This window comes from Squalius cephalus, assembly GCF_949319135.1.
Source record: "Squalius cephalus genome assembly, chromosome: 17".
NCBI classification, from domain to species: Eukaryota; Metazoa; Chordata; class Actinopteri; order Cypriniformes; family Leuciscidae; genus Squalius; species Squalius cephalus.
In genome coordinates, this window is record NC_137138.1 from 34,514,692 (window position 1) to 34,631,740 (window position 117,049).

General features: G+C 39.3%; 3 protein-coding genes across 3 annotated transcripts; all 3 read left to right on the plus strand.

Annotated features, from left to right (window-relative positions):
• Positions 1-31,601: 31,601 nt before the first annotated feature.
• On the plus strand, positions 31,602-45,427 carry LOC307144715 (GTPase IMAP family member 9-like). The gene is made up of 3 exons (XM_079847279.1): positions 31,602-31,669; positions 31,746-31,802; positions 44,499-45,427. The coding sequence occupies exons 1-3, from the start codon at positions 31,657-31,659 to the stop codon at positions 45,332-45,334; spliced, it is 906 nt and encodes a 301-aa protein (XP_079703405.1). The 5' UTR covers positions 31,602-31,656; the 3' UTR covers positions 45,335-45,427.
• An 11,353-nt stretch (positions 45,428-56,780) lies between these two features.
• On the plus strand, positions 56,781-82,297 carry vdac1 (voltage-dependent anion channel 1). Its single transcript, XM_079847178.1, has 9 exons — positions 56,781-56,882; positions 57,856-57,925; positions 66,860-66,909; positions 70,697-70,849; positions 70,936-70,988; positions 72,678-72,905; positions 73,916-74,066; positions 74,559-74,616; positions 81,446-82,297. The coding sequence occupies exons 2-9, from the start codon at positions 57,859-57,861 to the stop codon at positions 81,535-81,537; spliced, it is 852 nt and encodes a 283-aa protein (XP_079703304.1). The 5' UTR covers positions 56,781-56,882; positions 57,856-57,858; the 3' UTR covers positions 81,538-82,297.
• Positions 82,298-85,027: 2,730 nt separating this feature from the next.
• On the plus strand, positions 85,028-98,306 carry cUnh5orf15 (chromosome Un C5orf15 homolog). Its single transcript, XM_079847177.1, has 3 exons — positions 85,028-85,175; positions 90,714-91,345; positions 95,947-98,306. Exons 1-3 carry the CDS (start codon positions 85,049-85,051, stop codon positions 96,076-96,078), a joined length of 891 nt encoding a protein of 296 aa, XP_079703303.1. The 5' UTR covers positions 85,028-85,048; the 3' UTR covers positions 96,079-98,306.
• Positions 98,307-117,049: the final 18,743 nt, after the last annotated feature.

Genomic DNA, 117,049 nt, shown 5'->3' on the forward strand with positions numbered 1-117,049 from the left:
CATGCGGCTAAAATGGTTCTTGAACAAGCACTCATTACAAATTTTGCCATATGCCGGACACTTCCTTGGCTCATGTACATAACCATATCTCGTGCACTCTCTGACACGAATCAATAGAGGACGCAAGATGCAAGTAAAAGTTTTATTTGGAAATAAACAGGAATGTCAGGTCAGGACAATACACAAACACAGTGGCAGCAGAGTGGCGCACGGACCTTGATGGGCTACCCGGTGGTGGTGAATGAGTGACAGGCAATAGATCTGTGGAGTACCAGAGGCGAGAAACAATCCAGGCGGGAAACGCTGAACATGGAGACAATAATCATCCAGGCAGAAAACGTTGAACACGGAGACAATAATCCAGGCGGGACATTGAACACGGAGAACACAAGACAGGACAGGAACGGGAAACAACACCGGTAGACTCCGGTACTTGAGTGGGATCAGCTGGTGCTGATGATCAAGCGGTAATCAGAGGACACACGCACACGCACACGCACAATTACATGAGACGAGGAAGAGACAGTGAATTCATGAACCGTGACAGTACCCCCTCCTAGGAACGCCTCCTGGCATTCCCAGACGCCCTTACCTGTTGATTGTAATCATCGATAAGGGAATGATCCATGATGTCTCTAGCAGGTACCCAACTTCTCTTCTCAGGACCGTAACCTTCCCAATCCACCAGGTGCTGGAATCCGTGTCCCCTCCGTCTTGAGTCCAGAATACGATTGATCGAATATGTAGGTTCCCCATCTACGAGTCGCGGCGGGTGGGGGGGAACCGGGGCAGGCGGATTAATGTGGGAATGAAACACTGGATTTAATTTAGATACATGAAAGACGGAATGAATTCTCCTGTACGCGAGAGGAAGTTTGAGTCGGACTGCCACCGGACTATGGATCTTGGTGACAGTGAACGGGCCGATGAATTTGGGAGCTAGCTTGTTAGAGACAGAGCGGAGTGGAATGTTCTTGGTTGAAAGCCACACTTTTTGACCAACGACGTATACGGGAGGCTTCAATCGGTGGCGATCGGCCTTAGCCTAGGTGCGCGCCCCCACCTGGAGCAGAGTCTCACGGGCTTTGGTCCATGTGCGGTGACACCTCTGGACAAAGGCGTGGGCGGAGGGAACCGCGACTTCAGATTCAAGACTAGGCAAAAAAATGGTGGCTGGTAACCTAGGCTACACTCAAACAGAGATAGGCCCGTAGATGACACTGGTAACGAGTTGTGAGCGTACTCAACCATTGAGAGCTGCTGACTCCAGGCGGAAGGATTCTTGGATACCAAACATTGCAACACTCTTTCCAAATCTTGGTTGGCTCTCTCGGTTTGGCCATTGCTTTGGGGATGAAATCCTGAAGACAGACTGACACTCGCTCCCAGTAATTTACAAAATTCTTGCCAAAATTTGGACAAAAACTGGGGCCCCCTGTCGGAGACCATGTCCATCGGGAGGCCATGTAAACGAAAAACGTGATCCACAACAGTCACCGCTGTCTCCGTGGCGGAGGGTAATTTAGGCAAGGGGATAAAATGAGCCGCCATAGTAGAACCGGTCCACTATGGTCAAAATGACCATCTTGCCCTGGGAGGGCAGTGATAAAATCTAGCGCTATGTGGAGCCAGGGTCTCGAAGAGACAGACAGCGGTTGGAGTAACCCATCTGGGTGTCGATTGGAAGTCTTACCAGTGGCACAAACCGAGCAAGCCAAGACAAAACGGCGTTACCCCTTCTAAGGCCGTCTTGACCTTCGATTCAACCTCCCATGTGAGTGTGGAGACGAATAAGGTCTCGGGTAAAATGCACTCGGGAGTGGACAGGCGTTCGGTATGGTCAAAAATGCGCGATAAAGAATCGGGTTTGATGTTTTTGGAACCTGGTCGTTACGAGAGAGAAAAATCAAAACAACCGAAAAAAAGTGCCCACCGAACCTGCCTGGAGTTGAGTCTTTTGGCGGTTCTGATATGTGACCGATCACGGAAAGTAGGGACACAAGTCGGTTCTGGGGCATTTTGAGTTATTCACAGATTCTGAAAGTGTAGTCTCCAAGCTTTCCAACGATGTGTAACACATGTAAATCTGATAATATTTGGAGAAGTTGTGGCCATTTGAAGGTAGGCACTCAAAAAAGCTCAAAGGGAAGAAAACGGCCTCTAAAGATTGTGCAGTTCTCACCTCTCTCTCCTGCTGGGAGTGACAATAGGGCTCTTTTACATATCATTTAGACAAGCCATACCCCCCTGTAAAGCTGTAAAGCACAGGGGGGAGCAAAAAGGCCAGGAAAATGTGCCATCAAAGAAAAAAAAAAAAAGTTTGCAAACAGGTAATATATAAATAAATTTCTCTTAGCATCTACCGATAAAACTGTATAGGCAACTCTTATGTACACTGAATAAAAAATAAGATAAACTCTAGACAATGTTCAAATCAAAAACAGGATGTGCTATGTGATATAGGCTATATATATATATATATATATATATATATATATATATATATATATATATATATATAGGCTATATATATATACAGTATGAGTATAAATCCAAGTATGAATCAGAATCAGAATAGATTTTATTGCCATTGTCAATGAAAGGTTTCACAGACTAGGAATTTTCTTCGGTGTACTCGTGCAACATGAAACAAACTTTTGGAAATAGGCATAGGCGTAATTTGCTGGTGGGACGGATGGGACATGTTCCCACCACTTTTTAAAACATCTCGCGGCACGAATGTACCAATTCTACAAATAAATAAAACATCTCCAGTTAACTGGCAGAGCATTCATTTCGTTCGTTTTTTAAATAAGAGACTAGCGCTGAAATGTGTTTTTTAAATCAAGTGATCAAAAGTGCTCGTTGCCGCTGCGATCAGCACACACCGCACTGTCTTCACTCGGACACGCGCTTCAATCCGTTGCGTTGCGGATACTCTCTATTCGTTCTGGTGAAATCACAAAACATAATGCAAACGTTTGCGTGTCCCTGCTTGATATACAACCACTGATGAACATAATCGTTTTGATGAGAGAAAAAAACTATACGAGAAAAAAAACCTATAGGAGGGCGGATTTGAATCAAGAACCTCTGACACAGCTGGCGAAAGCTCTACCACTGGACCATTAAGATATACGTTGGTTAAATAGGCGGATCTATGTATTGGCACTGACAACATGTATTAGGCTACATCTCATTAAACGACAAATTAAACCCCATGTAACCTACTATTTAAATCGATTGCTGGACATTGTAATGTTATTGGCGTCCATCTTCATTGAATTTTGAAATCAGATAGAGCCGGCCGGAGCGCTGCATAATAGCCTAAGTAGCCACGCTGTTCCCTTGGAGGGCGGGGGCAATAACAAAAGAAACAAAAGCCGGCTTATTCAGTATGGAAATACACACCGACAATGACACGCCCCTACTGTGTGCTAGAATCTCCGAAAAACAAGCCGATTTCAACCTCAAAATGTATGCTTTTAAATATACCAACACTGCTATCTCAAACATGGAGAGGCTTCTTCGTGATCTCAACTAACAGATTCTGCAAAAAAACGAAAATCACCAATTTAAAAAAAAAAAAAAAACGCTTCTTTCTCATTTTGCTCGAAAGTTGTGCTGCCGACTTGTGTCCCTGGTTTCCGTGATCGGTCACATATATTCCAGGTTCTTGTGATCGGTCCAAACGATAAAAGGTACCCCTGACCTTTCTAACCAATGGCGCCATTCTTCCAACACTAACCTGACTGCCAACAACTCTATGTTACCAATGTCATAGTTACTTTCGGCAGGTGATAAACGATGGAACAAAAACGCGCAAGGATGCATCTTGTCGTCTGTGGAAGAACGTTGGGAAAGTACTGTGCCTACCCCCACCTCTGACGCGTCGACCTCCACCACATACTGACGTGATGGATCAGGGGCTATCAAGATGGGATCTGAAACAAAGTAGCCTTTCAGTTTGGTGAATACAGCCTCTGCTGTGTCTGACCAACTGAACGTAGTTCTGAGGGAGGTCAAGGCAGTCAAAGGAGTGGCTAGTTGGCTGAAATTGTGAATGAAACGTCGATAGAAGTTGGCGAACCCCAGAAACCGCTATAGGGCCTTACGGGAATCCGGACTTGGCCAATCTACCACAGCCTTAACCTTGTCAGGATCCATACGTACTCTCTTAGACGAGATGATGTAACCTAGAAAAGGAACAGACTGTGCGTGAAAAGCGCATTTCTCGGCCTTGACAAAAAGCCCATTCTCTAGCAATCTTTGAAGCACTCGTCGGACGTGCTGCACGTGTTCCTGGAGAGAAGATGAAAAAATCAATATGTCGTCCAGGTAGACATAAATGAACTGATCAACCATATCTCGCAACACGTCATTGACGAGTTGATTCCATTCATCCCCCTTCCTTATGCAAACCAAATGATAGGCATTACATAAATCCAATTTTGTGAAGACCGATGCTCCCAGCAACCTCTCGAAGGCTGAAGATATCAACGGCAAAGGATTAGTATTCTTTACCGTGATGTTGTTCAACCCCCGGTAATCAATACAAGGTCGCAGAGAGCCATCCTTCTTCCCCACAAAAAAGAACCCTGCCCCTGCTGGAGAAGAGGAAGGACGGATGAACCCCGTTGCTAGAGAATCAGAAATATATTTCTCCATGGCCTCCCTTTCTGGAGCAGAAAGCGAATATAACTTGCCTTCAGGCGGAGACTTACATGGCAGTAAATCTATGGCACAGTCATAGGGACGATGCAGAGGAAGAGAAGCAGCTCTGGGGTTGTGTTGAGTTAACCAGGGGTGACCAAGAACAACGGGTGCAAGTGGAGAGTCCATGAGTAGAAATGACAATGTTTCAGTATGATTGCCTGATGTGGTGAGTGTGATGGGTCAGGTGGTGAGCCGAAATGTTGGGGAGTTCTTGACAATTGAGAGTGTTGACAGATATTTTGTGAGTGAGTGATGTGATCAGAATATGAAGTCTGTGAGCAAGCTTAAGGTCCATGAAATTACCCTCCGCTCCAGAATCCAATAGGGCTTGACAGTCGTGCGTCTGGGTAGCCCATCTCAGTCTTACCGGGAGGAGCGTGGACGATGAGGTCTTCTCGGCGGAGATCCCATCCGATAGGAGCCTCATTGTTACTACCGGGCTTTGACCTTTTACTGGGCAGGCGTGTAGGAAGTGGCCCGCTCCCCCACAGTAGAGGCAGAATCCCTGGGATCTCCACCTCTCCTTCTCCTCCCGGGAAAGCCAAGCTCTACCCATCTGCATGGGCTCGTGCTCGAAGACGGGGCTGACCGTGTCCCCGCCACTGGTTCGTGGGCCCTCAGTGCCCCCAGGTGGTCTGTTCGGAAGTACGCGTCATTCCATCCAGGTCAACCGAGCATCCACCTTCAGAGCCAGCTCGATCAGGCCATTCAAACTCGTTGGGAGGTCCAGGACGTATATCTTGTTTTGGACACGGTCAGCCAGCCCACGCAGGAATACGTCCCACTGCGCCTCGTGTGGCGCAGCGGGACCTCTCAGATGTTGGAGTTGTTGGGTGAGCTCGGACACCTGTGCCAATAGAGTGTGCACCACCCGACCCGTGTTTGTGAGACTCTATTCTTGTGCATCCATTCGTGTAATACTGCGGGAGATGAATTCATCCAGGGTGACCGTTGATTCACTTGCTGCATCCATGAGTGGTCAGATCGTTCTGTCACGAATCAGTAGAGGACACAAGATGCAAGTAAAAGGTTTACTTGGATAATAACACAATTCCCATACATCACAGTACAATCACTGTAACACGCAAACCTTTCCTGGTGGCCTATATAGACGGTGGGCTAAGTCCGTCTATCTCGTTTAGTTTTTGATTTAATAGTTACCCAGCAGCTGTCTGGCTCATTTTTTAAATTCGTCTGTATGAATAATTCACAAAAAGATTACAGATTGTTTCCAATGCCAATTGTTGCACATTAAAGTATAAAAATAGATTTAATTTCGCTAGCTGATCACAAACGTTGGCCGGAGTGAGATCCAATCAAAGCTTGTGTTGTTACCTTGTTGAATTGATTTGGCCAATCACGTTATTCGTTGAACCGGCGTCATTCTGAAGTCTACAACCCAACCCAACGTCAAGGTAAGATTTGTTTTTACAATGATTATACACCCCTATATCTTAATGCTTTTCATATAAGTTGTATTTAAAGACTGCAAGCTATACTTCGCCGTGAATATATGCGTTGTCGGAACGGAAGTGTTCTGAAGGAATGATTTAAGCCTCGAAGATCTAAAATCGGATGCAGTCCCCCATTTTTTAATTTTGGGAACCAGGAAATATTGACTGCAGTAGCCCGACTCTTCTCTCTGGGAGGGGAACATGTTCTATGGCCCCTTTGTCCAGAAGTGATTATCTTGTGACAGCAGATGCACCTACTCTGGTTTCACGGTAGTGGCAACCACGCTGTTAAAACGAGGAGGGCACTGTATTCTGTAAGAATTGATAAATTAGGAAATTCCAGACAGTCTGTTTTGGGGGTGACCAGACCCTGAGAGGACAAAAGGACCTCTCTGGAGATTACCATTTGAACTGGCCCTCGTGCACCATTGAGACGAAAGTCTCACCTCCGAATCATCCTAATCTACATCTCTTTCCCTCTCCCCTCACCCCCTCTCTCTTATGCTCAGATGATCACCTGATTTCTCCCAAGAAAATGTATAGTTTAATGTAAATGATTATCACGGAGTATTTTCATGTTTGGTATCATTTAAAATGTCACAGTGTGACTGGTACGAATGTCTCTTTCCAAATAAGTAAAACAAAAGGTAATAAGGTTTTTAAGAGTTTATGGATAACTGACTTACAAAGGAAGGTGGTCTCTCAAGCAAATGGTCACCCACCCCCATGAAGGTGCGACCACTGCATGCAAATTTCTTTTGTTAGTACATGTTTCCTTGTGAAAGGTTTATGTATATAAGGAGATGCAGCAGAGAGTTCGGGGCCTTTTCTGTACTTCAGATCGGTCCGTTAGGCTGAGAGATATAGATCTCTCAGCCTCACGTATTTCTTAATGTTGGGTTTGCATCTTCTCTCTATTCCAGAGCATTTGATGTTTTGTATCGATTATCTTTGAATTGATTATGAAATTGGCATGATACATTTACCTGACATAATAAATTGTTACATTTGATTATTCTAACTGACTTTGATATTATTTTCATTGAAGAGTTAAATGGAATAGTCAAACATTCACTCATGATTAATGATCCACAGATATCATTAAAACCTTTTCATTTATGGAGTCAGATGAAATTAACGAGTAAATATATATGATTAATATATTGCATTTAACCAACCAATACTTTGCATGAGAAAAGGACAGTAACACGTGATACCTTCCCCGTGTATTGGCGAACCGGCGATTGGACCAATATAGACGGGCCTTACAATATTTTTTACTGTCTTTAGGACCCAAAGAGAGATACCAGGCAGTAGCTTTCACGCTGCCAATGTCTCCTCAAATGGGTACCAATTAGCATAAGCATTAGCATAAGAAAATGCCCCATTCCCATATAAGGACATGACACTTCAGGGCCGTGTGCAAGAAAAGTTGGAGAATGTCCAAAAGACGTACAGACAGTGGTGGTCCACTGATCACCAAACGAAAAAAGAACTTCAGTAATTCTGAAATAGAAATTCTACCGCAACAGGTAAATGCCAAACGAGCAGGGCTTGACATTAACACCCGCCAACCCGCCAAATGCGGGTGGATTTTGCTCGTGGCGGGTAACATAGTCACTCCAACTAGCCACTTTGGCGGGTTGAATAATTGTAGTCTTTTCAAAAGGCATCTGAAATAAGTGTGACACTACGTCGCTACAACTCCCATGAGTATTAGGGCTGTCAACGTCAACGAATATTCTAAATTCGAATAGTTAACAGGGACAGGTAACAGGAAGAAGCGTTAACGTTAAACAGAAATATTACTAAAGTGTAGGCTACTGTACTGACGCAAAACCTCCAGACATGCATAAACGTGTCTTTACATTGACTTAACATTGAAATCACTCGCGTCAGACGCTCTATTCGCGTTTGGTGTGAACACAGCATGAGGGTGAGGGCGAGAGAGAGAAAGAGTGCCTGCGAGTGCGAGTGAGCGAGAGTGAGGTTTGCGGTCTTGGCCATTAGTTGATTTACTTGTTTTTGTGTAGGCTAGGTAATACATTGTCAAATATGTTTAAACTTAAATAAACTACCTATACAAGTAGTTATGTCTCTTTGTATTAATTTGTCCTGTCATTGACGTAATGCGCAACCAGATGTTCGAATAGTTCGAATATAGGCTATGTGGGGTTTTTTTAGAGGGAATATACGAAAGTCATTTTTGAGCAATTTTGACAGCCCTAATGAGTATTACATGCACACAGTGTTGCCTTGCGCTTGCGCGCTAGTGACCGACAACACAGAAACGAAGAGACAGCTGCCCTGCTGGAGTTACGTCGTATGCCGGTGGAGCTATGTGGCGACATATAATACATAATACATGGTTTTATTTAAAAAAAAGGAGCTTTACACACAACCTTATCAGAGCTAATGATAATGATCTGTATTGTTATATATTTATGTAGTCTTGATTTGGGTGTGTACAGTGGTTTACATTTAAATTTTAATACATTTAAAAGGGTTGTAAATCTAGTTCAAGTAAATTTTAGCACGCCATAGTCAACTTTTCTCAGGTAATTACACAACAACAAAAATGTGGCTAGTAAAAATGCTGTGTGGCTAGTAACTTTGGAAAACCACTAGCCACATTGGCTAGTGAGCAAAAAAGTTAATGTCAAGCCCTGCAAACGAGGCATAATATTTTATTTAATCAGCTTAATTGCTGATGTAAATTGCAGTGTTAGTGTTTCTTTGCATACTATACATTTTTTTTCAACAAATAATCAGAAATACATTACAGTAAAATTCTATCATTGAAAACGACTGTAGAATTAAATAAAATGCAGTAACCAAATTATTTGGAGCAAACGGTCATCACTCAAATGTGCGTAAGAGTGCTCTTGAGTGTGCGTAGATTTTGTTCTTAGCTTAGGAGCTTTCCATAATCCAAGATAAGAAAACATTAGTGAATGTCAGAATCTTCATAAAAAGTGTGTAAGTGGGGTTTAAGAACAAATTTCTTCGTAAGAACGGTTGGTGAATGAGTCCCATTGTTCTTATGCTGCACAATGAATGCTGTGTGATTTGTGGACTTTAATGTCCTAAACTTGCTAATAAAAAGATTATTACTGATTACTGTTTTTCTCAATTGCCAAGGTAGGAATGTTAATGCTAAATTGCTTTCCACAACAATACATCTTTTTTACAGTCCTTAATAGTTAATATGTTTAAGTTTATTATTACAAAGGTTAAAGAGCTGGTAATTTCCATGTAATGTTTATGTACAAGGGTGCTCTAAATTTTTCAGTCCTATTTCCATGTACTTACTATGAACGAACTAGTGAATATACAAGATACACTATATTGACAAAAGTTTTGGGACGTCTGCCTTTACATTACATGCCTTTACAGATCCCATTCCTGATACGTAGGGTTTAATATGGAGTTGGCACACACTTTGCAGCTGTCCCCATGAACCGTTAGTTGCAAATGACTTTTCTCCAGTGTTGTGATGTGTCACGGTGTGCGAGTGGAATGCAGTGCCTGAAGTGACGATTCACACGGTTTGTGTTATGGAGTGAAGTTCATCGTGTGGAGAAGTAATAGTAGTCTGCTGTGCACTCTCCTTACAGTCTTTCACTCGCCGTCTCCAAGGAAGGTTTTGATATATCAAGCGCCCAACTTACCATTTTGAGATAGCCCGGCTCTGTTAATGCTGAATGTTTTATATGCTGTAGAACTGTTAAACCCTGCTACATTGTTACAGTGTACAGCTGAAGTGGAGTGTCTCGCTTAAAGCATCCTCCCTGCCTGGTGGTCTCCACACGCTCCTATCGAAAGCCGCTGCCCTGTTCAGAATGAGAGAAGGTATTGCAGCTGAATGTTTCATCTACGGTTGAACTGTTAAACCCTGCTACATTGTTACAGTGTACAGCTGAAGCGGAGTGTCTCGCTTAAAGCATCCTCCCTGCCTGGTGGTCTCCACACGCTCCTATCGAAAGTCGCTGCCCTGTTCAGAATGAGAGAAGGTATTGCAGCTGAATGTTTCGTCTACTGTTGAATAGTTAAACCCTGCTACCTGGTTATAGCGCACAGCCGAGGTGGAGTGTCTCGCTCAAAGTGTCCTCCCCGCCTGGTGGTCTTCATACGCCCCATCGAAAGCTTCTGCCCTGTTCAGAAAGAGAGAAAGTATTTCAACTGAATGTTTATTGTGCTGTTGAATAGTTAAACCCTGCTACCTGGTTACAGCGCACAGCCGAAGTGGAGTGTCTCGCTCAAAGTGTCCTCCCCGCCTGGTGGTCTCCACATGCCCCATTGAAGGCCTCCGCCCTGTTCAGAAAGAGAGAAGGTATCACTGAGCGCTTGTATACCGCTGAACCGTTGAACTCTGTTGTATTGTTGCAGTACACAGCCGAAGGGGAGTGTCTCGCTCAAAGTGTTCTTCTGCCTGGTGGCCCTCCATGCCTACGTTGCAAGCCGCTGCCCCTGTTGAGAAGGAAAAGAAATAGCTGCGGCACGTGCCTCGATCGAAGTGTCTTCCTGTTGTCCAAGGTTCCCTCACGTCTCGGCTAAAGGCCCCCGTTCTAACTGGTTTGGCATAAAGGACACTTACCGGGATATACTTACTACTAGAAAACTGTTATTCCTTTATTCCCTTGTCTGTCTGGTCCTTGACACGTTCCTCGAGGTGGTACCCGGTTTCCAGGGGTGGGTGCAGTCTGGCTTGGCCCACCCCGACCTGTGACATGATGTATTTGCAAGTGAAAGGGAATATTGAACAGAGGGCAGGGTTTTACTTTAGCGCTCCTCCTCTCCATATCTGCTCATAGCAGACCAGCGGTTTGAGAGCAGTGTTTACAACCCAAGCCATCAAACTGACGTCATCAGAGAAGGAACACCATTCCAGACCGGAAGTAACTTTTTAGATTTTGATTAAAGATTACGACGGCAAACAATTATTTTCTGTGTATTAAAGGTGCCCTAGAATGTGAAATTGAATTTATCTTGGCATAGTTAAATAACAAGAGTTCAGTACATGGACATGACATACAGTGAGTCTCAAACACCATAGTTTTCCCTTTCTTATTTAAATCTCGTTTTTGATAAACACCCCTGAAAAACAGGCGAATCTCCACATACTGTAACACCAACTGTGACGCAACAGTTGGGATCATAAATATGTACGCCTCTAAAAATTTGCATATGCCAGCCCATGTTCAAGGCCAGGCGAAACTGCACTGCCGAATCATCAGAAGTTCTGCAGGTGAAGAAACAAGCAGGAGGAGGATCATAGGGAAAATGGCAGATCTATCTATAATCTGATACCGCTACAGTTTAATTCGAAGTTGTTAGTTGCTCTGCCCGTTTCACCACGGACTGTTTTTCTAACCTGGAACATATATCAAGCAGCCAGGCTTCTCTTGGCGTCTCTAACGGACGAAGGGGGCAATTTCAACTAACGTTATATTCCCGCAAGCGGTAAGTAGTGATTTTATTAACAATAATTTACACTGTGTTATCTAGATCCAGCGCGATATTGTTTTTTCCTCGAGAGACATCGTGGCTTGCAAACGAGCGAATGAAGCATGGCAGTTGCTCAGTGTTTGGATGTACAAATGAACACAAAAGTATTTTTTTAGTTCCTTCATCCGAGCCTCTGGAGAACCAGTGGGTTATGTGAATTTCTGATGTGTAATTGTTCAAGTTCAGACAGATAATCTTTCTCTCAAAGTCGTTCAACACTGTTTATGCATCAGTAGATCGCGTTGCAGTGATAAGATCTTCATTCACGCGATCAACAGGCTGTCATCTGCTCAATGCTGGAATAGATCTAAATACTTAAAAAACTTCTCATGATTCGTTAATCCCGATAGCTGTAATAGTAAAAACGTATAAAAGCTGTAATAGTAAAAGTTTTCCAGATAGCTCTACATGTAATGCCAGATATTTCATATGCAAGCATGTCAGCCAATCACAGCAGTGGGCAACAACACTGAAGTCTCACAGCAGACACGCCCATTCAAACAGAGTGTTCAATCCAGGGAATGAAATCAGGCTAGGAAATATGCCTTTTATTTCTAAATTATAACAATTTTTGATCTAAAAAACATACTAACATTATAAGGGCACCCCAGGAAACATTATAAAATAATAAAATAATCCATTCTACGGCACCTTTAAAGGGGTCATATAATGGTACATGCACTTTTACAAGTTGATTGCACTTAAATGTCTGTTGGCAGTGCCTGTACACAACCATCCTATCATGATAAAAATCCATCCAGTGGTTTTGTTTTAATCTCCTTATAGGAGGATCTTTGTTGACATCTTTGTACGCATGCGCGAGTGGTTGTGTGGCAACAAATCAAACAGTATTGCGGGCTGTAAAGACGCGACGAGCACTTTCAAGAGAGTTAGCGGGCAAAATCCACAATATATAAGCACTTTAACATCTGAAGACCGGAGGAGGTTTGGAGAGAAGCTCAAAATTTGTATTGGTGACAAAATCGAAGTTATTCAAAGCCCATATGAGATCTCCGCTGACTGTGCGTGCAGCTCCCCAAACAGACGAGGCATTTATACTTGACGCAACTGTTTTGTTTTAGACTGAACACCAGACCATACAACTGATTTAGACGCGCAAACTGGGTGATGATGAGATGTACTAATATCCGTCTGCTCGGGCAGATTCGGCTCAAAGTCGTGCATCTGCGGATGCGCGCGCGCGCTGTTAAGCCGAATCTGCCCGAGCAGACGGATATTAGTTTTTTTATTACCTTCGCGCTCATGCGGACGCGTCGAGTATAAACAAGGTTTTACAGCTCAGCCACTTGTTTTTTTCATATTTTTTTTGCAAGTGGAAGATCTTGGTTTACATTTGGACTTGGATGTGATCTTATAGGCTTGAAAAGGTTGGTGACCACTGCATAACGCAAACCCAGTCAAACGTTTGACTGCAGTATCTTCTATTCTATGCGCCTTATAATCCGGTGCGCCCTATATATGAAAACAGTTATAAAATAGGCCATTTATTGAAGGTGCGCCTCTGCTTATAGTGCGGAAAATACGGTAGTCTGGATGCTGTGGATCGCGGTTTGGGACACCTGAATCAGAACGCGAAAACATATGACTCGGTTGATTTGACTCAGTTTTATTATTTTTTATTTTATTCAATCTTCTATAAATACATAGTCACTAAGACTTAGGCCTACCATGAACAAAATGAGCCTCACAAACTCGATCAGTAACGTTAGGAATCCAGGCTTCGGAGCGTCCAGGTTCAATCGCCTAATTGCACGCAACCATTTCTTTCGTTTTTCGCGATCCTTTTCGGAGGGAATTCGAAAAAACTTTTTATCAGGCCCCCAACGAGCCGTACAATCGACCACACAGCAAGAGTGAACCATCCTCTTCTCTAAATCCTCCTCCAAACGTGCAAAACAGTCAAATTACAGGTATCTAGCGGTGTTTCCTGCCACACGATTCCCGTGATGCAACGCGGCAAACATAAACAATGACGTCACAAAAGATCCGCCTATATGTTTGACCCTCTCTGAAATCAAGCCGTTCGATATTGTGACGTCATAATATCCAACGCCCCTCCCGCGATTGTGATTGACAGCCGTGTTTCAACACAAGACCCGCCTTGAGCGAGCTGTGACAGCTGTCGTCATAGTAGTCCGCCATTGTTGATATGTTGGAGCAGAATGGCGTCTAAGCGATTGTGGTGTTCAGTTCTTAGATGTAATAAGGAACACAGCAGTCATTTGGATGTTCCTAAATCCGAGCCGTTGAAGATGCAGTGGCTGAGTTTGTTTTTGAAGCGATATGCCCAAAGGATTGACGTGGGGATTCCCTCACAGGGATTCCCCACGATCGCCTGTGCTCTCATGTTTGCGCGAATCATTTCACACCAGACAGCTTTACAAACGAGAAAAAACGGATCGGTACCAACGTGTTCCTGCTGAACCTCCAGAAGATGTGAGTGTAATGTTTTATTAACCTTTATATTAGTAAAATATTAATCTTTGCGGAATTTGCAAACCTTGCTGCAGGCTTCACGATGAATGGGTCTAAGGTTTACACTCAGGGTACATTACGGCATGTTTTCTATGTAGCTGCTACGACATTCTCAATATAATTCATAATCCCACGTTTATAATGAACAACACGTGGTTATTGTGTTAAAAACGGTGTACGCACAGAACAGAGGGGCGGGGTGAGCAAAGCTCATTATCATTTAAAGACACATGCACTGAAACGGCGTGCTGAAAACAGAGCTGTTTTTGACCAGGTGAAATTAGTGTTTTCTTACAATACTAATGAGAATTTTTAATTAAAGTATATTACAAACTTTTAATTTAGACCCTAAAGAATCATATTAGCTTGTACAAAAATGGCATTATATGACCCCTTTAACTTGCACGGATTAATTGTTCACCACATGACTAGTAATATGTGCTAACAAAGTAAATGGGGTAAATTTTGATTTCATGTCGACTATAACAGCTGTAACTCTTCTGAGAAAGCTTTCCACAAGGTTGAGGAGTGTGTTTATGGAAATTTTTTACCATTCTTCTAGAAGTGCATTTGTTAGCTCAGGTACTGATGTTGGACGAGAAGACTACACCAAACTCGCGCATCCACGTCTTTATGGACCTTGTGTTGTGCACTGGTGCACAGTCTTGTTGGAAAAGGAAGGGGCCATCCCCAAACTGTTCCCACAAAATTGTGACAAAAAAAAATCAGAAATGTGAAAAAATCAGAAATGTCCAAGGAAAATTCTTATTTATTCAGAGTGTCACAGATTCAAAAAAACTGCAACAAAGTCCAAGGCAAAATGCAAGAAACAAATGAACAAAAGTAATTTGTTCAAAGTATGCCTCAAAACAACAAACAAACTCAACAAAACAAAGAAAAGAAAACAATACAAACTCAAGGAAAATGAATTTCACAGTTGGCTACTGATCCAACTAAACACCCCCTTTTTCCTTCCTTCCCAAACATTTCATCTGTTCTTTTATAGCTTGAATCTCCTCCTTAATTATTCAAACTCACCAATCACAACTCTTCATTTGTTATTATCTATATATTTCATAGTTAACAATGTATTGATAACCTTACAATCTATACACTGAAAATGTCTCTTTACCAATTACATTACCCCTTAAATAAACACATAAACATTCATGTCTTTGGATCTAAATAATCTTAATAATCCAACTCCTCCCCTTCAGGATGTCATATAACCGGTTTCCTGATCGCGGCCCCTCCTATTAGGCGTTTCCAGGAACCGGTAAGACAAAGAGACATGTATATTAGTACTCAAACATTTGTTTAGCTTCACCTTGTATGCTACACTTTGCAAACAGTCATCATGAAATGTGCACCTTTCATGGGACTGCCACCACAGTAAAACAAACACAAAATAAAGTTTGTTTCAAAACTGTGTTACGTGGTTCTTCAAGTTTGGCACATTTGGGCCACATCACAATGAAATTGGCCAAAATGTCTTGGTATGCTGAAGCATGAAGAGTTCCTTTCACTGGAACTAATAGTCAGGGAGCCAAAGTCTCAAAAATGGGTTGAACCTGACATGGTCTGTTATACTTTTTATTTGTGTTTTTTCTGTTAACTTTGACCCTAAGAACCAATAATTGGAGGGTCTGCTCTGCCGGAAATATCGCGAAAAAAAATTGTGGCCATTTTAGTGTATGCACCCTTTATTTTTTATCAGAAAAATGTGAAAAATGATTTTTTCCCTCAAATCCTCAGTGGGTTTGGTAGGCTGTCAATAAATGCATTCCAGATACAAAGAACACATTTGCTGACAACATCCACTGAAAAAATAACTCTTAAAACACATTTCTACATGTGCAGCCAGCACAAGTCTTCAAAATAGAATAGAGCCAATAGAATGGACAAATAGAATACCCTATAGTCCAGGGCCAAATGTTGTAATAAAAACACTTGTAATTGGTGTAACAAAATGTTTCTATCATGTATTTTGATATTCACCCACTTTCAGTTAGAATGTCAGAAAGTAGCTCATGCACTGAATGTTGATGGATTTTGACAAGGTTTTGTCAGTTTTGTGAAAAGATTGTTGGAATCAATCGCTGTAAAAATCAAATATTGTCTATCCATTCTAAAAGTGCATCTATCCATTATAAAAGTCCATCTATCCATTATAAAAGTGCATCTATCCATCATAAAAGTGCATCTATCCATTATAAAAGTCCATCTATCCATTATAAAAGTGCATCTATCCATCATAAAAGTGCATTTATCCATTATAAAAGTGCATCTATCCATTCTAAAAGTGCATCTATCCATTATAAAAGTCCATCTATCCATTATAAAAGAGCATCTGTCCATTATAAAAGTCCATCTCTCCATCATAAAAGTCCATCTCTCCATCATAAAAGTGCATCTATCCATCATAAAAGTGCATCTATCCATCATAAAAGTGCATTTATCCATTATAAAAGTGCATGTGTCCATCATAAAAGTGCGTCTGTCCATTATAAAAGTGCATCTATCCATTATAAAAGTGCGTGTATCCATTCTAAAAGTCCATCTATCCATTATAAAAGAGCATCTGTCCATTATAAAAGTCCATCTCTCCATCATAAAAGTCCATCTCTCCATCATAAAAGTGCATCTATCCATCATAAAAGTGCATCTATCCATCATAAAAGTGCATTTATCCATTATAAAAGTGCATGTGTCCATCATAAAAGTGCGTCTGTCCATTATAAAAGTGCATCTATCCATTATAAAAGTGCGTGTATCCATTCTAAAAGTCCATCTATCCATTCTAAAAGTCCATCTCTCCATCATAAAAGTCCATCTGTCCATCATAATAGTGCATCTCTCCATTATAAAAGTGCATGTGTCCATTATAAAAGTCCATCTATCCATTATAAAAGAGCATCTGTCCATTATAAAAGTCCATCTCTCCATCATAAAAGTCCATCTCTCCATCATAAAAGTCCACCTATCCATTCTAAAAGTCCATCTCTCCATTATAAAAGTGCATCTATCCATCATAAAAGTGCATTTATCCATTATAAAAGTGCATATATCCATCATAAAAGTGCGTCTGTCCATTATAAAAGTGCATCTATCCATTATAAAAGTGCGTGTATCCATTCTAAAAGTCCATCTATCCATCATAATAGTGCATCTCTCCATTATAAAAGTGCATGTGTCCATTATAAAAGAGCATCTGTCCATTATAAAAGTCCATCTCTCCATCATAAAAGTCCATCTCTCCATCATAAAAGTCCACCTATCCATTCTAAAAGTCCATCTCTCCATTATAAAAGTGCATCTATCCATCATAAAAGTGCATTTATCCATTATAAAAGTGCATATATCCATCATAAAAGTGCGTCTGTCCATTATAAAAGTGCATCTATCCATCATAAAAGTGCATTTATCCATTATAAAAGTGCATATATCCATCATAAAAGTGCGTCTGTCCATTATAAAAGTGCATCTGTCCATTATAAAAGTCCATCTATCCATTATAAAAGTCCATCTCTCCATCATAAAAGTCCATCTATCCATCATAAAAGTGCATCTATCCATGATAAAAGTGCATCTGTCCATTATAAAAGTGCATCTCTTCATCATAAAAGTGCATGTCTTGATGTTCATTTTATGAAGTATACTTAAGTAATTTTCAAGTATATTTTTAAGTATACTTTATGTAGTAAGTATACTAATATCAATGTGTACTTGTAGTAAACTTGTGTACTATTTCAATACTGCTTGGGACTAAATTGGCTCACTTTTCGTATTTTTAGTATTTGTAAGAGTAGTAAACTAAGTACACAACTAGGTTTCTCATTTGTAATGCATCTGTACTACAAGTGAACTTATAAGTATACTAGTAGTTTACTGTTTTATTACAAGTAGTAAATTTTTTAGTTTATGAAAGTACACACTGATGTGTACTCTCAGTAAACTACTAGTTTCGTAGTTTATACTGCAAGTGTACTTGTAAGTTTTCTTTAAGTAAACATAACATTATACTTTGCTCTTAACATGTAACATTATTATTTTTGCACTTGAAAAATACCTTTAACTGTACTTTAATTTTAAAAACATGTTATTAGCTTCATGCATCCTTTTTTAATCTTAACACTTGAAAGTCAGTAAGTTTCATAAAGAAAGGCAACATTTTAAACAAAAAAGTAGAATTAGAGTAAATTGATATACACGACCAGTAGACTAGCCTCCACAAAAATTCAGATATACAGAATTAGAAACATATCTGTTTTATATCAATTTTCTAATCAATATTTTCAAACAATGTAAGTTTCATAAGACTGTATGTATATGAAAAAACTATGTAAAAAAAGTATATTTAATTGACTACTCAATCAAAAGAGTTAACACAACTACAAGACAAGTATACTTTGAATTCTTAATTATTCTTTTAAGCAGGGTTCACCAATCTCGGTCCTGGAGGGCCGCTGTCCTGCAGAGTTTAGCTCCAACCCCAATTAAACACACCTGAACCAGCTAATCAAGGTCTCACTAGGTATACTAGAAACTTTCAAACAGGTGTGTTGGAGCCGGTTGGAGCTAAACTCTGCAGGACAACGGCCCTCCAGGACCGAGATTGGTGAACCCTGCTTTTAAGTATATCTGGATCAAAAGATTGAGTTCAAGTACAGGCCAAATATACCTGGGCCCATATTCATAAAGAATCTTAATGCAAAGAGTAGCTCCTAGTGACAAAATTCTAAAAAAATTCTTAGAAATGTGGCCGTTTACTCTTAAAATTAAAGAAAAATCCCAGTAAAGAAAAAAGTAATTCAGAAAGCATCTTAACCCTTAAAAGAGGTCTTAAGGTCAAAATTGTTAGGAGCACGGACGAGGACTTTTAAGAGGCTGAAGAGTTTCTTCAGCAGAGGAGAACATGGCAGAAAGAAGGAGAAGAAATCTGTTGCAGACAATGGATGACAGTGAGTTAATAAGGCGCTATAGATTAGATCGTGCAGGGATCATGTTTATGACTGATCTTAGAGACGCGCTAACATCTCCGACAGCGCAGAAATGCAATAGCGCCAGAAATGAAAGTAATCACTACATTACGATATTTGGCAACTGGGAAAATGCAACAATGCAGCAGTGTGTAATGTACACAGTCGCATGTAATTTCAAAGTGAAGGCTTAGAATAGACCCTATACTTAAAATCACTATTTTTTTCCTTATTGGACTACCAGCCAATCACAGTCTTCAAAAGATTGTGTCATACATAGCAACGGGGTCAGCCCCGCCTCCTCACTAAGATGAAAGTTTTTGTCTTTTCCTTGCTCAGAGTTGTTCTCAGATTGGCCCCGAATCGCTCTTAAGCTAAGACTCCTACGTAAAAGTTTTTAAAGGAGAACTCCGGTCAATTTTAACATTGAGCTCATTTTTTTGTAAATTTGGAGTGCTGTTAATACAGAGAACAACGACAAAAATCGGTGTTGCCTACACCGTGTTATCCTCTTTTTAAAATTTGCACCCTGTTGACTTCAATGGGGCAATATTTAAACCTGCTTTTAGCCTCTTAACATCCTTGATGTGTCATTACAAGTGCCCAGCCATGTGAGTGATTCCTTCAGAGTGAACACGGGTGAATCTGACTGCAGTAGATGTGAAAGATATGAATAAAAATGATAATAATTCAGCCAGCGCTCACATGGCTGTGCACTTGTAATGACAAATACATGATAGAAACATTTTGTTACACCAATTACAAGTGTTTTTATTACAGCATTTGGCCCTGGACTATAGGGTATTCTATTTGTCCATTATATTGGCTCTATTCTATTTTGAAGACTTGTGCTGGCTGCACAAGTCTAATTTAAGGCTCTCACAAATAAATAGTATGGGTATATTATACATTTTCTGAGTCATCAGAGTGCCTTGAGTATTGAAGTTGTTGACTTTTGTGTCCGTGGTGTTCTTTCATGCCACAGGGATAAAATGAAGCATACAGTTTAGGCGGAAATTGTGAAAAAATGTGTGTTATTTCTGGTTTAAAGAAGTCATGTGACCTCTGTGTTTGTCAGACTGATTCAGTACTGGGTTTAAATGAAAGCCTAAAAGGTCCCCTTTCCAGCGATACCAAGCACCATATTATAGAATATTGACAATATCCCTAGCATGAGCCTAAACCAGATATACACCAGATTTCAAAAACGGAATTTATCTTAGGGGGTTAGTAACTTCATGAGCTGAAAAAAGTGATTTCGCTACCACCCCTGCACTGCTATCGTGATTTTTCTAATACTAGAGGTGTATACCTTGCCAAAAAACAATGATAGCATTTTCCCCCCCCGATGATACCGATCAACCCCCCTGGCTCATGGACTACATGTCTTTCGGGATTTTGAGAGTAGCCTACAATTCTATTGAGGTTCTGAGCCTGCTGATCAACTATTAGTGAAATCATCACAGATCCATTGATTTTGGTTGGATTTTTATGATTTTTTCTGTGGAATGAGTATACTGTTTGGTGAAAAGAATGACATATTGACTGATGTCATAACTTGGGGGAATAGTTGATTGCCAATGAAGTAAAGATGAAAATATTGGGAAAAAAGTGAGAAAACGCCCAATTTTTTGCATTAAATTGATGCAAAATCATGTAGAAATGTGTTTTAAGAGTTATTTTTTCAGTGGATGTTGTCAGCAAATGTGTTCTTTGTATCTGGAATGCATTTATTGACAGCCTACCAAACCCACTGAGGATTTGAGGGAAAAAATCATTTTTCACATTTTTCTGATAAAAAATAAAGGGTGCATACACTAAAATGGCCACAATTTTTTTTCACGATATTTCCGGCAGAGCAGACCCTCCAATTATTGGTTCTTAGGGTCAAAGTTAACAGAAAAAACACAAATAAAAAGTATGACAGACCATGTCAGGTTCAACCCATTTTATTGAGCTTTTGAGACTTTGGCTCCCCGACTATAAGGGGCCAAGCCCAACCCTGAAAAACATCCCCACACCATAACCTGTTGAAAGCGCTATATAAATGCAGTCCATTTACCATTTACTTTACACCACTGCGAAATGGAAACCTATTCCATGAAGCTCTCCACGCACTGTTCTTGCACTGTAAAAAATTTCTAACCCTCCCAAATCAAAAATTTCAAGTGACCGATAACATCTACATTTTTCAATTGGCCCAAGTGAAATTCTGTAAATTTCAATTGGCCCAAGTGAAAATCTGTAAATGTAATTTTATAATTTACAGAATTTCACTTGGGCCAATTGAAAAATTTAGATGTTATCGGTCACTTGAAATTTTTGATTTGGGAGGGTTAGAAATTTTTTACAGTGTGAGCTTATCATCTGAAGGCCACACAAAGTTTGGAGGTCTGTAGCTATTGACTATGCAGAAAGTTGGCGACTTCTGCACACTGTGCACCTCAGCATGCACTGACCACTTCGTGGCTGAATTGCTGTTGTTCCCACTTTGCTTCCACTTTGTTATAATACCACTAACAGTTGACCGTGGAATTTTTAGTAGTGAGTAAATTTCACTAATGGACTTATTGCACAGCTGGCAACTTAATATCACGGTACCACTGCTGAATTCACTGAGCTCCTGAGTGCGACCCATTCTTTCACAAATGTTTGTAGAAGCAGTCTGCATGCCTAAGTGCTAGATTTTCTTCAACTGTTTTTACGGTATGCAGACACAGGAGAGGAAGTTTGATGGTGAATATTAATTTACTGATAATATAAAGATGCAGTGATGAGGAAAGCAGGGTAGTGGAGTCCAAGGGATGACCTTAATGGAGACACAGAGGAAAGGAAGACGCTGGAGACAGGGGAATGGTCCCATTGCATGAATGAGGTCGGACCATGAACTGTGGTGAGGAGTGTGCATTTGTAGTGGCAGTGATGAGGGTGATGATGACGTGCAGGTGTGTGTGATTGGAGATGACGTGCAGGTGGGGACCAGAAGGGGTGATTGATTGATTGATTGATTGATTAACTTTATTGTCCCCAGGGGAAAATCCCTTTCCATAGCACTGCACTACTTTAACACACACAACATAACCAATATAATACATGATGCTGGGATATGTAGTGCAGAGGATGGTCATGGAACTGGCCATGGAAGTGATTGGAACACCTGAATTCAATGATTTGGAGGGGTGTCCCAATACTTTAGGCAATATAGTGTTCTTATTGAGTACTGGATGGTAAGCACCCTACCATTGGGGTTCAATTTATCTAATCTTTATTGGATGATTAATGATTAATTTAACCGACTGGTCTAATAGGCATTTTTGTACATGCATACACTAATAATTATGTGTTTGTTGACAGATCTGTAACAATTTAAAAATAGCTACCAGACTCATATTTGCACTTGGCATACTCAGTAGTCATCTGTCAAAAGTTAGCTTAAAGGGGTCATATAATGGTGCATGCACTTTTACAAGTTGATTGTACTGAAATGTGTGTTGGCAGTGCCTGTACACAATCATCATTAAATGATAAAAATCCATCCAGTGTTTTTTTTTAAATCTTCTTTTATGTTTCCCCCCAACTCAAATCAAGCTGTTCGATTTTGTGACGTCACAAAATCGACGCCCCTCCCACGATTGTTGATTGACAGTAGCGTTTCAACACAGACCCGCCCACGCTCGTGAGCGAGCTGTCAATCATAGCCCGCGTGGACCGGCGCGTCATTGTTGATACGCTGGAGCACTGTCTATGAGCAGAATGGCGTCTAAGCGATTGTGGTGTTCTGTTCTTGGTTGTAATAAGGAACACAGCATAATTTTGATGTTCCTAAATCCGAACCGCTCAAGACGTAGTATGGAGCTAGAAGAGTCTCAATAAAGATAAATGCACAAACTGCATTCACATATGCACACACAGGATACACAAATGCACACACATGATTCATAAATACACACACAGGATACACAAATGCGCACAAAATTCACAAATGCACACACAGAATTTAAAAAGCACAGAAGATTCACAAATGCATACAAAATTCAGAAATGCACACAAAATTCATAAATACACACACAATTCAGAAATGAAAACAAAATTTACAAATGCACACAAGATTCACAAATGCTCAGGACAAGATTCAGAAATGTATTTCTGATGCACACACAAATATATCTTGATTTACAAACTGCTTGCGGTCTGTGAACTTCACTGCATTTGTGTGTGAATTTTGAGACTCCCCTGACTTGGCTCGACACACAAATGCCTTTTTTTAAACAGGGAATGACCTGTGACCAATCAGATACGTCCCTTGTTTTAGCCAATCACAAGAACGCACCCCACGTGGGAGATTGTTTACTTGTAAGCCAATCACATGAAGTGTGGGCGCGAGAGGTGGGTGGAGTTCTGCCAGTTGGTTTAGACCGGCTTCTTAGGCGGTGGGCCAAGTCCGTCTATCTCGTTTAGTTTTTGATTTGACAGTTACTCAGCAGCTGTGTGGCTCATTTTTGTCTTTATGAATAATTCACAAAAAGATTAATGATTGTTTCCAACGCCAATTGTTGCACATTAAAGTATAAAAATAGATTTCATTTCGCTAGCTGATCACAAACGTTGGCCGGAGTGAGATCCAATCAACGCTTGTGTTGTTACCTTGTTGAATAGATTTGGCCAATCACGTTATTCGTTGAACCGACGTCGCGTCAGTTTTGAGTCTAGTACAGTCTACAACCCAACGTGAAGAGACCGGTGTGTCTCGGCAAGACAACGTCAAGGTAAGATTTGTTTTACAATGATTATACACCCCTATATCTTAATGCTTTTCATATAAGTTGTATTTAAGACTGCAAGCTATAGTTCGCCGTGAATATATGCGTTGTCGTCAGTGATGCGCGGGTCAATGTATAAACAAACCGCACCCGACCGACGTTTTCAACTAACCCGCCCGCAACTCGGACCGCAAAAAACGAAAAAGAAAATATTGTACCCGACCCGCTTCCTGACCCGCATTTTTTTAAAGTAGCTATAATGCTCATCGTAGCTATTAATATAACTTAATATTCTAATTTTGTCAAGAATTATAAAAAATCGTCAATATAAGCTCATAATTTGAACTAAAATAGTCTAAATGTTTAGTTTTAAAAACAATTTTAAAAAGCTGGCTATGTCTATTTTGATGTTTCTGCGCAAGTTCAGCAGACAGTGAGGTTCGGGTTTCCGATCAGAGCTCGTGAGCGGAGAGCGCATTTCTGAATAATTATTCCGCTCCGCTCATGGTCGCTCGCCCAACCCAGATGGCCTGCTGTTTCGAAAATATGTGGAATAAGGGCTGCCTCCGACTATTTTTTTTTTTTTCTTGTCGACTAGTTGTTCATTTAAGCCATTCGTGGACAAATCGCCCCTTTATATTAAATTAATTACTTAAAGGCAGGAATACGCGTAATGACCGCACGCTTAAAGCTTGCCACAAAGAACCGGTTGAAGTAATGATTATGAATGTGTCTAAATTAGCAAGGAGACATTTAATTGTTTAGTAATAAACTGGTGTTTTCTGTGTCGCTGCAAAGATGAAGTTGACAATGCGGAGATTGCGGACTCGCCATGAACGCCAGAGAGAAATGTACATTTCATATGGATTAGCCTACATAATCAGAGAGTATAGCCTATTTATTTTGGTTTGAATATTTTCGTTTAAAAGTAGACATTTCAAGCTTTCTGTAATATATAGCCTATATTTATCAAATCTGTGAGGCACAAGTTGAGTTTCGGCGCCCTCCAGTTCACATGCAGTGATCTCGTACCGGCGCCTTATTTTGTCTGCTATATATTTGCTTCTTATTTAATAAATACGGGCAATTGATTGATAAAACATTGATCAAAATTAAGATACAATTTATACAAAACGAAAATCTTTTTAAAAGAGTTTTCTATAAAACAAAACTTAATGAAGTCGTCAAAATCATGTTTTACCAAAAACAGCGCCGTTGCTAGGAGGGCGTCAGCGCCTCTGCCTCTCAGCGCCTCTGCCTCACGAGTGGATGATAGCCCTGAAGACGCCTAGCAATGATATACCTTTAGTGGTAGTATACCTTTAGTTAAGTTATCGCAGCGCGCTAAGAGACAATGTTATCGGAAAATGCAGCCCAGGTATATTCATAATGGAGATTCCAAAGCTCTCTTCTTTGGTCAGAACCATGGAGAGCGATCGCGGATTTACTTTTACAATGCAACACAATATTTAAAGAGCATCAAGCTATTACAATCTATATTATGTATACGCACAGATAATATAACAGTAGGCTATATTAGTAAATATTTTTTTATTAGGTTAAGCAGTGATTGGATAACGTTTTTTTTATTTTATTTTTATTTAACGTTTTTAATTTAAGGCCCACCCACAATTGGTCTGGCTTATCCAAAACTGGAATCCTGGCGCCGTGCCTGCTTGGTCGTGCCAGTTTTGTGGTTATCAAATGTGTAAATAGCATCGCAAGAAGTAGCCTACACATGACAAAGCCAGCACTTTGGTCATCATCTTTCATTATTTCGGCAAATGTCTCCCACACTTTGCTCTTTCTATTTGTGTATTTGCGGAGCTTCCACTCCCCAGTCTTCACCTTTTCTCTTGCCGCCTCCATCTCTACCTGCAGACTGAGCTCGTGCGTCATCTTCGCGCCAGTTATTCAGCCAATAAAGTGTAAATTAAATTTAAAACGTATTCATAGAAAATTGTGTCTAGAACTATATCAATTACAAAGGTTTAATTGGCATCTTTATTTCAAACGATCCGACCGACCGCGACCCGAATATCATTAAAAATATTTTTGGATGACTCGTAACCGCAGGCACCCGCCAGGGACGGACTGGGGCTAAAAAACAGCCCTGGACTTTCTCCCAAATAGGCCCATCATCCGGCCATTCGCCTCTAGCCGTGTGCGACAGACACTAGTCAGGATGTGCTGATACTACAGTATATGCCACAATACTGTAGCCTATCAGACAAGGTATTCACAGCAAGTAACATCTCAAAACCAATTATGATAATTGGGGTTGTATTTATTAATGAAGCCTCAGCCTTCAAATAAAAACAAAAAATGTACAATGCCATAAAATACAAATAATGAAATGTCACTGGCTACAGTAACCCCAAATTACACAAACTTGTAATTATAAAACATATAGTTACTATATACCAGGGTCCAACTTTTTTGTGTGCGAGGGCTACCTCAAGGGATAAAATAATCTAGAAGGAATTTTTATTTCTTACTCCAATATTTATTATACATAACATGGTGAAGCTTTTTTACTTTTCACCATCATATGGGAAATAATAAAATATCTTGATATTCTGGTTCAGACTTACATGCGTTTAAAAAAAAAAAAAAATTCCAAAACAATTTTTTTGTTGATTTTCTATAAACCTATTGTATGTGTTATCAAAAACAGTAGCCCAAACATTTAGTATAAATATAAATGAAAAAAATAAAAAAATAAAAAAATAAAAATAAACTGCCATAACTTCTAAACAAAACATTACTGCATTAGGCTACATTTTACATGACTATATTAATATAACAGCATTTTTAATATGAATACAGGCACATTTCTGCCAAAAAAGTTTGTTTTACTAAAGTTAATTCATAAGTTTTGGTGTGAAATGTCTTCTAACTGGTTTGTTCTTGGAACAATGTTTCGCCTGTTTTTTTTTGTTTGTTTGTTTTTTGCGTCAATATGTTGAGAATATCAGCGCTGTTTCATCTGGCTTTTTACAAGCTTAAATCACATAGTCATTTGTGGGTTTATAATAGAGATAGAGAATTCTGCGCTGAATTTAAATGCTTCTCAGTGGATCGCGCAGCTCTGTGTATAAATGTTCGCGTGATCGAGATCAGCGTAACGTGCTTTGGCCGCGATCGCTGTTTTTTGGGCCGAGCTAATAATGCGCTGCTCAGATCAAACAAGTTTTGTTCCGCTTTTTGAGATTTTGCCATTTGATGTTTCTCATACGCAACGCAAATGACAGCGTATAATCAAAGAGAGTTGGGTAATTTTGTGGAGGCAAAAGTTCAAATTGAAACGTTTAGTTGAAAAGGTCGCAAAAATTATACTATTTATTCGAAGTCTGGAACCCCGACGGCAAGTTGTGGCTATTTATAGAATGTATTTAGCGGGCAACTCACAGGCACCACGTTGGAGACCACTGCTATTCAAATATAATGTAAGCAAATTTAAAAGTGCAGCCTTATAAAACTAACTTTCTGTCAGTGGCTATAGGCCGACTCTTCTTCCTCAGTTGTTGTTTTTTACACGTAGCATATAAGTGATCGTATTAGTGCCCCTGCTGTTGGCTGTTCATATTGCTTTATTAGACTTTTTTTTTTTTTTTTTTTTTTTTTTTTTTGTGCCGACGGCCCTCGGTTGGACGGCCGTTCTGGACTTTTCCAGAACGCACAGATTGTCAGTCCGTCCCTGGCACCCGCTCATTTCGGATCAACCCGCGCATCACTGGTTGTTGTTGATGAGAACAGTAACGTTAGCCACGAAAGAATGTTGGTAAGTGGAGCAGTAAAGCTAGGTCTAACTGTATGCTGCTTAGGCTAATCCAAAATAATCATTCGGTACATACACAATAAACTAAGCAAAGAGTATTCAAATACGGGATTATTACGGGAAAAATTTTAAACGGGAAGACAGCAGGAAATAAGTCTGACTAAGGGAGAATCACGGGGTAAACGGGAGGGTATGTCCAGGTTGGTTACAGCAAGCTACCTAGGCTACAAGTAAGCTAGACTAATTATCAGCTAAAAAGAGTGCAAACCAAAATAAAGAATGATTTCAAATCAACTTTATAGTGGTAGTCATGGAGTTATTTAAGCCAATTATGGTTGATTGTCACAGTTTATACAATGACACAATTCTGTGCATGGTACATCTGTCAGTGGTTGGGCTTCACCTACACAACAGAACAGGTATAAGATGGAATATGGTGGAAAAATATTTTAGTTAAAGATGGCTGTTTTTGAGCTATTTAACAAAATTATTTGTGGTCAGAACTGCAGTAGTCTTAATACAAATGTCAAGATGAAAAATGTGATTGAATATTATCTAGTAATGTGCGCTTTCTGTGTTTATTTATCTGAATATAATTCAGTTGTTTATCTAACACGGACAGGACAACATCATATCTCTCCACACCCAAATGACTACAGAGGTGATCGTTGACAATCATCACATCAACAGCACCATGATGGAGCAGGTCAAGATCACAGAGTTGCTTAGTATCCACATCACAGATGACCCATCTCGATCTATCGACACCACCAACAGAACCTGGCCAAGAAAGTCCAAAAACCTCTGCACTTCCTCCCACAGTTGAGGAAGGCTCATCTCCCAAAAATCCATCCTCTTAACTTTCTATAGGGGAATCAGAGAGCCTCTTCCTTCCACCCCCACCCTCCAGTAACCTAAGGGCAGCTGATTGACTCTTGCACAAATACACTGGTAGTTTACACTATGATGCTGCTACATTGTTTTATTTTTAAATTTGCTATGAACATTTGACCCCACTTACACTGCCTTTGCTACTTGTCATGTCATCCACTTACACAATAATACTATATTAATTAGGGATAAGGCACGATTTTCAAATATTCGATTAGCTGATTTTATTATAGAATAGGATGTGCGGGATGATTGTCTTTAAAAAATCCCCATGTTTTAGTTGTGGTTATAAGTTGCAATCCTAAATTCACATAAAATTTTTATACATTTAATAAATATATTCTTAATATTTGTTGTTTTTGTTTGTGTTTAAGCGTATATATATCAATATTAATTTTGAGACTTGAAATGTAAACTCTCAAGGGTTGGATTTCTAAATATATGTTGGTTATGTGTCTATTCAGAATGACTTCTGAGCAACAACCTTTTTTTTTTTTTTTTGGGTATGTCATATGCATCACTTGCATATCATTATTCATTCACGTGAAAACATGTTTAACAGTACCAGACATTAGGAAAATATGACATACGGATGTGCCGTTACAGTCAAGTCAAGTTTATTTATATAGCGCTTTTCACAATAGAGATTGTATCAAAGCAGCTTCACAGTATTAAATTAAAACAATACATCAATGTTTGTTTCTAGTGGAAAACGTCCACGTTTGGTAATGCTGATCAATAGTATTGTTGATTGATTAATTAAATTAAATATCCCCAACTGAGCAAGCCATAGGCAACAGTCCATTGCATTAATAAAAATAATTTGTGTGTAGGCTACATTGAACAGACTTTGCCCAACTTGTCTGGGAAAGGAGTTACAGGGCTTTTTACATTTGAGGCTAAACGGATAAAACACCTAATTTTTTACCTCAGTATTACTGAACTACATTACTAAAATTACATTTTTTAAGATTAAAGCAAAATTAAAATTTCAAGAACGCAGCTTCCTGGTCACTGACAAAGATTACTTTGCCTCCGCCGTAGAATCTGTTCATTATTTACTGTACATTGGTTGTCAAGGAAACGGGAGGTTTTCTAACGTTATGATTAGTACTCCTGCTTACTTGCCGGTTTAAAAAAGTAAGAGTTTGTAAGGACATTTTGCGTCAAATGTGCAAACAACAAAGTTGGAAACAATGTCTGCAGTACTTATACGATTTTATTACATGGCCTCAGCAAAAAAAAAAAAAAACGTACACTGCTGAGAGGTAAGTATTAAATTCGTAATTTCGAGGTCCGGCCCACCGCCTCAACCATAGACTGTAAAAAATGGTCTCAACCAACTGGCAGAACTCCACCCACCTCGCTCTAGCGCTCGCGCCCACACTTCATGTGATTGGCTTACAAGTAAACAATCCCCCACGTGGGGTGCGTTCTTGTGATTGGCTAAAACAAGGGAGGTATCTGATTGGTCACAGGTCATTCCCTGTTTAAAAAAAGGCATTTGTGTGTCAAGCCAAGTCAGGGGAGTCTCAAAATTCACACACAAATGCAGTGAAGTTCACAGACCGCAAGCAGTTTGTAAATCAAGATATATTTGTGTGTGCATCAGAAATACATTTCTGAATCTTGTCCTGAGCATTTGTGAATCTTGTGTGCATTTGTAAATTTTGTTTTCATTTCTGAATTGTGTGTGTATTTATGAATTTTGTGTGCATTTCTGAATTTTGTATGCATTTGTGAATCTTCTGTGCTTTTTAAATTCTGTGTGTGCATTTGTGAATTTTGTGCGCATTTGTGTATCCTGTGTGTGTATTTATGAATCATGTGTGTGCATTTGTGTATCCTGTGTGTGCATATGTGAATGCAGTTTGTGCATTTATCTTTATTGAGACTCTTCTAGCTCCATAAAGACGCAGTGGCTGAGTTTGTTTTCGAAGGGAATATTCCCCACGATCAACGTCAATGCTTTCATGTGTGCGCGAATCATTTCACACACCAGACTGCTTTACAAACGAGGGTCAGTATAAAGCTGGTTTTGCTAAGAAGCTGTTTCTGAAAAAAGGATCGGTACCAACTATTCGTGTTCCTGCTGCACCTCCAGAAGAACTGAAGTGAGTGTAACGTTTTGTTGACCTTTATTTTAATCTTTATATTAATCTTTGCAAATCGCTTGCATGCTTCACGATGAATGCAGCTATTTTTACACTCAGGGTACATTTGGCATGTTTTCTATGTACGACGTTCTCAATATAATTCATAATCCCACGTTTATAATGAACAACGCGTTATGGTTATTGTGTTATTATTACAAACGGTGTACGCACACAGAACAGAGGGGCGGGGTGAGCAAAGCTCATTATCATTTAAAGACACATGCACTTAAACGGCGTGCTGAAAACAGAGCTGTTTTTGACCAGGTAAAATGAGTGTTTTCTTACAATACTAATGAGAATTTTTAATTAAAGTATATTACAAACTTTTAATTTAGACCCTAAAGAATCATATTAGCTTGTACAAAAATGGCATTATATGACCCCTTTAAAAGGACTGTTCTTGCTAAGTATTAACTGTATAGTTACTGCAGTGTTCCCATCCAACTTACAAAGCATGAGGGCATGAACTTACAAATGTCTATCATTTTGGGAAGCACATTTGTTTCACATTAGTTCACTGCAAGTGGCCATTATTATCCACACATGTAAAATATAGTTACTATGTGTATGCATACACTATTAGCCGCTTTGCATACACATGAGTTAAACAAGACCCGCCCTTGTTGTGAAAATAACTAAACGTTAACAATGCGTTTAACCTTGACACATTAACATTTTCAGTTTCAGTTCAATCATGATTGGCTAATTCTTACCATATCCTTTTATAGACATTAAGAAAGCAACCTCTGTTCTTTCCTGTTGTTATAACAAAACTAGACCATCGACAATAAGATAGGGTAGATCATTCGGGAGCATTAAATATATATATATATATTATATATATGAGTGATCAACATTTACAGTGAAGCTTATGAAAAACATTCACAACTAAGAAATATCCAGAAAAATTCAGAAATGAGTGATACGGGTAAGTAATTTATTGACATTTTTAAGTAACATTCAATAAATATCAAATTTAATCAACATAATTTTTTTCTCCACAGAGGCATTACTGTCAAGTGACTATTCAGGAATGTTCGATAACTCAAATGTCCCATTGAGTAAGTGACTTAATTTTCCCATAATGTTTTTTTCTGAAAGTGATACTAACAAGTGTAACGATTATAAGAGGTTTCAATGTTGTCAGGCTTTCATTGTACAATATTGTTTTCAATAAGATATAGATAGACTTTGTATAACACTTTATGAATTTCATTTAAACTGTTTAAACACTAAACTGTTCACTGACAGTTTAGTAATGTAAAGACATCTCTTACGGAATGAAAATATATTTCCATATATTTAAGGGAGATCAGGGATGAAAGTAACACCTTTTGTTTGAACATTGTTAATTCAGTGGTTGTTTTTTCTATATCTCTCAAAATTTGATACATTGTAGCCACATTTGTCTAGTAAAAATAACTCACCTGGACATATACAACATGATCACAGATTATGTGAGTCCCATTGTTACAACCCCACTACTCGGGTGAGTTGTTACCCTAGCTGGGGCTAGATGTAACAATGAGAGGTAATTTGCTGAAAAAAAAAAAAAAACAATCAAATTTTTTGCAAGAATGTTATTGAAGAACAAAGAATTATCAGGTTTTTAAAGTAACAAAAAACATGTACTGTATTTCTTTAAGGACTTTAAATTTAACACACACACACACACACACACACACAAACGATTTCCGTGTGTGTTGTTTACTCAGAAAACCCAAGTTAAGATTAATTGATTGGTTTCAGTGACATTTTGTCTTTGTACTTTTTGATCTGAGTTTGTGATCTTTGCAAAGGCGTTTACCAAAACACATGATGTTGCAAAGGAAGTCAGAAACAAAGATGATCAGGTGATATATTTTTTATCATCATAAAGTGGAATAATTAATCTTATTCCTGACTAAAAACTATTACTTACTACAGATCAGACATTCAAAATTTAGATTTTAAATACATTGTGGGGAAATTGATATATATATATATATATATATACACATTTTAGACACACGTGGAAATTCGTGGTAATTCTTTCTCAACTTTAAATAATAATTGGAAGACAGCTGGAAATTTCAAAAGTTATAAAGATCTTTATTTCTTGCAAGAAAGTCTGTTCACACATCAGTCAAAGTCTGATATGAGAAGCGCGCTGACTTCTCCTTTTTGCCCAGCTTATACACACAAAACTCATCACACTTATTCTAACACCCCATGGTTATACACACACACTTACACACATATGTCATTAAAACAATTGAATATATATTTTCCAATGCAACACCTTTGCTCTTAGTGCAAGCGAGCTTATCTGTATTTAGAAAGAACAAACTGTCCTTTCTGCAAATGTCATTTTGACCTCGTTCTTTAGCAGTAAGGAAGAAGATGATATGCAACTTGCAGTTTCTTAAACACCATGTATGGTATAAGATGGCTAGAATAAAAATTTCCATTACATTCCACCCCTTTTTCATATCTTGAAAACAAAATAAACAGAAATACATTTTTAAGAAATTAAACAGAAATAAATGAAACACTCTTTCATTTGAAAATCATCCATCATCATAGTTGCCTGGTTTGGCCTTTCCTATAACAATTATAAGTCAGGGACTTTAATACCACCTAATATCTCTAATCATACCATGTTCCATCTTTTACTTTATAATACCTATCAAATATTCCTTTAATTAGCATCCTAAGTTGTAATTAAAATACCACCTGTTTCCAATGTTACCACATACACATACCATCTTCTCCATCTTCTTCCCAACATTCTATCTTTAAGCAATCAAATTCTATTTTCAGTAAAAAACTAAACATACCAATAGTACATTGCCTTTTAACTTTGAATCAAGTTTCATTATCCTTTGCTAAATTTCGAATCACATTGATCTATTAGGCCTTTAACAGGCTGATACTGCTGATTAACCATTTTTCTTAACCTTATTTTGCTAGCTTTTAATTCAAGTAGGCGATTGTTTTACTTAGTCAGATCTATTTAAGGATCTGTGTAATAAAATCTAACCAAAAAATAATATAATCTTTTCATTTTTATTTTTAACACAAATATCAATAATTGTATTATTTTGTTTCAAACAATGTCATTATTTTTAAAATTATCTCTCACCCAGCTGTTGCCATGAGAATAGCTTTAGCTGCTGATGTGCCATTTAATCATTAATTACCTATCCTAAAATCCTATTTTTCCAGAATTAACTGATGGACATAACATGTCCTGCCTCTATTTGTTGGCAGTGCGGAATAGTTCATAATGGATCCATTGATCCAGATCATTAAATCCGTAACTTCATTCTGAATTAAGAGAGCTTTTTTAGAATTTTGCTTTATGAGCAAATATTCTATTTCACTGAAATGTCTTAACTGATTAGATTCATTTTAGTTTAAATTTGACATGTTTGGGTTACATTGTTCTTGGTCTTGGTTTTAACTTTGTGCCCCCTACATATATATATATATATATATATATATATATATAATTTTTTTTTTTTTTTAACACGTTGAAGACCTTTTTCAACAAAGCAAGTCCATATTTCATTTCTGGAAGCCGGGCTAAATAAGCAAGCACTGTTACTGTATTCCTAGATAGACTAGACCCGCAGTCACCTCTCAGATATCAAATACAGACATTAGACAATACATGAAAGGAACATTTCAATAATCACACTGGTAACTTCTTTAACTAATAATAATCCAGAAATTAAATATGTTTCCCAAAATCAATCTCCTTTTGAAAGTTTTTCTTTTGCTATTTTAACAAATGGAAACACCTAAAAAATATTTAATTTAGTCATTAATTAATCGCTATAGAATCCTACCCAATTATCTATTCGGACCTAGTCCGGCAAAGTAACTTATCCTCTCTTATTAGGGTACAACTATTACAACTATTAATTTTTTTTAGCATCTATGATATCTGAATTAGGGTTTTAAAACCCTCAAGTTTCTTCAAAAATTGTCCCTAGATTATTTATTATCTTTACAGTAATGTACCTATTTAGAGTCCTTATACTCTATAGAATTAAGAAATTTTCCTCTTTCCAATTTACATATACCTGAAATATTTTCAAATTCATCAGTAATTGTTAAAATCATGAGATCTAAATACTCATTCCTGCAGTATAGTTTGATTGAACCAAATAAAACATCAATAAAAATCACACAAAATTAATTATTCTGCTAAGCTTAAACCATTAGTTGGTCCACATCTTCCTCCAGATGTGTTGATCATCTCGTTGCCCCATGGATATCTTCACCAGGGTGACTCTTTGCGAACCGTTGCAATGGGCTTTCCCTCGCTGACAAGGGAGGAATGTTACTAGCACGTCCTTCATCCCTCTCTTGACGCTGTGCGTTGCCGTTGGTGTTGCCGTTGGTGTGTGGGGTTGTTGAGGGCTGGTTGGTGTAGTTTAAGTCGAGATGCTTGGACGGAGGTGTCACCGCACCCCAGATGGGACCTTGTTTGTGGAGTGAACCACAAGAACAACCTGTGAATGGAGACCTTAAGTATTTTTGTTAGTGACAACATGTATCATGTCGCCAGACTCATCTGCTTTTCTGGCCGGTCGCCCTTTTTTGATGAGACCTGTGAAATTTCATGTTAAACAGTAACAAGACAATATTTTATACATTTGGAACAGAATCAGTTCTGTTCGATGAGATCCATCATGACATCCTGTAAAAAGAAAAAAGTTAAATATGGGGTAGACAGGGCAAGCTTGCTCTCTGCCTTCCCAAAGTTATACGCTGCGCAGGTGTGGCATTGTTTATTTCTGCCACAACAATAACCCAGCTCAGGATAGTTAGCCAAAATCATCCATGGCCGTTATTTTATTGGGTATATTTTCTTCCCTGTTGGGTCATATTTTACCTGTTTAGATACAGCTATTTTGATTGACATCATTTATGTCTCTGAACACCATAATTCACACACTCACTTTCACACACTCCACACACCCCTCTCTGGCCAGAGATTCATACATTCTTGTCTGCCATAGCAGTTTATGAACTGAATGGGGAACATATATATTTATTAGGAGTGGAATACCACCAAATCTGAACGGTAACAAAGTTCGACGACGACAGAAGCTACTGAACGTAGACACACTGTGGCATTCCCCTTGCGACAGTGTCTGAACGTTAGGATATAAATTTTCAATTGTCCGATGCAGTCATGTCTGAGTTTACACAGTGAACGTAAACCTAACTTTTCAAAATCAAATAGATTAAACACTTTAAATAATAATAATCGCATAGACCTACAATTGCAGTTGAGAGAGTCAGTTTTAATTTCTCAAATTATATTTGTCATTCTTTGCACAATTTAAATTTTTCAGACTTTTTGTTGTTGCTCATATTTTGTTGTTGCTCATAAACCATTTAAAAGAAGATTTGGAAATCTTCACACAATCTTTGATCCATGGACAAAAATAAAAAAAACATTTCTATCTCGTACCCCTATTGATGACAGCATGTGATTTCAAAAGTTTAGAATTAGAAAACATTGTTTCTATTGAGTCTAGAAAATTACCTTTAAATGAAATGGAGTGACCAATATTTTTGCTTTTCTAGTCATAATTTCTCTTTAGACGCCTTGTGGCCTATGTTGTATTTTCTTTTCCAAAGAATTCTGCAATGTCAATAACCTATTAATGCTTTTACATAACTCTCACTGCCATATCCAGCCTCAGTTTTAACTGAATGTTAACTTCCGCTATTGAACTTCCTACAGAAGGGCTGTTACTGACTGGTACCTATTGAAAGCAGATTCAAAGAGTTTTTAAACAGAGAAGAATGATGAATTGCTGAAACCAGTGGATAATCAAAAACAATCAAGTTAATAATAACTAAATTTGAAACGGTCTCTGTAGTGATCATTGGAAAGGCTCACTGCTAACATGATATGTGCAATGCAAATCACTTTCTTCCATGAAATCATGGTCAGGAGGCATCCTATTTGTGGCTTTGTTTTGCAGACCACACTGAGGAGTGCTCCATTCAAAAACATATAATGTTTCAGTTGGCATTCGCACCATACTCATATCAGCAGTGAGGCCACTGTCATCACAATACAAGTTCAGCTTCAGTTTACACATCAAATCTCTTCCCAGAAGATTACAAGGACAGGTAGTAGTTACAAGAAAAGCATGAGAAAATGAGCGATCACCAATCTGACAAGACAAATCTGCTGTATATGGTTCCTTTACCAGATGCCCTGTGGCACTTCTGGAGGTTGCCCATTTTCCAGATTATACAGTTAAATCAGGCAATTGTTCATTTTTAATTACTGAGTTCGTCACTCCACTGTTAATTTAGAACTTAATTTTCTTTCCCTCGACACTAATGTCAATCATTGGTAATTTTGCAAATGCTTTATACATTCGTTCAGTGTCAGCAAGTGAATTTTCTTCATTGCAAGAAACAGCAAGCACATTTTCTTCATTGCAAGGAGCAGAAAAATAGATAAGATTAGACATATTTACCACCTGGGAGTCAGACCCTTCACCGTCGCTCCCCTCCCCCTCCTTCTTTCAATCTCCTTGTGGCTCTGGTGGCTGTTGGAATCCTCTCTTCTTTGGAGGATCTGGACAGTCATTTCTCCAGTGTCCTTTTCGACCACAATTATAACAAGCTTCAGGGTCCATTGCTGGTTGGTCACCCATTCCACGTCCTCTTCCTCCTCTGCCTCATCCTCTTGAGTAATTTTCCATCATCAACCCTCCCATCTTCAGCAGAGCCAGTTGAGTGTCTTTGTCAGTCTTTTTCTGTTTGTTCTTGGCTTGGTCTCTCAGCAGCTTTTGTTGATGCGTTGCGTGTCGTCGGATTTCTTCCAGCCGCGCTTGGTGGTACCCCACACAAGACGTTTTGACCTTTTTCCCTATTTCAGGGTCCAGACCATCCAGAAAAACAGTTTTCAGATATTCTTCATACGTACTTATCTTTGATTGTCTGGCCTGTGCTTCTCTTTGGGTTGGTGAACATTTACGAATTTTGGAGATGGAGGAGTGTAGTCTGGAGGAGCAGAGGGCAGGGTGATCGAACCTAGCAGGCTTCAACATGGGTGTTTTGGTGGTCTTGCTTGCAGACTCGTTCCCTCTTCTTCTTTGTCTTCCTCAGGATCTTGACCTCCCATTGCTCCTGGTTGTCTTTGTGGTTCGTGGAGGGCCACTGCTGGTGGTGGTTGGTAGGGGGAGTAGGGAGCCGGACAGCGGTCGTCCTCAGCCAGGCGGGTTTTCATGCATCTCATTTCCTCGGAAGAATTAGAAACAGAGTTTAGTAAAGTTTTTCTGGCTTCCTCTGCCTTTGTCTCTCTACTATTTGCACTTTCTAATGGTGCTAATGCTGCGTTTATCTGTCTTCTTTGTCTGGTAATTGCCTCATTTAACCATACATCTATAATTCGACCATCAAAGTCATAATTATCTTTTTCCATTCTTTTTGGACTTGTTTTTGTCCAATTTTCCTTTGTCTTTTGCAGATGGCTTACACTCAGACATTAAACACACATTAAATCCGTACAATTTAATTAACTGTGGTATCCTATGATGCCACCACGTTCCATTTTTCTTGGTCATGGAACAATAATTCCCTTTTGAGAAATCCACTGTCTCCAACTCTTTATCATTAACATTACCCATTTTTGCACTAATTTTACTCAACAGTATTTATATTTGCGTATTTCAATTTTTTTCCCCCGCGTGGTGTACAACATAACAAGGACGAGCAAAAATCAATAAACAATCTGGTGGAGAGGAAGGAGCAAGAGAGTGGTGCTTAAATCAAAAACGTACTCGTTTACGTACTAACGTAACCTCGGTTCCCTGAGAGTAGGGAACGAGTATTGTGTAGCTTATACGCAGTGGGGAAACTCCTTCCCTCAGAAGCCTATATTTAAAATACAGTGCAGCTGCACAGCAGCGCATCTAGCTCTCCCATTGGCTGTGCTGCGGCAACTGCACACCCTATGGCGTAGCGCGAACCAATCAGGCGACTCCGTGCCAGAGCACATCAGAGCCAACCAGAATGGGCGGGGCTTATGGCTATAAAAGCCCATTATTTCGCCATAAAATCAGGTTAAATCGACTGAAGCGACAAACTCTGACAGATTGCAATAGTGCAGCAGGTTACGCAATACTCGTTCCCTACTCTCAGGGAACCGAGGTTACATTAGTAACCGAGTACGTTCCCTTTCGAGAACGGTCACTTCATATTGCGTAGCTAATACACAGTGGGGACGCAATGTAACACGCCGCACTATTAGCAACTGGCTCCATCCCAACTGGAGCCTGGGGAAGCAACCCGAGGCTCACAGAAGACAAGCCATTAATAAAAAACCCCAACAGAAAGGGACAGGGACCGGACCTGAGTCGGGTCCCATAATTTAAGAAGGGCTGGAACACCTGAACCAGGCTCGCTCTTATAACATATAGTCCTAGGACAACTTGTGCTTATGGACAGTAATCATGTTAGACTGATAAGACCGGACACCGTCGGGTCCGAAATGGCTGCGGTGAGGATGCACAGCATCTCAGCGTCTGAGTTAGTCCTGGTAGCAGTAGCACTAACACCTGACTGTGAGAGGAGGGCGGGGTCAGCTGAGCCCGACCACTCTTCCACAGACGCAGCAATAGAGAGGCTGTCGTCGCGTTCTTCGTCCGACCCGCCGAAGGAGACGATACCCGCCGCTTGAAGAGAGGGGCGCTGGTCTGCCTGAGTGAACAGGACCGGAGAAGGAGACTGTGATGGGGAAAACGAGGAATGCGGGGGCGTGGCCGGCGTGGGCTCGCTTATTTCCAACTGTTCGGACTGCCGTTGGCTGCGGCGATTCTTCCGCGGCTGAAGTAGTGCGGGAAAAGGAAGAGCAGGAGGAGCACTGTCGCTGTCTTTAAAGAGAACTAACCGTGTCCGCAGCACCAAGATAGGCAAACTCTTGCAATGAGAGCAGCTCCCGGCAGAGAGTGCAGCTTCAGCTTCACACTCTGTGTGCCCATCTGCCTCATGCAGAAGGGATCCACATGAGGTGCATGAAGAGCGAGGCTTTTGTAACAGCACTCACGAATTTGCTCTTTTAGAAAAACTGAGTGTCACAGCGGCGAGCACACAGTTAGCAAAGAAAGGATATAGCGTATTCGCCGGATGGCCACAGGAGAACGGCGTCAGAAGAGAAGTGGCTTCTAGGTGAGTGAAGAAGGCACTGTCCGCTGTATGCAAGGCTTGTTCTAGCTGAAAGGCTTGTTTCCACAGCGAAGGCTTCAGAGGAGGCTGAGACGTGAAATGTCACTGAAGGAAATAAAATCAGATTTTATGGCGAAATAATGGGCTTTTATAGCCATAAGCCCCGCCCATTCTGGCGGGCTATGACGTGCTCTGACACGGAGTCGCCTGATTGGTTCGCGCGTCAGAGGCGCTTCGCCATAGGGTGTGCAGTTTCCGCAGCACAGTCAACGGGAAAGCTAGACGCTCTGCTGTGTTCGCTGCACTGCGTTTTAAATATAGGCTTCAATATTTCTCGAGGAAAGGAGTTGTGTATTAGCTACGCAATACGAAGTGACCGTTCTCGAAAGGAGACTGAATATAAAAAAAAAAAACTCTAACTAAAGTTATGGAACTAGACTAACAACAAACAAGTAATAAAAACTCAGTGAGTGTTTTAGCGCAATTTTCTCACCTCATGGGATCACAACACTAAGAGATAGTAAATCTTTTCCTGGATTATTTTTGTGCGTTCCCGAGATTAGACCTTCCTTAACATAATGCCGAAAACCCGAAGTCTCTAGGTGGTCTGGTTGAGGAGTAGATAGAAGTGCAAGATTGGTGCGCACAGACGCACAGAACAGAAATCATGAGTTAACAATCGCAATTTGTCCGGTGGAAAATTGCGCTAAAAATGTAGAAAGAAAAATCTTCAGTGTACAAGACGCTATAACTAACCTATACTAACTAAACAGACAAAAGCATACATAATTAGCACCACTCCTAACACATTTCTGTGTGTCTAATACATTTCATAGAAACTACGTGTGCAACCCCCAGACATCGATCAGTCTCTCAGACTGGTCTCTCCAACAAGAAAACCGTCCTCACAGAGTGTGCATACTCTTTCTCAACCCAGAGTCTCTCGACTGTCGCCATTGAAGTTAGAGGCATTCATAAACTGCACGGCGACAAGTGATGGCGCGATTCTAAACGTCAGCAGATTGACAGGCGGAATCTCCAATCAAGTTTCACACCTGAAACAGACAAAGTACACAGACACACACACATATGCAGCAACATACGCAAGAAACAAAATTACGTAGCGTGGCGTACGTAACACTCACCCCCTTAAAACTTAACCTGAAGCAGTATTTAAGCTCTAGATAAGGTGTCAGCAATAATATTTTCTGTACCCTTTTTATGATTAAGTTATAATTTTGCACAATCAACGACCAACGCATAAGACGTTGATTGTGATTGTACATTCTGGACAAGAACACTAAAGGATTGTGATCAGTGTACACAGTAACAGGTAGAACGGAACCCACATAATCCTCAAAGAATTGAAACAGACAAAGTACACAGACACACACGTATATGCAGCAACATACGCAAGAAACAAAATTACGTATAATGGTGTACGTAACATGCGGCAATGCATGCTCGGAGCCACCATAATATAAAACTCATGGCTCCCAGCATGCATTGCGACATGAAGCTGTCACCATTGTTGAGATTAATATGCTGATTCTTTATGTCTGTGTGTGTCTAAAGGCTTTTTCACCCACAATGCATTTAAAATTCAGAATTCAGAATGTCTGACGTGTGACAAGAGAATACAGCTGGTGAAAATAATCTTAGCAAATAACCACTTTTGGTCAGTGACAAGACTAGTGAATCATTCTACTTTACAATGATGAAAACTATATCACCTGATCATCTATGTTCCTGGCTTCGTTTACAACAAATTAATGTGTTTTGATAAACACTGTTACAAAGACCACAAACTGACATAAAAAGCCAAGAGTCAAACTAAAGGAAACACTATTCACCATAATGGTGACAAAACATTTCCAATAAAACCTCAACATCTAAACCTCTGTTAATTCTCAATAATTATTAACTGGTTAATAATAAGTGAAGCTGGTAATGCTGTTTGTGGAGTTGTTTAATCCTCCTCTGCTGAGACCGTAGAGATTTAAAGGAGAAGTTCACTTTTAAAATGAAAATTCTGTCATCATATACTCACCCTCATGTTGTTTCAAACCTGTATGAATTTCTTTCTTCTGCTGAACACAAAGGAAGATATTTAGAAGAATGTCAGTAACCAGACAGTTTCTGGGTCCCAATGACTTCCATAGTATATTTTTTTCCTACTATGGAAGTCATTGGGACCCAAAAACTGTCTGGTTACTGACATTCTTCTAAATATCTTCCTTTGTGTTCAGCAGAAGAAAGAAATTCATACAGGTTTGAAACAACATGAGGGTGAGTATATGATGACAGAATTTTCATTTTAAAAGTGAACTTCTCCTTTAATGTCTAATGTCTTTTATCTTCAGATGATTGCATCCCAGCCCAGATCCCAGCCGAGGAATAAGAGTCTTATCTAGACAAACCAGCGGACATTTTATAACAAAATAAACATTTATATACTTTTTAACCACAAATGCTCACCATTATAATTGTCCCTCCCTCAGCCGCTGTATTAGAAACACCCTTAAAGCAGCTTTAACTAGTTTTTTTTTATTATTTGATGCAAATGTAATATAATACATAGTATAGTGTTATAAATGTACATTTTTAATGAAAATATAAAATCTTTGCAGGATTTACGATGCTGATGACTATTAAAAAACATCATCAGAGTCTGTGATAAGCATCCATTTAGGAAAGAAGAAATATGGGACAAAACATTTTTTCATAATAAGTCAGGACACTAATCATAGGTCTGAATTACGGAACTGTCCCAGGGAAAATGGGACATCTAAACACCCTAGGGATGCACCGATACCACTTTTTCCAGACCGAGTCCGATACTTCCATTTTTGGTACTCGCCGATACCGATACCGTAACCGATACCTGTATTTTTAATTTTCAATTAATTTTTAGTTCATGCATTTGTAATTTTTAAATGTATTGGTAGAGAAACCAAAATAATTTCAATCATATTAGTTGTTTATTAAATTTAAACTTCATTTGTTCATCATATATATATATTTAATGCACATAGGCTATGCAACATATTCATTACTGTATAAATTAAATATAGATGGATCTTTTTGTAAAGTTAAAAAAGGTAGCCTATTTAGTCAAGAGCAGTGAGTAATTTATTTGTCCTTTGTTTGATTAACATTAAAATACAGCAGCAGATTAATTAAACTGCTGCACCTTTAAGACCGAACGCACGGACCCCATTTGAATTATACTGTCTACGTTCACTTGAGATATAACAGACTTTGTTTACTAGGATACTCGCCAACAGTGAAAAGTGAATTCATCCGTACAAGCGCAAGACGTGAATCCATTCAGTATCGCGCGCTGTCTGAGGCGATGGTTTTCGGGGCGCGCGCTTTGGATGTTTGAAGTTCATGTAACTTCTTGACCTGCAAATGTCCTGTAATACTGTAGGCAACCACTCGTTAAACATAAATAAGGTAACAGTTCATGTTTTACTTACATATAGGCCTACGATTTCTTTCTGGTCAGTTAACCTCTCTCTCTTTCTGGTCAGTTAACGTTAATAATACGCTACATGCCTCGTTTTACTTTCTTTGCCATTGACATCCGACTGAACTACAAACTTTCCACTGACGTCTGATGCGCTCGACCAGCTCGCGTGTCTGTGCCGCTTGCACGCTCAATCCACTGTGCGTTTTTCTCTTATCAGCTCGCGCACCACAGGCGTTACTATATTCTGTTTAATGTTTCACTAATAAGATATATTTACCTCATAGACAGCCTTCTTTTTTATCCTCATTATAATTTCTGTTGTCAGTGTTTCTTTGTCTGGACACAAACACTGTACACACGCTGCCTGGTATCGGTTGTTGGTATCGGGGCATTTTTGTGAGTACGAGTACATGAGCTCAGTATCGACCCGATACCCGATACTGGTATCGGTATCGGTGCATCCCTAAAACACCCTAGTGTTGGGACAATGATAGACTGAGCATTTATTTATATTAATTAAACTGCAAATACTTTGTGCATGCCTGAAACTTAAGTATTTATTTTTAATGTATTTAACTAAACAATATTTAATAGACTTCATTGCAATACAGTTACTTCTTTTAAAAAAATCAACATGCATCATATATCAATGTTTCTTGGTCTTCTCCTGGACTGAAGCAACAGCTCTACTCTTCAGCACAATGGTGACATAATACTCAGACAACAGAAACCCTTTAAATCCCAACAGAACATTAAACACTAACAGATCTCCCAAGATCTCAGCAGAGAAGAGTTAAACAACAAAAACATCATTACAAGCTTCACTTATTACTAACCAGATTGACTTTATTTCTGTCAGATGTCTACAGAAGATTTTATTGACAATTAACAGAGGTTTATGGCAAATACACCAAGAGAAATGCTTGGGATAATCTGTTGGGTGTTTATTGGTGAACTCAATCATCTTTGAGTTTTAGTGTGTTAATTCAAAAGTGTGTTAGTTCATTAAATGCATTTTTAATATTGTAGGACAAAAACACATCCTATATGAACAAATCCTATTTGAAATATAATGATTGTTGTTGATTTGCAGCATCTGAGGTAAGGATCATTCTGATGGGTAAGACTGGAGTAGGGAAGAGTGCGACAGGAAACACCATCCTGGGACAGGAAGTGTTTAAATCAGAAATTTCCCCTAAAGAGGTTACAACAGAGTCCAGAAAACAATCTGCTCAGCGAGGAGGAAGAATAATCTCTGTAATTGACATGCCAGGGTTTTGTGGAGAAATGACTGCAGAAGACATGAAGGCTCAGATAAAGCGTTGTGTTGACCTGTCAGTTCCTGGTCCTCATGCGTTTCTGCTGGTGATCAATCTGGGCGTGAGATATACAGCGGAGGAGGTGAACGCGGTCAAACTGATTCAGGAGAACTTTGGAGAAGATGCTGTGCGCTACACCATCATTCTGTTCACTCACAGCGATCAGCTGAAAGGTAAACCTTTGCAAAAGTATGTAGGAGAATGTCAGCATCTAAGGGCTCTTACTGACAGCTGTGGTGGCAGATATCTCGCATTCAACAATGAAGACATGGAAAACCGCACTCAGGTCGCTGAACTGATGGAGAAGATTGACAGAATGATTGCGGAAAATGGAGGAAACAACTACACTAATGAAATGTTTGAAGAAGCTCAGAAAATTATTAAAAGAAAAGAGATGATAAAAAAGGCAGTGGATGTTGCATTAGGAGTTGGAACAGCTGTAGGAACAGGATTAGCAATAGCAGGAGGTGTAGTCTTGGGAGTAACAGAGGCCGCCGTGGTCGTACCTGCAGTTTTGATTGCTTCTGGTGCTGCAACTGGAGTGGGAATGGGTGTGAATCTTGTTGTGAAGAAGGTCAAGGACTACAGAGAGGAAAAAAAAAACAATTAGCCCAAAAATAGCAACCTCTTTTCAACTTGTAATTATACCCAGATCTATATTACTTTCAGCTAATTGTTAATCTGTTGTTTTTGCTTCTTAAACTGGGACATTGTATGTGCTTTTTGTTTTTAATTTTAAGCTTTTTATGTTAAAGGGTAATCATTTATTACTTTTTGTTTCATTCTTTTAGTTTAAGTCTGAACATATCTTCAACACAAATGTGGGTATACTATTTCCAGTTATTGTATTATTTGACTTCTTGTTCATTATGAATTGTTATGAGCATAGCCTATAGCAAATGATTGTGCTTCAACGTTACTTTCCTGTGTTTTTTTGTAATTAATAAAGAGGCATTTCAACTCTGAATTTATACACATCTACAAGGGATAGTGTTTTTAACCCTGCTCCTGCACATTGTGTATGTCTCCCTCATCTAACACAACTTATTCAACTCATCAGCTCATTAGACTACAAGACGTGAAGTGGGTTTCAGATAAGGTAATGTGCAAAATGTGCAGTGCTGGGGTTTCACCTGGGTTATCTCATTTTAGGCGCCGACTAATGCCCCAAATCTGAGGCAAATCGGTGCTCGTTCACGTGAGTGACAATCAGACAGAATTATTAAAGATTAATTATTAAATTATCAAAGACGTGAACTGAGAGATACAACGATGAGTCGCCGATGCCGTGAGATATTTGGCATGCTAAATATCTGGACCTGTCAGCGATTCAAAATCCTGCTGTGTGAAATGTGTTGACCTACAGCCAATGAGAGAGCAAGGGCTTTCGCACCGGAGGAACCTTTTCATAGTTCCTAGAATTATTGCCGGAAATTCAAGGATTTTGGCGCGTTCGATTTCAGTTCTAGGAACTCCTTATGGAGGAACTAATTTAGCTAATAACTAATCTAACCCTAACCCTCCTACCCTAGAGTCGGTCTAAACCAGCGCTGTAGGAACTATCCTCATAGGAACATTAGTTGGTGGGAACATTATATAGATTCAACATTATATAATACAGGTTATTATAATCAAAATTGTCAATGATGTTGAAATTTCGATTAGATCACTAATTGAATTATTTCATTTTCTGTTTTATTATTTCTATCAAGTCAAGTTTTGTCCACAGTTTTCATGTAGGCCAGATGAAATGAACACTGCTCAGTCTCCACACTAATTGGAGTTAATGAGATAATTAAGTGATTAATTGAGTGATGATGATTGAGCATTATTGAAGACACCTGATGATAACAAGCAGAATCACTGAAGAAAAGAGAAATATAATACTTCCAGCTACGGCCAGATGAATTCAACTGAAGATAAAAAAAACAATGCCTTTACCGTCTCCATGTAATCAGTGTTTGCTTTAGTTGGGCTCTTGACTTTTTAGCATTAGTTTTGCTCTGGCTGCTTTAACTGTGTGTCTCTGATACGTGATTGTTATGGCAAAAAAATGTAAGAGAAACTCTGATCAGATGATGTTGGTCACTTTTTAGTGATGATATAGTTATGTAGTGGCATGGTTCACTGATATCAGAGTCTAATCTCTGATTAAATTGTTCAATATTAGTTGATTAATTATCATGCCAATAATACTACAGAAATTCCTGCAGTGCTTTGATACTCTGAAAAATGAAGTCATTATGTAGAATTTTTTTTAACTGGATCATGTAGACTCACACAGACATCAAGAATCAGCGTATTAAAGGGATAGTTCACCCAAAAATGAAAATTCTGTCAGTAATTACTCACCCTCATGTTGTTCCAACCCCGTAAGACCTTCGTTCATCTTCAGAACACAAATTAAGATATTTTTGATTAAATCTGAGAGCTGATCACTCATCCATAGGCTGCTAGGTGGCCCAAACTTGCTGGCCCAGAAAAGTCATCAAAGAGATCGTTAATATAGTCCAAGTGACTCCAGTGGCTTAATCTTAAGTATATCAAGCGACGAGAATACTTTTTGTGTGCAAAAACAAACAAAAATAACGACTTTATTCCACTATTCATTTCCTTCTCTCTGGGCCTCGTAGTGTTTTTGCGCTGCACGTCTGTGTTATACGTCATCACGCATCACACACATGACCAGCGTCGGCCAATAGTGAGCCTACGTGGTGACGTGTAACACAGATGCACTGCGCAAAAACACTACGCGAACCAACTAGAGGTCCAGAGAGAAGGAAATGAATAGTGGAATAAAGTCGTTATTTTTGTTTGTTTTTGCACACAAAAAGTATTCTCGTCGCTTGATAAACTTAAGATTGAGCCACTGTAGTCACTTGGACTATATTAACGATCTCTTTAATAACTTTTCTGGGCCAGCAAGTTTGGGCCACCTAGCAGCCTATGGAGGAGTGAGACAGCTCTCAGATTTAATCAAAAATATCTTAATTTGTGTTCAGAAGATGAACGAAGGTCTTACGCGGTTGGAACAACATGAGGGTGAGTAATTACTGACAGAATTTTCATTTTTGGGTGAACTATCCCTTTAATCGCAACAATGGTGACAAACAACACATTATTCAGATCAACTCTCCTAAAAAAACACAGCACAAAATATTTTCTGTATAATGAATGTATAAAACTCAGAACACCAGATGCCACAATATCACAAACTACTGTAAATCATGCAGAATTAACTGTTAATATACTTAGATATAAGTGATATCAGTGAATTAGTCCACTACATGATGACAATATCAACAATATAATTTTTTGCCATAACAAACATGTAGAAAAACAGTTAAGAAGTCAGAAGTCAGAAGTAACTTTAGTACTTCTAGTAGAAGTAAGTAGTGTTTTACACATACAAGGAATTTGCTTTGGTCAAAAGGTGCTACACGTAAACAAAACATACAGTTGACATAAATAAAATATCAAATATAAAAATATACAAATATGTAAGGGACAATACGAATACAATATGGAATGGACAATAATATAAAAAATATACAACAACAACAACAAGAATTAAAAATTCTCTTCACTGCCACAATGTGCATTGAGCCAAGTTGTACATAATATAAAATAAGATAATAATTACGTGTGCAAAGACATTTGTATAATTTGCAAGGGGGGAAGTGTCAATGGGGGAGCCGGGCTTGTTAATGAGGCTAACTGCAGACGGGAAGAAACTGTTTTTGTGGCGAGAGGTTTTGGTCCTGATGGAGCGCAGCCTCCTGCCAGAGGGGAGAGTCTGAAACAGTTTATGTCTGGGGTGGGAGGGGTCAGCTGCAATCTTACCTACTCGCCTCAGAGTCCTAGAAGCGTATAGGTCCTGAAGTGATGGAAGATTGCAGCCAATCACCTTCTCTGCCAAGCGAATGATACGCTGCAGCCTGCCCTTGTCCCTGGCGGTGGCAGCATTGTACCAGATGGTGATGGAGGCGGTGATGATGGACTCAACGATAGCGGTGTAGAAGTGCACCATCATTTTCTTTGGTAAGCTGAACTTTTTCAGTTGCTGCAGGAAGTACATCCTCTGCTGGGCCTTTTTGATGATGGAGGTGATGTTCAGCTGTAAAGCAGCAAAAGAAAAACTAATGCTGAAAAGTCAAGGGTGAAGAGCTCAGCTAAATCAAACACTGATCACCATAATGGTGACATGTTTGTTTTTTTCTCGATAAGACATCAACATCTAAACCTCTGTTTATTCCCAATACGAACTTTAGAATGAAAGAAATAAAGTCAAACTGGATTGTAGGGATGTAGTCAAGAACACCTTTGTCAAGTCCAAGACTAGGACTAGTGGAGACCGAGTCCAAAGCGGTTCAAGTCCAAGTTCAAAGAGGTTTGAGTTCCTCTGTATTCTGCAGCAAATTCTGAAAAGGCATTTGTAGGTTATAATTCATGCTGTACAGTATCTTACCTTGAGAACCCAGAACCCCTTTTACATTTAATATAAAATATAACAAACCACTCAAAATTGACATAATAGTAATACACAGGATGATAACAAAAAGCTTACACAACAACACTTGCTTATTGATATAAACAAGTAATTTATCTTTCATCCAAAGCCCTTGTTATATTTACAACTTTGGACACTTTTCACATTTCTGAGGTTCTCAGAACCAATATAATTTTCGTTGGGTAAACGTAAATAGTGGTGAATGGGAGTATAGTGGTAATGTAGTGGTGAACTACAGCAAATATGACTTTGCATTCCCATTTTGCTCCAATTTCTTTTAAATATTTAAATGGAAATAACACAAATTATAGTGTTTTAAACATAAAATATAAAAATGTATAAACATTTTGGTAGATTTACAATGCTAATAACCATGGAAATGCGTCATTACAGTCTGTAAACATCTCTTAACAATACACGAATGCAATCACTAGTACCCCTTCCTGTTAATAAAGTATCTGGTAAGAATCTATTCTTTATTAACAATGCATTTCATCAGATTACACATTAATAAACCACAATAAATAAATAAAATAAAAACAAATTAAGTGATGTCTCAAGTCAAGTGAATTATGGGTCATTGGACGGGCGTCCAATCACAACTGACTTCCGGAAAGGGGGAAGTTTTCAGCTGTACATGACTGCGACGGGAGCGAGTGCCAAACAAGAGCTAGTTAAAATTTCTATTTTGCTTCACACCATTGGAGAAGAGGCGTTAGAAGTGTATAATACGCTCACCATTCATCTCGTTGATGAAGAAAATGAGGCGATGGAAGACGTGCTCACAGCATTCCAAGACGACTGCAGCCCACGGAAAAAAACTTTGTGTTTGAGAGGCATCAATTCTGGTCTCATCCCATGGCAGATGGCATTACAGTGGACAGATTCATCACAGAGCTGAAACAAAAAAGCAAAGACTGTGAGTTTGACCCAGGCGAGAATGACATGCTTAGACACAAGCTGGTGTTTAGCATAACAAACCCTTCTCTCAAAGAAAGATTACTTTGTGAAAATGACTTGTCATTACACAGAGCTATTGAGGGCAACTGAGTTAGCCAAAACACAGATACAGGCAATGCAAAATGCCGCTGCTGTCAAAGACTCTCAAGTAAATGCTATAGAAAAAGTGACACAACAGAGAAAACCTGGTGCAAGGAGCAAAAGTTGTAAGAAACCAGCAACACGAAACTGTCACAGATGTGGAAAGAGCCCAGCCTTCGGAGCAGTATCTGTCACATGCCTGTCCTGTCTCGTGTAGCACATGTGGTGTTTGTGTTCCTGTCTCTGTTTTGACCCCACCCTCCTTGTTATCTCATTATTGGTTTCATTTGTCCCACCTGTTGTTCCCTCATTATCTGCCTGATTTGTCCCTTTTATAAGCTCCTTTGTGTTTGCAGTCTTTGTCGGATCATTGTATTGTTTTACGTCTCCTGTTCTCCTGTGACCCAGTGGTATGTTCAGTTCATAGTTGTTGTGTTGTTTAAATATGGTTTTCCCCCTCGTGGGTGTTTGTTTTACTTTTTCTTTTGTTATTAAATCATTCTTTTGCACTTGAGTCTTTACCTAGTTTTCTTAGTTATCCCGTCACAGAACGATCCGACCATGTCAAAGACTCAGCAAAAGAATTCCCATCACCCACTAGTTCCCCCTGTCTCATGCCCTCAGTACGAACGCATTCTTCTTGTTCAGTCGTTGATTTCGCTCCGCCAGCAGGGAGCTGACCTGAGGAAGTTCGCGGTTGAATTCCTTAGTGCAGCGGAGGGACTAGGACTAAATGAAGAGCCCCTCAAGGACCTTTTCTTTTACGCCCTTGACGAGCCCATGGATTGGGTGCTTAGAAGGGCATATGACAGCAGTACTTTTGTGGCTATGGTGGAGGGTCTTGCTCGCTTTCAGGAGTGAGAGTCCAGGAAGAGGGTCTCAGTTCCGGTGGTCCCGAGTCCGGTGGTCCCTAAACGGAGGAGGAGAAGGAAGACTCCCTCTGTGACTGTCCCGGTGGTCCCAGTACCGGTGGTCCCAGTGCCGATGGTGCCGGTGGTCCCAGTGCCGATGGTGCCGGTGGTCCCAGTGCCGGTGGTCCCGAGTCCGGTGGTCCCGAGTCCGGTGATCCCGAGCCCGGTGGTCCCGAGTCCGGTGGCTCATAACACGGAGACCATCCTGGAGGTGACTACCGTCCCTGACGCACCGCCCAGACGTCTTGCTCTGCCCGCGCCGCCCAGGCATCCTGCTCTGCCGGCCCCGCCCGAGCTGCTCGCACTGCCTGCGCCACCCCAGCGATCCATCACTTCTGCTGATCCAGAGACTGTTCACGTCACGTCTGCCGAGCCTGTGTCTTCGGACAAGATGGCCGCCGCCGAGCCTATTCACGCCACGCCTGCCGAGCCTAGGTCTTCGGACAAGATGGCCACCGCCGAGAGTGTTCACGTCACGCCTGCCGAGCCTGTGTCTTCGGACAAGATGGCCACCGCTGAGCCTGTTCACGTCACGCCTGCCGAGCCTGTGTCCCCTGACAAGATGGCCGCAGTCGAGCCTGTGTCTGTTCCTGAGCCGGAGCCAGTGTCTGTTCCTGAGCCGGAGCCAGTGTCTGTTCCTGAGCCGGAGCCAGTGTCTGTTCCTGAGCCGGAGCCAGTGTCTGTTCCTGAGCCGGAGCCAGTGTCTGTGTCTGTTCCTGTTCCTGAGCCGGTACCTGTGTCTGTTCCAGTTCCTGAGCCGGTACCTGTGTCTGTTCCAGTTCCTGAGCCGGTACCTGTGTCTGTTCCAGTTCCTGAGCCGGTGGTGTCTGTTCCAGCTCCTGAGCCGGTATCTGTTCCTGTGCCCTGGCCGCCCGAGGGGTCATCTCCGCCATGGCCGCCCGACGGGTCGTCTCCACACTGGCCGCCCGAGGGAGAGTCTGCGCCCTGGCCGCTTGAAGGGTCATCTCCGCCCTGGCCGCCCGAGGGAAAGTCTCCGCCCTGGCCGCCCGAGGGAAAGTCTCCGCCCTGGCCGCCAGGACTGACATTTCCGCCCTGGCCTCCTGAACTCTGTGGCCCGCCCTGGCCTCCTGAACTGTCCATTTCCCCTGCCCCACCCTGGTCTGTCCTTCCTGTTCCCCCCGTCCCACCTTGGTCCGTCCCTCCCGTCCCTAGTGGAGCGTCTGGTAGCCGCTCCTTAAGGAGGGGGTTATGTCACATGCCTGTCCTGTCTCGTGTAGCACATGTGGTGTTTGTGTTCCTGTCTCTGTTTTGACCCCACCCTCCTTGTTATCTCATTATTGGTTTCATTTGTCCCACCTGTTGTTCCCTCATTATCTGCCTGATTTGTCCCTTTTATAAGCTCCTTTGTGTTTGCAGTCTTTGTCGGATCATTGTATTGTTTTACGTCTCCTGTTCTCCTGTGACCCAGTGGTATGTTCAGTTCATAGTTGTTGTGTTGTTTAAATATGGTTTTCCCCCTTGTGGGTGTTTGTTTTACTTTGTTCTTTTGTTATTAAATCATTCTTTTGCACTTGAGTCTTTACCTAGTTTTCTTAGTTATCCCGTCACAGTATCTCATAAGTGCGGCAAAGGTAACCACTTTGCCAAGGTATGCCATTGCTAGTCGCAATGATAGCAGAGCAAAGGCAGTGCACAGCATAGTGAATGAAATAGATTCCATGTACATTGGCACTTTAAGACACGCACAAGTGCACGAGATGGAAGGATAAAGGACAGTGCGTGGTACACGACAGCTATCATCCGTGGCATAGAGATAAGATTCAAAGTAGACACAGGAGCAGAGGCAAATGTGCTACCTCTGTCCATTGTCCAGAAGATCCCTGGTCCTAAGCCACAGCCTATATCGACCGTGTTAATAGCATTCGGGGGAATGCGCTCCACCCCAAAAGGTGTTGTGTCACTGAAATGCAAGACCCACAAAGCTACAGCCACATTAGTTGTCTGATCACAGTCATGTCACATATGTGTCTGATCAATCAGACATGCCGATCCTGGGCAGAGCAGCATGTGTGGAGCTGCAGCTAGTGAAAAGGATTGAACTGCTGGCAAAAAAGTGTGTCAACCAAAGAAGAGCTGGTCAAGATGCATCCATCAGTCTTCACTGGATTAGGTGAGTTCCCAGGAGTCCATCATTTACATGACCCGACAGTCACACCGACAGTGACCCGACATTCACACCGGTGATCCATGGATGCAGAAATGTTCCACTGTCTGTTCGCTACAAACTGAAAGAAACACTTCAAGATCTTGTGCATCGATAAGATCCAGTTCAAGGTCAATACTGTGACATACATGGGACACATCATCACACCGGATGGCCTGCGACCTCATGATGCAAAAGTGAAGGCGATCATCGACATGCCACCCCCAGAGGATAAGCAAGGCCTGTTACGCATGACTAAGTACTTAGCGCAGTACACTCCAAATGAAGCGTCACTCACAACGGCTCTAAGACAATCGCTGAGGAAGGATGTGTTGGTAGGCAGTGGAATCCACATCACAGCACTGCTTTCGTGAGCTTGAAGTCTGCTCTCACACGGTTCTATGATCACAAAAAAAACACTAACATGCAGGCTGACTCATCGAAAGATGGCTTGGGAGCCTGTCTTCTGCAAGAGGGACACCCTGTCCATAGAACAAAGGCCAAAGCAAGAAAATCCCTCTACTGGCCTGGAATGGCACTAGACATAGCGATGTTGGTGGAGAAATGTGTGCCGTGCCAACAACTCCAGCCATTACATCAAAAAAGCCACTCATCACACATGACGTTTCAGATCATCTGAGAGGTCAGTCTTATCTATTGCTAGTGGACTATTTGACAAAATATCCAGAGGTACTGAATTTACCCGACAAATCAGCCCACTCGGTAATCCAAAAGAAGTTCTTGCCAGACATGGTATCCCGAAAGAATTAGTGAGTGACAACCTACCATTTGCCAGCTACGAGATGAAGTCCTTTGTGGCATCATGGGACTTTAAGCTCACATTCTCCAGTCCAGGATACCCTCAGTCCAGTGGACCTGCTGAAAGAGCAATAAAGACTGTTAAACATGCATTGAAGAAAGCGATACAAACTGGCACAGACCTAGTGCTACTGTCACTGAGAAATACACCAAGGGCCTGAATGAATCTCCTGCACAAATTTTACAATTTGGTTTTTTTTTTACAATGAAGGTGTTTGATCGTAATAATTTATGATAAAATAACAGTGTTTTGGCTTATTTAAATTATGGTTATTATTTAAATTACCAGTCATTCGACGGTTTTATCAATTGACTGTTCTGTTACTGTTCAATTACAGATTATTATTGTAATTTTACATATATTTGTATAATTTTAGAAAAAGGAAAAAATACTGTACAAAAATACAGTAATTTGTGTATAAAAAATGTGAATTACTGTAAATTGTCATTAGTCATAATACTTAAAATAACAGTTGTTAATTTATAGATATTGTTTTTAATTTTACATTGTTTTGAGTACAATTTAAAATAAAATAAAACTACCATAAAAAAATCTGTTATTTTCCGTAAAATTAGGTTTTTTGGGTTTTTTTTTTTTTACAGTGTGAGAGATGGCATTGGCGTCTCTAATGAGCTGATGACCTGAATCAGGTGTGTTGCATTGTATGAGACATGCAAAATGTGGGGTGGGATCCAAGAACGTGGTTGGGAACCACTGATCTATTCTCATCACAGTGTTTTCCTCTCAGGTGAACTCTCCATGCGCCGTCAAAGACACGTGACTGGCCTCCACGGCCCCCGCAGACACACTAGAACACTCCACTAGACCAGTGGTCCTCAACTCTGGACCTTGAGATCCACTTTCTTGTAGAGTTTAGCTCCAACCCTAATCAAATAGCTAATCAAGGCCTTCAGGATTACTATAAAGTTGCAGGTAACACAAACAAATCCCCAGTTAAATCAACACTGCGTAGAGTACATATTGTCCCAATCTACAGTGTTAAAGTAACACTGATGCAGTGTTAAGTTAATGAGATAATTAAGTGATTAATTAAGGGATAATTAAGCATGAATGATGAACACATGCTGTTAACAAGCAGGATCACGGAAGAATAGAGAAAAACAAGAACTACAACTGACTACAGCCACAGCCTTAGGGACTGTTTACACAACACTGTTTTTAACCAAAAACGTAAAACTTTTTATGCGTTTTGGCCGTTCGTTTACACGACAACGGCGCATTGGGTGCCTGAAAAAGAAGAAAATCAAATGAAGATAAAAGAAGAAATTTTATTTTATTTAATGCGTCCAAAAACTTAGGCAGCTGACTTGTTGCCTCGCTGCCCTATCAGGCAATGCATTAGCAGCAGGGATGTGCTGAACGAGGCTTCTGAAGCAGTGAGGCTTTTACAACAAACTGCATTGGTGCTTTGAAGCTTTTGACACATGTACTACTTCATGTAGTATATGTATATGTAATAAGCATGTATGTCATTAGCAAGATGACGGTGTGTGTGTGCAGCGATAGAGTTTCCTAATTTCATTTTATTTTGCACAATACAATGACAATAAAAGACTTTCTGTTCTTCATTTTTACTCGTATAAAACTTGTCTTTTCACCTTCTAAATATAAAGTTTAATACGCCAATAAATTAGGCCTATGTGTGTTCCTTACAAAACAACACAAACATGCACATTGTTAAACACAAATGCACAAATACAATTACATATTTTTATTCAAGAATAATTAACAACAATACACCATATTTTGTTTTTACATACATATAGACATGACCGATATAATATTGTACTAAATGGATAGTGGGTGTGGGACAGCGCAATCGATGCACTTTGTATTTTTTATTATTGTATTTTTTGTGAGGTAACAAAGCTTCATTCCACCGGTCACGTGACAGCCTCATTTCAAGCAATGCTCCAGAACACTGTTGCGAAACCTCGAGACGTGTGTCGACACATGGCATCCCTATGTATTTAATGTGCATTTGGAAACTCACAGCACAGATGGAGTTGACTACATTTACTGTGAATCGAGACGCTCTGAGACAGAAAACACTGACGGATTACGAGCTGCTTACGTGTAAATAAACACAGTGCTGCGCTTTACTATGAAACACAGCGCAACAAACGATATACTTGTTAAATAGAAAGCGCAGCAGGTATCGGTATATTGATACTGCAGAAGATCGTATTGAAACTATTCAGAAATATTCATATAAAAATATTATGATGCTGAAGATTTATTTTGGAAGACATAGTAAACAAAAATTATCATAATAAAAGACAGTTTGAAATAAACGCACAAAACCACTGGATTTGGATATTTACTAAGATACTATTGGTATTTCGTAGTAGCTTAATGATTCTGTAAACTGGATTCATTATCTGTCATATTCTTGGGAGTTGTTGTATTCATATGCAAAGAATCAACACATGCTCAACTGTTTCTGGCAGACCAGGAAACTCTCTATCTCTATTATAGAACTGTCATCCGGGTGTGTGATGATCTGGAATCCGCTGATAAAAAAAAGAAAAGAATAAAAGAAAAAGGAATCTGCTGATGATGCTCCGGATTACTGCGCATGCGCGGCGCAGTTTGCGTACGCTCTCTTGTGTAAGTCTGTCGTGACTCGTGTCTCTCTGCACGTCTCTCCTCCTCTCGGCTGAGTCCTGTCCTCCTCACGACCTTACAGAGGTATGTTCAGATCTGAGACCTTTATCCTGCGGGAGATTATAAAGTCGTGAGGGTCATTGAGGGTGAATGTGATTGCCTGTATCTCTAGTGTTTTAGTGACTCTGGGATGATGATTGTGATGGTGAAGCGCATCAATGTCGCGAGCAGGGCCTGAATGCCACAACTCATGCTTATAATGCGCTCGCTGTGCATGTGCATCGAGTGCGCGCTATCCTGATCAAATGTGCACGTGCTGTTTAAATGCATTCATCCTGTTTTTGTTATTGCATTTTAATGGTTTTATTGAAATGCAAACGCGCACGCATGACTCTTGTCGTTTTGTCGCTGCGCAAGCAGACCGCTTTGACAAACCAAAGGAAATATTGAAGTGTTGCGGTACTGATGTGTGAAAGTGTCTGACAGCTGTGATTCTGTACTCATTTATCCTCAATCTACTCTGATAGTGGCCTAAAAACCTGCGCCACTGAGTCTGATGCTTTTATGTGTAGAGCTCGTGTTGATTCATGCATAGAATATGCTCTGTGTGCTTAACTTCTCTGGCTTATTCTTAGAGAAATATTCGCATGGATCACGTATAGTGTGTGTAAGGGAATAGGCTTTTATTGTAATGTGTGTATGATTGATGTATTCATGTGTCAACCAACGGTTTTGCTGAGTAAAAAATCTCACTGGGGCTGAATTGGTCCATCTTTGGAGAGGCTGCTCACTGCAGAGCCAATGGGTGGGGCTTGACGTCCAGCCCCTCCTCTCTGGACGCAGGGGCGGCGCTTGAACCCATAACCCTATCCCTAATGAGGTCAAGCTCCGCCCATTAGAGCCACAGAGGTGACTGTCAGACTCATGACGTCTAGATAGGGAGCTCTGTCTGCAGTGAGCAACAGTCGCATGTGTTCATGCGCCGCTCCCTGTGTGACCTTGCCGTGACCTCTGCCATCTTCTGTCCTGCTCACCTGACACTCTCTCTGCATTGCAGACAATGGCCGTTCCTCCGACATACGTGGACCTGGGCAAGTCTGCCAGGGACATCTTCACCAAAGGATACGGTATGAATTCATCTCTTTTTATTATATGCGCTAAAGGTGCATTCACACTACAAGCTGGCGGTGAGGTCGCTAGTGGGCGTTCCCACTACTGGTTGCCTAGTAATGTTTGTGAGTGACATTCACGGATGTTACTCCAATGTTGTAGACAACAAATCAGTTTTCTGGCCGTTACAAACAAACATTTTGGAAGGAAAAGTCTAAATATAAATGGAATCAGTATATAAAATGCATAATATTAAAGATGAACGAGAAACAGCGAGTGCTCATTGCCATCGCGGCTGTTTAACTGCAGCAAACGGGCAAATGCTGGTCTGTGGGTCCGCGAAAGCATTCAGTCTCGGAGTCAGCACGGCGAGTACCACCGTATGCACACGGACACATACCATAAATTATAGGACAGTTTCTGACTGCTAAAATAACCTTCTCATTCATCTAGCCTCGGTCGGACTCGGCACTGAAGGGTGACGGATCACGTGACTCCACTGACTTCACTCCTATTGGTTGTCGCTCCCAAAAGTCACTCTTCATTTGCATAAAGTTGAACATATCGCTGGACACGCCCCATCCAGTCGGTCACTGTCGCTCGTGTCGCCGGAAATCACCCACTGTCCATTGAAATGAATTGGATCCTGTCGCTTTGTCGCTGGTAGTGTGAACGCACCTTAAGGCTGTAACCATGTCTTGAACATTGGCGAGGACCAAAGATATTTTTTTGTTTGTGTGTGTTAATAGTGTTATATAATGCTATAATGGTAAACATCCACACACTCCTCTTTTTTTTGTTTTTAAATCTCCATAAATCATAAACAGTGTCTCAGAACAAGCCGTTTGCTGATTGTAGCGTTTGTGGCGTCACACATGATTAGGCCCCGCCCATGACTGCTGACAGACTCTGCCCTATTAGCATAGGCCCTGCCCACCACCAATGATAGACTCTGCCCTATTAGTATAGCCTCAGTGATCTGTACAGAATGCACTCTTGCGAAGGTCATAATTTTGTAGGGCTGATAAAAAACTAAATTTGGTCACAATCAGCTACAAAACTGAAAAGCATCTCTTTTGTTAAAAAAGAACAAAATAAATAGAATCATGAAAAATAAAACGTGCAGAGATTAGTTTTCTTTGCGCGTGAGAGTTCATTAACATGCGGTCATCACCTCCCATCACTGCACAATATTACGCTTTTTCTAGAAGCGGCACCTGAGGCTTCCCATTTCCAGCACACGCATATTCATCACTGAACTACAGTGAGACTTCCACGAGTCACGACACAAATCTGCACAATACCAAATGATTTTCTCTCATTATAACAGTGGAAACAATATAAAATCGTCATTTAGCTCATCTGAGGCTCTTTTGTCCAGAGGCGAGAGACTCCAGCCAGTAGGAGGAGCTCGTTCCGCATGTCCTCAACCCGCCCATAGGGGGATCTCACCATAAAACACCGTCCTCTCAGTTTCGAGTCGACTAGTAGCCTAGCTGTATCATTTCTCCCGACACTGCCCTCTGTAGGGCTGGGTATCGTTCAAAATCTTTCGATCCGGTGCCATTTTCGATAACCTCAGTTTCGATACCGGTTCCTAACGATACTTTTTTCGATACCAATTTTATGAAATCCATTTTAACAAGATTACATAACACATTACCTCAGAAAATGTTGGTTTTATTTTTTCAGTTTGACTCATGCTCCTTAGCCAGTGCACAAAGGAACAAAAAATGTTTTATAAAGAGCTCATGCTCTCCAAAGCTGATTTTTAAAAAAAATAAAAAATACAGTAAAACTTGTAATATTGTGAAATAGTATTACAATTTAAAATCTTTTTTGAATATATTTCAAAATGTAATTTATTCCTGTGATGTCAAAGCTGAATTTTCAAAATCATTACTTCAGTGTCACATGATCCTTCAGAAATATGAAAACAGTTTGCTGCTTAATATTTTGGAAACTATGATACATTTTTTTTCATGATTCTTTGATGAATAAAAATGAATAAAAATGTCAAAAGAACAGCATTTATTTAAAAATGAAATATTTTGTAACATTACACGTTTTAATGTCACTTTTGATCACTTTAATGCATCCTTACTGAAAAAAAAATTCTGACTAACCAACACATTTTTGAACGGCTGTGTACACTCAGGTTATTATTTATTGCAATATAAACACTGTCAGAGTGATCAACAAGGTACCTCTTCATTTACCAGTCGAAGGCGAAGCCACTTTCTGCTCTTATGTTTACTCCGTGGCCGTGCACTGTCAAGGTCTTCATCATATTTGTCGTGGTACCGGTCTTTGCAGCAATTATTTTACCGCAGATACTGCATCGCGCGCTGTTGGCATCGAGCCTGGAGAAATGTACCCACACTTTTGATCGACTTTTCCACATCTTTAAGGTATTATGTGTGTGTGCTCGCATCTCATGAAAATGTGCGCAGAGAGTTTGTGTGTGTGTGCTCGCGTCTCATTGAGTATGTGCGCGAGTGTGTGTGTGCTCGCGTCTCGTATGCGCATGGAGTTTGTGCGTGTGCGCGCGCGTCTCATATGAGTATGTGTGCGGAGAGTTCCGCGCTTCTCGTGTATGTAGAGTTATGCAAACTCTACACATGTATGTGCGTGAGCTACTTTGTGTGTGTCGTTGTGCATTTTATATGTATTTGTTTGAGCACTGACGTTGACGAGTTAACCCCCTAGGTATCGAAATCTGGTACCGAACAACATGTCATTTTTCGATACTCGATAGTATCGAGGCAATTCGATCGGTACCTAAAAAATATCGAAACTTGGTACCCAGCCCTAGCCCTCTGTAACCGGTAGGCGTGGCTTGGGAGTGGCCTCGTATACCGTTAGGTCTCCGCGATATCCTCCTCCGGTGCGCGGCTGCGCGTCCTCTGATGACGAATGCAGAACGTCTTTCGCGGCTGGCAAACTCCCGAGTCTCTCGTTAAAATCTCAACGACTAACAATTAAAGGGAGTGTCTTCAGTATTTCACCAGTTCTCTTTACAATAACTGTAAACACTGTATTGGCGATAAAAGAAAAGAAAGGGTGCCGCGATGGCGAGCAAACACGGTGTGACTCAGTTACCAAACAAAATAACTCTTCTTCCAAAACTTGTGTGTATTACAGGCGTTACAAGGCACAATAAGTGTTTTAAACAGATGAATTATCTAGATAACCAGTTTTTGTTACCGCAATCTCTCAGTCTCTTTCAATCGACCGCCCTCGTCAATCTCCTCTCTCTTCTCCCCCTGAACAACCACTCACGACTGAGTCACGTTTATTTTTTACAGTCTATGGTCACGTTATATAAAACACCAGTGAGGGCGGGACTTAATTCACATAAACCAATAAAATAATGAAACGCTTAACTTGTTTGTTAATGCCACGTTTTTCGCATGTGCATAGAGCTGGTAAGTCCCGCCCCTCCGCTAACCCCGCTGGACCTCTAGGTTGAAAAATCGTCAATGCAAGTGAATGGGAGAAAATAATTATTTTCTGGTCCCGTTTGAATTTTGCCATGAATGTGAACATATGTTGTCTGTGAATTTTTTATATAACTTTTCGTGCGAAGAATGCTACAATTTAGCGGGTAGAAGTTTGATACGGTTAGACTTTGTGTGAGAGCACTTTGTGGACTACAACTCTTCGCTGCTTTCGACGCGTTTGAAACGTCACCACCACTCGCTCACGGACACTAGCTCACGGATCCCGCTAAACATGGCTGTGTCTTTGGTGCACTTCACCGCCTTCTTTCAGGGAGAGGACAAAATCGTTGAAGTTGGTGAAAACCACGGGTAAGTCAACTTTATGGGGTGACGTCACATAGGCGACATGTAGTCTTTCTCGTTATGTCTTTTCCACAACTGCTAGCCAAAGAATCATACCATATACTGTCAAACTCGTAACATGAAAAATTATATAAAAAATTCACAGACAACATATGTTCACATTCATGGCACAATTCAAACGGGACCAGAAAATAATTATTTTCTCCCATTCACTTGCATTGACGATTTTTCAACCTAGAGGTCCAGCGGGGTTAGCGGAGGGGGCGGGACTTACCAGCTCTATAGCACTCAAACTTGAAATAGGAACGACGTTCTTAAAGGAACATACCTCTTTATACATCACTGATTTGAAATGTATATTTCAATCACCTATTAGATCTGAATTAGAACCAAACAAAAGCAAATAAAAATGAGATGACCCATAACCTGAAGAATTATATTCTACTGTGTTACATATGTATGAATATATATATATATATATATATATATATATATATATATATATATATATATATATATATATATATTAGGGGTGTGCAAAGCAGCCGGTATTTGTATCTGTATTTGTATTTGTTGAGGGGGGGAAAGTATTTGTATCAAGGGCGTAGGTTTGGCCTCAGCTTTGGTGGGGACATCCCCCCTCCCCCTCCCCCTCCCCCTCCCCCTGCCCCTGGAATGGTGCTTTAATGGCGATTTCAGACTGTTGGCAATACAGAATATCACAATACAGAAGTGAATCTACTTCATCTCATTATATTGTATCCTGACCCCAATACACCATCCTGTATACTGTCCCTAAGAGCTAGTATAACTGTATAATCTCAAAAATGCACTCTCAAAAAATAAAAATCTGAGACTGTGTAATGTTGAACAACCAAACGTTTTATTAACATAAATTATTAAATAATGAACAAATGAATAAAATACACACGTATCATAGTATGCATTCAACACAACAAATCCATTATTATTATCTAATATTATTATTATTATCCATGATTACAGTATTCCATTAATACTAAAATTGTATCTACTATTCTATATCAAATTCTATTGATATATTCTATTCTTAAATATTAAATTCTTAGGCTACACTCACTCACAAATACATTACATACATTACATAAATAGAATGTAGAAACGAAAAATGTCTCAGATCCACTGTTTATGTTGACTGCAAGATTCTAAGTTAAGGTCAGCTAATTAACATTCAGTGACTTGCTAACGTAGCATTCTATCATGATAGCGCGACTTCTATGAGTCTATCAGTGCTGTGCTGCACAGCCTAATCAATACTCTTAACCTTAGTTGAAAGATTGTTGCTGCTAGGTTTAACTGTAACAACATCCTGGGTAACTTACTATCACCAATACTATTTTCCACAGTAGAATCTGCATTTGAAAGCCTGGTCAGTCACTACTACTTCTAGTTTATTTGTGTGGCTAGTTATTTTGCCTACTTACACTCTGCTTTAAAAGCAGAGTGTAAGTAGGCAAAATAACTAGCCACACAAATAAACTAGAAGTAGTAGTGACTGACCAGGCTTTCAAATGCAGATAGCTTCGTATGTCCCCTTTCTTCTTCTTGGGTGGCATAGCTGATCTATCTACAAAGTACAAAAAGTGGCAAAAAACGGAATATTAAAATTTACTCTGGCCTTTGTATGTGGCAGAGAGACAGCCCTGGTAACTTACCGTCGGCGTCGTCGACACGCGCGCGCGCACACACACACACACACACACACACACCACCCGCTCGCTGCCAGTGCAAGCACAAAAGTAGTCCCGGCCCGCGCGTGTAGCCTGTCAGATACACCGCCGCCAATCAAATTACGGCGTTTCTTGTACTGTCGTTGTTTTGGCCGTTGGAATCGATCCAAATAGCAGCGCAAAGATCCAAATAGCAGTTCAAAGGAGCTTGCTAAATATTGGTGGGGACAAATTTGTCATCTCAAAATATTGATTGGGACTAGTACCTAGCGTCCCCCCCTAAACCTACGCCCATGATTTGTATTTGTATTCAAGGAAAATTCAAAATAGGTGTAAAAATCCAGTTTTTTTGTGTTACACTTCTAATTTACGTTATAGTGTAAGTATTCTTTAATTATATCCATTATAATAATTATGGATATGCAATATTGGTTGATGTTTTTCCATAAATCCAGCAATGAACATGTAACAAGGAACGTCATTGAAAAGAAAATAACATAACAGCCATTACCAACGTTAAAGTTACACTGTCAACAGCCTATTGTCTAAATTACAGAGCTAACAGAGCTACTAGTGTTGTCACGGTACCAAAATTTCAGTATTCGGTACCAATACCAGTGAAAATCCACAGTTCTCGGTACCAATTTCGGTACCAAAGCTTAATTTAGATTAAATGTACATATATTAAAGTGTATATCACGGTTACAAAGATGGAAACTGTAGTATTAAAAACACTTTACAATAAGATTCCATTTGTTAGATAACATTAGACAAAATGACCTAACAATAAACAATAGTTATATAGCCTACTGTCGCAATTATTCTCCTTGGGGTTAATTTAAAAATACATTTTTAAAATCAAAAGTTAACATTATTTATGTTAACATTATTTAATGCACAATGAATGAAGTGAACAAACATGACCAATCAAGTGTTTGTATTAAATAACATTCACAAACATTAATTAATGTTGTAAAAATATATTGTTTACTCAATGTGTTGATGTTAGATAACGCATTAAGTAATGTTAATGAATGGTATCTTATTGTAGTGTTACCAAACTATACAGGAGATAAAGCGTGTTTTATTTGACTTGACTGTACTTTTATTTAATCCAAAACTGCATTCATATTTAATTTTAAAAGGGCTTTTTAAACCTGCTAAGAGTTATCCAGCCAAGAATAAGCCTAGAACTGCTTTTCTGACGGACTGATATTAATGACGGCTTTTTATTTCATTTCTCATCTCCATAAATATATCTAAAGCTAATGCAAGGGCTAGAAATCAATTAATTCTTTGCTGATACTTCCTCGTCATCATGGAGATCGCAGTTCGCACCGCTTTCTCCTTTCCACAAGCGCTTGCTCTCTTGTGGCGTCTGTCGTTGCTGTGCAACCATGGAAAAACGAGTGCGTCGCTCGCATTTGAAATCTGCACGCGCAAAAAACGCGCTATGTGAACGGCCCCTTATGACAACGTGACATTAGCCTAATCCAAAATATTTCCATATGTGGCTCTTTCCTCCTTTCTTATCAACAAGTGGATTTACAGCCACCACATCAGCAGCACCGCCGGTCGCATGTCTCATGAGGAAACGCAGCTTTTTGATATAAAGTTTTTCTTGTTCCCGAATACAAATATTTTTAACGTATATTTGTTCAAAATAAGTATTCGTAAAAAACACATTATTTGTGCCTTTCCGAATACCGTATTCGGGTTCGGCTCCACCCCTAATATATATATATATATATATATATATATATATATCGATTCTCTCAGCCAGCGATACGATATTTGCCGATACTTCAAAAAATTCTACGATACGATTCTATTCGATTCAGGGCTATATTGATCGATTAATCGATATTTAGATATTATGTTCACACATCCAGTTACGTTTTTATTAACTCACAAATGCAACCAAAATATTTAACATGAACGTTTAATTAAACTATTTGAAAATTGCACACCCTCTCCCAATTGGGACATTTATAACAGAAGTGGTCATTTGCAAGTACTCCGTTCTTGTTCATTTTCATAAATCATGTTTTTTATGATTATTGTGCATTCCAAGTAATATCAATCAAACTGCAGCTGGGTTGTTTTGATTAATAATAATAATAATAATAACTTAAAAATACAGGTAAATTACAAAATTAAAGTTAATTGTACAGAGAGCTTTTCCCTCACCACTAAACGAGCTGCTTTAGTGGGTTCTGTGAAAATGTTTCAGGTTTTATTTTCCTTTTACGCCCTGAAGAAGATATCACGAGTTCATTGAAATTATCCATCCTCGATCACTTTTAGTCAGCTTTGACGAAACTCCTCTTAGCCAGCGCGTCTTTTCAAAGTGACATCTGACCTGAATACTGCGCGCTGAGTCGCTAAAACGGACTTATCGTGTTGTGCTCACCAACAAGGGTGCGAGTGCTTGTCTGTTTCTGCTGTAAAACATGAACTCGCGATGCCTTGACAGCGGACAACTGGCTTTTGTGAAAAAAACTTGTTTAGGGTTTAGTCAGTCTTGTCAGGCGTCTATTTCAGATGAGGAGATTAACGTTATAAAGACACACCGGCAGGCGGTTGGTGAGTAAACGAAAATGTGCGCTTTGGCGGAAGGATGTTACGTGAGAATGTGGAGAGTGTCAAAATAAAGGTGTATATCGATATTTTAAGTGTGGAATCGATGCATCGTATCGTTAGACGTTATATCGATGCATCGATCCATATCGTTACACCCCTATATATATATATATATATATATACATACACACACACACACACACACACACACCACACACACACACACAGTGCTTTATGGGAGTGGGTGGGCGTTCTGCAGAGACTTATTTGTTTTTTATCAGAATTTAAGGTAAAAAACTACATAAGTTGAAATAATGCAGGATAATGACTTAAAAAAAGAAGCAGCAGATAACATCAGTTAACAACCTCATAGCTCATAGTGTAACCATTTGTCTTTAATGGTTCACAAGAAAAAATCGTTAAAAATCAATTCCCCTGTGGAGAAAATGAATTTTTACTCCAGGAACCTGACTGTTGCACTCTATTAGAAGTCTATTAGAGCGACTGAACAGCGAGTCCTCCAAAAACAGACAGATCATCTGTTATAATATAATGAAATTACATGATTTTATCGATCAGCCGTTTCACGCAGTTGGTGGAAACTTTCTCTGAAACCCTTGTTTGCTTTGGTCAGAAGTCTCCGGCAGCTTATTAAAGTACATGTGTAATTCCCTGAGATACTGAGGTCCTCTCAGGAGCGAAACGAGGATCTTCAGTTCAGTAATAATGTGCTTTCAGAGCAGTGCTTCACTACATCCACAGCTTAACACTGGGGTTTATGGACAGTCAGATCACACACCGATCGCTCTTCATGCTGTTTTGTGTTAGTGATGCTTGTCTTTGTCGTTTGCAGGTTTTGGTCTTATCAAGTTGGACTTGAAAACGAGGTCAGAGAATGGATTGGTAAGTAGACAGTGGATCATCAACAACGCTTGACGTGATTTCTGTTCAAATGTCTATTTCACTCACAGAATCAGACTGTGGGACAAACTCAGTTGAAATGCTGCTGATGTGTAGTTTTAAAAAGCCAGAATCTGTAATGCTTTCTTTTTTTGGCAGGAATCTGCCATGAGGTTAATGTAGACACTAAGAAATGTTTAGAGAACTTGACCTTTTGACTGTTTACTCGTGTTAGTATGAGCTAGGAATGTTAAAGGGATAGTTCACTTTGAAATTAAATTTTGGTATGTTTTAGCTTACCTCAAGGGCATCCAAGATGTAGGTGTCTTTTTTCCCGCAGTAGTTTCAATTTTGATATTTTTAGGTCAAACCGTTCTTGTCTGTCAGTCGTATAATGCAGGTCTGTGGTCACTGTCTCAAAGAGCATGCACAGAGTCCAAATTAAACAATTCCCCATCGTCCAAATTAAACAATTCCCCATCGTAAGTACACATTGATGGCCTAAGACACGAAACGAGCGGTTTGTGTGAGAAAACGAACAGTATTTATATCGTTTTTACCTCTTATAACACACCCACGTCCAAGTGATCTGAGGGCGCAAGCGCATCCTGGTGTGTGACGTGTGCGCAGACTGGTGTAGATATATACACTAGATGTAAAAACGATATAAATACTGTTCGTTTTCTCACACAAACCGCTCGTTTCGTGTCTTAGGCCATCAATGTGTACTTACGATGGGGAATTGTTTAATTTGGACGATGGGGAATGGTTTAATTTGGACTCTGTGCATGCTCTTTGAGACAGTGACCACAGACCTGCATTATACGACTGACAGACAAGAACGGTTTGACCTAAAAATATCAAAATTGAAACTACTGCGGAAACAAAGACACCTACATCTTGGATGCCCTTGAGGTAAGCTAAAACATACCAAAATTTAATTTCAAAGTGAACTATCCCTTTAATGTCCGTACACTTAAACCTGCCATCAACAATGAAAGGACTTGGAAATGACAAAGGATTTTGTCTTTAGATACAGAAGAGTTTAGGCCTGGTTGCTGACACTGATTTCACGAATCAGTTTTGGCTCTTGATTTAATTTGTATTTTGATTTAGTACGTGTCCATTCAAGGGGAGAGAGTCTCTCAACTGAAGCTGTAAACTATACAGGGAATCCTGGCAGCTTGCACATTATTATAACAGTTTATATTTAAGTGCTTTATTTGGATATAATAAAACTGACATGGATACAGACATTTAAAATGAGCATAAGCAGTTTATATATTTAATGATATAATCATATCTACTCCAATTCGTTGTTTAAGTATTAACATTAAAAGGATCTGTTTTCATGACAGTTTGTTTTAAACATAAATTAAATAATGAAGACATCACTAACAGGTTAAGAAAAAATGTAGTGCATGTGTAATATCCGGGCTCCAGAATAACATTTGAGAAAAGTAGGTGTATTTAATTATTAAATTTCTGTTGTTTTGCATCAATAAGTGCAGTTTTACAATAAGGTTCATTAGTTAACATTAGTTAATGTATTCACTAACATGAACTAACCATGAGCAATACATTAGTAATTTTAAAGTATTAGTAAATGTTGAAATCAACAAAGATTAATAATGCTGTATAAGTGCAGTTCATTTATAGTTCATGCTAAATTATGTAGTTAACTAATGAACCGTATTGTAAAGTGTTAGCATTTATTTATTAGAAATGCATGTTTGACAGTAAAGCACTGAGCTGGAGTTAAGATGCAGATGAAATGAACTTCTGTTAACAACAGAAACATGCAAAAACCTAATTTTTATAGGGAATTTTTTTTTAAATATCCTTCTCTTATTAAATGTTCCATTGTTCTTCTATAGTATCAAACTGAACTGACCGACAGCTTCAGTGATTATATAAAAGTGAGGCTTTATGTCGAACGCACATGAACTAACAAAAAAGAGGTCTCGTCACATCCGCTTGTCGGAGAAAGTGTTAACGGCAGGATGAACTGACGGCGATATCAATGGACCTTTAAGATAATCAACTAAACTAGCTAGTTCTTTTCATTGTTGCCGTTTTAGTCAATTTAAATATTTGAATGTTAGTGAGAAGAAGAAAAATAAAGGCGTCTTGAGTAAATTGGCTCTATATTTAACAAAACGCATGCAAAAGACAGAACTAGAAGCGATTTGACCCATTTTACAGAATACTTTGACAAAATTGATGTGTTATTTTATAATAGTGATTTCATTATGTCTAAATATGAATTTAAAAGCAAAATTTGTGCAAGAAATATATATTAGTGAGTGGAAATGGCTAATAAGTCAATAAGTGCTCATCTGCCGCGTCTACTGGTTATACTGGTAATTTCATGTCTTAAAATGCGTTTATAAAAGCGTTTATAAAATAAAAGCGTTTGTTTGCCACTAAGAGTTAGTTTTCTCTAGATCTTGAAACTTTGAGCTTTAGAAATGGGGACTATCTTTTAAGGATGAACAAATAATGTTATCACATTAATGTTACTGGTTATCACATTAAAAATAACTTTTAAATCGGATAATATTTAGAGCTGTGTTTTGAAAAAAAAAAAGTGTTTTGATATTGTGAGAAGTACTTGAAAGTCCTTAAAGTGCTTGAAAAGGTTGAATGAACCAGAAATTAATAAAGTAAAAACATTAGACTCTTTCTGCCACAATACCATGGTTACAGTTAGCGTTTCTACATTAAATCCATGGTAAATGTTGGTGATTTGTGGACTGAAAAGCATTCCATAACTTGTTCGCTCAATGTTTCACAATGTCTCTCCTAGTTTCCTAGTTATCTATGGTTTTTAACAAAGAATATTAGGGGCTTTTGCACCGGAGGAACCTTTTCTTAGTTCCTAGAACTATTGGCGGAAGATCCCAGGTTTTGGCGCGTTCGCACGCAGGAACTAGGAACGATTTCAGTTCAAGGAACTCCTTATGGAGGAACTAATTTAGCTAATAACTAATGTAACCCTAACCCTCCTACCCTAGAGTCGGTCTAAACCAGCGCTGTAGGAACTATCCGTGTCGTTAGTGTTCGCTGATTGGCCGAACAAACGCGAAACACCCGCCATTTAAAACACACAGATTATAGAATATATATTTACTCCACAAACGAACTCTACTAACAAGTAAAACAGTGATAGATGAGCCTCTAAACCTTTACGCTGAGGAGAAAATCCTACACCACTTTGAGGAGAACAAGAGAAACATGATTATGTGTTTCTGCTCAGCAACACTGGACATCACACACACGGCATACGCTAATAACTCTTCATCACTGTCTACTTTCTGTGTGTAACAGTTCTGTCTAATAACGTATGAGACAGCACCGTTAGACAGATCGTACACTAATGAACACGGAGAATGCGAGCGCTGCCGTTCTCAGAGACGTCAAAATAAAAGTTCCTGCTGGCGGTGCGAACGCAACCAGGAAAACATTCCTATGGGAACCATTAGTTCTCGGGGAATCATCCTGGTGGCTCTTCCTATAACTATCCGGTGTGAAAGCCCCTACTGTTGATATGCTGGTGCCCTGATTATAGTTCATATATGCTCCTCTCTAGAGTTAATTTTTATACCTAACTATCGATATTATGGATATTGAATGGCTTTTCTGATGTTATGAATCATTGTTTACAAGCTGTTTTACTGATGTCTTTCCACGGTTGAAACGCTGATTGAGCGATTACTCAGCATTTTTTCATACTTGTCCTGACTGATTGACCCATCAGTGTTCATCATATGTTCTCCTGCTTCTGTAGGAATTTAAAAGCTCCGGCTCGGCTAACACGGAGACCAGTAAGGTAGCAGGAACGCTGGAGACCAAGTACAAGTGGGCCGAACACGGGCTGACGTTCACCGAGAAGTGGAACACCGACAACACTCTCGGCACAGAGATCACTCTGGAAGACCAGGTGAGAGACGTGGAAAACTGATCCAGTGCACATGATGTGATATGAGTGACAGTCTTCTAACATGAATGCTGCTTTATTTTCCTCAGTTGGCCAAAGGGCTGAAGTTGACATTTGATTCCTCCTTTTCTCCAAACACTGGGTATGTGCCTCGTTCACCACACCTGTTCTCCAGTATAACCAATGCAGATGCAGCAACATTGGACACTTCCAGGACAGATGTGTGATTTCATTGCTGTCGGGTGGAAAAATTGCATGTCCAAAAACGCATTTCAGGAAATGAGAGAAGAAGAAAAAAAAAAGTCAAAGTGCATATAGTCAGACAGTTGCATGTCATATTATTAACATTTGACCAAAATTAAGCTCAATGTAGTTACAAGGATTTTGACCAGCAAATGTCGGAAAATGCGTGTTTTGTCCATCATTTGAACAGCTGCATCTGAGGCAGCAAGTGCATGCTATTACGTTTTCATCAACTTACAAATTAGTTAGTTAGTTTAGTTTATTTCTGTCAACTTCAAAAGAATGAAAAAAAGAAAGAAATACAATTTACAAGCAAACATAGAAATGAAAATTTAATTACCGTGTAAACAATATTTTTAAAAGAAAAAAAAAAAGTTGCTTGACCGAAAAGCTGTCGGCTGAAGCTCATGCTTATTTCATTTATTTGACACAAATAAATAAAAAAGTATAAATGTTAAAAAGTTATAAAGTATAGTTATGTTAAAGTATAGGTACTGATATTGATATCTGATATTTGACCAAAATGTTATAAATTTTTTTTATAAAAGATGAATTGCTTTGCACAGGCTATTTAAGACACTAGGCCATTGACTATGACTCGACGACAAATATACATATTTCCTCAAATACATAAAACATTAGCCTTATTAGGGATGCATGGGTAGGATTTTGTTTTGGGCCCATACTAGTTTTAATAAACAACTGTTGGCCGATACCGATATTTGTCATTTGCACACTTATTTGAACTTTTGTTATTAAAATAGATTACTGTTTTGATCATAGTTTAAATTAGTAACATTAAAAATGTTAAAAAAGGTTACAAATATTTTTTACATTACAGCTGTAAAATTACAATACCAATATTTATGGCTGTCTTAATTTCTTAATTTTCCAACATTACACCATTAAACTTTTATTTTGACAGAAAACCGCTATGTCATTAAGCCATATCGCAATTTCGTCAATTGTGCAGCTCTTGTCCAACCCCTGAATCAGGACTACTTCAATAGTGTTAAACACGTGAAAATCAAATAGTAGCCTATATTAACTCTATATGTGACCCTGGACCACAAAACCAGTCACAAGGGTACATTTTTTGAATAAATAAGCTTTCCATTGATGTGTGGTCTGTTAGGACAATATTTGGGCGAGATACAACTATTGTAAATCTGGAATCTGAGGGTGCAAAAAAATCGAAACATTGAGAAAATCTCCTTTAAAGTTGTTCATTTATGTTGGCGATTGTGCTGCATTCACTCACAAAAATATCTTTTTGATATATTTGCAGTAAGAAATTTACAAAATATCTTCATGGAACATGATCTTTACTTAATACCCTAATGATTTTTGGCATAAAGGAAAAATCAATAATTTTGACCCATACAATGTATTGTTGGCTATTGCCTCAAATATACCCGTGCGACTTATGACTGGTTTTGTGGTCCAGGGTCACATATTAGTTGATGACTTCCTCATATTAAGTGTTGTTGTTGTTTTTCCACACGAGTCACACAAATGGAGCACAGAATCACCAATACATTTCTGAATTTCTGACGTTTCTCATGGCTTCTTTCGTAACTTCCCATAGCAAGAAGAGCGGGAAGATCAAGAGCAGCTTCCAGCACGATCACCTGAACCTGGGCTGTGACGTGGACTACGATATCAACGGCACCGCAGTGCATGGAGGCGTGGTGGTGGGCTTCGAGGGCTGGCTGGCCGGGTACCAGATGACCTTCGAGGCCGGCAGGAACCGGATCTCTCAGAGCAACTTCGCTGTCGGATACAAGACCGACGAGTTTCAGCTGCACACAAACGTGTACGTACTGAACCCAGTATCTGCATTAGTGAGATGTCGTACTGAACGCTGGATCTGCATTAGTGAGATGTCGTACTGAACCCAGTATCTGCATTAGTGAGATGTCGTACTGAACCCAGTATCTGCATTAGTGAGATGTCGTACTGAACCCAGTATCTGCATTAGTGAGATGTCGTACTGAACGCTGGATCTGCATTAGTGAGATGGATAGGGTTCTCCTTGCGTGTTGTTTTTCCAGGCTCAAGGTTAGAAAGGTGGGTTATTTATATATATGTTTATTCCCTGGCGATTGGATTTGTCAAGGGCTTTGCTGCAGGAAGGAACGCACTAATGTCACTGCCTACTTCTTTATATCATTGAGGCTGAAATAAAATAGTGAGTTAATTCTGTGCAGTTGTTTAAGGCTTTGCAGTAAAAACACTCTAGATAACACATACATGATGTCTTTTAAAGATCCAGTCTTTTTATCTTTTAAACTCATTTGATCATCAAAATAGCATATGTTAAATTAATGTTTTTTTCCTTGAAAGAAATGCCTTGAAAAAATATCTTGAATGTAACTCGACACTCTTGCCTCATTTAGTATGTGCGGTTCTATGAATATGCAAATGAGCCCCGCCTCCACTCACTCCCTCAGCTCAGAGATCCACTGGTTGATGATCACACGTTGATCTGATTGGGTACAAGGTCGTTTGTGACGTCAGAAACACCAGCGATTTCAAAGCGTGTTTTTGAGACTGTCTTTGGTTCACTGCAGTTTTAAGGAGGAAATACTCAGCAATGCTGTCGACTTATGAATTTACACATGGTTTGTCTTAAAGCACATTAAAAACACCACATAGACACATAAACAACATTAAAAGCTTGATTTTAAAGGGCAGTTTTGTGTGTGGTGTTTTTCTTCTAGAGCAGTCTATTTGACATTTGACAATTTAGTGCCATTTACTGTTTTAAAAAGCTTAGTTTTGAATTGAAAAGATGTGTCTGAATGATGTGTTTTCTAATCACAGGAATGATGGAACAGAATTTGGCGGCTCCATTTACCAGAAAGTGAATGATAACCTGGAGACGGCGGTGAACCTGGCCTGGACCGCCGGGAACAGCAACACCCGCTTCGGCATCGCGGCCAAGTATCAGATCGACGCCGACGCTTCCTTCTCGGTGTGTGTTGAGTAACTGAGTGAAGTTAGCATTGACACTTTTAGTCAGCAGCAGTTAATGCACATTTAGTTGAATTAGGGGTGTGTTAGGTGCGTATTTAAAAAAAAAATAAAAAAAAAAAAAAAATTCCTTGTTACTCCTTTCAAAAGTAATATTATTACTGTAATTTGTTACACTACTCATTATTACTTTTCCGTTACACCCCACAGAAATGGTAATAGCATATTTTCTAGGGGTGTCACGATATATCGCGATATGAATCTGTGATATGAATCTGTGATGTGAAACTAATTCAGTCATACAATACACTTCTCTCTTCTGCAGAATATTACGAGATGGAAAAATATTAAGAATTTAAACGCATTTACTGAGTTAGAAGAAAAGAGTAAAGACTGAGTTAGAAGAAAAGAGTATATTTTGCTGTTTCTTATGCGTCTTACCCAGAACATAATGACTGTTTTTCCACTCACACACTTTTTGTCTGTCTTACAGGCCAAAGTGAATAATTCTAGCCTCGTTGGCCTGGGATATACTCAAACCTTGAAGCCCGGTAAGTAAATATAGATGTAAATTATGTGCAACAAGTTTAATAACACTGTTCAAAATGCATATGCAACCGTTTAAACCAGGCGTGTCCAATCCTGCTCGTAGAGGACCTCCAGTCCTAAAGTAACCCAGCTGATCAACGTCTGGAGGATTGCTAGAAACATTTGAAACATTGCTTAATAATTCAAAGGAGCTGCTAAGTAATGTTATTTTTAAATCCATTAATAACCTCAATATTTTGAATTTATTGCATTTTATTTAATTTTCAGTTTCACCTTAAACCATTTACAAGGTCACATTGTAAAGTGTGTACAGTTATTAATTTAGCTGAACATCTTTAATTGATTCAAAGAGCTGATAAGGTAATATTGGTTTATTGATTCATGATGATGGACTGAGACAAATTGGCATATTTGGCCAGGATTCCAGGGTTACACCCCTACTCTTTTTCAAAAAAGGAGATCCTGGGATTTTCAATGACCTCAGAGAGTCAGGACCTCGGTTTAATGTTCGGAAAAAATAGCAAGGAGCCATTTTAATTATTTATTAATAAACTGGTGTTTTCTGAGTCAGTGTCGTCTGCAGAGATGAAGTTGATGATGCTGACTCCAGTGAACGCATCTATAGAGAGAAATTACCTTTCATGCGGATTACATAATCAGAGAGCATTTGTTTTAGATTTGATTTGGTTCGTTTAACCCTCTGGGGTCTAAGGTGTTTTTGGGGTCCTTGAGATGTTCTGACATGCCCTGACATTTTTGCTTTTTTCAGTTGCTTATATACATATTAATGGCAAAAAAAAAATTACACACTATTTAGCACAAACAGGACTACCATGAAATGTGAGCAACAAGAATGTACATGTCTGCATTTTTGAGAGAATAATGTTTATGCGTGGTTATTGAAAAAACTAAAAACTAAAGTTTCTGAAATAAGGCCATAAAACACATTCTAAATATGTGCCAATAAGACTTTTGTCTAAAAGATGTCATCGCCTAGTGTTTTTTCTTCAAAATGAAGTGAAAATCACCCTGCCTTATCATTCACTTAACACAATACATTGATTTGAATTTTGCAAAGCACTTTCTGTTTGGAAAGGCCATATGCGGAGTGGGCGTAACGGTCATGCATATGTAGTGGTTCACACCTGAGGAGACAATGGGGCCCGCATACTTAATTAGCCATTCATTCAGGTGAGTCACTGAGCCACAAGAATGCAAGAGCAACAGTTGGAAGCATCTCAATTCTTTTTTATTTTTCCTCATATTGTGCTTGCAATTTGGCCTATAATATCCAAGGAAAACATGTCTAGTAATTGTGCAGTTAATTCTCATACTGTATTTTCAGTTTTGGAATATTTATGCTCTCCCCAAATTTGTCAATAATAAAACACAATAAAAGTTATTTAAAGAAAAGGCTTATATTTACCTTTTAATAGTTTGTTTACATCTACCTTGTAAATATATTTTTTTATTAAAAAGGTTACCATTACAACAACAATTCAAGTGTAATCTTTCTTTGTAAAAACTAAAGTATACATTTTATCATACATATTTCAAAGTTAAGGATTTGATTGATTATTTGATAACTTTATTTTTGACAAAACATATTATATTAAACATAAGCAAATATTGGCAAACAAAAGCTTATTTGAGGTGGCAGATATTTTACATTAAAAATGTATAATCTATCCAAAACTAATCAACGAAATGTTGTCTTTCATATGTCTGTAACATAGGTCTTTCATTTTTATTATAAGAAATATAAATGTTAATTTGCAGTTTAAATCCAGGAAATTTGTTAATGAAAAAATTATTAAAAGTAAGATACAAATTCGTAATTTAATACGAATACGAAATTCGTTTTAAAGAAAGGATTTGTACTTTCTGTTTTGAGGTCTCTGTGAAAGTTTGAAAGTCTTTTAGTGCTTTTTTTAGAGCGCTCGCGTCCATAATGGAGAACTGTCACGTAATATTGTTTTTTCCTCATACATGCGAACACGAAAAATAAAAGACAAAAGACTTTTAAGTAAAACTTACTCCGAAATTGTGTTCTCGGCGGAATTCGCTCTTCAATATGCTGCCGTTTGTCGTCTGAGTTACAATCTTCCTCTGAGGAAAAGGTGCATTCTTCCTCGCTGTCCAGAATCATCTGAAGGGCGTCTTTATTACCGGAGAAGCGAGTCATACTCAAAACGCGATGAACTATCAGTAAGTCTGATGAAGAAACTTTTTATGGCATTGATCGAGGGGCGTATGCGATGCATACTAGATCACCTAACTATTTACATGTGAATCGCGCTGGGGGCGGAGCGGCCTCAGCACATTATAGAGATAATGAAGCAGAAGGAAAAACGGTACCTCTCCTTGCTTTCAAACGGATTACATGAGTTGAAAACATTTGTTTTTTATATAAATTACTTCACTTAAAAGAGGAGATTTCAAGCTTCATAAAGACATATCTCACGTGCCTGTGTGAGAAGTATTCGCTGAGTTATGATTCATTTTCGGACGCGTTTCAGAATGGACTACACGGAGAGAGAGAAGGCAGAACTCGCTTCGTGTTTATTTTTCTTTATTTGGCGAAAAGCACAACACTTTGTTTTTATTGTGAGTGTACACAAAAATAGTACACACTTAACAGGATAGATTGATGTATAACACAAGCATATAAGATAAAAATTAATATTTTTATTTTATTATTTTTTTGCACTCATACGGAAAAAAACGAGCCTATCGCGCCGGCGCGATAGCCGACCTCAGGGGGTTAAAAGTAGACATTAAAGCTTTCTATAGATCTATTTCTCACGTCTGGGAGGCAAGTGGCCTAGACGCTGAGTTCTGGTTCATTTTTGTGACGCGCTCCAGTTCACAGAGACTGAGACGGCAGAAAGCACATTCTGATTATTTTCTTTATTTTAGAAAGGCATACATTTTTTCTGATATTGTGAGTACACAAATAAAAAAAAGTTTTCCTTTACAGTTTCGAATGATGCATTACTCTTATCTTATATGACAAACAATGACCAAACAATGCAAGCGCTGGCACCTCCATGTCATACAGTAAAGTTATCTGGAAAAGCGCACTATTGTTCAGTTTCAACTGCGCACAAACACTTGGATATCCGCCTAATAATAGCGCACATTTATCTAGGTTAATGTCAGATCGAACGGACTTGTAAAGTTTCTACTACGTACGTTTTAAATGATAAGAAATATTTAAGTCGATGGATGATAGGCGAACGTTTGGATTTTCTGCCCGACATACTGTAATTGTTTTTTTCTGCAACTAACTGACTTATACAATTTTGGTCGACTTCATTTTATTTTCGATTTAAGCGAAATTGAAGAACGAACTGATGTGACACCTTTGTGACACAGTTTTTCATGTTTAATACGGTAAAGCTGCTTAATTTTAAGCAATCTATTGGATAAAGTGCTATAAATAAACGTGACGTGACTTTACTAGAGTCTCGAATTGCAGAGCTCCTGCAAACATATCCACATTGATTTGATCAGATGCTTTTCTTAAAAAAGATGTTTTCTCATTTTTGTTGTGTGTTTATTTTGTTATTGAGAGGAAAGCGCGCAGCACATATTTACATATTCATCTAACATTGCTCTCAGCAGTGTGGGCGGTGTTGGATGTTCACTAACAGGATATCACTGTTCACGTACTTCAAACTTAAGTGAAGAATGAAAAAGAACTTCACTGTGAGTATATCGGGGCCTTAAAGGGATGGTTCGGAGTAGGGCTGTCACGATGTTAGATTTTTCACACCACGGTTATTGTTGGCCAAAAGAATTCACGATATCGATATATCGCGATATCTATAGAATCTATGGGTAGTTATAGGGGTAGTTATCAGTCAAATTAATTTTTACTTTGTTTATATAGTTTTTCTTTTTTACCCAACAAACATAAGGATACTGATAAACACAAGGCACATGCATTTTTACTTCTTGCATACTAAATCTATGGCAAATTTTTGTGAAGGAAGACAAGCATGTGAAGTTTATCTGGTTTCTGAAGCCAAACACTGTCTGAAGGTTTCCTGAAGAACTGAAAAGCTCTTAAACCTATTGTTGCACTGGCGCCAATAAAGTCATGCAGATAGCAGATTTGAATAAAAAAATCAAGTGCAAATACAAATACAAAAATAAGATGAGTAAAGAAAACGGGGTTCTTAATTTTAATAATCACCCTTTATTAAATATATGAACACAGAAACCCCCTGTTAACAGTTAATGTCACGTTTCCCATTCCATGATGACTAGTAAAATAATAGCCGCGTCGTGTCTATGACAACTCGAGGTATTGCACACCGGACACGAACTTTCTCAGTTTATGGCCAGCAATATCATTATGTTTAAGGACATTGTGGAATTGAGATAATGTCTGTACTATGTTATGATTACACTCTACAATTAAATACAATAGTTGCTGAGTCTGTGATCTGATCACTTTTTTCTGCGCTCTGTGTCGCGGCAGGATTTTGAACACGGTCCTGAGCCGTTGCTGGGCGCCGCTGACAGACGCCGAATAGAACCGCGCTGTGCTTCTCGTCCGGTGTGTGTACACTCAGAATGTGTTCGAATTTTAAAGACGTGGCGCTGCGCTTCTCGTCCGGTGTGCGACCACCTCTAAGGTGCTGTTTTCTTTGAAGCCGAAGAACTCTGTTGTTAATACTGGCGAGCTCAGCTTACTTTTTTCGGGTGTGGACAGAGTGTTTCACTCTTGCTGCGCGGGCGCGGACGAGCGCTGCGTCTAGAAAACGCCAATATCGCCAATACCGGTATATTGTATTGCTCTAAATTAACACGATGTCGATATTTCATGCTTTGAATATCACGATTATCGTCAATACCGGTATATTGCGACACCCCTAGTTCGGAGTAAAATCAACCTAGGGTCCTTTGCACCATGACCTCGAGCCAAACACCCCCCAGAAGCCTTTTTCCCCTTGGTTGAACATTATTAAAAGTTAGAGCTTATTTAGAGATATCAGCCGGATGGTTTAGTGCAGGCGCTAACGGATCCAATGATGTATCTCGTAAATTACTCCACTAATAATGCCCAGAATGGTACCAAACTTCTACAGTCGTACAAATAGGTTCTGTACTCATAAAACGCGGCATTGGAAAGTTTGTAAGTACATCAGGAGTTTATTTAAATAACACTTGCCTGACGGCTCATGCTAATGCCAACCCCGACACCGACGTCACTTCAGTGGTTTGGGAAAAGCACGTTAAAGTCCTGGCAGAAAGCGATGCATAAGGATGTAGTGTAACGACGAATTATTATTTTTTCCGAAGTGTTAACAACTTGGTGTTAACTAATAATTGTTATAAACTGGTACTACCAACAAAATATTAGTGCATTCCTGGAACTGGGCGTCATTACACTACATCCTTATGCATCGCTTTCTGCCAGGACTTTTACGTGCTTTTCCCAAACCACTGAAGTGACGTCGACGTCCGGCTTCTAACACACACTCAAGCTCTTGAAGCTCCGCCCCCTGTGCCGGGAGCAGCAGCTCATTTGCATTTAAAGGGACACACACAAAAACTGCACGTTTTTGTTCACCCTCAAAAAGTGACAACTTTAACATGCTATATAAAAATATCTGTGGGGTATTTTGAGCTAAAACTTCACACACTCTGGGGACATCAGAGACTTATTTTACATCTTGTGAAAAGGGCATTATTGGATCACAAATTGTTGACGTCCTCAAAAATATGTGTAGGAAATAGGCCTGTAAACCTAAAACCAGGCACCTCAGCTCCACGCACGTCCCGCCTCTTTGCCCATTATCCGGGAGTGACGCTCCAAGATAACGACGGCCGGCTCCGCCCACTTTGGGCTTCAAAAATGCTCTTCAGAAACAGACGGGTGACGTCACGGACACTACGTCCACTGTATGTTAGGACCCACACTGGGTGAGCGCCCCCTGCTGGCCTCGCTAACACCTCTTCCAGCAGCAACCCAGTTTTCCCAGGACTCTCCCATCCTTCGCTTCAGTGGGAAACCAGTCTTGGGCTACAGGCTGATAGCTGTTGGATTAATGTGCATGAACTCTGAACTCAGCTGGGCATCGGACACCCCTGGTTTAAACTATTTAAAGATAGTTGGCTTGTGGCATTTATGTACCAATGCAGCATTAGTAAGGGATCGTACAAGGTGCTAAAAATGCTTGAAGTTCTTGAATTTGACTTTTTGACATTTAAGTCCTGGGAAACCCTTGAAAACAGCCATATTTATGAAAAGCCATATTTATTGAAAGACAATACATGTGAAATTAGTGTTTAATTTTGTGTGAAAAGATTGTTTTATCGATAAAATTAGTGCTGCAGCCCATCTGATATAGATATATAGACGTTTCGCATGACTTTAGTGTGATATTGCTCATATAAATATCCAAATATATAATACAGCTTTCATTCTTCAGGTCAATCATATATTAATGAGGGAAAAATCAGTTTAAATAAGTAAAGCGATGTCTTTGTCATAGTATCCTTTCAATGGTTAAAGTTACCGCAGTCATTGCATCTGTTGCACGTTATTTGTACCATTTTGTTTTATTGGTTTAATTTTGTTTATCTATTTACCTTTTTTAGATTTCGAAAGATAATAAAGAAATTGTTTAATAAGTGAGATCTCTGATTGAAGTACTTGAAAACCAAAAAAGTAGTGCTTGAATACTTGCATTTTGCAGTATCTGTACGAACCCTGAATTTACCGCTGTACTAAACTGATCCTTTACTAAGGATCTCATGTAAGTTCTCATGGATGTGAATGTTCCCTGTCTAACTCTTTCCCATCTCTTGACTCAGGTATTAAGCTGACCCTTTCTGCTCTTCTGGATGGGAAGAACATTAATGCTGGTGGACACAAACTGGGTTTGGGTCTGGAGTTTGAGGCATAGGAAGCCGAGGATTGCAATAATCCTGACTTGATTTTTTTTTTTTTTTTTTCTTCCCTTTTGAATACCTCCCCTCACAAACCTTGTTTCTCTTAGATTCCCTGGCCGAGGACACACACTCGGTCAAATGATGCGTTAGTAGAGGCTCACTTCTTCAGAGAGTGTATTTACTAAAGGAAAGACACTGCTATAGGTCACACAGAATGAAAGAAGAGCATAAATGGCTTTAAAATGTATTTTCAATACATCATTGACATTATTTATTTCAGTGTTGATTGTGACAGAATGTTTCACCAATATTTTTGGCCGTTGGCTAGAAAGAGTTGTTTACATCAGAAAACACTAATGCTAGCTGACAACATTCCTGATCCACGGTTTTCACCCCAACTAACCTTGAAAGAAGGGACCCGTACATAAGAATACACTCGAGGGCCGCTGTAGGAGCCCTTCACGTCTTTAGTGGTAGACACCAGACTTTTGGGTGCGTTTCGTGTTTGTCTCGTCTGTGCGAGTGAACCCACATGTGTATCTTGTCCATTATTGTTTTGTTACTGCATACTTGCCTGTACCTTTTATGGCAAAACTCTTTCAGCTGTCCCTGAACTAAAGGAGATTGGAAACAACCTTTAGATGTGCCGGGGAAGAGCATGAAAGATTTGAATATGTGGACGTAGTCTTCCGTTTTTAAATGTTGGATTAGCATACTGTGGATTTAGCAGTTTGGTTACTTTAAGTTGAATAAAACATTTGGACCTGGACCACACTACTGGATTGTGCAGTTTGGTTTCTTACTAAAAACAAAATATTGGTAGTTATTATATGCAAAAGACTGATTTATTATTACTTAAAATCCCCCTGTGGTGAAAATCCAGCTTATAAAGCAACACCAAAGCACTTTTCCTCTTCGGTCCGCCTACAGGTTGGAAGCGGATTTGTCCATTACCGCTGTCATAACTAATACCGTCGCACGTGCGCTATTTGTTTATCCAGCACCGGTGTGGTGAACAACTGAGTCCTATTGAAGGGATTAGTCCGAGCTTAGGACCCCATTAGTATGCCAGTGGTATGCCTGATCTAAATCTGTTCTCGCGATAACTTGTAGCTAACGTGTGCTGTTTTAGTGTTATTATGTGGTAGCTTTATGTAGAATGCTAAATTCCGCTGCTATAATCTCAAGCTGCGTCAATAGCAGAGGAGAAAGACCGCGAAATTTAAAAATACTACTGTTATTGTGTCACGAAATGTAGTTTTAAGAGTTTTTAAGTCGAGAATGTAGTTGTTTGAATCTCAAATATGTTGTTTGTTTATACAGATAGCGCCTATTTAAAATTTTGATCTGACGTTTTCGGAGTTGTGAGACTAAAAAACACACTAACAACGAGAAATGGTTATTTTCACAATCTATAGCTTCGGTTAAATACTAGCATATGAAACGTATAAGTTAAAATACATTAATGACTCCTTATAACATAGTACAAACGTCTTCTATAATAAAGTGATTTTGTATGATTTGTAACCAGGCACTAAAGCGATTACCCATAAAACGTGCTTTGAACCAATCGGATTGCTTGGGTCCTAAGCTCGGACTCATCTCTTCAGTCGGACTCAATTGTTCACCACACCGGCTTTGGAAATAACGATGTCCACAGACAAGGTAGAGTATGTTGCATGATTTTATGAAAGTATGATGTATTGCAACATCAGAAACGGCTATTTTTTTTATATAGGCTCCACCTATCGGCTATAGTAACGCTTGCCGTAAAGCAAGTCAAATTTGTAGTTTCTTATGTCTCATTCGAACTACAGATCCGCTACCCGATCTGGCAAATTTGCGAAAAAAGTCGCGAAGCAAATGCAGAAGTGCCGTTCACCCTGTTACGAGTTGATGAACCACTGAAACCATTTTGGAAACATTATTTTAAGGTACAAAAGAATCTTTGGTGTTGCTTTAATGTTGTTTATGTGTCTATGTGGTGTGTTTAATATGCTTTAAGACAAACCATGTGTAAATTCATAAGTCGACAGCATTGCTGAGTATTTCCTCCTTAAAACTGCAGTGAACCAAAGACAGTCTCAAAAACACGCTTTGAAATCGCTGGTGTTTCTGACGTCACAAACTACCTTGTAACCAATCAGATCAACGTGTGATCGTCAACCAGTGGATCTCTGAGCTGAGTGAGTGGAGGCGGGGCTCATTTGCATATTCATAGAACCATGCATACTAAATGAGGCAAGGGTGTCGAGTTACATTCAAGATATTTTAAGGCATGAAGACTTTTTCAAGGAAAAAACACAAATAATGTGATCAAAGATGAATTTTAAAGGATAAAATTATTGACTACAGGGGGACAAGTTTGTTTTAACTTTTTATATAAAAAAGAAGTACATTTTTAAATACTACAACCATTGTGAGGGATGTTATAAAAGTTATTGGTATATATGTTTGATATATAGCCTATTATTGCAGTTCACTCATGCATCATTTAGGGTGAAACATTGCCTCGATTAAATTGCATTAGATTCTGATCCAGACATCGTCTGATTTCTTTCAATGTAAGATGTAAACACTCGCATGTATTTAAGATTTGTGGAAAAGATGCATTGTATATTTTTCCTTTCAGAAAAAAGTTCCCCTTTAAAGTCTCATAGAAAATTATGAACGCAAAAAAACTACATACTGTAATTCACGTTCTCTTTTGCTGTTTGTTAAAGTATTAAGCAGTAATTAGAAGTTTATTAAAGCAAAAGTCGTAGTTAATAGTTATTTAATAGTGAGAACTGGACCCTAAACTAAAGTGTGACTGGAAAATTAATATAATAAAATAATTAGGGCTATCCCCAGTGGCATGATCATTTTAACCAAATCCATCAATGATGCAACCTTTCAAAATCCAAAACTTTTTGTAAATGTTTTTTTCTGATAAACGTTTGAATAACAACTTTATAACTCCTTTAATGTTTGATTCAGTCCTTCATGTAAATCAGCATGGCTTAAACCTCTCCTTATATATGGAAATTACCATATAAATATATTGCAAAATGAAATAATTTACAAAATCATAGAAGTTATCCTGTAAATGTTGTGTTTTTGATGCATGTACTTTTTGCAATATATTCAGTAATATTGAACACTTATTCTTATTTCCCTTCATTTTGGATTGATCTCCAGATAGACATGCCAAAAAAAAAGGAACCTTATGACATTTTACTTTTTACAAACCCCATAGTTTTCCTGAAGGACAAAATTACATGCGTCCTTTAATTATCTTGGCAAAGTTTACATTCACAAGACCAGAAATACTCATTATCTTTTGTCACTGATCTCACGATATACTTTCAAATATGAGAACAAAAAACAAGAAACACATAAAAAGTTACAAATCCAAAGCTTGTCAGATTTATGTAACCAAACGTATTTTATAATCTTTAATACCCACACACACCTTTTACAATAAATTTCGGGTGAAAATCAAGGATCTTGCAACCCCGCGACGGACACTGCGCATGCGCGCTGATGACGACATCACTGAAGATGGCGACGTTACGGAAGACTCGATGCAGGAACTCAACGATGGGAATAATCGCAGTTTTAGTGTCACTGCAGATCCTTTCTGTGAGCTGCTTTCCATTAAACATATCAGGTTAGTGGAGAGATTTCCCTTCAAACCTCAGCGGGTTGTTCGTTCCTGCGGCCAGTGACGTCTTGTAATCATTAACCATATAACGCTAGCTCATACACTCGAGCCTAAGTTTCGTGTGAAGGTTAACCTGTGACTGTGCGCCGTAAATGTCTTTCTCATCAAATGGTTGTGTCTCGGTACCAATAAATGGCACGTTTACATAACGTTATATAAGTATATGATTCAATTTAGAAAACTCACACAAGACTCTTTCTGATACTGATACCGGAAGTCTCGTGCTTTTTGTGACGTGGTCAGTTTCGCAACTGTCAAGCCGTTGTAAACACAACCAACGCAGGGTTGGAAAAAAATATATATTTTTGCACTCAAACAAGTTGATCTTCAGATATTCCTCTATAATATATATTACTGTTCCAATAATTGGATTATGTATCTCACAGGAAAAACCCATGTATCATCAGAATGCTGTTATTTTCACATATAGTATCAAAAGTGATACTATATGTGAAAAAAGGGCAAAAGTGAAAAATAAAAGCCACACCTTTAGATTACAGGTGAGGTAAACTTGGTTGGTTGGGTATCATTTCAATTTTAACGATTCCTGATTTCGATTCCAATAAGGTAAAAAAAAAACAAAAACAAAAAAAACTTGGATATCATTCACATTTAGCCTTATTGCAAAACATTTAATTGTAGCTGAATATCATGAACAAAAATCAACAGGCTAAAGAACACTTACACAAGGAGCGTTTGCCTGTGGTTTAAAAATGTCATAGAGAAACAACTTGCCTAACTAATATACATTTCAAGCATTATTAAACCCAGGTAAATACTCAGACATTGGTCAGATCGCCTGTCAATCAAACTCCCTGCGAAGGGTGCATTGGAATCGATTTTCAATTATCTTTATTGATGTTCAACACACCTTTGTAACTAACTTAAAATTTAGTTAAAGGAGAACTCCGGTCAATTTTAACATTGAGCTCATTTTTTTGTACATTTGGAGTGCTGTCAATACAGAGAACAACGACAAAAATCGGTGTTGCCTACACCGTGTTATCCTCTTTTTAACATTTGCACCCTGTTGACTTCAATGGGGCAAGTACTAAACCTGCTTTTAGCCTCTTAACATCCTTGATGTGTCATTACAAGTGCACAGAAAATGTGAGTGATACCTTCTGAGTGAACACGAGTGAGTCTGACTGCAGTAGATGTGAAAGATATGTATAAAAATGATGTTATTTAAGCCAGCGCAAATACCTTTGTTTACATCCTGTTTTTCGGTTGAAGTCCAAAGTAGTCGATTGCCGAGTTCACGCGCGTGGTCATAGGTATTAAACCTATGCGTGTGAACTCGGCAATCGACTACTTTGGACTTCAACCGAAAAACAGGATGTAAACAAAGGTATTTGCGCTGGCTTAAATAACATCATTTTTATACATTTCTTTAACATCTACTGCAGTCAGACTCACTCGTGTTCACTCAGAAGGAATCACTCACATTTTCTGTGCACTTGTAATGACACATCAAGGATGTTAAGAGGCTAAAAGCAGGTTTAGTACTTGCCCCATTGAAGTCAACAGGGTGCAAATTTTAAAAATAGAATAACTCGGTGTAGGCAACACCGATTTTTGTCGTTGTTCTCTGTATTGACAGCACTCCAAATGTACAAAAAAATGAGCTCAATGTTAAAATTGACCGGAGTTCTCCTTTAAGAGCCTTTAAAGACAAACACTCAGCAATTAAGAAAAGAACAAATAAAAATTAGCAATTGCAACAAATAGATACAACTGAACAAAGATACGATTGAAATAAACAGTGTTTTAAGATTTTCAGGTATTCGGGTACAGAAACTAATCAAATGTAAATTAACACTGCAGTTTATAAATAAAATATTAGGGCTGGGTATTGACACAAATTTCACAATTCGATTCGATTTTGATTCACAAGCTTGCAATTCGATTACGATTCGATTCAACATTGATTATTTTGGATATCAGGTTCAATACATGGCAAATTTTCTCAAGGAAAACAAATCTCTTGAACTATTATTGTAAACTATGGGAGTCAGTTGTAGCCTATAGTCTTCATTAGCCTACTATAATATTGAAGGTAAAAATGAACTGATTTATATACAAACACTTTAATTACACTTTTATTAATTTTTATAATAATAAAGTTATATGAAATTATATAAAAATTTAAATGGTGATTCATAAAAAACTTTTCAGATTTATTCAAACATGCATTAAATATTGAAGAACATTAAAAATTATAATGAATATGTAATATGGTGCATATATTTAACAAAATGCTCCTCTCTAGAGTTAATTTTCTCGCTGACTAACGAGTTTATGGTCACATGGTTTTTCTGAGGTAAATGTGACGTTACATGACATTGTTTACTAACGTCTTTGCACGGTTGAAACACTGATTGAACGACTCCATGTCACATGATACGGACTTCGATAAGTTGTACTCTACATTTTAACACACTTTCAGACGCTCATTCATGTTTATTTCGCGCTGTAACTGGTGTTATTAATGCGGAAGTGAAGATCACGTGCTTCTCTTGAGCTGAGCCAGAGCGATCTCACGCCACAGCGCCAAAACGATAATTATGTTTTTGAATTTCGTAAGAAAATGGACGTAATTTGAAATCTGAGACTTTTTCATATCAATAATAACAAAGCACAAAGATTATAGCGATTTATCGGATGGGATGCGCAACAATGTTCCATTCATTCATCAACTGAAAACAGGATGACTAATCGATTCTTGGGATTTAAGAATCGATATCGGTTCGTAAAAATGAGAATCGATTAAAATCGAGAAATCAATATTTTTTTACCCAGCCCTATAAAATATAGTACATTACAAATAGTTACAAAAACGAGTGAATTTTCTCTTTGTCTTTTGTTATTTGATTAGTGTTATTATAGAGACGGCTGCAGGAATATTAGTGTTATTATAGAGACGGCTGCAGGAATATTAGTGTTATTATAGAGATGGCTGCAGGAATATTAGTGTTATTATAGAGATGGCTGCAGGAATATTAGTGTTATTATAGAGACGGCCGCAGGAATATTAGCGTTATTATAGAGACGGCCGCAGGAATATTAGCGTTATTATAGAGACGGCCGCAGGAATATTAGTGTTATTATAGAGACGGCCGCAGGAATATTAGTGTTATTATAGAGACGGCAGCAGGAATATTAGTGTTATTATAGAGACGGCCGCAGGAATATTAGTGTTATTATAGAGACGGCCGCAGGAATATTAGTGTTATTATAGAGACGGCCGCAGGAATATTAGTGTTATTATAGAGACGGCCGCAGGAATATTAGCGTTATTATAGAGACGGCCGCAGGAATATTAGCGTTATTATAGAGACGGCCGCAGGAATATTAGCGTTATTATAGAGACGGCCGCAGGAATATTAGCGTTATTATAGAGACGGCCGCAGGAATATTAGTGTTATTATAGAGACGGCCGCAGGAATATTAGTGTTATTATAGAGACGGCCGCAGGAATATTAGTGTTATTATAGAGACGGCCGCAGGAATATTAGTGTTATTATAGAGACGGCCGCAGGAATATTAGTGTTATTATAGAGACGGCCGCAGGAATATTAGTGTTATTATAGAGACGGCCGCAGGAATATTAGTGTTATTATAGAGACGGCCGCAGGAATATTAGTGTTATTATAGAGACGGCCGCAGGAATATTAGTGTTATTATAGAGACGGCCGCAGGAATATTAGTGTTATTATAGAGACGGCCGCAGGAATATTAGTGTTATTATAGAGACGGCCGCAGGAATATTAGTGTTATTATAGAGACGGCCGCAGGAATATTAGTGTTATTATAGAGACGGCCGCAGGAATATTAGTGTTATTATAGAGACGGCCGCAGGAATATTAGCGTTATTATAGAGACGGCCGCAGGAATATTAGCGTTATTATAGAGACGGCCGCAGGAATATTAGTGTAATTATAGAGATGGCCGCAGGAATATTAGCGTTATTATAGAGACGGCCGCAGGAATATTAGCGTTATTATAGAGACGGCCGCAGGAATATTAGCGTTATTATAGAGACGGCCGCAGGAATATTAGTGTTATTATAGAGACGGCCGCAGGAATATTAGTGTTATTATAGAGACGGCCGCAGGAATATTAGTGTTATTATAGAGACGGCCGCAGGAATATTAGTGTTATTATAGAGACGGCCGCAGGAATATTAGTGTTATTATAGAGACGGCCGCAGGAATATTAGCGTTATTATAGAGACGGCCGCAGGAATATTAGCGTTATTATAGAGACGGCCGCAGGAATATTAGCGTTATTATAGAGACGGCCGCAGGAATATTAGCGTTATTATAGAGACGGCCGCAGGAATATTAGTGTTATTATAGAGACGGCCGCAGGAATATTAGTGTTATTATAGAGACGGCCGCAGGAATATTAGTGTTATTATAGAGACGGCCGCAGGAATATTAGTGTTATTATAGAGACGGCCGCAGGAATATTAGCGTTATTATAGAGACGGCCGCAGGAATATTAGCGTTATTATAGAGACGGCCGCAGGAATATTAGCGTTATTATAGAGACGGCCGCAGGAATATTAGCGTTATTATAGAGACGGCCGCAGGAATATTAGCGTTATTATAGAGACGGCCGCAGGAATATTAGCGTTATTATAGAGACGGCCGCAGGAATATTAGCGTTATTATAGAGACGGCCGCAGGAATATTAGCGTTATTATAGAGACGGCCGCAGGAATATTAGCGTTATTATAGAGACGGCCGCAGGAATATTAGCGTTATTATAGAGACGGCCGCAGGAATATTAGCGTTATTATAGAGACGGCCGCAGGAATATTAGCGTTATTATAGAGACGGCCGCAGGAATATTAGCGTTATTATAGAGACGGCCGCAGGAATATTAGCGTTATTATAGAGACGGCCGCAGGAATATTAGCGTTATTATAGAGACGGCCGCAGGAATATTAGCGTTATTATAGAGACGGCCGCAGGAATATTAGCGTTATTATAGAGACGGCCGCAGGAATATTAGCGTTATTATAGAGACGGCCGCAGGAATATTAGCGTTATTATAGAGACGGCCGCAGGAATATTAGCGTTATTATAGAGACGGCCGCAGGAATATTAGCGTTATTATAGAGACGGCCGCAGGAATATTAGCGTTATTATAGAGACGGCCGCAGGAATATTAGCGTTATTATAGAGACGGCCGCAGGAATATTAGTGTTATTATAGAGACGGCTGCAGGAATATTAGGCTGCTGTCACTTTAAGAGCTGCACGGATCCAATACACTGATACACATGCAGCAGAGTCGTCTCACGCTTCAATGGTTTAAAGTCATATTGAAATGCTCACAAAGGAATACATTTTAATTTTATAATAAGTATCTGATTCCTGACCTCAAGTATTCGATTACAGAACTGAAATAGATTTTCGATTCCCAACCCTAGACAGATGTAAATGCTCTTAATGTTGCTTGTTTCCCTCTACAGCTGGGATTGCACCGGTCTCTGGTGGCAGTGCACCCCAAAACATCTCAGGAGCACCTCATAAGAACACGAGCGTCAGTGTATCGGGCCCGGTTTCGAATGCAACGGCAGCTCCCGCTATCGACTCCAACAGCAGCACCACCACCACCAAAGCAGAATACGTTTCCATCACCATATCTGCATCAGATCAAAACAAAACCACATCGGATCAGCCGAAAACCACACCAGGCCAGCCGAAAACCACACCAGGCCACCCGAAAACCACACCAGGCCAGCCGAAAACCACACCAGGCCAGCCGAAAGCCACACCAGAGCCCACCGTTACACCGGCAAACAAGCCAGTCTCCACCCCGGCAGGAGATAAACCAGAGAGCACCTTAGATTACATGGCTGACAGCACGTCTCCAGACCCAGACCTGGGCTTTAGAGAAACCGATGATGATGATGGTGATGGTGACATCCAGGGTTTGGGGAAAGACCTTTACGACAATCTCCCCTCTGAAAACATAGATGTAAACATCAAGGACACAGTCATCTATACAACCAAGGATGAAGATTCCCACTTCTTCTTTCATCTGGTTGTCATCGCCTTTCTCGTTGCCATCGTGTACATCACCTACCACAACAAGAGAAAGGTATGTGTGCTGTCGCAACTTCATGTGACATGGCAAAAAGAAAATGGGCTTCTCTTCAGAATGATTTCACGATTATCTATTAATGGATGAGTTGTTTGATCTAATTGCGTTATTCGTAGTGGTTGACCGATATATTGCCAATGCTGATTGGAATATATTTTAAAAAAAATTAGTTTTCTGGATCAATGTGTCAGACACATTAAACAAAGAAAGTAAGTTTTGCATATCAAATATGGTACCATAGTCGTTTTAGAGTCACGGGATTGAACCGTACTCGGATCAGCCGATAGGCGTGTGAAAAAAAAAAAAAAGCTTTTCTTCTGGAGTCCAGCTCAGTTTAGGCGAAGTTTATATTTAAAGGTGCAGTGTGTAATTTTGACGGTTTGAAAAAGTCAAAATATTGGAGAGAGTTGTTTCTCCTCGACTCGACTCGACAGGTTGCCAGATTGAGATCACGCACCGCGGAACGAGCACGATAAGCTTTACACTGTAATTTGATCAGCTGCTATATCTGTGTTTTAACATTCCTCTGATCATCATAGAGCTTTGTAATTGGATTTCGAGTATTATTAGGTCGTGTAGAATCTGTGATCTCTGACCCAGTTCGTTCGCTGCTTCCTCTGCTGCAATACGCGGAGTTTCCCGCCAACTGGCAACCCGGGTGTTGAAATACTATTGGGTGAATTGTCAGTGGGTGGAGTCAAATCAGACACTCCGACATGTGGTTTTGTGTCGAAGTAGAATAACTGGGTGTAGCATTGAGATGTTTAAGCATGTTTCCTAAATATCTGCACTCATATTATGGTATTTTTATGCTTTAGCACAGTCAAAAAAATTGCATACAGCACCTTTAAAGGTGCCATGTGTAAGAATTGAGGTAAAAATATCCAAAAAATGAGCTACACGCATCAAAAGAATGAGAAAAAACAAGGGCGATGATGTCATTAAAAAAATGACAAGTTATAGTGCTGCAGAGATATCAACCTGAATTAGCATGCTAAATTACTAGCCACAGCCCGACAGGTGTCATAATACCAGTTTCGGCCATGGGAGGCGGTATGCGTGCAACATAACCACAAGCCAATCTGCAATACATGAGTAACTCGCACGGCTTGTGGGCGTTAGTGATGGGAAGTTCAGATCATTTTACTGACTCTCTTGTTCGATCTCGTTCATCAAAATGAACAAATCTTTTTTCGAGTAATTTCGTTCATTTAAGGGGCTTTAAATGTTATACTTTTAACAGGCAAATTCCCCGAACACATCCACTTACGCAATCTTGATCATATTCTGAATTAAGAAATCATTATAATGCAGTCCAAAATAATTTACAGGGAACATAAATAATTACTTTACCTTCCGAGTCTTTCGTTCATTTTTCACGTGACAGACGCAATGAACGGATCGTTCATGAACGACTCATCACTAGTGGGCGTACTTGAACCTGATGTCAATCGTGTGGAAAGTACAGCCCACTACTACATTTCAGTTCAGGGAAGAGAGCGGAAGAATGGCTGAAGCCCTTGGCAAGAGACCCTTACCACCACCACCACAACCACCCGCTGCAGGGAAAAAACTGTATCTTTCAACAGTGTTCGTGTTTTTTTACTATTAGCTAGTAGAGATGATCGGTTCACGTGCGCTAGTTCACGTAACATATACAAGCGCCAAAACGGTATTTATTGTTTGAATTGCGTAATAAAATTGACAGAATCTGAGAGTTGAGATTTTTTTATATCATAACTAACCTGCTCTAGTCTGTCGGTCTCCGTGTCCTCTTTGCTTCGCGATTTTTCTGTGCGTGAGAAAATGGATGTGTGGCGTGAGAGCGTGTGAAAAGTGTCAATTGCGTGTCTCACGGTGAATGCGTGAGAGTTGGCAGCTCTGGTTACGTTGGCGCTAGCTTGGTCAACATCAGCGAATGCTGTCTGTCAAATTAATGTAATTCAAACTAACAATAAAAATGTAATATGAACAAAACGAATATGAACATATTCACTGGTAAAGGTGAAGGGGAGTAGCTTGAAGATGTCATATTTCAAAATCACTTGACATCAACCAACGTTCCTCTGGAGTCAAAACGTCCTCTATTAGGAGTTGGCTCGGCTTCGGCTATGGCTCTAGGGTCGTTGTGAAGGTAGGGGCGGAGCAAAGAGACTATGCCGTTTCTCGGTTGTTACTCTAGAGTAGACCAACTCACTTTCTGGAGGTAAACTGCCCCCATCTGGTATGGAATGTGGAGTATGAATTGATTTTTTTGGCGGACATTACACAAGGCACCTTTAAAGGGTAACTAAACCCCTGGTCAGAGCCTGACTCCACCCACTGGCAATATTTGAAAAATGCTGGAAAAGTGGGCAGACCCCAGCGGAGATAGACGGGACGCACCGAGGGCGGGGCTGAGCGGGGGGGGGGCGTGCACCTGAGAGCCGCAGTGACGGATTAATTGGCAGCTGCTGTCAGACTCTAAAACGGAGAGTGACTCACAGGGTCGGACGTTAAAGTACATGCATCTGACGAGTTTTATCGAGTTGATGTCAATAGCGCGCGCTCTCTGTAGGCATATTCATATTTTGCTGCTATGTGAAAAAATCCAGCAAAATGCGCCGACGCGTTTGTCGACCCCAGAGGATTAACTTTAGCCTAACTATAAATTGTGATAATATATAAGATCACTCACATCAAGATGCCGCTGTGGTGGTGGAGTCCATGCAGGAGGAGCAGCGTTTGGCACTGCATCGCTATTCAGCGCGAGCTGTGTGGAGAAGCCCATTTCCACCTCTATTGCGTTACAGACAATATTGGTTGCACACTTGAGCTCCACTGGCGCCTAATTTCCAAGTTTGCTGGAAAGCTATGCAGTCCAGGAGTGCTGTTGCAACCAGCAAACCTACACCTACGCACCCTCCTGACCACTGTACTAAATACAGATAAATCTGCGCTAACTTGAAGCTATCCTAACTGATGCAATACTATGCGTGGTAGCTCTAGCTCGTACCAAGGGCGGGCGTGGCGAACTGGAACCTGCTTACGTAGCGGTGTACCGCTTGCGTCACGCTGTACCGCAAACATCCAATAGGAAAATTCAACTGCAGTAGCCACCGTTCAACCTGAAGAGGGCAGCACTCAGACGTTTTTACACCATATATTGTAGAATTAAAACACTTTATACCCAAATGTCAAAAAAGTTACTCGAATCAATGAACAGCACTAATAAAGACCCATTCTCACAGATCATTAACTAAAAAAAGTTGGTTTAGGGTTTAGTTACCCTTTAAGGATTAACTTGCGCAATGGACAAAAACACTTTGGTTTTCCAGTTATTTAACATTCACTTCATGCCAAACATTCTTGGTCACATAGAGGTAATGACAGGAGACAAGTTGCTTTTTTATTTCTGTGGAAATGAAGAAGAAAAAACACTGTTGTAAAGTACATAAAGACAGTCAAAGGTCTATGATTCGAGGGCTTGTGGGTTTAATCAGACTATGTTATATTTTATATTTTTTTCAGGTTTTCAGGGCTCTTGTGAATCTAACATGGACCAAGATTAAATTTAAACGAATAGAAAAATATTTTTATTTAATTAAAGAAATCATATGGGCCTTTTTTAATAATTTTTCCATCTAAAATATAATAAATTAATGTATTAGGTTTAAGGTCCTTGCACCGAAATTTTCCTATTCATTTTTTCCCATCCGTGATTCGGTGGCTCTGAATTGTCAAAACGCCTCTCAAAATACTTGTAACAGATGCGAAAAACGCAGAAAATCAAACCCGATCCGAATTTTTTTTACGATGGACGAAGGTTTCGGAGGCAGTGTGTAAACGTGATTGACACAACATGAGGTCGTATTTATTTTTTAACGTGCTAACATTTCGGACTAGAATTTCGTACCTTTACACTGTAAGTGACATGAGCAAAACAGACAATTTAAATGTTAATTACAATTATTTGTTTGAAAATTAGCCTAATGGACAGCACAAAAATCACGATCGTGACAGAGCTAGAAACACGTGAGCGGTTTAACATGTTGCTCTTCTGTTGTTGCAGCAGATAATGTGGTGTCAAAGGTCAAATATCAGTGAGGAACATGTGAAACATGCTGAAATGATACATCGATAGAAATTAGTCATTTTGGGGTAAACAAGACAAGCTTTACAAACACTGTTGTCATAGTTTTTTCAAAACGCATCGATTCTGAATATTTCTTAATAGTTTCAATTGCCGTAATCAGCATATCAGTGATTTCTGAAGGATCATGTGACACTGAAGACTGGAGTAATGATGCTGAAAATTCAGCTTTGATCACAGGAATAAATTACACTTTACTAGATATTCATATAAAAAACAATTGCAATGTTATTTCACAATATTTTTGCTATTTTTTTGTATTTTTAATCATAAATGCAGTCTGAGCATAAGAGACTTCTTTTAAAAACATAATAAATCATACGGATCCCAATCTTTTGAACAGCAGTGTGTGTGTGTATATGTCAGATCCAGCAGTGTATAAAATGAATATAATGAATAGACTGAGCATTGCATGATCTGTCCTGATGATGAACTCTTTCCCCCGTGTCTCTGTGTGTGTGTGTAGCTGATGCTTCTGGCTCAGAGTCGACGCTGGCGGGACGGTTTCTGCTCCCGAGGAGTCGAGTATCACCGGCTCGACCAGAACGTCAACGAGGCCATGCCTTCGCTCAAGATGACCAGCGATTACATCTTCTGACCAGAGCAACACATGCTAACCGGCTACACATGGTGTCTTATTTAATCAAGGGGAAGAAGAAGACGGACTGTTAAATGTATTAAAAATGTATATTTGTATTGTACTAAAACATACTCAAGTTCATTTTTAATACGTTTAATAGTACGTCTTTTTCACCGGGGTGAGAGATTGTGCTTTAGTAGATGTGCGTTTATTTTGTGGGTCTTTTCTGCTTGTTGTTTTCCTCTGTGTTTTTCTTGTTGGTGTCTATGAAAGCAGAGGTTTTGAATGCGGCTGATGCGTGTAAACGATTGTGTTCTTCGGCAGAACTGCATTATTACATGTCTGCCGGATCATTCGTGAAGAAAAACAAATGAAGGTATGTAGATATCTGATTATAAAGCTGCTGTCTGTCACATATAGGCCAAGCACAAAATACAGACGATTCATTTGCTTCCATTGCAGTGGTTTGTTGACATTGGCGTCTGTGCTGTGAATGTGTGTGTGTGTGTGTGTTTGAGGTGCACAATTAATCGGTAAAAGATCGTGACTAGGGCTGCACGATATTGAAGAAAAACGTGATATGCGATAACTCGTTAAATACTGCGATATACGATAATGCTTTAAGTGTGTAAAATAAACTTAAATTATCTTTAAAATATTTAAAATTACATAACCTACATACGTGTTTCACATTCTTTTTGTGACGAGAAAACATCCCTACAGTTTCTGAAAGTGAACAGCAGTGATTTACTGTCGCATAAGAAGTTAATAGTTAATTTAATATTAGGTTTCAGGTTATCCTACATTAGGTTTATTTAACAGCAGAAACGGAATAATCAAATGTAAAAATAAAACACTGCTTAGTTTTCACAGTATGAATTAAATATACACTTATTCGTATTAAAGCTACAAAAGTTATTCAGCCAAGAGCAGCGAGTGATTTTCTCTTTGTCTTTTGTTCATGACCCGTTATTGCAAGCCTTTGCTATATTCATATCGCGATATATACATTTGCAATATTCCGATATATTGTGCAGCTCTAATTGCGACCCATGAAATCTTATTGCAATCGTATGACAGCGATTCACCTGCGTCTATTAAACCTTTGACAAGTACAATCACAGCGAACATTCAGATCTCAGAGCCGCTGTCCTGTATAGATAGGAAACAGCTTCAGTCTTTTCAACCACACCGTATCGTTATTTCTGTTACAAACATTCAAATCATCACAAAAGAGCTGGGATTAAAGGTTATAGTTCAGATATAAAACTTTAAAAAGTCTTTAAAAAAGTCTTTTGAAAACCCGTTTGTACTCGTGTGCTTTTAACGTCTTGTGAATGTTTATTTTGGTGTTGGACCTGGGCAATTTTGTACAGCACTTTGGTCAACCAAGGTTGTTTTAAATGTGGTTTATAAATAAATTAAACTTGAAACTGAAACTTTTGGAAGTAGCTTGACGCTTCAAATTAATTTTCTATTAATTGCATCGTTACACCTGTGAGATTTGTTGAAAAACTGATTAATCTGGTAATGAAACAAGTGAAGTCTTGATGAGTGAATCATTGAATCATTCACTCAACCAGTTTTTTTCTTTTTTTTTTTTTCTTTCAATAATTCAAATTAATTCAATATGTTTAAATAGACTGCACCAATTAACATTTTTTCAAAACCTCTACTAAATTACATGTTTTTTTTGTTTCGTTTAGTTGTCTATTTTGAATTGTGATCTCTATTTTAAACAAAACGGTGCAGCTCTAGTGTGTGTTCAGCACAGATCATTTGTGTGGGTTTAGCACAGATCATATGTGTGTGTTCAGCACAGATCATATGCGTGGGTTTAGCACAGATCATATGTGTGTGTTCAGCACAGATCATATGCGTGTGTTCAGCACAGATCATATGTGTGTGTTCAGCACAGATCATATGCGTGGGTTCAGCACAGATCATATGTGTGTGTTCAGCACAGATCATATGTGTGTGTTCAGCACAGATCATATGCGTGGGTTTAGCACAGATCATATGTGTGTGTTCAGCACAGATCATATGCGTGTGTTCAGCACAGATCATATGTGTGTGTTCAGCACAGATCATATGCGTGTGTTCAGCACAGATCATATGCGTGGGTTCACCACAGATCATATGTGTGTGTTCAGCACAGATCATATGCGCGGGTTTAGCACAGATCATATGTGTGTGTTCAGCACAGATCATATGTGTGTGTTCAGCACAGATCATATGTGTGGGTTTAGCACAGATCATATGTGTGTGTGTGTGTTCAGCACAGATAATGTGTGTGTGGTGACCTTGTTGACCACGTCTGAGAACCCTGTTTGCTAACACGTCTGCTAACTAACAGCAATATTGTCATGAAACGTGTGTTTGCTATGCAGCCACTTCGGGCTGATCCCCTTTATGTTTTTGTTTATGACTTCAGTGAAGTTGTTTTATATTGCACATGATGTTTAGATGAGCAGGGTCCACCGTTGCCTAAATCAAATTTGTTTTTTTGTGTCTTTCTTTATGTGAGCGTTGCCTAATATCAAACACGTCTGTTGCAGCAGCCGAAGTCATCATATCAGTTTTATGTGTGCCGGACACTAATAATAACTCTAATATGAGCGTTAGTAGAGCAGCTCTGATGTACCGTCTGTGCATGAAGACCGCGTATTGATTTCCACTGTCAATTCAACAATAAAGCACCTCTGTATGCAGACAGTCACTGAGTGTGTCTTTCATTATGATATATGAATTATACAAACACATGCACATCAGAAAATCACATGTTTGTCGATTTTTGATTTGAGTTTCCCAGTTTTAAATCACGTTCAGCCACATGTGGGATGATTATTATGCATTTAAAGGAGACATATCATGCTTTTAAATCGTTCCTTTTTACATATAAATCATACATTTGTAGTCTATATAAAGCGGAACTGCAATGCTTGGGTCTGAATTCCTCATTATTATAGCTCCACAGGCCCCTTTTCTACCCCTTTTCTGATGTGCGTCTGAGAGCAACTCGTTTTGGTGCGGTCTCTTTAAATACAATTGAGACACTTCATACCCCGCCCCCTCTCCAGGATGCAGAGGTGACACTCGGTTCAACTTCACCCCGTTCGGCCATTTTTGTAGTTTGATAGCAGAGATACAATTATCTAGCGGCACGGAAACTTTTTATTCACATATTAACAAAATGTCAACAACGGAAGACTTGTCCAGCCGGCCTTACATGTTCGAGCCAGAGTCGGAGCCGGAGCGAGATGAAAATGAGGACGACGAACCTGCAGAACAACGTCTTCATATGGATGTATCGCAATGGTGTGTTACTGTATTTACACATGAAACTTTGGTCTTCCGACCTTTTACCACCGTATCGATTTATTTTGATTAATATGTGCGAGGGAGAGAGAGCAAGACAGCGTCTAGTTTGGAGACGGTGTCTTATTTACACTTTCGCCTGGCTCCGAAGAGAGAGAGAGTGCGTGCGCGCGACCGGGTCTCTCTCTCTCTGCTCGTTCTTTCAGTTAAACATGCGCCCTGTCACAAGCGCAGCAGTTCATCTACATTAGACGGTGTAATGAAGCGTGTGGGTTACTACATCCAACAACCGAACATTTTGACTTACCCTCTCGTAACTTCTGCATCTTTGAGCTTGGACTACAAAATTGCAGCGAGAAATAAAAATGGCGGATTGCTCGAAGTGTTGGGCTGGAAGTCAATGTCCTTATTTGGCAGTTCCGCTGCAAATACTGTGACGTAATAGTTCACAAAACGTCATAGAGAACAGAAAAATCGGAACAGGTTGAAAAATAAGGCCAAAACAGAATATAAAGATATCAAAGAAGCACCTGAATAGAATAATTTCAACTTTTCTGTACTAAACACTCCAAATATACAACAAAATGCATTTAAGGGCTAAAAAAGTGGATTTAGCATGATATGTCCCCTTTAAGTTCACACATAGTGTTAGGGGATGGTTACAGCATAATTAAGATTTTAAATGAATACATTTAAATGAATGTGAACAACATCAGCCTGTCAAAAAAAAGAAAATGACACCTCAATGACAATTTCATGATCTCTCAATTACTTTTAATCAAAACTCCAGATCTTCTTAATCTAGTTCACAAATACAAGTGTAAAATAAGTTGCAGGAAATGTACATAAATGTTTGTGTTACTGTGGGTGTGTGTGTATACATGAATACATACAGAAATAAATATTCAAATATTTATCTGACTCCAATATAATTAATCTGACTTCATTTAAGTTGTTGTTATTCTTCAACCTCTTATTCTTAAAAGGTAAAAGTCTTTCTTAGAACTGATAGGAAAACGTAGGATTTAACCTGAACATTTAGCTAACGTAACCTTGGTTCCCTGAGAGTAAGATACGCTATGGGAAAACTAAATAAACATTAGGCCTATGCTAAAGCTATTAAATAGCAGTCCCAAACTGTTTGTATTAGTATTATGTTTTGTATTTGTATTAGTTTTTGTTAATACAATGTTGGTATGAGCCACCACAGTAATTTAAAAATATAAAAAAATAACACAAAGTGAAAATAAAGTGGCATGTTGGGGTTATGGAAACGACAGTTACCATGGTGAATACACAATACTAACATGAACTGTTAATGAAACATGGAAACTGCTCCTGGTGAATAGAATGAAAATCATCCCTGCATGCAAATCCTTCTCAGCTAACACACGACGTACCAGTAACATGATTTATTGGTATTTTAATTTTATTTTGTGACTTACGATGCGCTGCTGCCGCATTTGTGTGTGCAATTGAAGAGTGCGCGCTACAAGCAGTTTAACGGCTGACGGGACAGGAAAGTCCGTTTTTCTGAGGTGAAAGACTTTTTATTTCAGCGTACACTTACATCACTACCTGGTCGTTCCTATTGTGCTGGGTTCTCTGAAATAGTTGTGATTCACCTCTCATAACATAACATGCTCTAAACACACGCACGCAGAGTGTATTTTCTTTTGTAATCGCGGCTTTGAACGATTAGGTAATCGTGGCATCCATAATCGTAATCGTGATTAGAAATTCGATTAATTGTGCAGCCCTAATATGAAGAGCTGTTCTGACTGCCTGAACGGGGCATAGCGCTCTAAATAGACGCTAAGGACCCTAACAGGGCAGAGTAGAGACACATCTCTATCTTCTTCCGAAGGGGGAAGAGCTGATAGAGAAATAACCTGAGCTCTGAACGGTGTCAAGAGCACTTTGGGACCATAGCCATGCCTGGGCCTGAGGACAACTTTGGAGTCGTTGGGCCCGAGCTCAAGACAGGCAGCGCTCACAGAGAGTGCTTGTAAATTACCCACTCGCTTGACCGATGCTATAAGGCTAGCAGAAGTGCGGTCTTCAGTGAAAGAGGCTTTAGATCAGCCGACTGAAGTGGCTCGGAAGGGGGTCCCTTCAGGGCCCTGAGGACCGTGGAAAGGTCCCAGGCTGCTATAAAAGGGGGTCGAGGCGGGTTCAGTCTCCTGGCCCCTTTGAGGAAACGCACGACAAGGTCGTTACTTCCGAGTGACTGGCCGGCCACAGGAGCGTGGAAGGCTGCTATGGCCGCCACATATACTTTGAGTGTGAAGGGGGTTTGACCCGCGTCCAGCAACTCTTGAAGAAAAGAAAGTACCAGTGGTACTTCACTTGAATAAGGGTCAAGGTACCGGACTGCGCACTGACCATTTCAGGGTATAGAGGCGTCTAGCTGACGGTGCTCTAGCCTCACTGATGGTGTTTAAGACCTTTTCCGGGAGGCTCCCGGGTACCCGTTGAGGGGCCATATGTGGAGGGCCCACAAGTGGCGACAGGAATGCCAGATCGTCCCGTTCGCCTGCATGAGGAGGTCCCTCCTCAGCGGTATAGGCCAAGGAGCTGTTTCCAGCAGCTGCGTCAACTCAGGGAACCAGATCTGGGTCTTCCAGAGAGGGGCTATTAGGAGGACAGCACTCTTGCTTTTCCTGATCCGTTCAAAGACCTCAGGGAGCATCGAGACCGGAGGGAATGCATAAAGAGGGCGGCTGGGCCAGTTGTGGGTCAGCGTGTCCCTGTCTTTGGAAAAGAAGATTGGGCATTGAGAGTTGCCTTCTGAGGCGAAGAGGTCGACCTCTGCCTTGCCGAAAACACTCCAGATCGTGTGTGGGCAGGTTGTTCGACCTGAGACCGCCCTGGTGATTTATATAGGATACCACTGACATATTGTCTGTCCGGACCAAGACGTGGTGTCCCGCCAGGTTTGGGAGGAAGGCTTTTAAGGCCAGAAAAAACGCTCTCATTTCGAGGCAATTGATATGTAAGAGCCTTTCCGGGGCTCGACCAGAGGCCGGAAACGGGCCTGCCCTCCAACAGGGCTCCCCAACCTAGGTTGGAGGCGTCTGTTGAAATCACCTTCCTCCTCAAGTCCACTCCCATGTTCACGCCCGATTGGTACCAGTCGGCTACTTTCCAAGGAGCCAGGGCTCTGATACAGCCGTGGTTCACTTTGACCAATGCCACGCATGAGCCGGTACTCGGGGCTTTAGCCAGCGCTGCAGGGGACGCATGTGCAGTAGGCCCAGTTGGAGTACTGACGATGCTGAGGCATAAGGCCCAGAATCCTCTTAAATGTTCTGAGGGGCGTGTGAGAGCCCGCCCTGAACGAAGCTGCTAGCTGTCGAATGGAGAGAGAGCGGTCTGGCGTGAGCCATGCTCTCATCTGAACCGAGTCGATATCTGTTCCCAGGAAGGTTACACTTTGGCTGGGAGACAGTACACTCTTGGAAAAATTTATCCTGACCCCAAGGCATTGCAAATGGCTGAGAAGCCAGGATCTGAATCGTCGAGGTAATTCAGAATGCGCATTGCCCGCTGTCTCAGGGGGGAAAGAGCTGCGTCCATGCACTTCGTAGATGTACGAGGTGCCAAAGACAGGCCGAATGGCAGGACTGTGTATTGATAAGCCTGCCCCTCGAAGGCGAATCTCAAGAATGGCCTGTGATGGGGGACTATCTGGATATGAAAGTAAGCATCTTTCAGATCCACTGACAAAATCCCCTGGGCGAATTTGCGCAAGGATTTGTTTGGTTGTCAACATCCTGAATGGCCGTCTCATGAGGGCCTTGTTCAGGTGTCTGAGGTCTAGAATGGGCCTGAGGCCACCATCCTTCTTTGGAACGAGGAAATAGTGGCTGTAAAAGCCTGACTCGCTCAGTGACGGGGAACAGTTTCTACAGCTCCTTTTGCCAACAGGTTTGATACTTCGATCCGAAGGATGTGAGCCACGCTGCTTCTCACTGTCGTCTTGACCACGGCGCGAAACCGCAGGGGTCTGCGAGCGAATTGGACCGAGTAACCTCGTTTTATTGTGTTCATTACCCATTCTGACACATCGGGTATGGCTGCCCAGACCTTGGCCCGGATTGGCTAGGGGTTGAATGAAGTCTGGGGGTGGGCCGCCATGTCAAAGGGGACCTGGCCACCCGGATGTTGTGAGTTGGAAAAATGCTATTTTTGTGCTCTATTTGAGAGACTGGAGAGTCCAGAAAAGCAGTCTTGTCTGCGTCCTTCATCTCCGTCAGGTTTAGCCAGAGGTGGCGCTCTAGCACAATCAAACTGGCCATACTCCTTCCAACAGCCTGGGCGGTGGTCTTAGTGGCATGCAGGGCTAGATCAGTGGTGCTGCGCAGGTGCCTAAAAGCCTCGAGATTAGGTCCAGACTCGTCCATGGAGCAGAGGAGTTTAGCTTGGAACACCTGGAGGACCGCCATGGTGTGCAGGGCCGATGCAGCTTGGCCAGCGGTGGTGTAAGCTCGGCCAGCGAGAGCTGAAATGGCTCTGCAGGGTTTAGATGGGTGAACTGCTTTGGATCTCCATCCAATAGCAGTGGGTGGGCAGAGGTGCGCGGCCACTGCTTTCTCTAGGGGGGCAGCTTCTCATATCCCTTCTCCTCAGCGCCATCAATGGTAGAGAGCGTTGCGGAGGTGGATGTTCTTAGTGCAGGCTGAGTAGGGGGCGCGCCATCTTCCTCCTCCTCTGATCCCCCGAAAGAGACGAGGCCTGCTGCTTGCGGAGAGGTGCGCTGGTCTGTCTGAGCGGACAAAACTGGCCACTCACCTGGACCCGGACAAAACATGTGAAGGGGTCTCCGCGGTGATGTGGCCGCCATCCTCTGGCCGCGCCGTTTCTTCCTCCTGACTGACTCTGATCACGGCCGAGTGTTCTCCAAGTCCAATCGACTCGGGTATATTACACACAATGTTAAACATGTTATGTTAAACAGACCCAGGACCCGAAGTAATAGATTAGGACCCGACACGGACCAGGCTGACCATTTAAAATATAGACCCGTACGGGTCGGATCCCGGGTCCTCGGGTCTCGGGTCTCGGGTGCTCTGTGTAGACCTCTATCTCAAAGCCTTTAAAGCAGTCACAGTTATTTATTAAGTTACATGTTTAAATATACATACAGTAGAATGGAACAACAGACTGTATAGAAAACTTAGTTGTAACAAATAATGCGCTTTTGTGCAATCAAGGCTCTAAAAGCCTTTCTCAGGTTACGCATCGGTGTGCTGGAGTGGAGGGGTTAAAGTCTTTCTCCTAGATCAACAGTTAGCTTTCCTTCTTATACCCTGAGCAAAGCATTGTTAAACATGAGTGGAATACCAACACCAAACCCAACCGGCATTAAACCAAAAGCTGAGGCAAATGGGTGGAGATCAAGAGGGGGAGAAGAACATTAACATATTCTCCTCAATGCATGTTTTAGTATCTAGATTGTACATTAGTATACTTTAATATCTCTATTAAGTTCACCACCATTCATTTCAGTTTGTAAGCTGTCAGATGAGACCAAACATGGCATATGTTATAATGGCATAATATATACATATTAGAACACACTAGTAAATAAACAGTGTGAAGTTGAAAATATATGTCCTGTGAAGCAAATGGTACAGACTAGGGCTGCACGATTATGACAAAAATCATAATTGTTGATTATTCCCTTGAAATTGAAATTGCGATTAACTACAATTATCATAATTTACATTGAAGCGGGTCCGCTTACATCGACATGCTTCTACAGTGGCCCTGAGCGGACAAACGCGTTTCGTCTCTATGTTGTTCTTCATGCAAAGAAGCTTCAGCTAAAGTCAGCGAATAAAACACTGACAAATTGAACAACAAGTAACAACAATACTCGCAATAACATCGTTTTACTGAATAATTAAGTAAACCTAATTTCTTAATTTGTCTTTGTTATGAAACCTCATTGATTAACTGGCTGCTCTCTGCGGTCTCAGACGACGACATCACTTCCTGTCAGCCACCGTAACTTCTGTTGGTTGCAATTCGCAGACCCACCACTAGATGCCGCTAAAAATTACACACTGCACCTTTAAAATAAGCTACAAAAAGAAAAACAAAAACACATCTTAAACACACAGAATAATGTAAGTGAACTTTTTTTGTAATTGCGTCTTTAAACGATTACATAATTGTGGCATCCTTAATTGTAAACGCGATTACAAATTTGATTAATTGTGCAGCCCTAGTACAGATGTGTCATTGAGGTGCAAATCTCTCCTGACAGAACCGTCCTGTGCCTGGAGTGTCCCAACAGTCCTCAATCAGCATACTGATGAAATCCCTTTGCACTAGATAGGCATTAGCATACTGTGATGATGAAGGCCATTGTGCCCTGTTTAATTCACATGTATACCTTTAAAAAGCTTTTAAGTACTAGGGCAGTAAAGAGTTCTGCCCATTTTTGCTCAGCCCTACACTTTTCTATCCCAGCTGGGACTTTAACTTCAATGCACACAGACTCATGGGGACTCGTGTCTCTGTGGACATATAAATTAAGGTCCCCATGAGGAAACAAGCTTATAAATCATACAGAATGAGATGTTTTGAAAAGTTTTGTGTGATGGGAATGTTTAGAGTTAGTGTAAAGGGAGAGAATATACAGCTTATACAGTATAAAAACCATGTGTGTGTGTGTCAGGATCCATATGGGAGTCATTTTTAGTTAAAATAATTTTGTTACTATTGATTAGGGTTGTTAAATACAATGGGCAACCCCTTGATTTAATGTAAAATAAAGTAAACGTATTCATTAGGCCTAAATAATCACACTTTTTTTTTATTTTTTTTTATTTTTTTTATTTCTTATTGCTCAAGCGCTAGGGTTCAAATGGTTTGGGTTGAGTTCAAGTAATAATGGATGGGTGTGTTTCCAGTTAGAGAAACGAGAGAGATTAATGCCCCAGTTCAAAGATTTATTGAGGTTATTCTGTCTGCATGTTGATATTTGAGGTCTACAACTAAATAGAAACAAGGAACAATTAAGTAGGTTCATAAACAGTATTTCAAACAGTACAAAGTAAATTACAATTTTCATTTGTGGGGCCTAACAAGTAGGAAACTGGTTGAATATGTTACAAATAGCAATTAGCACCACAGGAATTGAATAGTATTAGTATATGAGGTATTTCCCTGTAAGTCTAGGCTCGTCTTGCACAGGAATTTAGTGTAATTTGCAATATAACAAGCGTCTGTCAGTTATCAAAGATATTTTGGGCCTCTGGACACTTATATGTTCACAATCTGTGTGATTTCAAAGCAAAAAATTAGTTCTCAGCGCATCACCTCTAAAAACAGTGAGACTAAAAACAAGATGTTTATGGATAATGGCTTTTTGTTGCCATTGATTCAAAAATTCCAACTTTTGCTTAATCTGAATATCACATTATTTCCCAGACAGCAACATAGTGTCGGCCCACATCCGGTACATGTGGATTCAGTGTTCAGTCCGTACCGGATCTGGGCCGACACTATGTTGCTCTCTAAGTCACGGATCTGAATGTGAAACTTTGCTCACTTAGATAACTTGGGGCAATGCTTGTTCTTATGTCTTATTAGATTACTTAATTTGGAAAAACTCTTCCCACATGCAGAGCACCGGTGCGGCTTCTCTCCGGTGTGAACTCTCTCGTGATCGTTCAGGTTTCCCGATGTAGAGTAACTCTTGTCACAGTGTGAGCACTTGTACGGTCTCTCTCCAGTATGAACTCTCTCGTGTATTGTTAAATTGCCCTGAGTAATGAAGGTCTTCCCACAGTCAAAGCACATATAAGCTCTCACACCAGTATGAATTCGCAGGTGGCGTTGTAAATGCTGCAGACGTCTAAAACTCTTTCCACACGAAGAACAAAAGTGAGGCCTGACAGCTGCATGGATGCTAAGGTGCTTTCTTAAGCTTGATGACTGAACAAATGTCTTCTGGCACTGATCACAGCTGAAGGACTTTTCGGAGTGAGAGAGCAGATGACAGGCCAAGATCGTTTTACTCCTGAAACTCTTTCCACACTGAGAGCAGGAGAACGGTCTTTCTCCAGTGTGAATGCTCATGTGATTATTTAGGTCTCTTTTGTAAGCGAAACTGTATCCACACTGAGTGCATGAGAACGGCCTTTCTCCAGTGTGAATCATCATGTGTCTTTTGAGTTTTGATTTATGTACGAAACCGTGTCCACACTGAGTGCATGTGAAGGGTTTATCTCCAGTGTGATTTTTCATGTGCACTTTAAGGTTTCCTTCACGTGTGAAACTCTTTCCACACTCAGAGCAGGAGAAAGATCCCGTTTTTACAGCTTGTTTCTGTGTGAAATTCTTTTCAGTCTGTGAAACGACTGCGTTTACATCGTTGAAATGATGAGGTTTTCGAAACCGATGCTGTTTGTCTTCATTCACTTCCATCGGGTCTAAAATCAACATAATAAATTGCCATAATTAAAGAAGGATAAGTGAGGAACATAAACAATTAAGTTCATTCTTAATTTACACAAATCTGGTCTTATATTGAGTCTACTACCCGGACAGCAACATAGTGTCGGCCCAGATCCGGCCCACATCTGGGACACATTGAACCCACATGTACCGGATCTGGGCCGACACTATGTTGCTGTCTGGGTAGTATCTAGTTTTAGATGTATTGTTATATGTCAGTTTTCATTATAGGGGATGAACCGATATGAACATTTTGGCCGATACAATAACCGATAACTCTTTATATTTTAGTGCCGATAACCGATATATTTATGGCAGGCCATTTTAACTTTTATTCATTTCCAATATATGAATTGTTGATATCTGTAATTGTATTTTCACTAGTGAAATGTCATCATAGGCTGCCATTCAAAATCAATTGTTGATATCAATAATTGATTTCTTACTAGTAGAAATATTTTTTTTTATATCAATAATTACATTATTACTAGTAAAAATGCGAATTATTGATATCAAGAATTCAATTGTCACTAGTTGAAATGTCTATTATTGATATCAACAATTGAATTGCTACTAGTAAAATTTTTAATTTTTGATATCTGAAAATGTATTTCTGATATCAATATTATTTCAGATATCTAAAATGGCTTTCTTTATAGTTACAATCACATTCATGATATCAGAAATTAACATTGTCACTAGTGAAAATGGAATTATTGATATCAAAAATGAACATTGTTACTAGTAGCAATTCAATTGTTGATATAGACATGAAATTGGAATTTCAACTAGTAAGAAATCAATTCTTGATATTAACAATTGATTTTTAATGGCAGCCTATGGTGACATTTCACTAGTGAAAATACAATTACAGATATCAAGAATTATAGTTGTTACTAGTTGAAATTTAATTGTGGATATCAAGAATTAGCATTGTTACTAGTGGAAATGTAATTTGTGATATCAAAAATAGCCATTGTTACTAGTAGAAATCTAATTCCTGATTTCAATAACTATCATTTTAACTAGTGAAAATTGAATTGTTGATATCAAGGATTCATATCCTGGAAATGAATAAAAGTTAAAACGGCTTGCCATATATATTGGCCGATAAATCTAAATCCATATTTTGATCAATCTTTTGAGAGCCTGATTACAAAAACAAAATTCTCGCCATTAAAATCAATGTCCCAAACACACAATTATAACGTTCTCATTATATTTTCATGTAGACTTGCGCTGCACATGTTGCACTTTACAATATTTTCCTTTTTTGAAGTGATTCCAATCATATTTCAAGCAATTCAAAACCATCATGTTGAACAGTGCGCATCTGAAGTGTCTCAGCTGATAATACTTTATTTATCGGCTGTAATAATAGCAATAACATTAAATATAAACATCTATCGGGCTGATACCGATACGGTGGCTGATATATCATGTCTGTGCATAGTTTTCATCTTAATGTTCCTCATCAGTGATTAAAGAGAATGAAGGAAAACACAGACCAGTTTGTTCCTCTGTTTCTTAATCTCTCGTTGTGCAGAGTTCCTCCTCAAACTCCATCTTTACAATAGTGTGTCAGTCGTTTCTCCTGCTTGCTGCTTCTTCTGTCTCCTGTGGGAAGATGGGAATATTCCCAGCATTTAAACTCTCGTGAACGGCTGTGGGAACGGCTTCACTGACTGAACGAGTGAATTGTGGTCGTTGTTGCTCGTTTAGCAGATGATCATCACATTTACAGTCACTCTCAATTATCCAGGTGCAAATGTTTGCTCAAATAGCCATTCAGAAACTATTGCATAATTAATTTCTAACTCCTCTATCTGAGTTTTGTGTTGTCTTTACATGATGGTCTACCATAGATTCATTAAATTAAATGTTGCGAGATTTATGTTCGAACACTTTCTTGCAACAGAACGAACATCATCCAGATGGTAAATAATGACAAACATCAAATGAGTGTTGTGTTTGCCTACTATATTATATTACCGGTAACCTACTTATTTCTTCATGGTATTTTAGACTAAATCAGCGGTTATCATCCTAGAGGATTATCTTAAAATTATTTAAAATAACACAAAATATGCATGAAAATAAGCTAAAAACAACTAAAATCAAGATTACAAATATACATATTTCTAGTTATGCTCAGCTCTAATGTGTTTTATCAAGTAGAAATTGTGAGTGAAGTGAAAAAGGTTGAGATCTACTGGTCTAATCTCAGAAGTGGTGTTATTATCAGGAATAAGCTCTATATTTACACACTGTTAAACTGTAAATTCTTCAGTTCAGAGAGAAGCTGCTAGAATATTGATGAGGGTTGATTGCTGTAATCAGACATCGATTAAACGTGTTAATGTGTGCAAAGTAAAGACGAGAAATAAGGATCTTATCTCGCGAAACAATCGGTCATTTTCTAAAAAAAACAATATATAATTTTTAACCACAAATGCCCGTCGTGTACCATCTCTGAGATGTGCCACGTATTGCGTCATCACGTTGGAAAGGTCACGAAAATAAACATAATAATAATAATAAATTAAAACAAAGATGTCGGATGATTTTGAAGTTGGAGGAGAAAATAAGATGGAGTTTTTCTCCCTTCCCTCCTTTTTGAACCAGAGTACACAGACAAATAACTTGATAGATGACGTGACGCGTGACCGTATATAGCCTATATACAGTACCAGTCAAAAGTTTGGAAACATTACTATTTTTAATGTTTTTGAAAGAAGTCTCTTATGTATGGAAGTAAAATAATGTCAAATGTTTTTGAAACAAAAAGCCTGTTGAATTGCACTACTTGAAAAAAAATAGGCATTGCATTAACCATGCTTGCATTTTAATGCATTGTATTTTTAGGGCTTGCATTTTTATGGGCTGAAATTGGGCTGTAAAAACATTTCAAACACATTTTCATTATTAAAAATTCAATAATCCATATTCACCTTTCATATTTCACTTCCAAAATACTCAAACTGTTTAAAAATACAACCTATAATATTCAACAGGCAATTTTCGGTCCATTTTATTTCGCTTTGAAAATTCGCTTCCACAAATTCGGTGGTTCAAATTCGACAGAAAATATTACGTTGACATCCATGAACTGCAGGAAGAGCAGTAGATTACCGAGCGTACTCTCCATCTGCTGTTAGTCGGCTTCACCAGCAGGTGGTGCAAAAGCTCGTGTTGTTGACGAAGACAGAGCAACAGTTAGAGCAAGCCATTCATTCATAAAACTCATCAATGCAAGTGTATTTGTGATTATTATGACGGCGGTTTTATGTTAAATTCAGTGTCTTCACAGTTACTTTCCCTGTGTAGCCTACAAGCATCTTTCTCTACCGTTAACAAGATTATAATGTTATTCCCCGATGCGGATATACAGATCCAATATTACATTTTTGAGGTTGACATATATTTCTCTTGGTTGTTTAGTTGCCTTAACTTTATATTGTGGCGATGTGCTGCATGCAAGCTATTAGGGTTTCCCTCAATACTTAAGGATTCACCAGCTGGACATATAAATCGCTTAACGTATAGCTTAATGGACTAATTACAGTGATATAAAAGACCAAACTCGTTTAATGCTGAGCGTTTCCCAGTGATAGACTGGCATAAAGTTGGCTTGACAGGACATTCGCACATTTAGGGACCGTCTCTAAAGTGTATACGACTTTGGTATACACGTTTCTAACTTCAATAGCATTTGAATAGAACAACTTACAGTCAACTATAAAGTGTTCATGTAGTGTCAGGCATAATGCGCACCCTTTGGATTTATTTATATTTATTCAATTAAAGTTTGCTATTGAAGTTAGAAACGTGTATGCTAGTGTTTTATGCAACTTTTGAGACGGTCCCTTAATGTGCGAATGTCCAATGTCAAGCCAATTTTACATTTATTAGGCTACATTTAGTCATTTATTTAGCAGACGCTTTTATCCAAAGCGATTTACAGTTAAACTAACAATAGGAGGACAGCAATATGCAAGTGCTATGACTCTTCCCAGTTTAAGCTAATGCAATACACGTAGGCATAGCCTATACTATACTATACTGTAGAGAGAGGAAGAGAAGAGAAGAGAAGAGAAGAGAAGAGAAGAGAAGAGAAGAGAGAAAGTGTTAGTATTGATCAAGTGTTGATTTTATGCCAGTATATCACGAAACGCTCTGCATGAAACTTTGCGCGTTACGTTCATATTCTTAGTCCATCGAGCCTATATAGTAGCCTACAGCCTACATCCCCGATAAGATGCTTGTAGGCTACACAGGGAAAGTAACTGTGAAGACACTGAATTTAACATAAAACCGCCGTCATAATAATCACAAATACACTTGGATTGCTGTTAAATGAGTTTTATGAATGAATGGCTTGCTCTAACTGTTGCTCTGTCTTCGTCAACAACACGAGCTTTTGCACCACCTGCTGGTGAAGCCGACTAACAGCAGATGGAGAGTACGCTCGGTAATCTACTGCTCTTCCTGCAGTTCATGGATGTCAACGTAATATTTTCTGTCGAATTTGAATCACCGAATTTGTGGAAGCGAATTTTCAAAGCGAAATAAAATGGACCGAAAATTGCCTGTTGAATATTATAGGTTGTATTTTTAAACAGTTTGAGTATTTTGGAAGTGAAATATGAAAGGTGAATATGGATTATTGAATTTTTAATAATGAAAATGTGTTTGAAATGTTTTTAATTGAAATATTCACAGCTTAAATATTCAACCATGTTGAATTTCAGCCCATAAAAATGCAAGCCCTAAAAATACAATACATTAAAATGCAAGCATGGTTAATGCAATGCCTATTTTTTTTCAAGTAGTGCAATTCAACAGGCTTTTTGTTTCAAAAACATTTGACATTATTTTACTTCCATACTTATGCTCATCAAGCCTGCAGTTAAAAAAAAAAAAAAAAAAAAAAAAAAAACAGTAATATTATGAAATATTATTACAATTTAAAATAATGGTTCTCTTTTTTAATATACTTTAAAATGTAATTTATTTTTGTGATGCAAAGCTGAATTTTCATCAGCAAGTACTCCAGTCTTTGGTGTCTTATGATCCTTCAGAAATCATTCTAATATGCTGATTTATGATCAATGTTGGAAACAGTTGTGCTGCTTAATATTTTTTTTATAACCTGAGATACTTTTTTCAGGATTATTTGATGAATAAAAAGTTAAAAAGAACTGTATTTATTTAGAATAGAAATCTTTTGTAACAATATACACTACCGTTCAAAAGTTTGGGAACAATAACTATTTTTTTTAAAAGAAATTAGTACTTTAATTCAACAAGGATGCGTTAAATTGATAAAAGGTGATGGTAACGATTTATATTGTTAGAAATGTTTTTATTTTGAATAAATGCTGTTTTTATGAATAAATGCTGTTAACGTTTTACTCATCAATGAATCCTGAAAAAAGTATTCCAAAAAAATATATTAAACAGCACAACTGTTTCCATCATTGATAATAACTGAGTATCAAATCATCATATTATAATGATTTCTGAAGGATCATAAGACACCAAAGACTGGAGTACTTGCTGATGAAAATTCAGCTTTGCATCACAAAAATAAATTACATTTTAAAATATATTAAAAAAGAGAACCATTATTTTAAATTGTAATAATATTTCATAATATTACTGTTTTTTTTGTTGTTGTTTTTTTTTTTTTTAACTGCAGGCTTGATGAGCATAAGAGACTTCTTTCAAAAACATTAAAAATAGTAATGTTTCCAAACTTTTGACTGGTACTGTATATATATTATTATTATTATTATTATTATTATTTTTAGAAAATTACCGATTGTTTCGCGAGATAAGACCCCAGACTGGGATCGTGTCGAGACTTTGAAGCTGAGACGGACATTTGAACCTTCTTTGAACATTGGTATAGTTGGTTGCAATTGAAGTCCATTCTGTGTAGAACAATCCTGGAATGTTTTCCTCAAAAACCTTAATTTCTTTTCGACTGAAGAAAGACAGACATGGATATCTCGGATGACATGGATGACATCGGGGTGAGTAAATTATCAGCAAAAAATTTTTTGAAAGTGAACTAATCCTTTAACTCTTAAGAAAGATTGTCTAAATCAATTGCAAATCGTCTTAAGACGGTTATTTGGTTCATGAAGATCAGTCTTATTGTGTTCCTAAAAGATGTATTTATGATAATTTGTTTTTAATGGGAGATCTTCTAGAATATGTAAGAATGTACAATGTTAGCGCTGGTCTAATATCTCTAGAAAAAGCATTTGATCGGGTGGATCATCTGTATTTGTTTCATGTTTTAAAGTGTTTTGGCGATAAGTTAATATCTTGGATAAAATTGTTGTATGAAGGATACGTGAATATGATAAGGTGGGTTAAGTGTACCAGTTAAAATACAAAAAGGAATCAGACAAGGCTGCCCAATGTCTGGCCAACTGTGCCGTTTGGCGATTGAACCCTTATTGTGGATGCTTGGGGCGTAAACTAAAAGGTTAAACTATAAATGGCAGTTTTAAAAAAAGAGTCTATTATATTGTCTGCATACGCTGATGATATTACTGTAATAATTCAACAGCAGGAAGATGTACAGAATTTAAAGGGGGCTTTAGACGTCTATGAAAGAGCTTCATCTGCTAGGCTAAACTGGGATAAAACAGAAGCTGTGTGATATGGTTCTAATACCAAAACTCCCTATAATAATATTCAATGGGGTACACTTGGTTTGAAATATCTAGGAGTAGGCCTATATCTTGGTCAAGAGGAATATAAAAAGAAAAATTGGAAGGGTTTAGTGGAGAAGGTCTGTGCGAGGTTGTCTAGTTGGAAATGGTTGCTACCCCAGTTATCATATAATGGGAGATAAACAGCTATTCACCACGGCCCTACAGAGAACTTCTCTTGGTGGACTTAAAGGCAGGGTAGGTAGGATTTTTATTAAAAAAAACATTCCTAATTTGTTTAAACTGTCTTTATATACCAATACATAATTAAAATGTAAGAAAAAGAGAGTATAAAAATCGAGTGTATGTAGACCTCTCACGACTGTTGTAAACACAGCTAATTATTTCCATTCACTCCACCCCCTCCCTTCTGGGCTCCTTCCAAAGCCACGCCCCCAAAACACATGAACGCGCGACGCCAAACGCTCAGGCTCAGCTGGAAGACGCATTTATTATTTACCTGAGACGAGTGGAGAGGAAGGAGCGCAGTGCATGCAGTCACATCATGTCAGAATCACATGTAATAAAATACCTAACTTTATCAGTATGAATATAAACAAATAAGATTTCTTTTAGTACTCACTATCAAGCTAGCATATCGATACTGGTAAAGTTTAAAATATACTTTGTTTGATTCGGTAACAAGCTATATTAACGAGCTATATTTATAAGGCAAAGCTAAAAACAGGTTGCATTGATACACGTTTTTCCATTACCATCAGTTACACTTACAGTTACACAAGATTCATAACATATACGGTGTTTTGCGAGTTTCCATGATGAAAGCATTGTTGACTCTAATGAGGACTACACTCCGGAGACAAGTACCGCTTCGTCGGTTCGAGGACAGGTCCGGGGTCGAGGGCGAAGCAGAGGAGGTCGTTCAAGAGTGCGGGCAACCAGGGTCCGAGGAAGTAGTTTTTGCCTTGTTTGCCTTCGCTGAATGAATATGCAGGTGCTTTGAATTTTGAATGCTCTTTCTCTGCCATAATTTTAGTCTTCGTAGGTTCCGCGCCTCCTCAAATCAAACGGGTGCGCGCGCATATGGGCAGATCTAGCAACAGGGGTGGTAGCCATGGTTGCGAGAGTGAGTGACAGTCGCCCAAACCAATCAATTGTTTCGTCCCGAATGGAAATAATGAGCTGTGTTTATTGCAGATTAAAAGGTCTACAGTCACTCAATTTTCATACTCTCTTTTTCAGAGCATTTACATTTTAATTATGTATTGGTATATAAAGACAGTTTAAACAAATTTGAAAAAAAGGTTTTTATAAAAATCCTATCACTCTCAGAAAAAAAGGTACAAAAGCTGTCACTGGGACAGTACCCTTCAAAAGGGTTCTAATATGTACCATTTAGGTACTAATATGTGCACTTTTGGTACCAATATGTACCTTTGAGAGACTAATATGCACTCTTTAGGTACAAAGGTGTACCTTTTGAAAAGGTACCGCCACAGTGACAGCTTTTTTTACCTTTTTTTCTGAGAGTGTACCCTACCTTTAACCCTTTTTACCTCAATATTTTGGATTTATGGCACTTGTTTCAAGAGAGTGGTCAAAACCAGGTCTGTGGCTGTTAAACGAATCTCTTTTTCTCAATCCTCTTTTTCCTGTTGAGATTCTGAACTCTGAGACCATACAGTCAAATTTTTTTTTTTTTTTACTGGAATATCCATGTTTCGGGATCTAAGAAAAGGAGATGGGTGGATTGAAGCTGAAGAACTTGCTCAAAAAGTAGGCTTCAGGTCTGTGCGTCTCGCCAAATGAGTGCTAGAAGACCTAGAAGCTGCACTTCCTTTTTCAGCTAAAGAATTAATAATTTCTAAAGAATACAGAGCATATACAATACATATTCTTTTCCGGAATTTGACTTTTTGATGAAAAAGGATTATCACGAGGAAGATCCTGCAAAATTGCTGTCTTTGAATACTCCAGAAATGGGGTTGTTCAGTGATTTATCAAAAATAACTTTATATACAGCATGTGTTAAAACTATGAATTATCAAGACCTTAAAGATCAAACAGAAAGCAAATGGACTTTTTATTTTTTTTTATTATTTTTTTTTTATTACAGGGACTGTGCATATTAATAAACATTTCTGTCAATATGCCAGAATTTGCCAAAAGGCTATTTTTCATCTGCAGTCCCTATAGACAGATGGTAAAAAGTCACCATAAAAGGGAGTAAAATTACATATTTACATAACAATATAAAGTGTTAAACAATATTAGTGTTGGGGTCAGGCTCTTCCCCAAAAGGTATCTGACGGACTCTGTACAAAAAACCCACTGAAAAGAGATTGTATAATCAAAATACATGACAATAGACTTTTATTACAAAGTTACATCTATCATTGGGATACCAAATGTATGGTACACTGACAGAAATTCAGCATTATAGAAATAAGTATATCATGTAGTCCGACATAAATTGTGCCAAAATAAGAATATATATGATAATGTCTATA

Excerpts from the sequence above, each read along its gene's own strand:
- vdac1 (XM_079847178.1), top strand. The coding sequence starts at position 57,859 with ATGGCCGTTCCTCCGACATACGTGGACCTGGGCAAGTCTGCCAGGGAC. Across the intron at positions 72,906-73,915 it reads TTTCAGCTGCACACAAACGT|GAATGATGGAACAGAATTTG; the intron begins GTACGTACTGAA and ends TTCTAATCACAG. Across the intron at positions 74,617-81,445 it reads TACTCAAACCTTGAAGCCCG|GTATTAAGCTGACCCTTTCT; the intron begins GTAAGTAAATAT and ends CTCTTGACTCAG.
- LOC307144715 (XM_079847279.1), top strand. Across the intron at positions 31,803-44,498 it reads TAACTCAAATGTCCCATTGA|CATCTGAGGTAAGGATCATT; the intron begins GTAAGTGACTTA and ends GTTGATTTGCAG.
- cUnh5orf15 (XM_079847177.1), top strand. The coding sequence starts at position 85,049 with ATGACGACATCACTGAAGATGGCGACGTTACGGAAGACTCGATGCAGG. Across the intron at positions 85,176-90,713 it reads CTTTCCATTAAACATATCAG|CTGGGATTGCACCGGTCTCT; the intron begins GTTAGTGGAGAG and ends TTCCCTCTACAG. Across the intron at positions 91,346-95,946 it reads CCTACCACAACAAGAGAAAG|CTGATGCTTCTGGCTCAGAG; the intron begins GTATGTGTGCTG and ends GTGTGTGTGTAG.